The sequence below is a fragment of the Carassius auratus genome, chromosome 46 (genome assembly GCF_003368295.1).
Source record: "Carassius auratus strain Wakin chromosome 46, ASM336829v1, whole genome shotgun sequence".
Classification (NCBI taxonomy): Eukaryota; Metazoa; Chordata; class Actinopteri; order Cypriniformes; family Cyprinidae; genus Carassius; species Carassius auratus.
The window spans coordinates 8,568,175-8,712,353 of record NC_039288.1 but is presented as its reverse complement, the minus strand read 5'-3'; the positions used below and the strand labels follow the sequence as shown (position 1 = coordinate 8,712,353).

Sequence of the window (144,179 nt, the reverse complement as noted above, 5' to 3'; positions counted from 1 at the left end):
GTAACCTTTTGGTGACTTGAAAGGATCTCTCCCATGGAGAGCCCATTCAATGACTTGATGTTGACCTAAGAGGCTGATTATATGGGCCAGTTGTTTCACACTATTGTGAACAAAGTACAGTTGCCTACAGTTGATTCCAAATACATCCAACCAAAGTTAATTAAAAACAAATAATCTTTCAATGCGCATTCACTTCGTGCGCTCTGGCGCAGAACCTGCCTCCAGCGTTGCTCTGCTGTGGACGATTTTAAAATTTTGTTACAAAGGTTGCTATCCCATTTTATACAGGAATTGTTCATTTAAAAAAATTAAATAAAATTATATTGTTAGTTTTTACTAAACTACAATCAAGTTCTTGGGATACTGTATAAGATACAAGTTCAGTTTAGGCTATTTAGACATTTTACCATTTCAACTTAACTCCTTTTTTAAAGTCATTTTTATAGTATTGAAATTTAACTCAAGTTAAGTCTAGTATAAAAAGGTTTTAATTGCTTAAATTATTTATATGAATTAATATGTCATCATGACTTTTTCATCATATCAGGACAGGAGCCACTATCAGGGGAGTCAAAAGATAATTACATCATCATTAGAGTTGCCAGTTAACTTCAGAAATGGAAAATAAGGGCTAATTGAGATTCTTTCTTTTATTCTTTATTTATAATGTTTATTCTTGTAGAAAATAAGTGTTTATTCTTTGAGAAAATAAGAAGGAATAAGGGATTATTCAAATATTTGTAAATGTACAATAATATAGGCCTATATCTGCATGCAGTTAAAAAGTTATCATATTTGTTTTGCTTCAGCCATTTATGTAGGCTATAATTATTCTAAAAATAATAATAATAATGTCATTTAAAAAATGCAATCGGCCTGAGTAAATTTTGCCATTATTGAATTGGGGTAGTAATTTAGGAGGTGAAAATACTGTGAAATTACAAATGGCATGGAATTTTTAAAGAATAACAACTGAAGGTCTATGAAACGTTAGTCATAAAGCATTTTTTTTAAACAATGGCACTTATAGTTTTGAACTGAAATATTATGTCAATCACATAGCCTGTGAATAAACAAAATGCATACTTTTCAATGAAAGAACCTAGAGTCTGTAGGTCGCTTCTGGTGTTTGGATTTGTACTGTACTTCCAAGTTTAAGAATAGCCTATTAAGAATTCTTTTTTTTTTTAACTCTCTATTTAACAGCATTAACTTACAATGAAATATGTCTTCCTTCAAGTAGACTGAATGTTTTCCTGCCTTGCTAAATGGGCTCATGATCAATAAGTTGTTTGAGCCTCAAACTGTTTTTTTTTTAAATCAAACTGCAGAAGGTGAACCTGGATGAGTTAGTGCGAGTCGCGATCAATTTGAAGCTGGAGCAGATGCAGAGGATTCCGCTTGGTTTTAAAGCCTTCCTCAAATGCCTACGTTCACAAATAAAAAAAATGATTTAAGCTAAATTTATGATTTATTATCAATTGATAGTTTGTTATTATTGTGGTCTGGTGAAAATAATATGGGCTGCAAGAAAATAATAAATAAAAAGAGTAGGGCTGCTGTGAGTGCAGACATAATATTTCAACCCAGTAGTATGACAAAATACTGTTCAAAACACCAAAAAACAGACCGAATTCAGTTCAGCTGTTGCGTTAATTTTATTTTGCTGCCTCCATACAATATTTTTTACAGTGTGAATACATATTCTCACAGAATTTAGCCTATTCATTACCAATATATTGAACCATCTCTTTGCGTTTTTTAAATCCCAAACAGAGTCCAGAAATCAGTAAAGTATCCGTCTATGAACATGTTTTATAGGCTATTTTAAATTTGGGAAATACACATGCGTTACAGACATGACAAAAAAGACTTTTTGGGAGACAATATATTTTGTAGACTTTCTGTGATTTACAATGCACAAACCAGAAGCAACAACATCTGCAGAGAAGGGTTGTCCATTCTCAAAACATGAAATATCAATTTTATTTCAATTTTCATTTTTGTGTTTCAGAGGAAAAATCAGTGTGTTAAGGTATCTCTCCATTACGGATCATTCTGAAAGCAGAATATATGCAAATGCATATAAAATGTTTTAAAAACTTTAACAGGGATGCCTAGAGGGTATTTAATAGGTCTTTACCTCCACATAAGATTTTTCTAGTTCTAGTCATTATTCAACTAATCACAGGTTTATATAAAATTTACATCTATGATCCAGCCTTATATATTTTCCATGCTCAAGCACATGCATTATGTTTGCCACAAAGCACAGGCAGAAGTAGCTTAATAATTGTGAAAAAGGAGACATTTTATTTAATAATTAATAAACTAATGTTTTCTTGTCGGCTACAAGATGAAATTCAAGGTGCTGACTCTCTCCACATGGACGTGAGAAATGCAACCTTCACAGATTACATAATGATTTTGTTTTGAATTGATTAGTTTAAAAGTAGACATTTCAAGCTTTCTGTAGATATATTTCTCATGTAGCCTATGTGAGACTGCCCAATTTTAAGTTATTTCATTATTAGGAAAAAAATCAAGATCGATAGTGTGCCTCCCTGCCATGCATGTGCATGAATTTTTTTTGCACAAACACTAGAATATGAATAATAATCCACATTTTGCATATGCATTACAAAGTAAATCATTTTTAACATGCAATTATCCGGAAAAAAAAAATTAAAAAAAAGATTTGTAATGAAGATAAAATATGTAAAGAAATATGAATAGATGCGTGCAGCGCAGATCTTGCACTCTGATATTTTAAAGGAATATGATATACACCATCATTTAAATGCGGCTGTATTTATCTTTATTTTTTTTTAGGGTACTTTACTTAAATTATATGAAAGCAAGTAAAGAAGTCTCCCTTTAAAATCACTGAAGTTGTCAATTAATAAAGCTTTTTTTTGTACATCATGTGCATTTTGTTGATTATAATGAGAGAACTTGAGATTAAATGTGAGGACGTTTTATTAATCAGTCCATTCTTTAGAATTCAATGATTTAGCTAAATTGTGCATGTTTAATTTATTCGTTTCTTGTTTTAATTAGGCCTAAATAACGGGAGCGAATTTATACAGTGCTCACGTTTTACTAAAATAAAATAATTTATAAAAGCATGCAACAATTTCTTAATCAGTGTACATACAAATATCTGTCAAAATAAAGGACAGTTAACAAAAAACAAGGTAGTCAATGACAAAAATGCATGTTATTTTATTAAAGGAATTTTAAAAAATAAATTGAAATATAGGCCTAATATGTGAGAATATTGGATATTAATATAGGCTACCACTTTTAATGCTTCGATGCAAAGTAAACCACAATTTCTTTAGAATAATATAACACATAATTCATATTATATAACTAATACTGCACACCTATTAAATGAATCAAATTTTAAATATGGTGTAATACTGTGTAGCTTAGAGAAAATATATGCACAGGCTCATTGGCTTAACCTTTATCCTGCTTGAATTCGTTCTAAGAAACAAACATAATTTCATAAGTACTAAACTTTCATCTGTGAATATTAAATATTTTAACTACAGTGTTTTTCTTTCATTTTCCCGACTGCAGCTGTCAAATGTACTTTGTAGACGCGGTGGCAGAAAGCTCATTTGGGTTGCCCACCTACTGTACATTAGTTAACATGAACTAACAATAAAAAATATTTACAAAGCATTTAGTAAGCTTAATTTCAACATTAACTAATAGACTACATTACTAAAATCAAAAGTTGTATGTGTTAACCATAATGCACTGAACTTACATTTTTATTAACCAACACTAGTTACTTATCTTACTTAAGTTGCTACCTATATTTGTAACAAACAAAATAACATTAGGGTTCAAAAGTACTGACATTTTAAAGATATGACAATACCAGCATTTCTCCCTAGCATTTTGAGAGCTGTTGAATGGATTCTTAAATACCTCTTTTTGGCCAACGTGTTAATGTGCTCAACATATGTGATTGGATACAATGATCATCGCATCAAAAACAAGTTGTAAATACACATCTTTCACAAGCTTCACAGAGCACTTACACCAATAAACATGTTAGCATTTGAAAGCAGGCATCTATCGGCGGATCAGTCTATGGCCAATCAGAGGTGTTTAAGAATCCACTCAACATACTAGGGGGAAATGCAGGTATCGTCAGATTTTCTAAATTTCAGTATATATTTGGACTTGAAATCAGTACTTTTGACAACCTTTTAACATACTGGAATAATTTTTTCTGAATTTAAAATATAGTTCCTTCTAAATTTCCATTTAGATAAAAACACAGCACTGCGTGTATACATTTTTTTTGTAACATTTCATCAGCAGTATGTTTTAAATAAAATAAGTTCACTAGTCATGTGTTCTTTCATCTTTTCTTCATTATTCACAAATTACATAAAAATTATTGTCCAAAAAATAAATAAATAAATACATTAATGTCACTGAGTAAAGCTCACCAATCCTTGGTCTATTTTTTAGCTTCAAAGATTGTGTGCTTTGAGCTGGTTGGTTTGATTCATATCATAGAACTTTTTAATGTTCTAAAATCCCTATCGAGAAAATGAACGTGGAAAAATACTTTCAGAAAAAACATGGCAATAGAACAATAGATTTCATTGCAAAACATTTGTCATGTGGACAATTCTCCAGTGAATCTTGTCTATCATTAAGAGGACAAGGATGAACCTCTCTCATTCAAATCCAATCAATATATATCCACAACACCTCACGATGGATGGCAGGTGTGACCTCGGCAGCTCTCGAATGGAATCAAATGTAAAGAAAATCAATACGGTGAGAATCAACAACAGGGAACGAGGGGTGACAGTCTTTAGTTAACTGATGCTTCTGGCTCGGCCCACGCAATTCGACAACAAAGTCGTTGCCTGACTTGCTCATCCTGTCCCCAGCTTTTTACGCTAACTGGCTATGACAACTATGACACAAGCAGTCACATCCGTGTACCATTTCAGTTTGTATCCTGAGCAATTTACCTTCCCCAGTGGATACCAAAGTGACACAGCGGCATTATTTCTCCCCTCTGCAGTATGTAACAAAGCCATCTACAGGTGCATCTCAATAAATTTAAATGTAATGGAAAAGTTCATTTATTTCAGTAATTCAACTCAAATTGTTAAACTTGTGTAATAAATAAATTCAATGAACACAGACTGAAGTAGTTTAAGTCTTTGGTTCTTTTAATTGTCATGATTTTGGCTCACATTTAACAAAAACCCACCAATTCACTATCTTAACAAATTAGAATATAGTGACATGCCAATCAGCTAATCAACTCAAAACACCTGCAAAGGTTTCCTCAGTTTGGTTCACTAGGCTACACAATCATGGGTAAGACTGCTGATCTGACAGTTGTCCAGAAGACAATCATTGACACCCTTCATAAGGAGCGTAAGCCACAAAGATCCATTGCCAAAGAAGCTGGCTGTATCCAAGCATGTTAACAGAAAGAACCGAGAGAACCGCAGCCTTATGAGGATTGTCAAACAAAATTGATTCAAGAATTTGAGTGAACTTAAGAAATGGACTAAGGCTGGGGTCAAGGCATACAGATGTGTCAAGGAATGTGGCTACAGTTGTCATATTCCTCTTGTTAAGCCACTCCTTAACCACAGAAAACGTCAGAGGCAGCTTATCTGGGCTAAGGAGAAAAAGAACTGGACTGTTGCCCGGTGGTCCAAAGTCCTCTTTTCAGATGAGAGCAAGTTTTGTATTTCATTTGGAAACCAAGGTCCTAGAGTCTGGAGGAAGGATGGAGATGCCCATAGCCTAAGTTGCTTGAAGTCCAGTGCTAGGTTTCCACAGTCTGTGATGATTTGGGGTGCAATGTCACCTGCTGGTGCTGGTCCATTTTGTTTTTTGATGTCAGTGCACCCGTTTACCAAGAAATTTTGGACCACTTCATGCTTCCTTCCTTCTGCTGACTAGGTGTTTGAAGATGCTGATTTCATTAAGTGAATGGTGGGTTATTGTTAAATGTGAACCAAAATCATCACAATTAAATGTGAACAGCCAGCTTCTTTGGTAAGGAATGTTTGTGTCCTTCCCTCCTTGTACAAGGTGTCGATGAATGTCTTGTGGACAAATGTTAGATCAGCGGTCTTCCCCATAATTGTGTAGCCTAGTGAATGAAACTGAGGCCCCATCCACACGGAGACGTGTTTCGCTGTATACACATACGTTTTGTATCGTAAAGGTGTTTCGTCCACACAAATCCAGCATTTTTGGGAGAGTGAAAACGATATTTTATGAAACCGGGTCCCAGAGTGGGTAAATTAGAAAATGCCACCTTAGTGTTTTCGTGTGGACAGCCCCTAGTCAGACACCTTTACGTCACATAACAGCAACAAAAACATGAACACACACTGAACAATTGTCTTTTTATTAACTAACATTAACACAGATTAATAAATGTATTGTTCAATGTTCGTTTGTGTTTATGAGCATAGTCCCGGTCTTCTCTGTTTTTAGTGTATCTCTGTATTAGAATTCCAGTGCCACATGCTGGTCTGGCATGTATACTACATATTTTTGTGGTTTTGTGTGGACATGGATATTTCTTAAGATGGAGGTAAAAAAAAAAGACTGGATTGGGGTAAGCGCCGTCCTAGTGTGGACGTAACCTGAGAAACCATTTTGAAGGCTCAGGAAACCTTTGCAAGTGTTTTGAGTTGATTAGCTGATTGGCATGTCACCATATTGTAATTTGTTGAGATAGTGAATTGGTGGGTTTGTTGTTTAATGTGTGCCAAAATCATGACAATTAAAAGAACCAAAGAATTAAACTACTTCAGTCTGTCGGCATAGAATTTATTTAATACACAAGTTTCACAATTTGAGTTGAATTACTGAAATAAATCAACTTTAACATGACATTCTAATTTATTGAGATCCACCTGTATTTATTCAATGAGTCAAATTGTGCACATTTGAAGCACAGACCCAAACCACTGCTGTTAACTGCCACTGACATTATCTATTCTGTCTAAATATTCTGTCAAAAGTCAAGTGAGTCATGAAAAACATGTTATATATAGACATTACACAGCTGCATGTGCATCTAATAAGTTGCTAGACTGTTTAACCTCATAAGACAAATAAAGTTAGTAGCTCATCCCACATCCACATGCCCCCAGGAGTCTTAGAGATATTATCTTCTGGTTCAATCTATAGGTTTCGGGTCGTACCCGGTACCCCGTCACTCTCAGTGGCCTCTGTTGAGTTGAATAATCCCTGGTGCAGCGGTGGATAAAACAGACGTACAAGGATGGATTGAGCCCATGAGAGCAATTGTACAACGCTCTCTACACACAAATGTGCTGATACAGGCTATCCAACAGCCAGACAGATGCTGACATACATACTGAAATGAGCACGGAGCAGTGATGGGGGAACGTACTGGGACATGCCATGCAGGACTGGAAATTTAGAAACAAAAACAAAGAAAGAGAAATGATAGAAATAAAGTACTAGTTGTTAGAAAAGAAAATACTGGGGTTGAATGATTTATTACATTTGGTTGCATTAACAGTAACTTGTCTGACTGCATTATTTTTCAGCAGAATATTCAGCCAAGGTGCTGCACCACTAGCAAATGTAAAAAATAAATGATTTTTTAGCTGAGTGTGAAAGACTAGGTGTTGCAAAATAATACAAAAGATAACAATGCATCTTTTTATTGTTTTGTCCCTTTTTTGCACGTGTGTTTTAATGTAGATAACAACCCTCTACATTGCGAGTAAATCACTACCATAAGTGACTAAATCTTCACTCTGGGTGACTAAATGATGTCTGAAATTAGCCAATTGCTAATAAATTCTCAGATTTTACTCGCCAGTGTGTGAGTTGGAGGCTAAGTATAAGTTTAGCACAGATATGTTAACTCGCCAAACACAGAGCGCTTCAGAGTTCCACTCTTCATCTAGTGATCTATGTTGTTTTATTAATTTAACTGAATGGATGTGCAATACACCTGTATTTGACGTACCGTAGACTATGTAGTGTGAAGGCACACGCCTTGCCATCGCTTTGTCTCACACACACGCAGAGAGAGAGAGAGAGAGAGAGAATTGACATGCTACATGTAAACGATATTCTTTAATGTTTTTTCCAGTCAAAATGGCGTAGCCTTTGGCATTATTTAGCTTATAAAAACTGCCTGGTTTTCAGGTAGTGGGTGGAGCTAATGCGCAAACGGCAATTTCATTGGATGGCGCTCAACTATTATCATCCCAGTTTTGATTTTAGCAAATCAGTAATATTCATGAATTCAGCAGCTCAATAGTCCTTAATGCATTTTGTAATTCTTATTAGTAGAATTCGTATTATCATTATATTTTTGTTAGTTTTTTAGGAAAATACCCCCAAGTTTTCTCATAGACTTCCATACCAATTTTTTTTTTTTTTTTTTTAATGCAGGGTCTGTAATGCAATACCTATGTGCTCCACAAGGGCTAGTGCTAAGATGCTTTCATCATCACACGTAAACTAAACTTGTCCAGCAGTTGGTAGGAACAAACATAAATCTATTAATTATTTTTAAGCTGAAGTCAGGATTAGTCTGTATGGCCTGAATAAAGCGAATCAGTATCTTACCAGTACACTTTTGATGGATGACGATTGTAATGGATGTAAAGATAAAATTGTAGATGGCAAAAATTCTTCTGTATGCTTTCTATATTTATATAATTTAATGTAGGCCTAGTTAACTCCGTTTTTCTACAGATGCATGAACACATATAGGGTGTACTCACACTAGGCATGGCTACCTTGAACCGAGCCCCAGTGCAATTATTACATTTATTTAAAAGTGTAGTATAGTAGTAGTAATAGAATATGTTTGAGGTCGTAATGATGACAGTAGTGCACACAAAATAGTATTTGTTAGCGGTCACACTGCATGCATACCGCGATCGAGCCCAACCGAACTGGGCCCTTGCCCACCTCTTCCAACCAGGCCATGGCCAGCTAAACAAACCTCACCCGATCGTGGCACTGATCGCTCACACTAGTCAAACGAATCAGGCTTTGGGGGTCAAATTGCCTAGTGAGAGTACACCCTTAATAATCATTTTATACAAGTTTAGTAAAGCAATAAGTTGCTTACTTTTTAGACATAATATTGCTTGTTCTTGGAAAATAGTTCCAAACAAAGATCACAGCACTGTTTTGCATCTCTGAGCAATGTTTTCTTATTGAATGAATCAGCTTTTTGAATATATCAGTTGAATAAATGATTCAGTGATTCACTCATTAACAAGTTCAAATGCTTGGTTTCTGAATGAATCAGCCATTTGAATGAATCGATTGAATCTCAATGACTCACTCATTAACATTCATTTGCTGTTTTAATTTCACATTTCAACTTTTTATTTCATGTTTTCAATTATTTGAGATATCAGTATTCAACGTTTTATGTTAAAAACAAAACAGTAAGCCTATTTATGCATCTGTAACTGCAGGTTAAATTCATCAATGTCCCCGCTAAAAAACATTAAACTGTAGACTGTAAATGCTATTTCAGATGCAGATTCAAGAAATGTTTTCTTATGTTGGAATGAAAAACTCGGATGAAGTGCTTCTTATTCTTACCCAAAAATACAAAATGGAAGAAATAGTTAAAACTGAACACAATCTTGCTACTCAAGCTGTGTATGAACATTGGGGATGTGACAAGACACTTATCCCATGAGACAAGACACGAGACTGGGTTCACGAGAACGAGATGAGATTTTTAAACTTTTTTAAAGAAATAATCAATGATGAAATACATAGGGAAAAACTGTTTTTTATTCAACTACAAAACACAAAATGCAAAGAAATGTAGGTGCATTTTTAAATCAAATTGTACTTTGTGAAATTAAACATATACCGGTATTTTAATAATAATAATAATAATAGTCCCTGAGGAGAAAAGTCGGACAGGGTTGTTGATGAGATCCGCACCCTAATTCAGTTACAGAGTAATCAGGGAATTGGTATCTTCGGAGGCAATCCTAAGAGAGAAGGTAGAAGAGGAGTTAGTCCTAATAGTTAGCAAACAGGAATGATCTTGTCGTGAACGTGGCCGGACGATGACTGGGTGCGTGTGTGTGGCTTATATGGTGCAGCGCTGTCCGGTACTCAGGGGGAAGCTGGAGTTTGTAGGTGACCGGATTGATCTGCTGGGTGATGGTGAATGGGCCAATGAATCTGGGACTAAGCTTGCGGCAGGGTAGATGCAGGCGGATGTCCCAGGTAGACAGCCAGACCTTCTGACCGGGTTGGTACTGGGGGGCCTCGGACCGGCGAAGGTCAGCTGCCATCCTGCGTCTGCGAAGCGCCCATTGTAACTGATGATGAGCCGCGTCCCAGACCCTTTCGCTCTCTTGGAACCAGTAGTTGACTGCGGGAACATCAGAGGGCTCTCCTGACCAGGGGAATAGAGGTGGCTGGTAGCCGAGTACGCACTGGAAGGGTGTGAGTCCGGTGGTGGGTTGACGGAGGGAGTTCTGTGCGTACTCGGCCCACCCCAGGAATTGGATCCAGGAGTTCTGGTGGCCGTGACAAAAGGTACGGAGGAAGCGTCCGATCTCCTTGACCTTCCTCTCCGTCTGCCCGTTGGACTGTGGTTGATAGCCGGAGGACAGGCTGATGGCCACCCCTAGGAAGGAGTGAAACGCTCTCCATACCCGGGAGATGAACTGGGGGCCCCGATCCGACACAATGTCCTCTGGGATCCCGAAGTACCTGAAGACATGGTTAAACATCAGTTCTGCCATTTCCATGGCAGTGGGAAGACTCTTCAGAGGAAGAAGACGACAAGCTTTAGAAAATCAATCCAAAATTACTAGAATACATGTGTTATTGTCAGAGGGTGGAAGGTACGTGATGAAATCCACCCCTAGGTGTGACCATGGGCGATTGGGAACGGGCAGAGGATGGAGTTTGCCAGATGGTAGATGGCGAGGACTCTTGGACATGGCGCAGCTGGTACATCAACTCACGTACCTTCTGACATCCGAGGCCATGTTGGGCCACCAGAAGCGTTCCCGTAGCAACGAGAGGGTTTCATTGACCCCTGGGTGACTAGTGCCAAGTGATGTATGGGTGGAGTGGATGAGTGGAGTGCGCCGTGTCCTGGGGATGTACTGGTGTCCTGGTGGGCAACCCGGCGGGGTGTTGTTAGGAGCCTCGGCAGGAGGTCTCAGCTGACTAGGTGATAGGGGCGACTATGACCTTGTCCTGGAGGATGGGTTCAGGGTCTTCTGACCTTTCTTCGGGTGCATAACATCTGGATAGAGCATCGGCCTTTACGTTTTTTTACCCCTGGGCGGTAGGAGATGGAGAATTGGAAGCGGGTGAAGAATAGCGCACAGTGGTCCTGTCTGGGGTTGAGTTTCTTGGCTGCTCTAAGGTATTCCAGGTTCTTTTGGTCTGTGAGAACTTGAAACGAATGTTTGGCTCCTTCCAGCCAATGTCTCCACTCCTCCAGGGCAAGCTTGATGGCAAGTAGCTCCCTATTCCTGATGTCATAGTTAACCTCCGCCGGGTTGAGTTTCCTGGAGAAGAAGGCACATGGATGGAGGCAGCTGGGCGTCCCCTGCTGCTGTGAAAGGACCTCTCCCACTCCGGTGGTTGAGGTGTCCACTTCCACTATGAATGGCAGTTCAGGGTTTGGATGCACGAGGAGTGGGGCGGTCGTGAGGGCTCGCTTTAGGGCCTGGAAGGCTTCGGTGGCGGCAGGAGTCCATGACAGGGATTTGGGCTTCCGGCGAAGGAGGTTGGTTAGAGGGCTGGTGATAGTACTAAAATTCTGAATGAATAGTCTATAAAAGTTGGCGAAGCCAAGGAATTGCTGCAGTTCCTTAATAGTGGTAGGAATGGGCCAGTCCCTGACTGCGCTTACCTTCCCCTCGTCCATCCGGATGCCATTGCGGTCGATGGTATACCCAAGGAACTGCACTGAGGGTTGATGGAATGAACACTTCTCTGTTTTCAGGTAGACCTTGTAGTCCCTCAGCTATTGCAGGACCTCCGCAACGTGGCGCTGATGTTCTGCCAGGCTCAAGGAGTATATCAGGATGTCATCAATATAGACTAGGACGAACTGGTGGAGGAAATCCCGGAGCACCTCATGTATAAAGTCCTGGAATATGGAGGGGGCGTTTACAAGCCCATACGGTATGACGCAGTACTCTTAATGACCAGTAGGGGTGATGAAGGCGGTCTTCCACTCGTCCCCCTCACGTATCCGGATGAGGTTATACGCGCTGCGGAGATCCAACTTGGTGAATACAGTGGCACCACGGAGATGTTCTAGGGCCGCTGGGACGAGCCAAATGAAACCACTCACCACTATTGTGACACTTACTGCCGCTGATGTATCTCTTCCAGTGTCCGCCCTCCTCGATTCTGGGTAAGCCGGCAACTTCATCTCCGTTAAGCAAGAAGTATGTATGTCACTGTGTGGGTCCCATCTCCCTTCAGACAGGACTCCTACATCATGAGGAAATCCATCGCCAATTAATCGAAAAAACGGTTCGATTTAAATTTTGGCCTCCAACGATCATGAAATACAATAATCGAGATAAAATGATTATTGTGCCCCATTCTGCCCCCTTTTTGCAGCGCTGCACTTTCGTTACTCCATAAAAGCCCAATTTCCCGTGCAAATCAGTAAAATCCTGTAACATGACATTTGCATAGAGGGACACACTTTATTTATAAAAGTATATTTATTCATGTTTTCAAAAGCGTGATAGAGAACTTTTGCTGCTCCTCAGGAAGAGATATGCGCTTAGTAGGGGTGTCGAAATTAAGTCACAGTCTCAAACTTCGAATTAAAAAATGGAATCGTCGATGCTGCCACGCCCCCATGTTGTATGACGGCAAATCAATGACAAAAATAACCGAGCATTCAACTGATGCTGGCGCGCGCGCTATATGGCTTCCGCGAGAGGAAAACTGAATCGGATGCGAAGAAACTGGAGCCCGCGAGCTCATTTCAAACTCTCGCGCGCGCGTGACATGTACTCTGCACGCAATAAAAGCCCTCGCGCACGCATGCTCTTTCCCCACATCCTCGCGCTCGATCATCTCACCTCTGCTCGCGCGAACAATTTTATTTTTGTCAGTCGTGGGGCGGGGCTTGCTGTTTTAGTTGTTATCTCAAATGTCATTGGTTATTCCCCTTTTCCTAAAGTCAGTATTCGACGCCTGTTAGAAAATGATTAATAATTCACTTGACTTGACCCATGACTTCATCAGTGGACCAGATACATGTGAGTAATCATTTCTTTTGCTTGTTTAAATTTATTTTTGTCTTTAATGTAATTTAATGCATTGTTTATAGAGTAGATCTTTTGTAGATACTTGATTAACTGGAATTCTTCTGATTGCTAGTGATTGCAGTCTTGTAATAAGAAATACACATATTTTACAGACTGTAATGATGCACACACACACTGTACATACATACATAATATATATATATATATATATATATATATATATATATATATATATATATATATATATATAAAATCATCTTTTGTGAAGAAGACTGCACTTACAAAAGAGAAACTGGATGGCAGTTTATTTTAAGTTTTCAATTGACTAAAGATATAAGTTATTGTTACATTATGTTGTTAATAAAAGTTTTAAATTTGACAGTGTAATGTGGTACATTGCAAACAAAGGTCAGATATTATATTACATAAAAGTCTAGTTTGAAAAATGACAATCTGTGCTTTAAAAAGAATAAATGTAAAAATCGAGAATCGAATCGAACCGTGACCTTAGAATCGAAAATGCAATCGAATCGAGGATTTGGAGAATCGTGACACCCCTAGCGCTTAGAGATGGAACAGAACACGGACATGTAAAGTCATCTTATAGCTCAAGGTACATGCCTAAACACTCAAATACACGCAAAAATGTGTCAAAATGCTGCGCTTAGTGATTATAGGTACACTTTTGTCGGTCATGTAACATGAACGTAAAGAGTTGAGAATGAAAATACGTGTGTTATGGTAATTTGGACCCGTGCGGCTCTTAAAGAAACAGCGAGCTATTTTTCATGCTGCGACTGTGTGCTTATTAATCAAACAACAAAAGACAAATTTATAAACCACACACTGCTCTTGAGTAAAGGACTTCTGTTGCTTTAAGAAACAAAAAATGTTTAATTCTTACAGTGAAGACTGCTGTTTATTTTACATTTGATTATTAATTTCTGTAGTAGGCTGTAAACTGCTTGATACTTGCATAAAATAAACATTAAAGCACCGTTCTTTGTCCATTAAGCCACTTTAAGAATGTATTTATTTCTATGGGAAGACTTCTGACTCGCCCCTTTAATGTTCTATGCATATCTGCATTCCTGTATGTAGTAGGTTTTATTAATAAACTGTATACCGAATTTGGCCTTTTTAACATGCAGCATGCAATTTAGCATGTTGTGTTCATATTATGGGCTATTTTGCTTGTCTGTAAATAGATCTGTTTTAAAGATCTGTTTGAAACACTGCAAACTGTGAAGTAAATAGGAAGTGTTTGTCCAAACTCGCGAGACTACATATTTTTTCCTCGTTGTGCTAATAACATATTTGATACATTTTAACATGACTTCATTTATTATTTCATCTGACATAAGCAACATGGACCAAAGCAAACAGAGGCACGCTGTGGGTGGGGTGTTGAAGACGCACTTAAAAAAGAAACAAAGTATGTTTATTCACATATTGTTCTCTCTCTTAATATGTACATGACTGTAAATGTCAGCAGCATCATATATGCCCGAAGGGTTGCTGGTTGTCAGGTAAAAGAAGAGCATATTGATGCAATTCAGTTGGTCTGCTAATTTATTCCAACTGTTGCTCCTGGTCAAACGCTTCCGTAGATATTTAGTTTTTTTACATAGAGTTACACTTCTATTAAGTGTAACGGTGCAAAAAAAATGTAGTAGTGCGTATTAAGTAAATAAAACAATGGCTAAGTTGTAACTTACGTACAGAAGAGCCAGCAAAAGCTATGAAAAATGTTACATTTATTTCACAGTGTATGACGCAGCCTGCAGAAGTAACATGCATGGTTGTTGTCACCTCTACAATAACCTACCGTAGCAATGCAAAATAAACTTCACCTCTTCCAAGGCCCATATTTACAAAATAGAGATTTTTGGGAATCCATATTCTGGTCTCAAGAGACCAAGTCAATCATTTCGGATCTGAAAGCAACCAATCCAGCATGTTCTGGTGTTGCTAGAGGAGAAGTACAGTGAGAAATGCTTGGTACCCACAGTGAGGTTCAGTGGTAGTAAAGCTTTTATATACAGTAGGGATGAATGAGTGAATCATTTTTTTCAGCATGACAATGAAGATATTCTTTCTCCCAAGGGGAAAAATCCTTCAGTGGACATGTATTTCACTCAATCTTAATGCTCTTGAGCAGCTGTGGGAGATTCTGTAGAGACAAGATGAGCAAAACTCCCCATTGAAGACCAGAGCATTTAAGGAGGTCGTCCAGGAGTTAAACAGGACAGATGTGAAAATTTGAACTTGTACACTCAGTGCCAAAAGGGGTCAGAGTAGTATACTTTAAGTTCTGGAGGACATACTAAGTACTAGATTATTATACGTTTTCTGAATTAAATCTAGGGTGTACTCATTTCTGCAATCCTCATTTAGACAAAATTGCCCAGTAAACAAATGAGATAAGATATGTAAACAAAATGTACATATGTTAGAGAAAATATTGGCATATATATTTGTTGTTTTTATTAAGCATATGTTTAATAAGTTTCAAATTTTGCCAAATGTGCATTAATTATATTAATGATCATTAAGATAATACATATTTTATATTTATTTAGAGAAGTGTGCTATGGATGGATGGATGTTTTTTTAGTTTTTTTTTCACTGAATATGGTAGGCTTCATTTAAGAAAAAAATAAAAAAATAAAATATAAAATCAGAGAATCATTACATTTCTTAAGATCCCCACAACAGACAGCTGGAAAAGAAGAAATGAACTGAATAAAGCCCCCCAAAATACCAAACATTTAATTATGAGAAAGAAAGATTTTTTAAAAATTTGTTAAATAAAAACACAGCACATTGGAGTAAGTGTACAGGCATTGTGTGCAGAGAGGCTGGAATATAGAACACGCACGGATGCACACACACATGCACACGTTGTGAATAGATAGCACAAGCATTCAGTGCATAAAGTCAGAGTAGGTGACAGTGACTAATGGCTATAGATGGGGATGGGCCAGAGCTTTCAGGAGCAATGCCATGCGTGATTAATCAAAACTGCATATGTAAGGAACTGTTCACAGCCACCATGCATGACAAGCTATAGAGATTTATGCTGTGCCCCTCGAGTTAAAAGTGCAGGGTTAATGCCAAAAAAAAAACAACTGGCATATTCAGAAATGGAAAACTCTATCAGGAGAGCACAATCATGTGATGCGTCAGAGACAAATCAGCTAAGAACTGCGGCGGACTCACGTTGGACAGGGGTGAGAGTCTATCAGAATCTGCATTTAAACTAGAGGTTCAAAAACAAAACAACAAAATATTGCCAGCGTAAGCAACCACCAAGGATTAAGGCGTGTCCCAAATCCAATTGGATTATATGAAACTGAAAAAAAAAGACTGAAGAATGAAACTGGAAAAAAAGGAAAGGAAAATAATGGCACAACCTCTATCCAGCATCCAATTGTTCCACTAATAGAAAAAGAGAGAGTACTAGCAAGCATGGATGGAAACAGAATCTCACTAATAAGCAAACTTTAGGAGCATGTCGATTAATGAAAAAGAGACAAACAAAAAATGCTGGAAGGTGGTCTATTCAGAGAGTGCAGGAGCATGAAATTAATAGGACATTAGCCTGAATAAAAACGAACTTTCATAAACCAGCGTCACTGCAGGAGCAATGAAAGGACAGGCTTGATGTGGAAAACAACGAAGAGGGTAAGAGGGAGGGGGACAGGTGAGGACAGACATCAGCCGATGCTTTAATTTATTCAGCTGAGCAATATGGTACCTCACAACCACCCAGTGTGAATAGGACAGACACTCCAGGATAATTCAGTTTATCAAAGTCAGCTTACATCTCAGAGCTACTCGTGGAGAAAGAGAACCATTACTAAAGTGGGCTGTAAAGGCTAGAGTCTGCCTGCACCATTTCTCTAGTTTTTTTTTTTTTTTTTTTGCCGTTAGTGTTGAATTACAGAGCCTAACATCACAGGAAAATGGGGTTAAAATACAAACCTCATATAGGTATGTTGTGGTTACAGATCTGCAAACTTCATAATTGAGAGGGAATAGTCTTAGAATAATTAGGGTTAGACTACTCAAAGCTCAAACAGATGTGTTTCTTATAGGCGATGTTCACATAGGATGCATTAATGTGTTCAAAAACAGCCAGAGAGAACACAAATGAATTGAATAGACCACAGATTTTGAGGTAGAATTTTTGAAAGCATTATTATACATTTTCTAATCCCCATAATGTGCACCATTCACAATTGAAACAATATTCCTTTCAATTCATAAAACTGCATTGAGGTATCAAACATGATGTACAATTGTAATTTGAATGCTAGCAAAAATAATAAGACTAACAATATACTAACAGTTATTATTTCATCATTAAAAATTCTAATAAACTAAGTTTTGTGGACCAGGGTGGAAAAACACTTATTTCCCAGAATGCATCATTTTTTTTAATTTTTTTTTTTTGGAACATTTATTTAGTCATTCCAATTCCAATTCCTATTTAACTGTATAGGGTGTGGCAAATGTATAATTACCTTAACTGACATGGACTGAAATTAATATTTACGAAAAAGAACAGCACAACCGGTTAATAGGAAAATTGAGGACATTCAACAAAAAAAAAAAAAAAAAAATCATAAAATACATATAGAATTCATATATGAATAAAACTATAATACCCCTCACAAAAGGGGGCCTTTGAATAATAATAGCAGGAAAATCACTCACAGCAGATGATCTGAAGTCCAGCAGTAATTGTTTTTAAATTTAGCTGCACAAGTCCTGGTTCAATGGCTGTAGCATCAGCTGAAGCTTAAAAAGGGATGGATTTAAAAACAACTTCTCAGCGTGTACTACCAAGCAGAAAACACAGCACAAAGCACCCTCTCAGAAAAGTTACTTCTCTAACTTGTTCAAATTATTTCGTCCAACCCCTGTATATTATATTATACTGTGTGTGTGTATGCATGTATATATTTAATTTATGCATGTATGTTTTCCAGTAGCCAGCTGCTGGACAACTAATCAGACTTTCCTGAAATGTCCCTAGTTCTGGTCCCACAGATTCACCACCATCTGTCATGGTGCGGTTGTTATTTAGTGTTTCCATCAATGATTCAAAGACCATACATGACTTTCTACTTTATATAGTGTCAAATGGACATGACGTTGTGGTTTAGGTGGACAACACCTGATGTCATAACTTCTGAGGAAGTGCATTCATGAAGTGCATTAGGGGAACTACATGACATCTTTTAAGTGAATTGCCTGTCACTTTGGATGAGTGTCTGTATGTGCGCTTTCACTTCACGGTGGACCACTTTACCAGTCTGTGGTCAGGGGTTTCTCATCGGTGGGCTGTTTATCAGGGATATCTTTGCTAATAGGTGTGACAATGCCCGGGCACTTCACATTACAATATTGCTGATGTGTTTATTCAGAGGTCACATCGGGGGAATGCGAAAATGTTCGGTCAACGTCGACAAACTGCGCAAACGACCTCCACTGGGGACTAGGTGTGCAGGAAAGAAGGGGTGGCCGGAGTGGACAGGGAAACAAACTGCCATGTCTATTTTGTGCTCCCAGGCCAGGATGAAATCAGTGTGTGGCTGGGAGCCAGAAAACCCAGGTTGGTGGAGAGGAGACAGACCCAGTGCTCATAAATTATTCTGATCCTGGCCGTGGCCACCTGTGCAGGGTAGAGGGAGGACACAGCTCTGGCCTCCAAAATGACCTGACGATGTGGTGCATGCCGGTTCCAGCACTACAGGACGTAGCCTGCCCCATTCCCCTTCCCCCCAAGTGCACGATGACCTTAGGAGGGACAAGGGACGACGGTGACATCAGGCTTGATTTCCTAAATTAAAAGAGCAGAATGGCTCCAGTCATCCCTGCTGGCATCTCAGAGGGGCAGGCTGGCCGTGTGACAGGAGAGGCTGACTGGCCACAACAGTAAACAGAGAAAATTACATTACAGAAATCTGTGATTAACAGATACAGATCTGCAATGTAATGTCTGCTACGAAAACCCTCAATAAGTATTAACAACATGAACAAGAACATCCCAACAGTTCTGCTATTGTGCCTTGTTAGAGTGTCATTTCAAAATGACTTTGATGTCTGTTGGACTCCCACATACAAACTCAGCAGGCCTCCAGAATGTAGATTTAGACACCATTAAAGACAGTCAGGAAAGCTTTGTGAAGGTTCAATCTTTGTTCCGTCAGATATTGTCTTGTTAAAATGTAAGCCAGTGTTTCCTACACACAACAACAAACACGGTACGAGCCGTATTGTCTGATATGCAAACAAATGATTATTTTTAATGACTTAATGAATCTAAAGAAGTCACTGGTTAGTCTTGCATCCAAATAAGTCAGTGAATCAGTCAGTACAGTTCATTCAGGTTTATGAGACTTATCATTCAGTTTACTGACTGGTTGTTCATACGACAACATGTACTTAATGCATATTCTGAGTTTTGTTGTAATAAAATAAATAAATTATATATATATATATATATATATATATATATATATATATATATATATATATACACACACCCTTTATATAACTTAACAACATCGTAGTCTATATAAATTGTGGCTTCATAACATCATTCACATGAGTGAATCTTTAATCTTTAATCAATCCAATCTGTAATTTGTCAATTAAAAAGGTAATTTGCCTCTTAAATGCTTCACTTAAAGAGGTAATCCTTCCCTCATCTTTTTTATTTTTATTTTATTTTTTTTAGAGCTCTACTTAGAATACGTAACATTGCTGGAATATTCTATGAACAGTGCCTTCAATCTAAATTTATGAGGATGCTTTCAAGCACAAACTGAACAAAGAATAGCATGCAGTTTTTTATAATGGTATTGGGGAAAAAAGCCACAAACAAGTTTTTTAGCTGCATTTCCATGTTCCATTATGATGCATTCCATCCACAAAATGGTATTTGGAGAATTACTCCCTCTCCAGCAGACCTGTTGGTATAAATAACACCAATGAAATAGCTAATCAGTACATAATGACGCATGGATGCAATCAAAGTGAGGCATTTCTACCCGAACACTCACACACAGCTACTAGGTATACGATTGGCCACAGTCAACAAAATATTTACTCTGACAACTGTTAGGAAAGGGGATATATTATATTCGTTACTATTTTTGCAGCCATGTTTTTCATTGCTTCTCGCCTCCAGCATGTGCTGCTGCCCCAGCTGAAACCAAGCAGTACACAAAGTCTTTTATCTCCTGCTGCTCCTCTGTAGGAGCTTGATGTAGATTAGGGAACAGACGGTTCTTTGGCACTGTGGAGAACCTCTATCACAGCGTTTCACCATCAGCAATCACACAACCCTCATTAACCCAAAAGAAGAGAAACAGAGACGTACAGACAATTAAGAACAAAAGGAAGGAGGAGGGGGAGACAGGCTTCCGACCGCAAGATGCGATCCACCTACGTGGTAATCAATCCATCCATCAATCCATCCATCCATCCAGCTGCAATCAGTATGCCGATGATCAGTCAAGTCGTGCGTTTAATTAGTAAAGAGCTCTGTTTCACTGGGCGGATCCCAGAAGAGATAAAGCAAGGTATTGAAGAAAAAGGGCCAAGTAATGTAGAACACAACGTGAATTATTCAGGGCTTTGAGGCTGGGTTTCCCTGAAGAAGAGTAAATAGTTCAGCAACAAGACGAGAGCATCTAGCCCTTTAGATAATAGGAGTGGACTGTGGAGAGAAAGGAAGGCTTTTACAGTCTAATCACCCTATATCAAGGTGTGTGTGAAAGCCCTCAGGGAGTGTCAAGCTGCACCAATTCGTCAGAGAAGTCTTGCCTATTAGTGAACTTAATTACTCTCGCATCATGGCAATGGCCATGCCTGGGCACGTTACACGGAAAAGCCCACAGGAATGGAACATCTCAAATGAGATCTTTTGAATATCTAAATTGGTTCTTCTTTAGATGTGATCTTAATCTCACAAACTGTGCTCGGAGTGGCTAAAATATCAAGGGTCTGCATTAAGATTGTTGGTTCTGTACACACTGTGAAGTTTTAATGGGAATTCTGTTGTGAACTGCAGGTTGTCACTCTTGTCAATAACTAAACTTTTAATGAAATAGTGATACAATCTTTGTGTTTAGGTGAACTTACTCACCTTCTAGTTGTTCCAAACCTAACCGACGTTAAGACTGGGTTAGAAGAAACCAATTAACTTAACTTTTATGGAAAAAAAAGAAACTCTTCAAAACATATTTTGGTGAGTAAATGATGACAGAAATTTTATTTTTAAGTGAACTATTCCTTTAACACTATAAAAAGCAGCAAGCATTCCACTTAAAATATGGGTTCTGCAATGCCATGTAAAAAAAAAATCTAGAATTATTTTAAAACCAAGCCACTACTAAGCCAGTACAATGTTGAAAAATGTAACATTAAAATGACTTCCAAAAAATAATGCAAAGGCATCCTAAGCATAATAAAAACAACATCCACCAATAGCTTGACAACCTTGACATGGTTACTATTTTCAAGAAATTGGTTTATAAGTTCTTTTAAAAAAATTATCTTAAGTAAAGAAAATATTTTTCAAGGATCTCATGACTCTCTCCAACTGATGCATGGTCCACGCTTTCTGGAAAATAGGGAAGCACAAATATCAAGTTACTGGCTCACATGATAAGCCAATTTATTTTTTATTTTTTTTCATATAATGGCTGATAATCAAGAAATGGTATATAAAAATTACAAAATACCATTTTGTCTAAACCTAAAAAAGAAAAATGTAAATAAAAAAAATCTATTTAAATACAAAAAGTTAATTTACACATCAAAACATTAATAAAACAAAAATTGATAACCATTTTGAGATATGGTAAAACATGTAACCGTATTATTCAATAGACTAATTAGCATTTTTACTCAATAGCTTTTAAATTAGCATTATATTTTGGAAAAGGTCATCTAAAGTAATATGTTTTCCAATAAACCAATTTTGATAATTTTAATCAATAATATTACAATGTGCAGCCCTTTTAAAAACCAAAATTCTATTTTTATCTTATGTTAAAGGGGTCATATGATGCAATTTTTCCTTTCTCTTTGGAGTGTTACAAGCTCTTGGTGCATAAAGAAGATCTGTAAAGTTGCAAAGACTAAAGTCTCAAATCCAAAGAGATATTCTTTATCAAAGTTTAGACTGCCACACCCCCACATTTCTACCTCACTGTGTGGAAATGTTCACGCAAAGGTTTCAGTAACAGCAGTTAGTGTTGAAGCAGCCATGTCCAGGTGAGACCTGAACAGCACCTAATCTAAACACATTAGCACCTAATCTAAGCTTTGCAAGTTTAAACATTAAAGAATCAAAGGACGCAAGTCATCCGAAGCGCGCAAAATGCCTCAGAAAGCACACAAATATTAAGCTCTCTCTGAAGAATTGGGTTTAAATGGACAAATTCACACAAAAATTATGTCAAAATGCCTGTCTTGGTAAGTATCCTACAGTAGACATGGCCAGCTGAACGTAGGCCTACTGCATCAGTGCATAAAGTGCAAGTCTTTATATTAATCCAACAGCAACAACAAAGAAATCACTCACTGCTCTTGATTGAAAAGCTTTTGTAACTGTAATAAACATAGCACATACCGAACTGTACTGAAACCATGACTCTAAGTGCCCTATCATACACCCGGCACAATGCGACGCAAGGTGCAGCGCAAGCGTGTTTGCTAGTTTCAGTCTGGCGCCGCATTTTCCCATCCAGCGAAACGTCATTTAATTAGCAAATGAATTTGCACCCATTTGTGTGCCCATGGGCGTGCTGGTCTAAAAAAATAGGTGTGTTCAGGCACATTGCTGGCGCATTGCTATTTTAAAGGAGCTGAAAATAGACAGTGCCATAGACTCAAACCTGGTCGAAAGTCTAAAGTCAATCGTGCAATATTTTTTATTTAAAGAGCACGTTGGTAGAAAATGCGCCTCTGGGCTGGTCCACAGTGCACATTGACTTTGCTTATTATACAGGGATGCATCACACAAACATGCATATATATATATATATATATATATATATATATATATATATATATATAGATAAAAAAAAGGATTACAGTGTAAAATAATTTTATTGTGTAGGCTACATAAACATAAAAATAATGATGGATAGTCATTGCGTGTATTAGAATTAGGCTACCTATTTGCAATTCAGCCTATTACTACTTATAATGATGAATGAAATTGCTTAATATATTATAACTCATTAAGAGAATAGGGACAACCCATTCCAAAAATGCACCCTGGTGCACGGACCGTTTATCTATTGATAAAATAGCAAAAGTGGATTTGGACACGCCCTGAGTGCACCTACGCCGTGCGCTTTAAACTTTGCGTTTAGATCGTTAAAATAGGGCCCTAAAACTGTGAAACAAACCGAACTGTGAAAAAGTTTAACCACTCCACCCCTAGTCTTTACATTTATTTTGAAAGATTAAACTTGAGATTATGGAAAGGGCGCTTGCTGTGTTCAGCCAATCACAATGCACTGGGTCAGTTGGTCAATCAGAGCAGACTGCGCTTGTCTGAAGTAGGGACTTTAAAGAAAACAACGTGTTTTAGAGAGGTGGAGCATAGATGACCTACAATAATCTACTGTATTCTAAAAAAAAAATATTTTTTTGAACATTAAAGCATGACAACATATTCTGTTAAATCCACAAAATAATCATCTTTAAAAAAGCATCATATGAGCCCTTTAATGGTACAAGGTGACAAAGGAGGAATACAGCACCGACTAAAAGATCTGCATTAAAACCACCTGACATGAATCATCATGTCAGTATATGTGAAACTACATTTCTAAGATGATACTAATGATACTAACATGGGTCATGAACTTTCCAACTTTGAGACCCCGATCTCTTACGTTAGGAGGTTAATCCAGCTCCTCCTGCCTCATCTCTTTCGCCCTTCTCACCTCCCTCGCTACGTGACATCACAGGCTACAGGAAGCTCCAGGGACCATTTGCAAATCCACATTCCCTCTTGCAGGTTGAGCTTTAAAGCTCGGCAAAGCTGCGGAATGTTGTGAAGACTCAAATAATGAAAATGTGGAGGTGGGGGGCTGGGGAAGCAGCAGCAAAGCGCCTATCTGCTTCGCCTTAAGTGTCTAAGTGCCTTAAAAATTAAATTTCCCCTTAAAAAAAAAGCCTGCATTATTTCTTCAAAAACACGATTGGCATTCATATGAGTGCCCTAAACCGCCCACCTCCGTTGCCATTGCTTTATGACTGGCGAGCAGTTGACAGGGAGCTGAGGAGTAATCAACAGCACCGCAGGAGGTGGGTAATGGCCTGCAGAGCCACGTTGGCGGCCATATTGTGTCAGGAACTACAGGCATCCGTGAAGGATATGATCAGCCCTTCCACCACCCCACCGAGATCGGAGCCACCTGCTGAGGGTGGAATGACGCGCTACACACTTTCACACACTCCATGTGTTGCATCATATGGGGTTCAGACACATACAAACACACTTAAATACACAAACAGCATGTTAATACCAGCCACACATCAGAGGTCTCTAGCGGATAATGGCTCCATTTCCACAAACACTACAAACAGTTCCCTCACATTTATCTGCAGAGTTAAATTACGTTAGTTAAAAGAGAAGCATCTGATTTCAGTGCTTGTGGGTCAGTCGGAGAGAACTAATTAAAAAGGATCAAATGAATGTGTTTCTCGGGCAGGGTCAGGCCTAATTTGCCGTTTTCGATCGATCCTCTGTGTATTAGCAATATTATGTGAGCAGAGCTCAAGGGTCAAGTGACAGCGAGAGCTTAAGCGAGCTTTATCAGTTGGCTTCCTATATCGATTGTCCTTGAGAGACAAACTAAATTACACCGATGTGTGTAAAAAGGTCTCCCTTTACATCAAAAATTAGACTTGCACATTATTCAACCCTGCTTCAGTCAAGGGAAGAAAAAAATATTAAAACCAAGATATAGATAAAAATCATAAGTGTGGTAGGAGAAACCACAATGATAGAAACCAATCAGCATTTAAAAGCGCTGAGCTTGAATCTTTACAGTGAAGCATTATTTTAATCTCAATATTTCCAATAAATGTCTATTATTACAGATAAATATTGCTGAAGAAATCTCCTTTAATTTCATCAAAGCCTTTCAGTCCCACTTTATATTAAATGGCCTGAACTACTATACTTATGTTTTGTTGTATGTACAATGTACTTATTGTGTTAATATTGTATTGCCAAACACTTTTGCTGTTATATAGGTGGGATTTGGGTAAGGTTAGGGACAGCTTTGGTGGTATGGGGAGGTTTAAGGGTAGGTTAAGGTGTAAGAGATGGGTCAACAGTGTTACAATTATACATGTACTGTAATTACAACATTTAATTACAGATTTAATTGGCAAGAAGCATTGGCTTTTCTCTTGTGCTACTGTGCTATGCTTGCTCACACTGCCACCATTTCAGTCCATTTTAATGTAAAATGTTCCCCTTGTGATGTTTATTTCTGAGACCCTCATTCTGCAATAAGCAACGTGTGGTCTGCCATGTAAGTGTATTCAAGGATGAAAGCTTTAAATCAATACTATTTTGTACTCAAGTGACTTGAGTAACACAAGGAATTGTTTCACCTAAATATTGATCTTTAGAAAAACCAGGAACAACACATTTTTAGGCAAATTGCAGTGGAGGGCACAAATGTCATTATGGCAAATGACCAATCACTAAACATGCCAAAAGACGGCATCTTTTTGTGCATGCCACTGAAGAATACCACTTTAATGGAGGCTGTATTTGACTCAGATACATACAGTGAATAATGACTTTAGAATGATAAAATTCAATAAGTCTGCATAACATCAATTTAAACATCATGCTAACACATCAGATACTGGTCTGTCAACAACACCTAAATGCTTGCTAAAATAGTTATAAAGCTTTTTTCATTCCAGCACTCCAGCATCAACATATTGATATTCTTCAAATATTTTGGTAAGAGGTATGTTTTAAAAGCCTTACCCTTGGAATTACATTTCTTCCATTAATTCAGACCAAACCGCTTTGCATACAGACCTTGTTGGGTAGATCATTTCCGTCTTAGGTGTGCAATCTATTTTGAGATGCTGTACATTTCATAAGATTAAAATTTGAATCTCCCACTGACTTACACACTGAAGCAGCATTCATAAAGTAGCATGCCATGAAGACATCGTTGTAACACTTGCATACTGATCGTAATTGGTTTTCTTTATTAGACCCATTTTCATTCTGAATTATGATTGGTCTAGTCTTTCCTGCATATTTTTAACCAAATAACTATCTTTTCGAAGCAAAGTGTTCCAAGAACGACTCTGGGTTCCCCGCTGTGTGTCTGAAAGGTTAATTGTTATAATTGTTAGCTTAGCAGCATGCTAATGTCAAACTCTACTGGAATGAGTGTGTCTGCACTGCACGGAGTCTACATAGAGTTATCCAAATCATGATGTGTTCAGGTCCTCCTGGGAAGTTTCTACTTATGAGCCTGAAAATTCATAATTACGATGTGATGTGCGTTCAAGTGGTTTCGGTCCCAATAAAATGGATTTGCTAGAAAATCACATATTATTCTCTCTCAAAGAGAATATTATTCTCTTCTCAACAAAGACTTGAAGCTTTTTAGTGCTAATGCAACATAATGAAGAGCAAAGGATGAGCATTAGGTGCGTAATTGATGCTTTATCTATGTTTTTTATCATTTTCTCGTTGCCACAGAGAAAGATGGGAAAGGCAGATTGGTTGCACAGGTCTGTCTTTTAATAAACCAGATAAATGAGTAGTGTTTTAGGGCAAGCTTTCTCATTATTCTTCATCAAGGGTCACCAAACTTGATCCTGGAGGGCCAGTCTTCCGCAAAGTTTAGTTCCAACTCTAAATCAAACACACCTGAACCAGCTAATCAAGGTCTTACTAGGTATCCTTGGAACTTCCAGGCAGATATGTTAAGGCAAGTTGTAGCTATGAATGTGTAGCTGAATGTCATTTTAATCTCTGTTAGGATGATCCCTTAGAAGGCAGCAGGTTCTAAATCAGTCCAAGTGTTTACTTTGAAAACTGCAGCCATCTGAAAACAAGATGCCCGCAGAGTGCCATGTCAGCAGCTCTGATAAATAGCTAAAACCTGTACTTACATAAATGTAAACACTATTCTTTATCTGCCTTTCTAGCACTGCTATTTTGTTTTATAAATGCAGATCTAGTTATTTTCTTTTGCCAGAATCTTCTGTAATAAATTCAGCTCTAACTGCTTGACCTACAGACTCCATATAGGCTTTCTGTATCAACTTAACCCTAAACTGTGCTCTCATCTTTTATGTTTTTATGTTTCAAGAATAGACTTAAGTTTGCAAAACATACATTCACTTACAATGTAAGATTGTATAGCTATAAAAAATACAACCAACAACAATGGCGTAATTGTTTGTGACATTTACATACTGAATTAGAATTGGTCTTTTTCTAACATCCGTTTATCCATCTATTTATAATCAACCTCTGTCTCCTTTTACTTCAGTCTACATTTGGCTTTACGTCACATCACTTAATGACAGAGAATGAATACTAACCTATCTGCTAGAAGAAAAACAAATAGTACAAAAAGTTCAAGAACAAAAAGTTTTCAAATGTCACAGTAAAATAGTATTATATGTAAAGCATTGTACACAATATGTCTTGGACTAGAGCCTATATGTTAGCGTGCACATCATAATTGCATCTTGACAAAAATAGAACGAGCAGTCAATTTCATTTGGGTTGGCATATCTTCAGGGGGTATGGACCACACATATGTATGTTCAAGAGAGAGCCAACATAACAGATAACAAAGTCAGTGACTATCACAGTAAAACAAAGACTCGCTGGGAGACGCCACTCCTTCAAGTAAAGCACAGATATAGAGACAACGCACTCCATTGTGTCATGCACTCAGATAAGCCGGGCACATTTGCTAAATTCTCCATGCAAGTTGGCAGATGCCTACATCAGGCGGTCGAGTGATAAATGTGGTTATGTTAGAAATCTCTATCTTTAGGATATACCGTGTCCCCAGGCTCACCGTGGCATGCGGGATGAAATTTACAACCCCTTTCAACTCAAAAAAAAAAACCTGGAGGGAATGAGGAAGTATCAAAAGACAACATCCCGGGGACACCTTGGTGTTTTCAGTGATGGTTACAAAGGGGCAGAACTGCATGTAGCTTTAACACTGGTTTGTTTCTGACCATCATCCTCCTTTATCATCCGCTCATGGTTCACTTTAAGTGTGGACACTAAAAACACTGTCTAGATGCTCCATCATACATGGAGACATTAAACATCCACCCCACCCACGCTTTCAGTCTCAGATGATGGAGTCATTTGTAATCACCCTCAACTCAAGGTACAACACACCAATAAACTGCAAATATTGCACTCCGATCACGTTTACGGAGCTTAACGGGGAGCGGGCTAATGTAGGATTTAATGAAAGTAGGAACCCTTTCTTTTTCTCTAAGAGCATAACAAAGAAAACATGACAGCTTGACAGGGTATTAAAGAGAGTCAGGTTGTGATATAGCCGCCTCGCCTTTGTCCAGCAACCACGCAGTAGTATGTGTGTGGCCTTCTGTCACCATGGATACAACTCCCCCAAGGACCTCTTTGTGTACATGCAAAGTGTTGTACACACACATGCTCGCCCATACACACAGGACCCGTCAACATACACCTGTTCATTTTTTCTTTTTTTTTTATAAGAACATTTCAATTCAGACAATTCAAAATGTCAACTGCAGGAGAAAGAGAGACTGTGTGTGTGTTGTGTTGGAAGGAGCTTCTTTCTCCTTCGCTGTCTGTGAACTCAACATTGAGTATGTCTCCACCAAGACAGACAAATTGCATTCAGACTCAGTGTATTACGAAAAAGGGACTTCCTTTCATCCCTAGTTTTAATCTGCTCCATACATGTGAAGTATTGGTTTGTGATGTGAATTGCCCAGGGAGTCTCTTTGCACAAAACAATGACAGTCATCCGCTATGAAAGCACACTGGGGCGAAACTTTGGCACAATTATCAGCACTGGTTAACTTGACCTGACACAATGGCAACAAAAATAATTCCAAGAGAAAAGAGCAGGAGGAACAAACCATGAGAGCTTTGGCTCAAGATCTGCTATGAGAGCAGCTCAAAATGTATCAAACATTCTTATAACGGCTTCTTAAGCAACTTAATGGTATACTGCTTCCGAAACAGAAACCTTTTTAAACTTATAAAATGATAGTTCGGCCAAAAACTTACCCTCATGTCATTCAGAACCTGTATTACTTGTAGTACTTTCTTCTACAGAACACAAAAGAGGATATTTTCAAGAATCTTCATGCTGCTTGATGCTAGTGATTTAACTAAAAATAAACTAAAAATGCAAAATACAATCAGAAAAATCTAAGTTATCAGTATAGGCCAGTAATGGATATTTAGTTATCTCTGCCAACACTAATTTATAATAATAGCAATAATTATTGCGAAGAATGAAACTGAAATAGCGACATATCTTTCCTCCTGTATTTTGATGCATATTAGAGTAAAATGTATTATCAAAAAATTATTGATAAAGACTGTTTTATCCATCAGTTGTTGCTTAGAAAGCAAATCTAATCCAAGCTTACAGTCTACTGTAACAAAGGGGCGGGGTTTAAGCAAAATGTTTGGCGAAGTCCAAGAAACAGTACAAGTGAGAAGTCTGTCATTCACCGGATGGGTTAAATATTTTGATTTTGATTGATTGATTGATTGATTGATTGAGAAAGAAAGAAAGAAAGAAAGAAAGAAAGAAAGAAAGAAAGAAAGAAAGAAAGAAAGAAAGAAAGAAAAAAGAAAAATATAACGTGCATTCTGTTGACTTTAACCTTTTAAAAGTTATCTCTTGAAGAGTGTTATCATTTAATCAGCAGAAATCAGAGTTAAGGTTGCTATATAACTTTGAGCTTTAAAACAGTTTGTTCAACCGGTTGTTGTTTTTCTACTGTCATTCCAGATGTCCCTGTTCTATTACTAAGTGCATTTTTTTTTTTTTTTTTATGAAATCAAAGTCAGATTGATTTTGCTTTGTTAAAAAGGCATTGTTGGTGTAAATCACAACAGCAAAGGAGCAATGGCATTTGTAGAAAAACATTTTAATACATTACTCTAATTGTTTGTGTTGAATGGAACATGTTTGAAGTACTTAAGTAATTAGAGTAACACTTGTTTTTTTTAAGGCAATCAATTTGCATGGCTTTAGCAAATAAACTAGACTGCCATTCAAATTAACACAGCTAAGAAAGTTACAGGAAGATACATTAGTTAGTTAAAGTACAAGTAAACACATAGTATATTTTACTTAATCATTAAGTTGTTGAAAATAGTAATTCTAAATTTACATGTAAGTTTACAAGACTAAATAAACCTTTGTTAGTATAAAATATATATTTTTTTCACTTTACTTGGTTCAAGGCAATCTGTTTGCGTGTTTTTACTTATTTATTTGAAAGCAAGGTTTACTAAAGAATTTACAGTTCTACAGTATATTTCAAAAGGAATGTTTACTTCCTTTCATATTGTACATAATCTTGTTGTGATGCTTTTGGCATACAAAATGTAAAAAATATTGTAGCTTGTTTCCATTTTCTTTCTTTTTGCAACCTTAACATTAAAAAAAAAAAGATTTTCATCTTGTCGAGAGTATCATAAAAGTAATCTATCATGTTCCGCAGAAAAAAACAACAACAACGGCATATGGGTTTAGAACGGCATAAAGGATAAGTAAATGAACACTGATCTTTCATTTTTGGGTGAATTATTCCTATAATCTTGCTTGCTTACAAGCCATAACCCCCGAGGATTAATCAGAGCTCTCAATTACCAAAAAATCTGTCATCACATCAGCTCAGATGAAATCCACAGCAGAGAAAGAAAATGATTGCTGGAGACGTGACAAGAGCATGTAATAATGCAAAATAAACCCAGCATTTAAGGGGGAGATGAGTAAACAATCCCATTTCCATGACAAAGGGGTGAAGCAGATGTGACTCATGCACAAGGTGCCATTCCAGATGAAGACTCGCTCATCAAAACTTATCGATCTCTCACTATCGTGTACCCTGTAAGGAAGTTGGGGTTCTTTTCGCAAAAGGCCCATTCTGCAGTAAAGACAAGCTCCCTGATGGCTCGATGGAGTCATAAATTAATAGAACAGCACAGATTCTGACGGAGACACTTTTATTTCAACAACAGGACAGGAAAATACACAATTAATAACCAAAGAGAAGAGAACAGAAGATGGAGTTCTCCATGTTTTAAGAAGATGTTCTTCTAAAACTCGTTACGTGAAAAAAATAAATAAATAAATAATTTGCCTATATATATATATATATATATAGGCAAATGAGACAACTGGACATAAAGGAAAGAGCTATAAAATTAATGTGGATGGCATATCTCAGATCATTTGGTCTAGGAGGAAACTGTTGAATAGTCTTCCAATTAAAATCTCTGACTTCTGACTAATCTAGGGGAAAAAAAATCTCTAAGTGCTTCCTGCTGCTTATTGCTCCTTATGTATGGAAACAATTGAGATATTTATAAGGACATATTTTTGACTTCCTGCAGGTATAGATATATATATATAGGTTTGATTGGAAAAGAAAAAACAAGAGATGAAATAAGACCAGGGTTACTATAGACAACTAAACAAATAAAACTATTATAAAAATATATTATATTATCAAAAAAATGGCAAATACACAAAATTACAAAATGCCCTATTTTAACGATCTAAACTCAAAGTGCAGGTGCACTCAGGGCATGTCCAGATCCACTTTTGCTATTTTAAAGACTTTTAATGATTTTAATGAAAAACGGATTTTGGAATGGGTTGTCCCTATTCTTTTAATAAGTTATGGGCATAACATTCAATACACCAATCAGAGTGTCATCTCCCATTCCATTTAAGAGCGAAATGCGCTCGCGCCATGGCTGATCGATATTTACATGGTGGAATTTGTTGGCGGAAAAGCTGAACGCTTCAAGCGAAGAAACCGATCTGCTCGTGCGCAAGGTTAAAGCACGCGAGCAGATCATCTATGGCAGTGGTTTTCAACCTGTGTGCTGCGACCCCCTAGTGGGTCACGATGGTATTGTGGGTGGGCCACCAATAACTATTAAAATAAATAATAATATTGTTAATATATGTAAAAATGTCTTAGTCATAACATAAATACAAAATTTCATATATATAATTAAATGACAAAAAATAAATATTAAATTGTTTCTATGCTTCCACTATTCAAGCATCGAGTATTTGAGTTTAAGAATAAACCACTAATTTATCTTAGATATTTTTGCTGCATATGCTACAGAACAACAAACATGTATACATGGCTGTCAACGTGTTCCCTCCGGACTGCTTGCTCCGCCTACTGTCTACTTGTTGCCGAGCTCTGTCTGGATCTGGTTTTCCCGCTTTGCCGGGTGTATGATAGGACCCAAAAACTTTAAAAATCAAAATATAAAAAATAATTATTTCAAAAAACTACAATATATGCATTTAACTCAAATAATACTGAATGAGACATAGATGAGGTGTCGTCCTAAAAGAAAAAGACAAGAAAAAGAGAAAAGAGATAAGAAAGGAACAAAGAAATGAGCAAAGGGAAGAGAAGAGACTTAAAAGAGATAAAGAGAGAAGGAAGAGAAGGGGGGAGGATGGAGGAGGAGATGAGAAGCAGTTAGTTAGTCACAAGACCCCAGTGAGCTGAAGGTTTCCCCTGCTGTTTTTTTTTTTTTTTTTTTTCAGAGTGCAGCCAAGAGACTCTCAAACTCAGCTGAAGTGTCTGCTGGAGCTCACTGCAAGGGAGAGGAGGAATCATGAATCAGCCTGTCAGTCAGTCAAATAAAAGGAAACTCGAGTGATAGGGAAAAGAGGGGATGAAGAAGCGTGTGCAGGTGCCCAGCGGCAGAGCTCCAGGCCTGCTGAATTAGTTTAATTAGGTATGTGCTCCTGGCTGGCCTTTTTCAGCTCTGCTGCACACATATTCCCTCTACAGACTCCACGTCTTCAATCCCCTAATTTTTCTCTCTCCTGGCCGTCATCTCCATCTCCTCCCTCCTCTAATCTAATCAGAATTCCTCTTCACTCTCCATTCCTCTCACAATAGCTCCATCATGGGCCAATGGGGATTGTAGGTGGAAAACAGTGTTCGATTATATCCGGCTGGTTAACTAGTAAATATGTCTGGACACACAATCAATTTGCTGTTGTCAATGTCTGGCAGAGCGGCATGATATACAATGTAAAGGCAGCACAATTGTTTGTTAGCTTTACTGTTCTTAATCATTTTATGTCCAGTTGGACAGTGTGATCTCAAATCAGTGAACCCTAAAGTATAATTGATCATCATGAGGTTTATTCTTTGGATGAAGTGACTGGGTTTTTAATAAACTTAAACATGAGACCAAAGAGCTACAGAGTGTAAATGGCTTACTTGTACATAGTTCACTCTGAATATTAAGCAGTGGTAAAAATAAAAAAAAATTAAGTATGAACATATCACCTACAGCAACACATCTGACTTTCAGTGGACTGAAAATAGGTTTTTATATCTAATTACCTATACTTTGGTGAGGTCTGTCAACAAATGTGTTCACATTTTGACCTACGATACATACAGTAGTCCACAGAGAGTGTTTGCACGCCAACTCCACCACTTAATGTATCTGGGGGGGGGGGGGGTCAGTCCCATTTAAGCAGTGTAAATGGTTCACTCATAGCTAATAACAGCAATGTGTGATTGAACCACTTAAAAGGATTAAACTGAGGAATGAAAAGGCATTCTCTTTTCCCCCTCTTTCATGTTTTAAAAATCTGACAAAAAATAAATAAATAAAACAAAAATCCAGAATGAATATAAGTATAAATAAGAAATAAATAAAATAAATAAAGTATAAAAATACCTGACAGAATTAGATACACATTTATTGTAGACATCAATGAGAACAATTAAACAAACCCAGAGTATCTTTTGTAACTGCTCACTGTCTATCATATATTTTACATAAAACTTATTTGAAATTATATCAAACAAAATATCAGTGGCATTTGAAAACAAACTGTGATATATTTTTTTTTTCTAAAAACTAACTTTTACTTTGTGATTTACTTTGGGATCAATTGGTTACATAAAGTCAAGTTCCCCTCAGGTTCACACAACAGAGGTCTATAAAATACTCAGAGAAAGCCAACCATTAGCATTACTATTCACATATATAAATATCTAGCCGTTCACAGATTATAATTATGATGATTAAACACATGTTATTACATATTTGAATTTTCTTTTTAGCTCTGAATGTGTCCAGGAGGTACGCCAGAAAAAGCTTTACCTCTGCAAGTTCAACTGTGCATTTCATCAGCACAAAGTAGAAAATGTGTGTGTGTAAGCAAGGAAACAAGAGAGGTGTGGAAATGGTAGGGAAAGCAAGTGACAGAGTGTGTGTAGGTTAAAGATGTGGGTATTTCAGAGTCAGTGAATACTGTATGGTGTGTGTGTAACCCATGTGTGTTACCAAGTATGATTCTCCTGGAAGTATTTTTGAATGTATTCATATAAGTATTTGACGAGATGAGCAGCAGTTTGATTGCCAAAATGGAAACAAAATGGATAAATGCATATGGTGATTCAAACAAAATACTATTCCTCCATTACTGCTCTCAAGAAGAGCCATCATAAATAAAACCAATTTAGAGTGGACCAAGATGACCCATTATCCATCATCTTGTCACCAGCATGCATATTTTCACATATATTTGAAACAAATGCATGCTTTTTATAAGATTTAAAAAAAAAAAAAAAAACATCCCTTATCCATCCCTCTCCATTAGGAAAAGTTAAATGCCTTATGTCAATCTCCCCTGACTGATAAAGATAAAACTAACTTCCCTGCATATATGCCTGCAATGTGCATCAAACCATCAGAAAAAAGCACAACCTCAGCAGAAACGGCATCATTCAGAGATTTTTCTTTTCCAATATGGCATAAATGGCCTTGTAGGCTTTGACTGACGGTTTCTGAGATTCAGTAGAACGTCACATACTCCATCGGCTTCAAAATCAGCAGCCACTGCAAGAAAAAAAAAACAGTATGCAAGCAGCAATTACAGTGAGGTGCCACAGGGCACACTACTGAGCCCGCTGCTGTTCTAAACTGCACCACAAGAACACAAAATGGTTTTGACCCTTCTTAATCTCTGCCTTTCTCTGTAGTTTTTTTCTGACCCGTGGGAATTTTGAGATGACTGTGATGCGTTCAGGTGAAGCTAATCGGATTGTCATCACTCAGATGAGTGGACCCTGCCAGCTGCCAGTAGCCTCTGGTGGACACTGTCCCATAACTAACATCAAAGTACGCAACAGTCACTACCAAAATCACACTAAAGTTTGCAGCAACAGTGAAGTCCTCGTTAGCACTGTTAGCTAGTTTTGTAAACTTGCAACCTCTATGCAGCAATGAGGGACAAAAGAGTTTAGGTGACACAGTGTGTGGTAAGCTGTGCACATTGCAAATCGAGCCTTTGACGGAGCACTGCAGCTGTCAAGCAGGAGCTCTACCATGTATCCGTGTCTGATTACAGAAGAGCCTCTATGTCACACGTTCATGTGATACAGGCCTCTGCAAGATATGAAGCCAGACTGTTGCGAAACAACAAATTGTCCTTTTTTGTCTTGTTTGAGTCAATGTGCACTGCAGTTAAGCCCGGGACCTTTAATTCCTGCGAAGATTTTAGTTTGTTTAGCTAAAATTCTAAAAATCACAGCTTGTGTGTTTTAGGTTACTTATTAATATTAGGGAACTTCTGCTGCTTAGGGAATTAATTTTTACACTCATCTAGAGAATAAAATATCTGTCTGCTAACAAACAGAATATGTCTCTTAGTGTTTCCTTCAATTTAATTAGGTCATTTTTTGTCATATGTATGAATGAATCATGCCATTTCAGCAGTGGACACAGAACTACTACGATCAGGGCATTTGCTAATTGGAAAACTGAAAGTCACATAGCCATCAACTGGAAGTATGCATACTGACAAATCACTGGCAATCACGGTAACAAAGGGGAGCCATTTTGCATATATTACCATCAGATTTAACACAGCAAAGATGATGGATGCAGGAGGGGCACTGACAGCCTGGCATTTATCGAAGAGTGGGACATACAACAAGCCATGCTACAGGATTAGATTGGGCTGCAAATTATAAGAAATTAGTAAGAGGGGTGGAGGTGATGGCAGTATGCTTAGGCCACACGGTGCAGATCACACCAATCAGAAAGCGACTAGAAACTACCTCCCGATCTGTCCAGATCTCTTCCCCAGGGCTCGGCCATGCTAGCACATCGGCAATGAGGACAAATGAGTGTGTTTCAGTGCTGACATCAAGCTGGCATGAGGACGAGGGAGCCATGTGACTGTGTGCCGAAGTGTGGCCTGGAGATGAGCCAGTCATCGCTGGCACAGCGGCGGCTGCTGCCCGTCTCTGCCTCTGTGCCATGATGGATGGGCGGTCAGACAGCTGTTTAACTTCACAAGATTTACAGCCCTCCTGTAGCAGCTGTCAGTCCAACACCTATCAGCCTGAAGTAAATCTCCTGTCTCCTGCCTCTCAGAAAGGAGTGTGAACTGAGGAGCCACTGAAGCAATCGGCTGTTTATCACCTGACCTCCATTGTTCTGCCATAACCGAGGCCAGGCCAACCCCTATCACTCTCCTGCTGCTCCTCTTTCACTTTCAGTCACTTCTTTCCCCTCCCTCCTCTGGCCTCTTCTGCCTGGGGATGTGTAGTATAATTAGGCTTTTTGGGATTCACCAGACACAAGTTGAACAAATCTTATGGGGCATTAACATGACACATCCTTGAATTCAAACATGCTGGGGTTTCCAGACACATCCTAAAACAGCTGTGGTTGGATATTTAAAAGTTGGCATAAATTGGAAATTCACCCTTTTTTCTAAAATGTGTTTCTTATCTTATTGTGTATAATTCATATATGTTTTGTGTTCTTAATTTTTAATCAAAATATCAGACTTCTTTCTGGTGACTTCTATTCTTTCTGAACATATTTCACTCATATGTTCACCACAATATAGAAGGAAAAGATCTATCGCTACCTCGCTTTCATTGCAACTTCAAAAAAACTTGCAAGACTTGACACAATGACCAAAGATCTGCATGTTGCTCTAAATAGGATGTATTTAAGCACAGTGTTTCAAAAGTACTGCTGCTAAAAATATCGAATAAAATGGTCTACCAAGAAAACTAGTGGCCCCATTCCTATTCCTGCTTCCCTTTCTTTTAACAATCTCTCTTTTTCCCCTCCATCTCTCCATTGCTTTGTAATCCACGTCCCCTGTGCACAGCTGGGAGGTCACTGGGCACAAGGAGGTGGATCAGCAGTGGCTGCGAATGTCGCAGTGTAAAGTTATATGCCCCGGAGGCTTGCACAAGCTCACTATTGATAACACTTCCGCCCTGGTATTGCGGACAAGCTCAGTAGTGGTTTAATTAGCCCTGTGCTTTACAGTAGCTGCTACACAATTTGCACCAAGACCCTATTCGGAAAGGTCTTTAAATTCACTCCCTCTAAAACACTGATGCCATGTCCTTAATCATGCAGACAGACATCTTTGGCTGTTGCTTCATGTCTTGAAAATGTAATGTTTGTCAAAACTAAAAAAAAAATCAATAAGCTGCGTTTAGGATTAGAATTTTTTAAAAGCATTTATGACATGGCATATTTTTCAAAAACAACGTGTTTTTTGTAGTCGCCATGGCATGATGCCACAATGAGAGCAGACGCTTTGATTGTGTTTCTGTAACATAATGACTCTGGAATTATGGAGGATGTTCTGGGACAAACTAGGCCTTAAAATCAAAAATACACAGAATATGCAAAACTACGGAAAACTATGGAAACCTGACCCGGTTAAAGGCATCTGCTATGCAACTATGCAAATGCAGTGTAAACAGAACACGACTATGGTGAAGCGGGGAAATAAACTGGAGGGCAGGTCACGTGAACTTGCACTTAGTTTATAAGACAACAGGAATGCTAGGTTGCACGTAGAGCAAAGCATTTACTCTGCTCATATCTGCCCACCCCTCCTCCTACTCGCTCTGGCATCTGGCACCTTCTCCTATTCTGTAATGCCAGGTAATTACCTACCCTATCTGTTGCTGCTTACCCCATTCTACCTACTCTCAAAACATTCACGAAAAGCAGTGGGCTCCTTTAATTATCTGCTTTCTGCATCACTCTGGAATGGGTCCAAGTCTATCCCTCTGGACCGCCTCAAAATAAATCAGGGATTCATACCAAAACCAGCCACGCTTATCCATAACGCAGCATTATTGTATGTCGTGGGCTGCGCTGCTAATGTTGAGTACTGCGGTTCAAGCTACACAGTGTAATCTGCGGCTTCAAAGGCTGCCTGGGTGACTAGCGAGTCTGACCTGGACCTCTTGTAATGATAAGTGCCTAAGCGGCCTTAATCACTGGTTTCACACCATTGCGAACGTGCACAGTGTTTGAAAGCTTCCCAATGACCTGAGGTCCATTAACAATTCATTTGGGTTAGCAAGTAAAGTTCATCCGATGCCAATGAGTGAAATGGAAAGGAGGGTACAAAATAAATAAAAAATTACTTCCCTGGAGGTGGAAACAGACACGAGGATCTCAGCAGTGACCTTTTTCCCAACTTATCATCATCCAGAGAAGTGATCCCTAGCATTTTTTTCCCCGTCTTGCTTTGGCTGGCATGGGGACTGAGTCACACGTCAGCCTGGATTAAAAGCTGCCTGGTACTCCAGGCCGTGTGTTGCCTTAAGAGAGACCGCGTGTTTGTGCATGTAGACGAACTGGGCATGCGTGACCTTGGACCTTGATAGAATGAGCATGATGTGTGAACAACATGTGGCCATTGTGCATGCATATGTATTCACCTAATGGCTGCCTAAACCCATTCTCCACACTTTCCTTGGTATCCCAATTTGCTTCAGCCTAAACAAAATTACATTCACCGTGTCTAAACAAAGTCTTAGCTGATTTCTGGACTGCCTAGTGACTTAAGAGACACAACAAATTAGCTATGAGCTCACACAGATACAGTCATGTGACTCAGCTCAGCACAAGGGCTTTTCATTGACGCCAATCCTTCATCATGAACACTGCAAAATACAGGACAAATAAGTGAGCTCCACCAGACAGAGGGGCAGCTCCTCCGGAGAACTAGGCATGCAACCTTCTTCCCAGACATCAGTGAAATGCTTTGAAGTTGTGGATGTCTGGCCTCCCTTAGGGTGGATCGTTCCTTCACCCTCCACAGCATCAATAGACAGCCTTCCACACTGAAAGGGAGACTGTACATGTATTGCACATCAAGGATCTGTCCATGCAAGAAGTGCTGAAAAGTGAGACAGCCAAATAGCAGGAGTCTGGCCAGTGAGTCAGAAAGCAAACAGAGACAAGGCCTGAATCTTTCTGTAGCTCTTTTAAGTGTGTCTTCCTGTGACTACGGTGGGATGGGATGGATCTGTGTCACATGTTATCAGTAAGTAATGATAGCCTGCAGCACCAATATGCTAAGGAGATACCATAGGGCTATACAAGTACACAATATCAGAGATTCACCGGTGAGAAGGCCTTTGCCTTGTGATGAATGAGTTGATGAATTAATAACTTCTTTACATACAAACTTAAAACAACTGTAAGAAAATAGTGTATAATTAATATCTAAATTAATTATTATTCTATTTTATACAATAAAAATAAAACGTACTTCAAATAAGAAGCCTTGGACAAATGAAGCAAACTTTTTCATCAAAAAGTAACTGATGGAGTTTGAACTTCACATTAAAGGGGGGGTGAAATGCTATTTCATGCATACTGAGTTTTTTACTCTGTTAAAGAGTTGGATTCCCATGCTAAACATGGACAAAGTTTCAAAAATTAAGTTGTACGTTTGAAGGAGTATTTTTGTTCCAAAAATACTCCTTCCGGTTTGTCACAAGTTTCGGAAAGTTTTTTTCGAGTATGGCTCTGTGTGACGTTAGATGGAGCGGAATTTCCTTATATGGGTCCTAAGGCACTTCTGCCGGAGGAGCGGGCGCTCCCGTATAGCAGAGTAATGAGAGGCTGAGCACAGCCTGATCAGAGCGAGAGCGTCGCGAAAAGTCACAAAAGAAGTGTGTTTTTGGTTGCCAGGGCAAGCCAGCCCTGCACAGATTACCAAAAGAGAAACAGCATTAAGGGACCAGTGGATGGAGTTTATTTTTAAAGAGCATCAACAGAGTTGTGCAAGTGTTTTTGTTTGTTCCCTGCATTTCGAAGATGCTTGTTTTACAAACAAGGCCCAGTTTGACGACGGATTTGCACATCGTTTATTTCTTAAGGATAATGCAGTCCCAACGAAAAAGGGTCACGATCGTGTGTTGGAACCGCAGGCGGTGAGTAAAACTGCTTCAAATATCTCTGTGTTGTTAACTTAGCTGTCGGCGTGTAAGCACATCAAGTAAACAACATGCGATGTTGTCATCAAACTGCCCTTTCCACATGTACAGCTTAAAAAAAAAAAAAAAAAGACGACATCAAGTGGAACTTAGTCATTTTCTAAAACCGCTAAGCAAATATACACAGTTTCAGTACATACCACATAGAGACGCCTTTGCTGATGCTGCTCTTGTTAAATTTCAGCCTCTGGATCTGTGTCACAGCTTCCACATGCTCTCAACACAAAAGCCTACTGGCGCTCGTGATTCTTTAGCTCCACCCACACGTCACGCCTCTAGGCGCTCGTGTTTTTCCAGGAAAAATCGGTACAGACTATCTTTCTCTTATAAATATAATAAAAATAAAGACTTTTTGGAGTTATGAAGGATGCAGTACTACTCTATAGGTACTCAAGATTAACAGGATATTGAGTGAAAACGAGCATTTCACACCCCCTTTAAACTGCTTCTGTTTCACACAAACACCGGCACAGACGTGCATGTTTGGCTAGAATCGCCATGATCTCGTGCATGTGGATGCGGAGCCATGCGGAAAGTTACACCACACAAAATAAGTTTGCACGCACTCAAAGCGAACATCCCGCAACACCGCGATGATCTCATATTTTCCGTGCTCCCCTTAGCGAACGTGTTGAGTATAAATCAGCCTTGACACAGAAAGGGAACGATGGTCGGCCAGCTGGGGTTCGTCTTTGGGAGAAAAATTTGCAGATTATTATTTTTATTTATAGCTTTTAATTTAAATGTGTGTGTGTGTACTTCTAACATATTTGGTTGGTAAAATAAATGTTGTAAATTCAAATCAGAGAGTCTTCCGTCATGTGTCTGGAATGGATGTATTCTTGAGTGTATAAGGTAACAAATAATATAACAAGATAACCTTGTTTGAAATGGGTTTGGCTAAAAGAACATTTTGGTTTTGTCTATACTACTAGGTACTTGTACTATATTGACTGGGTTAAATAGAATGGAATTACTAAAAAGAGACTAAAATACAATTTTCATTGACTAAAACTAGACTAAATGTCATCAGTTCTCATCGACTAAAACTAGACTAAAAAGAATATGAACGTAACAAAAACTAAATTTAAAACTAAAACGACAGATTCACACAAAGACTAGACTAAAACTAAAATTAAAACAGGCCGCCATAAACAACACTATACAAAACTTAAAAAAACAAAATACATATTCATTTTTAGAAAAAGTTTCATTTTCTCAAAATCTTTTGTTAAAAATAACGTGAATAAATTGGTAGCGTTTTTAGAGAGTTAATCAAAGAAAAAAAGTAAAAAAAAGAAAAAGAAAGTTAGTGAAGATAATAGCATTTGCAATTAAATTTCCATGTTATTATTTATCTATTATTTAATTTATCAGGATCATCCCCTTGGTCCTAGGACAAATAAGCCTATCAACCAAAACCAATAAATAAAATAAATAAAAAAACAGATAAAAAAAAAAATTACAATGAACAAGTGTAGACTTAAATAGACTGTAATTTAGTCTTAAGACTTAAGTGTAGGCTGTAATTGACACATCACCACAGCAGCCGTAATACTGATCTCAATAAAAAATTATGCAGTCCTAATGTATAATAATGCATGTTTTCCTTTTGTTTTGTGCTCATCTCACATTAGATAAAAGTATAGATCATCATGCAGCTTAGTAAGTCTAATTCACACCCAGCATGAGCATTACAATGGAAGACATCATGAGGCAATGTAATGATGAACTATTATCATGCTAATTGCAAAATGCTTTAAAAAGTAATTAATTAAGCAACACACAAACAATCTGACAACTTGTCAGTTACCCAACACTGGGTCACTGTGCGAGCTGCACCAGGCAAAATTCAATCCTAACAAGACTAGACATGTGCCGGTATTCGGTAATGCGATATATCAAGGTAATGAATATGTACAATAATTTTTATTGTGGGCACTTCTAAATAGTGAATATTTATATATTACAAATTATTCCGAATTTGGAATTCATTTTAAGAATACATTTCCCATCAACTGGTAAAAATGCACAACACCGCTGTATGCTGCTTAAAAGAAGCTGTTCTGATGTAAGCAAGCACGCATGAGAAGCACAAGGGGGAACACGTGAGAGATGCACTGAATGAAAGCACATTCACTCTGACAGCAGATGGCGCTAAACTGCAGAAAATGCAGCAGTTACCCTGGAAACCCCATAAATAAAGCATCTGCTCTACTTTCTAAAACGTATTTAAATGGTTGTGTTGTTCATCACATTGGCAAATACTTAAATATTTAGACTTAACAGGCTATTTATTTTCAAACTTTTTATTTTAAATTTGACTACAACATACCCTAGATATTGTTTTGAAAGTGTTTTGATTATTTATTGTTCATTCACACTTTAAATTAGGGCTTTATTAGTTAACATTAGTTAATTCATTAGTTAACATAAACTGCCAATGAATTATTCTTCTGAACATTCATCAATCTTAGGGTGTACTCACACTGCCAGTTTGAACCGTGCCCGAGTGCATTTGACCACCAAAGTGTGGTTCGTTTGACTAGTGTGAATGCTCCGAATCGTGCCCGGGCGCGGCTCGATTAGCCGGCCCTGGCCCGCTTGGAAGAGGTGGGCCAGGGCACGGTTCAGTTGGACTCAGGCGCGGTTCGCATGCAGTGTGAGCGCTAACCGTGCCGGAGCACGGAAAAGGACGCTTTGCATCACGGTTTTGCGACGCTCCAAAACCAACATGGCAGGGAAAGGGTCGCTTTGGTCTACGACAGAGGTGCAAAACGCATAAAAACTAAAAACTGCAAAGTCCTTGCTGCACTTCAGCTGGTACCTTGCAAACATCCTCATACGAGCAGCATGATTACGTGAAAATTTTCGCGCCACTAAGGAGACACATCTGTTTAACAACAGGCTGTGGACCAAACAACACAAAATTATCCACAAAGAAAACAGAGCGATGCACTCCATTTTGTTCAGAGAGCGCCGCTCTTCCTGTTTATCCCGAAACCGTCGCACCATAATGACGTAAGCATGCTCCGGCACGAATGCTGAAACCCTATATGTGAGTGCAGGCCAGAGGAGGAGTGGGAAGGGGGGACAATCGTACTCGGGCCCGGTTCATGGCAACCGTGCCTAGTGTGAGTACACCCTTAGGCATTCCAATATTTAATAACACATTGTTAAAATCAAACAGTTGCAACTGTGTCATTTAATGAGCTAACATGAATTATTATTATTATTTTTTTTATTATCATTATTTTTTTTTTCTGTTGCAAATGTAACTATTTCTCATCGTGAATGTTAATGCATTAACTAATGTTAACTAATGAGATCTTATTGTAAAGAGATACCCATTGGTCTTTATAGTTCTTTTGCACTTTAATCTGTGTAAAACTTTTAACTTAATATATTTGTCTGTATTGCTTTATTGCATAGTTATTTTTGTTATAAGAAAAAAGTTATTAAACCTGTTATACTATATTATGACCACTTTTGTTAAACTAAATTTAAATACCGTGATAATACAAGTATACCGTGATAAAAGCATTAGCAATTTATTGCAACATGAAAATTTGTTACCGGCAGATCCACAAGCATGACTAACTGTGGCATTCCTTTTAAAACGGTTCCTCATACACAGATGCCAAAAGGACAGCACAAAAGGACAAAGAATAATAAATCAAATAAAAACAGCACAAACAAGCCAGTCAACCTTCATGTGTACAGACAGGGGAAGGAAAAAAAGGAACACCACCTGTCCATCAGGAAAGCCACCAGCTTTCCTTCCTCCCTCTCCTTTCTTGAGCCCTTCCTCCCTCTTTTCTTTCTCTGAGCCCAATGACAGCCAGCGATACTCCTTATCAGCTGGTGAGATGAGATTTAGTTCCAGGCCTAACACTCATGGGAGGCTATTGATAATGCTGGTGCCCCCTTCTGCTCTCCTCTCATTTTCCTGAAGTGGGACCTGCCTCGCTTGTCCAAATCCAAACCGCAAGCATGACAGCAACTGCAAAACTGATTTTGAATCAGTGCAACAGGGTGAAATACTGTGTTCCAGCTATGGATGAATAAGATGAGCCATGCAAAACCCAGATGTGCATTCTGGCAGTGGGCATCCCCTTAGTAAAATCCCCTCTTTTTCCCTACAGCTACCTGGAAGGAAAGCTAGGTCAAGCTCCTGGTGATGGGCTGTGATGTTGTTTTGACATCCTTGCTGCTGCATAGCTGAATGAATAATCGATGGTGCTTGAAAACAGAAGGCATTTGATTTATTTTCTTATTATAGCACGGTTTTAAAAATGCTCATGAAACTTGCATGGTTTATAGGTACAAAGCTGCAAATGGCACAGACCGGCTAACATGTTCAAAGCAGTGTTTTCCATTACTGACCCATATCCCCATGACCGGGAATCATTTAATGGTCTTCATGCACAGAGCGAAACCATCTGCATCTTTGTGTCCACGTTTTTATAGCCTCATAATTGGTTCCAACAACTGTCCAACTAACCTATTACGCTGACAGACAGCAACTATTATGTGATATTGATTACTCAAGCCTTTCAATAACAGCAGCCCTTTCGTTTTGATCAACCTAAGAACTGGAGTTTATCTAGAGCGTGTCTCGGTTGTAAACTTTAGGAACAGAAGTCTGAATATAGCCTACATTTATCAAGACTCAATTTGACTGATTCACCTAAGCTGTTACTACGCAAGGGACTCGTATGCAATTAGTGGTGTTAATCATATACTAATAATAAACAGTGAATTTAATTACATCGATGATGTATTGTCTTCCACAGCCAGTGCTACTGGATTTTCACACACCAGAGCCCATAAAGATTTATCTGACACCAGCTCACAATCGAGTTATCCTCAGTTCTTCAGCCTTGGTTGCCCTGCCACGGAACAGTTGGTGATAGAGCTAATAGAGGGTTGCAACATGGCAACAGCAGAAAAAGACAACAGATGTTCAAAAGGGCGATACCAAAAGGATATAAACATAGTGTTTTGGTGGCTTCCTTCTATTGATGGGCTGATATCCATTAAAGCTGACCAATGTATAGGAGGCTATAGAAATTAAATTGGATTGTCATATACTCACTCTCATGTTCAATACCTTTACAGAATTCTTCCAATGTAACAAAAAAAAAAGATGCAATGAATAAATAAATCTGTCAATCAAGCATCATAAGCAACATTTTACGATAAGATTGTAAATGAAAAATATTTGTAAAACATTTATTAGTCTTAGGTTATAATGTTAATATTAACATATGCTATTGTATTGCTAATAAAGTGAAAAGTTGCATCGGTCCATATTTCATGGACCTCGTCTAACATGAACAAACAATGAACTAATGTATTTATATTAGCTTATATTAACAAAAAAATAATAAAATGGTGGAACAAGTGTATTGTTAGTTAATGCATTAAGTAATGTTACCTAATAGAATGCTATTTTTACAATTAATGCATGTTACCATACAATGGTCAACAAATAGAATAGAAGTCTACATTTCAAGTCTTCTAGGGATTGCTTTTGCAAGGAACGGACCAAAATTTCATTTGAAATGTATGAAATATCTAGCACAAAGGTTTTTTTTTTATTTTTATTTTTTATTTCTTTTATTTATTTATATCTAGATTATGCTGTTTATCCGGTTCACAAAACTAGCCTGAATGATGTGTTCACAAAACAGACTCATCTGCTACTCATGTTCAACTGGGGAAAATTATAACTGAAAAACAACAGAAATTTATGATTGCAGAAAGCATTATTCTTATCACTTTCATGATCATTTTTGGGCATTTCAGACCATTTGTTAAGCTTAATATCTTCAGGTCAAGATGCACTGTCATCACATGGACAAAAGTGACTAGGAAATCCCTAAATATGCCTTCAACAAAAGGAAGAAAATCATTTTGGTTTGGAGCAACATGACAGAAATTAATGACATCATATATTTGAGTTGCCTGGGAGCAATTTTAATGTGACTTGCACCATAAAAATATTATGTGAGGAACTTGATTCGTAAATGACGATGCATAAAAGAGGCTCAATCTTCTCAAAACATTCGATATGTCCAGAAACACTCTCACGCAGGCCTCCGCTGACATTTCAAGTCATGCAAACAATTTATTCAGACCATATGTTTACATGTATCCCGTTCTCTGTGAACTTGGTTAAAGGGTCAGAAGGACATACCCTCCGAAAATTCGTTCAACAGAAGCAAACATTTTATCAGTTCAGAACCCATTCGGAGGATAAAACAGCCGCTTATCCAAACAAAAGGCTGTTTTATTCCCACGGCTTTTCCATCTCTCTCTCTCTCTCTCTTTCTCTCTCTCTCTCGTGCATCTGAGAGCCGCACATGGCATGACTCGAATTGGGGCAAATCAATACACACAGCGCCAGTTAGTAACGCTAAGCTGGCACGCAGGTGTTCAAAACCATTACCAACGAGGGATATTTAAAAAGCCACACTTCCGAGGGCTTTACAGTAACACAGAACAGAAAACAACATCTTCGCTTATGAGTCAACACCATCCGTTTACTTCCCCAGCCCCGCGCATCACCTGCATTTCTGAAAACACATATTCTGATGACAGAAGCATCTGCAGAGACACACAGAAGTGCTCTTACCTGTGTTTGGGGCTGAAAGAAAGCGCGCGTTATCCCCACTTCTCACAGGAAATTGTTCGTTTGTCTTTCGTATAGTCCAGAAACGCGAAATGCGGCGTTTGCCCTCCCCTCTCGCTGCCGTACAGACGACGACCGTGTGAGCGCGTCAAGCCGCTCAGCCTGCATGAAACGCCACAGCAGATCTGCCGCTCTATGCGCGTTCTCCCGGTAGCGGTTATGAGGGCGCGGTCAGTGGAACACCTCACCAATCATCCCGCGCGAGCACTTCTCCTTCCAGCCTCACGGACGACATGATGACTGCGGCACCGGTCTCAATGTGACTTACTTTATCAGAATCTGGACCACCGGCTATGTCCAGTTACTGCGTCTCATCCATCCCCCTACTGTCCCTTAATCCGTTTAAACCAGGGGTCCCCAACCTTTATGGTCTGCCGAAACCCTAAAATATTTACTTTAAATACTCTCTTGAATTAAAAACAGGTTTCACATGGCTCAATAAATATTCATAATAACATAATTAAAGTGTTAGTTTTTGTATTCATCCATGCATTCATTTTATTTATTTATTTAATCTTTATTTTGTTGTTGTTGTTGTTTTCGTTGTTGATTTAATATTGCATTTCATTTAAACACTTTTATTACACGGATCTGTGGAATAGGCCACTGATTGGTCAATCTGAGGTTTTAAGTCAAATATTTATTAAAAACAATTATTGTTGTCCATTGCAGTAGCCTACTTTTGATTGGTCAGTCACGGATTTCAAGAGTCAGATATTTAAAATGACTGTTGTCCATATACGCATTGTACGCTATTATTATCTGTCATCTACTTTGTCTCTGCTTTAGCCTACCAGTAAGATAAATTAATTTCAGCTCAAGTCAATGTTTCATGTGTATCTCACAATTATTATTATTATTATTATTCATATCTTTTTTATTTTTTGCACAAATTACTGAATATACATTATATAACTTGCTGTAGTCGATGTATCATAATCAACCTGCAGTTATGAACATTATGAGTCTCTACAGGGCATTTAGGACTATGATGTTTACATATTTCTGTACTTTCATAATGTACTGAATTCAGTGAAGGACTTGCTTCTCAACAGTTGATGAAGTGCTTTCTTTAGACATGCAGGTGTGTAAATATCTTCCTGGACATATAACATCTGCCTTTTGCTTTTGTTCTATGACCCATATGATCCTTAACCTATTATGGCGAACTAACAACAACCCCAAATGTACTCTGGTGTGTGTATGTGTTAAAAAAAATCTAAGCAGGAATATCATTCATGCTATAGGTAGTTACTATAGTACCTACTGTATAGAACTTCCTCTTGAAATGAGCCACCTGCTTTTCAAATGGCTGCCATGGCCTTCATGAGACAGCAAAATGTCCATTGTTTACACACTTCCGAGTCTCAGCGGAAACAGCAGGTCATCTAGGTTTTGTTTGCATGCTACTTATTAGGTATGATGTATTCAGGCATCCAACTCTATTGACACACTGCTTTTTGCATAATATTCGGTAGAACACTTGTGTGGACACTGAGTTAAATTTAAGGTAACCAAACCATGTACAGTTGTAATTGACTGACGTTAGCTTTAGCAGTGTTTAATTGAGAACCGGTGTTAATTTCTGTTGTCATTAAATACTGTAAGAATGAATAGGGGAAATACATTTTCTGGTCTTCAAATGAGACACTGTTCACCATATCATTTTATTACAGAATTTAATCACAAAACAAGTAAAATGCATTTGCTAATGCGTATGGATTCATGCACTTGATTATATTAACTAATGCTTTGGGCTGCTTTATAAGTTAAACGTTTCTAATGTTTTCTTTTTTGCTTTTATTTTGTACTTAAGTCATATAATATTAGGTATGTATCATCTTTAAATGCATTAATGTTTAACAGATGACTTTACATTTGTGAGCTTTGTGTAATGAGCCAAATACTCAAACAACAGCTAGTATGATTAATGGTATCTGTGAAAATTCCTCCATGTATTACCCTCAGCTAATAACCTTAAGCACAAAGCATGGACCTCAGTTGTCTGTTCAGCCAAGATTTAAACAAAAAGGCTTCACTGCTTCTTAATGTTTTAAAGAAATAAAACATCTATTTGGCTGTTGAATCAAAGTCATGTGGTGTGACCAACATTCAGAAAAAAATAAAGATGTACCACAGATGTACAGACATTTGTGATTCATAATAATGAAAATAATAAAAATGCTTGTAAGATCATTAAAACTGAACCAAATAAAATAATGAATTAATTAACAAAGAAATACATTTTCATTTTTTAAAATGTGTTATTATATTACAAGATTTTAATTATTATGAATCACAAATGTCTACATCTTTGGGGAGTCACATACAAAACTTGTTACAACCTTGAATTAAATTCAGTAAATATATATATAATAACAATCATAATACTAAATGCTGAAAATTATTATAAAAAAATAACAATGTAAAAATTTAAAAAGGTGATACACCTGCATATAAAAAAACAAAAATAATCATAAAACATGTCATGTATTGTGACTCCCCACAAAAATGTACTGACAATTATGAATTAATAATAATTAAATAAAAATAATTCAAGTGATGATAGTTTTAAAATAATTAAAATTACATAGTTAGATAGATAGATAGTTTCGTTTTACTTAATACATTTAAAATCATTAAAATGATTATTGTTGTAAAATAATAATGAAAAAAAATTGCAAAATAGAATGAAAAAAAGGTTGAAAGTGCATTCCTGATCAGATAGCAATCCATTATATCAAGCAAATGGCATGACTGTTAAACAGACATAGGTTAAGCAGGCCTTCACAAAGCACAAAAATTGAATGCTTTTCATTTGACATTCCTGTCTCATTTCTGAAAACGCCTGTGAGCTCTTGAGCATTGCAACAAGTGCCTGAAAATGACTGAGGAGGGGGGCTCTCTATCTTACAACATCAGATGGAAACCCAACCTCTCCAAACTGTGCCTTACCCACTTAGGTTCTTTGACTGACCTGCCTCATCTGTATTGAGATGTGGCATCATTGAATAATTTGCAATTATTATTATTGTAGAAGTTTCCCTTACTCCCGTATAAAGCCGTTTCTTGCATTCTTTCGCTTCTCACGCACTACTTTGAACTTGGAGAGCCATTATGCATGAGAGGCTCCATCAAAGCAAAACATGCAAATGGTTGAGGATTTTGTGGATATGGTTAAGCAGAGCGTGCAAGTGTGTGTGCGTGAGTTTTCTGAGGCTGGCGAAGCTAATGATAGTCTGTTGTGGAGTGTGTCAGAAAAGCCTCATTGTCACTATAACTTGTGTTAAACGATCACAGGGGTTTAAAACCTGGAACATGTGGACATGGAGACCTTGAAGCCTCTTCGAGGCCAGAGAGCACAGCTGTATGGAAGACATATTAATGCAGAGTGACAAGGACATGGGACATAGACTATCTGTCTCACTCTCTCCCCCTATCTGTTTCTCTCCATAATGTGTGGTTTCAGGAATAGCCACACTAACAGAAGGACGGCATGACGGGGACCTTGGAATGTAATCATGTCATTACCGTGTGAGTGAAATATGAAATAGTAGGAGAGTGGGTGAATATTTACTGGCCTGAGATGGCGATTGCTTTAGGGGGGTGACTGATCATGTAAGCATCATCGTATACGGCTTTCTGTCTCCTTGTCACTATTGTGCCCTCTTTATTTTTAACAAAAGCGTTCTCTTTCTCTCACAGTCTCTTTCTCTCACACACACTCACTTTGTCTTTCGAAGTCGCATCTCTCAGACTCACGCAAGCCACAACACAGATTTTGAAAAGCGGCCAGTTGTCTTTGTGCAGTCACAAGCGTTTCCCCAGGGCTGGCTGTGAATTAACTCAACACAATTGGGAGATTAAAACACACAAGAGCCTGCATTTAACCACTTCTGTGCTCTGAGCAGAGCAGGATGCCAGCGAACAGGCTCTTGTGGTGGGTTTAGATTTGGGTCATCAGCTCGGTGTGGTCTTATCTAAATGCACCAAGGCGATAGTACGCCAGAGGAGCTCGGGGCCTTCCGACTCATTATTCAGCAGTTCATATCAGTTTATTAGTGCCAGTGTAATTATGCCGCAAAATCGCGCCTCTTAGTGCGGTAAATACTTATAAATAAATCACAGCCCATCTGTCATCTTAACTGGATGTCAATTAGGCAAGAACGCAGTGGCACATTTTTCATTATGTGAATTAACAGTAACAAGATCAGTTGTTTTTGTTTCAGGTGGTGCTGTGTTTTATGACAGAGATCTAATCGCATGATGGGTTGTGAAATATTCACAGTTAAAGAATTAGCTCTGGTTTAAATCATGAGCGTGATTTTGAATTAAATTGGCCACAGACCAGGAAGAATCGAATTTGAACTGGAATGACAGGAATATGAATTACAGGAACTGTATTTCAATAAAATCTATCTATCTATCTGTCTGTCTGTCTGTCTGTCTGTCTGTCTGTCTGTCTGTCTGTCTATCTATCTATCTATCTATCTATCTATCTAACAGTGACGTACTGTGTTTTAAAATAAGGAGGCAGTTTTATATATATATATATATATATATATATATATATATATATATATATATATATATATATATATATATATATATATATGTACAGTACTTTCTATTCTGAGAGTGTATATATATATATATATATATATATATATATATATATATATATATTAGGGGTGTAACGGTTCACAAAATTCACGGTTCGGTTTGATACGATTCACTGGTGTCACGGTTCAGTTCGGTACGGTTCGGTACGTTTTAGATACAGCAAAAAGAAAAAATTGGCAGATAAATTTCCTTTATTTATTAAACCATAACCATTATTTATTAAAACTAACAAAGTATGTTTTTTGTTTTGTTTTTTACATTGAACAACGAGGGAGCTATTCTTTACCCATCTTCTATGGTGTTTTCTTAGCAGCATACTGTATAAAACAAAAACAGCTCCTTATAAAAAAAAAATTAAAATGTTATATTGTTGTAGTAGTTATGAACAAATACAAAGATGTAACTTTTTATATGGAACTCTATAACTCTTTATATTGAGTGTGTTTTTACTCAATTGGTTCTCTATAGGGTTTATGTTTTTTGGAACAAAGCAGGAATTACGGTCTGGCTGAAATGGGCTAGTGAAGGAATATTGTAGGCTAACGGGGCTCAATTACATTAAGCATGTTCTTAAAACCTGCGTTTTCCACTACAGAGTAAGGTGCTCGCTCACTCAGTACGTGCTGAAGGCTCGTTGCAATATGGCTAAAGGGTCTTTCACACAGGACGCTGTATGCGCGGCACTGGACCCTGGGCTTAGCGTTGCCCTTCAGATACAACGCGATTTGCGCTGCACTATTCCAAGATGAAAGTAGGTTGAGTTTTCAAAACTACCCGTGCATACGTTCTATTTATAACAGTTCTTCTATCTAATAACATGCAGGCCTGTTAATTGTATCGTACTGCTCAGGAAATTCCGACACAGTACCGTACTAGTCCATTTTGATTTCCGTGCTTGTTTGGATGCCCCAATCGATTGGTAAAGTGCACCCAAACACCAGACCTGTTGGTTATTGGAGGATCTTCTATTTCTGGTCTGTTAAACGCATTGGCCATTTTGCAACGAGCCTTCAGCGCGTGCTGAGTGAGCGAGCGCCTGACTGAGTAGACTAACATACTGTAAGCATTTTTAGTACGTTTTTTTTCTTCTTCGGGGGTGTCAGGGGCATTGCCTGTTAAGTCGTTTGGGTTATTGGACTACCTTGTTGAACGCATCTCACTATATTTCAAATTTTTTTTTTTTTTTCAAATATAATTATTTAGTCCAACGAACCGTTCGGTACATAATGCGTACCGCGTACCGAAAGCCTCGTACCGAACGGTTCAATACGAATACGCGTATCGTTACACCCCTAATATATATATATATAAACAATGGTGTGAAAAGGGAAAAAAAGTCCAGTATGGGCAGTCCTGTGGGCGAAAATGCCTTGTTGATGCTAGAGGTCAGAGGAGAATGGGACGATTCAAGCTGATAGAAGAGCAACTTTGACTGAAATAACCACTCGATAAAACCGAGGTATGCAGCAAAGCATTTGTGAAGCCACAACACGCACAACCTTGAGGCAGATGGGCTACAACAGCAGAAGACCCCACCAGGTACCACTCATTTCCACTACAAATAGGAAAAAGAGGCTACAATTTGCACGAGCTCACCAAAATTGGACAGTTGAAGACTGGAAAAATGTTGCCTGGTCTGATAAGTTTCGATTTCTGTTGAGACATTCAGATGGTAGAGTCAGAATTTGGCATAAACCGAATGAGAACATGGATCCGTCATGCCTTGTTACCACTGTGCAATGTGGTGGTGTAATGGTGTGGGGGATGTTTTCTTGGCACACTTTAGGCCCCTTAGTGCCAATTGGGCATCGTTTAAATGCCACGGCCTACCTGAGCATTGTTTCTGACCATGTCCATCCCTTTATGACCACCATGTACCCATCCTCTGATGGCTACTTCCAGCAGGATAATGCACCATGTCACAAAGCTTGAATCATTTCAAATTGGTTTCTTGAACATGACAATGAGTTCACTGTACTAAAATGGCCCCACAGTCACCAGATCTCAACCCAATAGTGCATCTTTGGGAAGTGGTAGAACAGGAGCTTCGTGCCCTGGATGTGCATCCCACAAATCTCCATCAACTGCAAGATGCTATCCTATCAATATGGGCCAACATTTCTAAAGAATGCTTTTAGCACCTTGTTGAATCAAGAGACTCTTGCCAAACATCTTATGCCAATCTCGCCCACGGCCTGGAAGTTTCACCCCCTCCTTCCTTCGAAGGTATGTTGAGTCGAGTCTAACCTCGTTTCTAAGTCTTACCTGGCTGCAAGTCAAGCAGCTGCCACACTCCATTTGATGGCAGTGCTTCAAGCCTACCAAGGGAGCTTTTGAAAGAGCTTGAAGAGGGAGAATGTATCACTCCGGAGGCTATGAAAGAGCTGTGACAGGCAACGTTCAATGGCGGGGATTTCACTGATATTAAAGAAAAAGATAAGCCTTTTCTTATGGATGCCCCGATCTTCAAGAATGGGCTGTTTGGAGAGGTTGGTAACCTTGGTGGTGGAGAAATTTAGGGCAGCGAAGCAGCAATCAGCTGCTTTCTGCCAGCTGATTCCTTGTGGGCCCAGAGAAACGGAGTGACGTCAGCCGTCGGTGGTGCGCTTACATTCAACATCCTCACACCACCAATGAGTCACTTCACAGGAATAGCCATCACCTATGGCACACACTCGTAAGGATTGGCCCACAAAGCTGACACGTTCTTGCTAGCAGCGGGGCCCAATGTTCATTCTGTCTGAATAAATCCTGCCGTGAACACACTTCAGGATTATATACAATGAAATGCAGAACCTTTGACACATGCATTTCCCATGCTTAGGGATGCCGCAAACTTTCCGTGCTTGGACATTCTAACGCATGTGGAGACATTACAACTGCACACGGAGGTCTTGAGACCATTAATGCTATTTCTGGCCGCAAGGGAATGCTTGTCTGGCATTCCACAATGGGTGTTACGTACAATTTGTCATGGATATACCATTCGGTTTCTAAAAGGCCTGCCTCCTTTCCACGAGATTCCTCCCACGATTGTGAGTTCAGAAGAAACCACAGTGCTGTGACAAGAGATGCCATCTCTACTGAGAAAATGGGCTATAGAAGAAGTACACCCATTTCAGGAGTCAGGTTTTAACAGACACTATTTTTCAGCTAACTGCCCAGTTGGTACAGTTCTGGAGTTTCTACAAGCAAGGCTCTCTGCAGGGTTGTCCCACTCCACGCTGAAGGTTTACGTGGCGGCCATTGCGGCCTACCATGTCCCTCTTGATGGTCAGTCTTTGGGAAGACACCCCTTAGTTACACATTTCGTCCGTGGTGCGCTGAGGCTGAGACCTCCAGTACGGTCCCGTATTCCCCGTGGGACTTGGTTGTGGTCTTAGAGTTTCTTTGCAAATCTCCATTCGAGCCGATTTGATCTCAGACAGACATCTGACCCTTAAAACCTAATTAAAAGTTAATTACCTCTCTGATGAGAGTAGGAGATTTAAAGGCCCTCTCAGTGGCCCCTACTTATCTTGATTTTGCACCTGGCATGACCAAAGAGTTCATATACCCTCGAGTGGGATATGTTCCTAAGGTTCCCTCTATCACACCACAACCTGTAGTGCTGCAGGCCTTCTGTCCTCCTCCCTTTCAGGATCCCGACCAAGAGAAGCTAAATTGTATGTGTCCAGTTCGAGTGCTGGACGAATACGTCCACAGAGCTGCCCTGTGGGGAAAAAAAATTGGACCAATTGCTTGTATGCTACGGTCCCCCAAAGATGGGTTTCCCTGCTTCTAAGCATACTATTAGTCACTGGATAGTGAAGACTCCTTGAGAGTCTTCCCCCACTGTCGGGAGCCAAGGCTCACTCTACACGGGTATGGGGGCCTCCAAGGCCTTTCATGCCTTCCACTTTTGCAAAGTTCTATGGCTTAGATTTGCCAGTCACTCCAGGCGCTACAGTCCTCTCGTCCTAAGCTGTGCTCTTCGGATACACACTAGTCTGGCAGCGAGGGTGCATCGCTCCCCGCAGCGCTTTGACGCAGCTCGAGTTGCTTAAGAGGAACATCTCTAGGTCACGTATGTAACGCTAGTTGCTCGAGGGAACGAGACGCTGCATCTCGAGGCCATAGCCCTGGCACCCCTGCCGGCGCTTGCTGGTACTCGAAGCTGATGCCAGCTGCGCGGCTCGTGCCTTTATAGCTTCCTGGTCACTTACGTCACCCTGTCCGTGTTGTCACGATCTTCTATAAGACAGATTAGATATGATATTCAGAGTGGCTCATGCTAAACGCATTCCTCGTGGCGCTTCGACACAGCATCTCGTTCCCTCAAGGAACTAAGGTTAAATACGTAACCTAGAGACGTTTATGCACTGTGAACTAACAATGAACAACTGTATTTGTATTAACTAATGTAAACAAATATTAATAATACTCAAATAAATGTTCATTATTTGTTCATGTTTCTCATTAAAACATTCGGATCATCATCATAAAAGCTTTATAAAGTGCCAAGGTACACAAAGTTATATTTTTCATTTCATCACGCTGAATGCTCACTAAAAACATGACGCAGTCATCACGTTTTCAGACCATTTCAAGTTTTATTTTGATGTGACACAAAGTAGTGGTATGCTGCCTTCCAGGCATGTTTTTGAGCCCGTAAGTCATGATTTCATCCTTGACTCGAGAGTTTGTAGCATTCCAGGTAAGTCACGCCAAACTTCCTGAGCGCAAGGAATTGTAGCTAGATTATTAATTTTATTGCAACGTTATATTGTCCTAAAATCTATTTTTCAATGTGTACCACTGCATCCATAGGCAATATTATCTGTAGGTGCTGCCATTGTTGTTTCGCGGGATATGTGACATCAGAGCTCGGAACTGGGAGTACATCGATCTAGTACGAGTTCATGGGTGCGAAGTCATGGGTTTGACTACTGTTCCAGTGCACTTTCACAGGTATAAGGTTGGAAAAACACGGGATGCCTGGAACGTGGCATAAGCTGGAAAGTTTGTTTACTTTATAATAAGTCATTTAGATCGAGAGCTGCTACAAAACAAGAGACGGGATTTATTGCACGAACCAATCACATCTAATCATAACCGATCATATGCAATTATAGCACGACAGAGGCATTGCCTCCTCTCACGTGACTTTCCCCCATTCTTCACAATGAAAACACAGCCTTCAAAAGTCACAACATGCTGGTCTCTTTAGAAAGTCTATTGACCAAAGGAAGGCAAGCCTCCACTGTAACTTTACCTGCGGGTGTCGCTGTTGGACAGTGTTACTTCATCTATCTATCTATTTGGGTTCATTACACTTTTCAAAAATGTTTTTGGAAATTTTGTGGAAACTGAAATATTTTACTCAGGATTCTTTGATTAACATAAAGTTCAAAAGAACAACATTTATTTAAAAAATAAATCTATTGTAACATTATAAATGTCTTTACTGTCCCTTCTGATCCATGTCACAATTCTCTCTGTCCATATTTTAATACTTTTTTCAAACTTTCAGATAAGGCTTTCTTAAGTCAGCATTCAAAGTTAGTTTTAGTAAAAAAAAAAAAAAAAAAAAAAAAAAAAATATATATATATATATATATATATATATATATATTTATATTTTAGAATAGCTCTGAACTTATTTTTCCTTTCCTATCCTAATCCAAATTTGATTTGAATTCACAAACTGAAAAGATTTTAAAAGGCATTCTCAAAACAATTCTGAATGACGCACAACCCTGGCGCACATAGGTGTCAGCGTATATGAATGAATGGAAACCCTGCAGTCAACGTCTGGCGTCCAGGATGACTTGACTTCACCCAAGGACCTGGTCTTGAGGAGCAATGGAAACGAGAGTGAGAGAGTTAAAGAGAGAATGATCAATAAAGAAGAGACAAAACATTAAACAGAATGGATTGGGTCTTCCTTCACCTAGTCAAGAAAGACCCATACTCCCTGTCACTCCTTGGCACAATCTCCAGGGAACCGCTCACAGAAATACAGCCCGACTGTGCTTCACTTCACTCCTGATAAGCCACCCCCCCCCAAAACACACATACAGACACGCACATAGAAAACAAGAGCTTTTTATGTAATCTGCCTTGTCTTTTACAGGCCTCCTTGCCCTCGATCTGCAATGTTTTGTAGCCAAAGTTAGTCAGCCTATTATGAAAACAAATCCCCAAAAGCGACGGTACAGCTTAATTTATCATCAGTGAAACACAGTGTTCAACTTGTCCTGTCGCTTTTGTTTAAATACCTTCACACATTTTCCTATTCTTGCTAAAAATCTGCCACCTTATTACAAAAGGCTCTTTGCACCATGTGTTCTGGCCTTGTGCTTTTTGTTACATTCCAGACAGCCTCATATTAAAGACTTCAGTTTTGTTATTGCAACAAAGATATTTGACTTCCTTACTTATAGGTCAAACGTCTTACATCGTGCACAGAACTGTAGTAAACTAGGTTATTCAGACATTGCCTTAAAAGTACTCAGCCAGTCAGTTCCCTTTTCAGAGAATGCAAAGCAGGGTTTTTTTTTCTTTCTTTTTTTTCTTTCTCTCACTGTTCCACTGTCTCTATGGGGAAAGAGGCATGTGAATAACTTCTCATCAGCCTTTTGGTTTTAAGCTGCATGCTGCTATATTTCTTTTTGTAATTCAGTACCTTACGTTTTTTAAGCTACCACAAAACCAAGAACACAGTTGCACTAAATTAAATTTTAACAGTGCAAGAGTGTCTACAGGTCCATAAACAAGAAGTTTATATTGAGTAACTTAAATTTGAGACACATTACTGCCAGTTGCTTTTTGGTCCAATGAAAATAGTTCCAAATTATGTCAAACTTTATTATCTATTTATTTTCTATTTAAACCAATACTTTAGTTTTGTGATATTTGACTGCTGAAATTGTGTGGCTTTCTGTCATTAATAAGTCATTCCTCTGTCACTTAGCAACTAAAATAATACACTACTTGACTAAGGGTGTGTTCACATTAGCAAAATTTCATCCAAATTTGATCCATTGTCAATAGTGTAGAGATGTACAGTATGAAGCCCAGGTCACACAGAAGTCACTTTCAAACCAAGCAGCTTTCTGATGGTCAACACAACAAATTCATCTGACCAACTGTGAACATGTGCAAAAAATGTTTGGGGAACTTTCCTGCCCTCTCGCAAAACTCCTGATTGCATGGATTCCTACTGGAATGACTAGATTTCACCCGCAAAATTTACAGAGCAATGTTAATTGTGTCTGCACACTAAGGCGTTTGTCTCTGAAGTCCACAAGAAAGGTGACCAGAGTATGGACTTTGAGAAAGATATCAATGGCTTAGCGTGACATTTGGTGTCATTAATGCTTTATAATAATCCACCACAGCTGCAGAATCATTATAAGTTTCATTACCTGTTAAAATCATTAAATCATTACCTGTTTCAGGTCTGATTGTGGATATGAAGCATTCAACGTTTCATAGGTGAAAGCAAAGCAAACAGGAAGTAGGCTTTGATGATTTTCCACCATGACACAAACAAGGTGGAGCCAAAGTTGGACTCATCCATTATTCAGAGGGGAGGCAACGAGGAGTTGTCTGACCCGTTTTGGAATCCATATACACTGTCACTTTCAATCACCACTGTGGCCTGAGCATCCCTGGCATCCAAGGACCACTCCGGCAGCACTCCACAGGCTATGATTCAACACTGTTCCGTGGTTAGAGATGTAGGGTGCATTCATTTTCACGGTGCTCCACAAAGCTGATCCTGGATCAGTCCCACGCCACAAACGTTGTCCGTTCTAGCTACACTCCATCCGACCAGGTCAATCCCAGCTGCACCACTTACCAGTGACAAAAGGCAGTGGTTGTTTAAAGCAAGGGACTGAACAAATGGCAAATCAATATGCAAAAGCAATCAGCAGGCCAAGTGCTGAGAGAAAACACACTGATTGTAATGAATAGGTATTAAACCCTTCTGAATGCCAAGGCATATAATCTCGGGTGACTCATGCACAGGCAAAATAAGCTGAGCCAAATTCACAACACACGACCCCCCGTCCAAGTCAAAGGTCATGCTCTGTGCCTTTCCAATTAATTTCCTTACACTGGTTTGGTTAATGAACCTAAAAACATAAAATCCAGCTTGGTGGGTGATACCTAAAAAAAATGTGACCAACCTAACCTGTTTTGAAAGTGTTTAGAGCAAATCAGCACAAAGAATGCATGATTGTGCCCACCACCTCTTCTACAATGCAAAGGAAAATCAGCTCAGCCTACATAGAAATTAACTCAAGCAATTAAAAATCAACAGTGGATTTATCAGCCTTTAAATCAAACGCTTCACAACATACACTAATGCCCCAAATGAGAAGATAAATGACGTCTATACTTGATTTTCAAGCAACTTCCCTGCCTTTAATTCAGAAGGTCTACAGCACACACCGATGCCCCAAATTAAAAGATAAATGACGGTCATTTCAAGCTAGTTTCCTGCCTGCTAATATTTTGATGTATGCTCTCAGGCCAGAAATATAGGTAATGCACTGCCAGTGTGAGGTTCAGTTGAAAAGAGGTGTTACCCAGCATGCTTTGTGGCTGGGGTCAGATGAGAGTAAGTCTGATCTGATAACTCGCTAATACTATAGCATAATAGTGTACATTTAGGGGAGCATTCATGATTGACTGGAGGTCTACATTTCACTGTAATATCACATTGGGTATATATGTGTTACCATAATTGAGTTATAAACTGTATTTACAACAGTCAAGGTGTGTAACAGCTTATATATGTATGTACTATTCTTGTATTATTCTTGCTTGTATATTACTCACTATTAAGCACTGAAAAATGTGTGTGATTTGCTTCAATATTTGTAAAAGGCTATTCATATCCATGTTATTTTTCCTTTTTCCTTTTCAATAAAAAAAAAATGTGTTAAAAATAGTATGCTTATGATTAAGATAAAGTAAAATAATATCCTAACAAATACCAGTTTGCAACAGCAAGCAGCATAATGGACTGTTGAGTGGAAGTTCTTATGTTAAAAATAATGTAAAAATAATATCTTGTGATTTAAAAAGAGAGTCTTCACAGAAAAATAGTCTGTGAAGACTCTGAATGTGTTACTCCTTCTTAAAATTACTAGATGGCCTAGTTTATAGTGTGTAATTTGAGACACAGCTATATTGATGTTAGCTAACTTACTTAGCAAGGTTCTATTCGAACTGTTGCTTTGCCATGGCGCTAGTTTTCCTGAAACCCGTGAATTAAGGAAATCAAACATGTACTTGCGTTGATTTATAAATGAAAACAATGCACGAAACCCAGTATGATCTTGTACTTTCCTATGTTTTTGGCTTTAGGCTTCTGCACATTTGATGTCTGTTGGTGTGGATGATTCATCCTAACCTAGTCTTATTCACATTTAAATGTATTTATTTAGCAGGCTACATGCGTTTTTGTTCCTCTGTTTTCTCTGCTGTTGTCGTATCACATTTCAGCGGTACCACAAGGTCACTGGTAGCCCTTTGTGTGGCAGCCTGTTGGGTTGAGCACACTCAGACTTTCAGTCAGCCCACATTAACCTTGCTAGGCCGGAACAACAAGAGGAACACCAACACAAACAGGCACATACGCTCATGAGTCTACTAAACGCAAGATTCATCTCAGCTTAAATGGCTGTCTTTTTTCTTCCAGTCAGTCTATTTTCCTTTTCTTTCATCCTCAGACTCACCCAAACACTCATTTAGGATCATAAAAATCTCCATCTCAGCTTCAGTTTTACTGCCTGTCTTTGTCTTCCCAGTCAGTTTATCTATCTGCTTCCTTTGTTTGACACACAAAAACACATGCGATGATCCATATGCGCTCATTCACAGTCTCTTGTGCACACACAAATAGCACAATCTCTTTCTAACCCCCATTACAGTCATACAGTGAAGTGACTGACTTCATTATTCACCTTTTTCAACGCCCCCGCATTGCTGCCTCTCTTTCTTTGTCTTTCTCTCTCTCTCTCTCTCGGGTATACGGAGTCAAACGTTCTGTCGCCATTCCCTCCAACCTGCCATTTCTCACCTGTTAAAACACCCCCTTAAGACAAGTCTATTAGACCTGTGGCAGGATTCTGCAAATTTTACACACACGAGGATGAGGCCAACAATGACACACTGATTCTTTTTTTCTCACCCTAACACTCTTCTAAACCACAAAAGCTGTGAAGTTATGCAGAGTTGACGGTATTGAGAGATGCGACGATAGCTTTGACAACACAAGATATTGTCTTAAAAGATATGTGTCAGCCTTCGTGACAAAAGAAGGCTATGGCGTCCCAAATTCAGACTGGGCTCAGAGAATTCAGTTTATATCATATCACTCATGTACAGTTAGCGAAGTATAACGGGATAGTCAAGGCTGCTTTTGTGAGTCTTATCACACCTCTATAATTACTGCTATTAATTACACTTCCTACAAAGATTATTCCGAAAGCGATCGCTCCATCTTAGACGTCTCATGAGGGCGGAAGCGCTTAGAGGTCAACCGCAAGGTTACTACACCAATGTGCCATCACACACCAGGATAAGTTGTCTTTTTCAAGTCACACCTGTAACGCTGTCTTAACATTCAATCTTGCTATTTTGCATGACGATGACACCAATCTGCCATAGAAGACATCTCGGTGTCGATTCTGAAGTGCCCAAAAGAATGATGGTGAATGACAGTAAATACACCTTCAAGCCCCAGTGGAACTATCTTTCTCACCTCTCATTGCACCCTCGCTCAGCTGTCAATCACAGAGGTCAGCGCCGGGTATGACCGCCGTCATGGCCCGGCGGCTCTTCTCTTATGCTAATTTAGCCTGTTATCTGCCCCATGACATTTAGCTGCTGCGGTTACAGTGTGCTGTTGGCTACCGGGGTGTGCGAGTTGCATGATGTATGGCACACATGCATGCGTGTTCATGTTGGGGTAATGAGATGTCAGAGTGGTGTGTATGTGTAATGGTGTGTGTTGGAATCTCTGTTTACATGTATGCAAATGAGTTTAGTCGTAAAATGTTGAGTTTATAGCTTCAAGTGAAAGAAAATGTCCTGGTGCTGCAGGTATTTGGTTATAGAGGGCACAATGGTGGACAAACAACCTGTGAGTCTATTAGTAAGGTTGATTATTTTATCAGTTTGTACTTTTTAAAATATGTTTATTATACATTATATTCATTATTATTTGATTGATTGATTTATTTTTTTGTTTGGTCTTACACTTGATTTGTTTATTTGGCATAATGTCAGGTAGCCGTGCCCTCACTATAATGTCATTGGACTAAAGTAGGCTCTCATTGCATATTAATCATCAAGCATGCATTTGTAGTGACCAATTGTGGAAGATTATAAAATATTATATGACAAATCTCTCAAGGTTGACAAAAAAATCAAAATAAGCATTTCTTAGTTTTTGTGAAAGCAAACAGACCGAAAGAGGAGTTTTGATTGGCATTTGTGATTTCCATTTCCACGTTCTGTGTGGACAGAAAGTGCTGGTTGAATTCTGGAAAGTATACTGGCAAACTACTCTTACTATTTCTTTACATTTATCAGAAATACTAAAAATACTATGGTAGTATGCTATTTTCCAAACTCAGTTCTGATTTTGAGCGCTGCATTTTAAAAATGGCAGTCCAGTTTAGATTAGTACAAAATATGTGTCTCAAGATGACATTTCCAATCAGTTTTCATTCAGTTTTTATGATATGTAAATCATTTACGATCACTTTCAAAGAAAAAACAATAGTGAGATATGTTTTAAATGTTTTCTGATTAAGTCGTGTGTTTAATCAGAATGCCTCTGGATAAATGGAATGTCAAACAAATAGCAGGCTATGCCATTTTTATAATAGGCCAACTTTTTTATATTTAAGGTTGATTGATGACATTAATGATGGACTGGAGTCATGTGGATTACTTATGCATTATTGTTTTTAACAGCTGTTTGGACTCTTATTCTGACGGCACCCATTGACTGCAGAGCATCCATTGGAATGCAAATGATGTGATGCTACAAGTCTTTTCAGATGAAGAAACAAACTCATTTAAATCTTAGATGTCATGAGGGTGAGCGGCAGATTTTCCTTTTTGAGTTCAATTTTCCATCAACTTTTTCTTCCGTCCTTCTTGTAACTTTTTGATTTAACGGCACAGACTCTATTGGATGAGAACAGAACTGAGCTGAATGATTAAATCACTGAATCAACAATGAACTGACTCTAACTGAAAATTTGACTTTATTATTGTCCTCATTATTGTTTGCATTATTGAAACATATACAGTAATAATGTAAAAAAAATATTAAATTAATATAAATTAGCTTTAAAAAGCTGCTTTCATTCATCAAGCACTTTAAAAATAAAGGCGACTTCATTGTTGATGTTTTTAACAAAAGGAAGGAATCCTGCGTATCTAATGCATTGTACTGAGTTTTCATTATTTTTCTGTATTTTTCGGCAAAACAAAAAGGTTAAGACTACTTGAACATTTTGCATATCCCCATTACAGACTGATTGCACACCTGCACCGACGCTGTCATGCATCCTCTGTGCCTGCTGGTGCCAGCAACACAGCAATGTGTGTGTGTGTGTGTGCACGCGTAAATTTCCATCTAATGATCATGACTTCTACACATCATTCTTTTCTATCAGCTCACTGCCATTTAGTACAAATTACAGCCATCAGCTCCACCCACGACACATCATAGCCGTAGATTCCCGAGGGAGCAATTCTTCAAATCTTCTTCAAATCTTTCTTCCACATGCCCAGGTAAGACGTGTTCACCCACAGGCCAGCATGCATGAATGCCCACACTCGCCGGCCCCGGTTACCCAATATAACCCTTTCAGCTGAACCCTGGCCAGTCATAACTTGATTTAATTACTATCTCATTACTCTCTGCAGCTGCACATACTCCTTCAACTCTCCGTCCTTCTCCTCCAGGCTTGTGAATTCCGCTCAATTGCCCCGGTTAATGGAGAGGACCCTAATAAAGCATTGAGCACTCTTGGACGTAAAGCTCCTTTATACGCCCCGACATTGAGAGGGAAACTTCAGAGCCCGAATCGGCCAAAGCACAGCCTGGTTCTGTTTAGCGACGCTGGGTTTACATGAACACCAGCCACGACTGCCATATTTATAGACCCCTCCACCATGGCACGCTAATGCAGCCGGAATGAGCAGAGAACTAAAATCAGCCATGCACCCTCACGCCCACCGCTGGCGTCCGACTCCACTGTAATAGTTTCTATTTGTGGAAGAGGAAGGATATAAACAAATGCATTAGCTGTGTCTCGCCACAGGAACGACGGGGGAAAACAAGTCATAGTGAACAGCGGGAAAGAGAGGAGGTGAGGCGGTGGGTGCCGAGAGGAGTGGGGGAAGGCAGAAATGAAATGAAAACGTTGAGATTGGGATTTAAAACTGCAAAGTGGCGTGAACAGATAAGGGATGGAGAGAGAGAGAGAGTGAGAGGGAAGATGGTGTGAGTACTGTAGATCCAATCTCCAACCCTGTCAATCAGAACCGCAGTGTTTCCTGCCCACACATCCCTGCCCCTCTTACAGGCATTACACATGCAGCGAAGAGTGTCTTGTGTCAGCCGTATTGATCGTGTGCCAGAACGGACGGGCGGCCTCAGCTGATTGAATATACTGGATGGCTTCCATTGTGGAGCTTCATCTTCAAAGTGGTTCTGAAGCTCTGGATCAAACGCTGAGTGTCGTAAGTGATTACGGACGGTAATGATAATGACTTTGTTCTGTTCTGGATGACTGTTTGATGAAGTTTGTTAGGCTTCTTCTGCGGCTCTGAAGTTCAAATAGGCACACCAACCACTTCCTGAAATGAGTAAAATGGTTCCTGTCGTTAAATTGACTGTATAATAAAATCATTTGCTAGCTCATGAGCTCTGCAAATCTGTAATAATTCTTCTGGAATATCAGTACTAGGAATTTCTCACCCCTTGCAAAAAAGGTAATACTTTGGCTAGAATCCCGTAATACAGGTTTTGTTGCTACATTAAAACGCGGACAACTTGGTATTAGCCGCCATTGTCATCAAATATAATATAATAAATAAATAAAAGGAAAATGTAATCATCATTTACCTCATGACATTATAAACTGGTTTGACTTTTTCTTCCATAGAAAAAAAAGTTATGTGCAATAAAATCACAAACAAACTATAAAACACTATGTTAGTCTTTTTAAGCCATTCATTAGTACTGTGCTATGCAAAGAATCAGTGTTATCAACTGATCATTTGTGCTTGTGCATATTCAAAATCGGGGGCATTATTAAGCCAAACACCATTCATCATTGGTTCATAACCAAATCACTTCCAAAGATTTGCAATAAAGTTGTAGGGACTATTTTTATGGTAGCGTTTTTCATCTATTGGAGCTTGACAGCCTTTGATCCCTATATTGTTTTGTAGTATAAATGTTATACAACTCATAAAATAATAAATAAATAATATATCCTCACTGTAACAAAAAAAAAAAAAAACTGTTAAATGACAGTAAACTACTGGCAGCTACATTTGCTGGCATAAAGCTGTTTTTCTACAGTGTACCTACTGTAATCTGCAGTTTATTACTGTAAAAATATTACAGTACCATGCCGTAGAAAAATACAAGCTGTTATTACAGTTATATTAGAATTCCTACTGTAATTTAATAGGCTCTTTATTACTGTAAAATGTCTTAAAGTACTGTAGAATGGCATCTTAACATTGTAACACTGCTAGAAGCTAATGATTACGTACATTTTAAAATTAAATACAACTTAAAACTATTGAACACAAATTGCTCGGACAAGAGATGGCTTTAAGCATTAGGATTTTTATCAAAGCATTATTAATGACACTTCACCAGCGAGACTGGACTGAACAGAACCCAATGCTATGACTCGACATGAACATCTAGTTGCAGAACATGTGACTTCAGCTTACTAAATACCACTCAAAGTTCATGAGCTTTTTGTAAGACCTTGTCCTGTCTTCTTCGACAGCAACGTCACTCGGCGGGCCTTTGTTTCCCTCTCGTGGTCCACACCAATGAAGTGCCTAAAATGTAATACTAGAGAAATAAGGAATGTTAGGTGTGGCAAGTAAAAATTCATTGGGGTCCTACTGTGTTCGAGAAAAATAAAGAAAGAGAGCGGTGGGGTGGGGGGTAAAGAGAGAGAACAAGAATTTCTGAACAAAGCTGGGCTGAAAAATTCTGACAATTTTTATCTTTGAACAAACTACAATGTCCTTGTAGCTTTGCTTTCTATAGGTTTTGTAAGTTGCCTGCCAAAGTCTTTATTATACAGCATTCTACATACCGTATAGGTCACTAGTGTGAACTTTGACCCAATTCGAAGGGGAACCTAATGGTTTCACAATAGTAACTTTATCATTTTAGCATGAGCAGTGTTTTCCTATAAGCATGAGAAAGGTCTGTATACTGAGAGGTTCAGATTAGGATAGCACAAATTACAATTGGGCCAGCAATGATGACTTCTTTTCAATGTCAGTGAAGTGACTGGCCCAGAACGGAGCATGACATAAAGCTCCAACTATCTTTTCTGACAGGCTCGTCTTCATCTCAGTGACTCTTTAACTTTTCATTCCCTCCTCTGACCTCAATCAAGGCCTTTCATTTTATCACAGCGCAATTTCCATCGCAGATATAAACTCATTTGCGTTCATGAAGGTCAATGACTGAATGAACACAAACGGAGGGAGTTATCTGGACACGGCCGATCTTACAGCCGAATCTGATGTCATTATGAAGACTTGCTGTGGGACGACTCAGTAAATAAGCGGCTCTCAAAGACATCAGATGGCAGACGACTGACGCAAAGCAGGACGGAGCCGGTGAAGGACGGAACTGTGCTGGAAAACCTACTGGTGGGGGAACATGTTGTGCAGTGCACACACACATGTAATAATGCACTCCTGTAAATATACTCTTCCCAGAGCAACCACTAATGAATGTTAATTTCAGTCCCATGGTGTTGATCCAGTATGCTGATAAAGAGAGAGACGGTGTTTCTCTATGTGTGTGTGTGTGTGTGTGTGTTTGAGGCCTGTGGGAGCACCTAAGCATCTCGTGGAGCGGCGCTTTCATATTGAACATTAGTAAAATGGACCACAATGTCCGGCTTTCTTCTCTTGTCTGTAATTAAAGAGTTGATTATTAAAACGAAGCTGTGGATAATTCCCTTAAGCATGCTGATGTTATAACACAGAGTGAGGAGCTCCATGCAGATGCTCTAGCTGCTCTGTATCAGGTGTAACTATCAGAGGCGCTCGGGGATTCTCAGGAGACCAGCGCCATCCCTGACCTCTGCTGTGGTTTCTTTCTCCCTACTCGCTTACAAAAATCCTCCAGAAATAGAAGAATATATTGATATTCGAACTGGTGTGGGGTTATAGTATCGTCTTGCTTGTTCACAAAGTGATAAGATGCATTCATTGAAGCCTGCATTTACAGTCCACATGGCAGCTACAGGGTCAAAATGTCCTGAATTAAAAAAAAAAAAGAATGAATGAAAAGTGAAACCTATTGACTGTAAGTTACTTTACCATATCACTGAAAAAAGAAGAAGTAGATTTAGAGACAATGCGTGTAGTTTTACTCGGAAATACAGAGATTTTTTTAAAAGAAATTATTATTATTACAATGGATAATATTCAACTAAATTATTTTTATGTGTTTTATTTGTAAGTAGAAAATATATTGTATGCTATTTGTAAAGGAAAAAACAAGGCACTTTTTTTTTACTTTTTATGTTATTTTATTTATTAAAGTTATATATGTATATATTTTTCTTGCATTATTTTATAAAAATTACTATATTTATGTATGTATGTGTATATATATATATATATATATATATATATATATATATATATATATATATATATATATATGCATGTATGTATGTATGTGTATATATATTTATACATAATGTGTAGTTTATTTTTTAATACATTATTACAGATAAAATTGTCATCATCATAACATTTTGAGTAAAAACATTTGAATTACATTTAATTTGATTAACTGTATAATGTAAAAAAATACAAACATGTACATTATAATAAAAAGTATTTTATTCATTTTCTAATAAAAATAAAAACTGTAAAAAGATGCTCCCTGAACAGTCCATCACTTTTGTTTTTATTTTATTTAAATTTAGTTACATATACGTTTAACATTACCTTTCAAATAGTTTAGTTAATATTTATTGCATTATTTTAGTATTGCTTTTTTCCCCCACATGCTTATAGGAATTCTCAGTATATTTTAAGGTTAAAAAAAATAGTAGGTTGATACTCATGACCAATTATGTTTATATGAATAAACAGGCAACACAATGCCTCCCATAATGTCAAGAACTTTAGGGTCACATTTTGACATCACCTCATTTTTTTCAGTGAATTTGTGGCAACCTACTGTATTCCATTTTAGCATAAAATATACAGGATTTTTATAGTCTGTAAATGAAAATAAGAACGTCTTGACAGGCCACTAGACTTCTCACATAAGATGCTAATGGAAGTCTTGAGCACATAATGTAGCTTAAATGGCAGTGCTTTAAGCCCCGCCCACACCGCTGGCTACAGTTCATGAACAATAGCAATTTCTGCTCTCCAAGTGAGCAGAAAAGGAAATCTTTAAACTGTTATTCTTTTCTCTGCACTCCTGTGTTCAGCATACAGCTGTTTGTCTAGACAGGAAATATGTCAATAAGACTGTTTCCTCTGCAACATCCATCCGAGTTTGTCACATACAGTAATAATAATCCTCTCTGCCTCTAAAAATAATGACAAGCAGGCAGCGGAATATATCCATTTGATTAAATGTTCTATTTATTATACAGCATCAGAAAAACAAACGATTCATCTGCATAATAGAGAGAACACACACATAAAAACAGAAAGCAAATGAGGCAGCACAAGAACTTCTCAAATAGATTTCTCAGTTTAGGACAACAGCGCCTTCTGTTGGTGAGACATTGAAGCCTGTGATTAGAGATGGACAAGGCACAATAGTGTCTGCAACATGTCATTCATTTGACCTTCTCTTCTATTCATAATTCAGACGAGAATTAAAAAGATCAATGAAATCATGCAACTACAGGACTCCTAATTAAAATATCATTGTAATTTCAAAAAAAAAAAAATTGCACCATTGCACATTGATCATGGTCATAAATTATACAATGTAAAATTTGTATTTATTTTTTACTTCTTGATCATGTATGCATAGGTGACAGATTACACATTGTAATTGGTTGTTTTAGTCCCATTTCATCCATCATTTATTTCTACTTCTACTGAGAGGATAAAAAAAGGGTCATGAAAAACTAAATTTACCTACATCAGAAGTGAACTTTGAGGAAAAACTAAAATAGTAAAAATATGTATAACCTCTTCAAATATTTGTTGCGACTTAACTGGTGCTTTTTGTTTGAAATCCATGTGCTATTTTCAGACCAAAAACCCATGAGAGATTAAAGTATAGAAGAGTTCAAGAGAATGGATCACCTTGGACAACAAACGCATGAACACACACACACACACACACACACACACACACAGCTCTGGAGAACAGTGCAGCTCTGTCACTGCTGCTGCGCTTGCTTCTGGATTCGCTCCAGGATGTTCCTATGGAAATAGAGAGGAGAGGAACGTATCTAATGCCAGGTGATGGATCTCTGTTCATGAGAAGGACTTAATGGAGAGGCTCTAAACCACGAGGTGAATGTGTTGGCAATATACATCTACTTTTCGAACCCAGTCAAAGGTGGACATCCAAAACCTCATCCTGTTCCTCCTGAGAGCCGTCTGTGATGACTGTGGAGGTAAAGACATAATGAAAGGCTGGGAAAGAGTCACTCAAGTCACTGCGAGTTATTATCATTGTTTACTCTTCAAAAGATGAATAGTGCTAAGACTTGTATGTATACTAGACAGGATAGGGATAAAGACCACTAGTAAAAATAGTTAACATTTCTTTTTCTAATTCTAATAAATAATTTTCAATAACAATTACATTCCACTTGACAAAGCATATTTTTACAATATTTTATTATTATTGTAAGGCCATGACAATGCATGTACATTTACATTAAAATTGTGTTGATTATTCTAATTAATTATTGTATTAATTAAATATTTTGAGTATTCTTTGTAGAATATTACCAATAAGTGCAGTATAGTTATATTTTGCATTTCCTAATAAAATGTGCATTTTCTAATAAAATAAAATAATATATATTTAATAAAAAAATAATAAAAAAATATTTGTATAATAAAAATATATTTTATTCAGAAAGAACACACACACGCACACACACACACACACACATATATGAATTGAACAAAAAAAATTAATTTAATTTTAAGCTAAATAAAGGGGTCATTGGAAATAAATTTAAATTATTAACATTTTCATTTTATTTAAGTTGAAATACGATTTTAATGTTGGACCCCACAAGTGTAGGTGTTGGGTTCTATAGCTAGTGTATGGTGTGTGTGTTTTGTGTTCAAGTACACTTGTGTGTGTGCATTTACCCGGGGACTCTGCTATCGACTCTGTCCTGGAGGGCGGCGGAAAGCTGAAAGAGCGTGTTGCCTTAAAGGAAACGTCATTGTGACAACTGATGCTCTGTGCCCGCCTGCGGCACTCGATGGCCAAACGACTGCAGCAGTCTTTATGACAGCTCACCCCACACACTGAAAAAACACACGGGAGGGTCACAATGCCGCTTTTACACAAGAAACAGATAAGAGGGAAGCATTCTACATTTGCTTTCATACCTTTGCATTTGTATCGCTGTTTGTAAAATCCCCATATCTGTAAGAATTAGCATACAATAAATAAACCACAATGACAGAATATATGAGAAATGGATTTTGGGTGCTTTAGTTTAGCTCATTATTTGAGATATCATTTGAATTGGAACTATATGACTCTTATGGATAATTGGAATGTACAGAAGGTTTAATACATTTACATTACTGTCTGAAAGTTTGGGGTGGATTTTTAAACACACACAATCCAAAATCCAGTAATATTTTTGAATATATATTTTTTATTACATGTTTATTCAAGGATTCCTTGATGAACATAAGTTTTAATCTTCTGTAACATTAGAAATGTCTTTACTGTCACTGTTTTGATCAAGTCAATGCATTCTTTAAGTATTAAAGTATTAAAATATTATATAAAAAAGCATTAAATAATAATTAAAAAAAACTTAATGACCCCAAACTTTCAAGTTTATGTAGTGCATTTAATTTAGTTTTTGAAGTTATTTCTTTATTTCTTGTTTAATTGCATAAATGTCATATCTATATTTCATGTGAGTAAGCATATAATATTCAACATTTTACTAAATACCACTTATTTCTTTAAGTAGTGAAAAGCATTAAAAAAGGAAAAAAAAAACATAGAATAAGTGTAATTTATAGATTTTATGGAAAGAGCTTGTCAAGTTCAACCAAAACTCTGAAGAAAATAGAAAACAGGTTCTGTGCTGTGTGGTGGGCCCTGACGGGAAATTCGAAAATAGGAAGTGGTTACTATCTCCACCCAGCTACCAACTGTGAACATACTGTTCACAAACATCACAAACATCTTTCCCACAGACACATCCTTAAACCAAACCCTGCTGCACTCGCACCCAAAACAGCACAGGCACCATAAACATCTGACAGCGGAGACAAATATGAACGAGCGCAAGCCATAAATACGATATGCTTCCGAGTGGTAATAAAATAGGCATTATGTGCATCTGTGCTTTGTGAAATAAACACAGATCTGGATGTCTGTTTCTCATGACGCGGAAAAGATCTTATTTCATCTCATGTGTGGGCTTCCATCCCGTTGGAGATGAAGATAAAGAGTTTGAGGCCCAAATAAATCATGCACTCACCAAATGAGAGCAGTGCCGACACAATGAAGGCTTCACGCTGCTCGCCTCTGTAAACGTGTGAACAAAACCCATCTTACAGTTCTGTAAGGAGCTCGCCTTTGTGAAGTACTCAATCATCTCCTCCCGGCTAATTTTACAGTCCCTGGGAGTGAAAATGAGAAAGAGGAAGATGGGAATTTTACTGTACTGTAGACTTTGACAAATGGGGGAAAAGAATTAGTCCAGTTACACTGGACAGATGTCTTGATGAACCCACTGGTTTTGGTCCAGTTCATCAAACTTGCCAAGGTAAGGGAAATTCCTTCTGATGATCTCGAACTCTCCTTGGGAAATGTAGCCATCACCATCGGTGTCAAAATTTCGGAAGACTGACTGAAAGTAAGACATCCTCCAATTAGTTCTCTTTAACCACGAGTTAACTTATTACAAGCCTCTCTGGAATAACTTGTCAAACTTCTGCAATATCACATTGTTGATTATTATTTGTTCAGCTCAATGGCACGATAGTGGAAATGATATTTGTTTTAAATCAGCCAGTGCATAAACAAGAAGTTAGAATGTAACTTACTTTTTTGACACATATTGGGATTTTTTTCTTCTTCCAGTAATTAATATATTTGCAAACAAAAAGCAGAATAAAGTGGTTTCATGTGTCCAAGTCATGTTCCTTTTTTGTTTTTGAAGAAATTGGTTGAATGAATGATTAAATGAAGGTCACTTGTTTAAATTCTATATGAATCAGTTTTTGAATGAATTAGTTGAATGAATAATTCAATGACTCAGTCGATTTGCTCAAAAACACTGCTTATTTTTTTTTTTTAATAAATCAATTGAGTGAATGATTCAATGTCTAACTCATAAGGTCAGTCACTTGTTTTTTATTTTTTTATAAATCAGTGTTTTTGAACAAATAAGTTGAGTGAAAGATTTAATGACTCACTCGTTAGGACACTCACTTGTTTCATTCCAGATTCATTTAGTTTTTATCAAACAAACCATTTCAATGATTCAATGACTCCATTGATTTGTTAAGAAACCCTGCTTCATTTCTTCTTTTAAATGGACACATCTTTTGAGTGAATGATTCAATGTCTAACTCATAAGGTCAGTCACTTGTTTTTTTAATAAATCAGTGTTTTTTAACAAATAAGTTGAGTGAAAGATTTAATGACTCACTCATAAGGTCAGTTTTTTTCCCCAAATGAATCAGTTGAGTGAATGATTCAATGACTCAGTCAATTTGCTCAAAAACACTGCTTTTTTTTTTTAAATGAACAAATAGGCTGATGAAAGATTTAATGACCATTCATGAGGACAGTCACCTGTTTCCTGATTTAATTAGTGTTTTCAAATGAATCAGTTGATTGAATGATTCAATGTCTCAGTCAATTGTTTAACTACTGAATGAATAAGAGTGTTCGAAAGCATCAACTGAGTTAATGATTCATTTACTAGCTCATAAAGAAAGTAATTTGTTGCAATTGAAACCAACAGAAAGAGTCACTGAAAACACAAACTGGCAGTCTGTCTAGAACATGCAACAAATCATTGCTGTATTTATTATAATAATGACCGGCTTACTTCATTTTATCCCTAAAGAATACTATTTGCAACAATTCGTTTATTTGAAAACCAAATTATTCAGAAAAAAAGATAAATTGATTGAAAGTAGTGCGGGTCACATACCTCCACCATTTTTTCAATGTGCTTGTTGATGATGGCTGGATCCGCTTTAGGTTTGACTGAAGATGCCCACTGTTCTATTAGAGGAGACTGTGACTTTGAGCTGGAACTCTAAAAGGCCAGAAATCAATGGCGTATACACTTAGCAAGTGAAAATAAGGCACCAGCAGATATGGATAAATGACTGCTGTCCATTGGTTGAACAGAATAATTACAGAGTAGTGGTTCAGGCTCCCAGCTGCAAGTCTACATAAGTGGATTATGCAGGCAACATGGGAAAATTAATCTGTCAAATTGTGTCATGAGTGGTTGTAATTGGTGGTTTCTACCTCATCGCGACCACTGATTTGCTATCTGAGCAGTTGATATGTTGGTGGGGTGACTCACTGGTAGTTTAATACTGCGAGGCTCCCTCTGTAGAGACAGCTGATATATCTCGTCCTCTGAGTGGTACTGGTCCAAGGACACCTGGACAGGAACAGAATAAATGTAAATCATGAACAATAATTGGAAATGAACATGGATTTGATAAATCCAACTTCCATGTCACTCATTTTACTATTAATTTACATGGAAATGTAAAGGAATCTAAAAAAATATTTAAATTATATTTATTTCCTTATAAGATTATACAAATAATTGTATATATTTAAATGAAATAAAATAAGTAATAAAAAAAAATGCAAATGTTTTTTTTTTTTTAATTCATCAAAGAATCCTGACCCCCCCCCCCCACCCCCTCCCAAAAAAAAAACACCAATCAGCATATTAGAATGAATGATTTCTGAAGAATCACAGCAAACCTGTTCCTTTGTTTAATAGACTCACTATAAGTAGATTCAGCAGGTCTGAATTGGCTTCTATACTGGGTGGGGTGCTTTGAATGAGCGCCAGCTCTTCCAGGATGGCGTACAATTGATGGGTCTTGGTTAGGTTGACCCTAGTCTTCTCTGGGTCAAGCCAATCAGGCAGGGCCACATGGACGGCAATCAGGTCCTTCAAATGCACCCCAAGGATGGGGAAGCGGAATCCCGAACATTCCGAGAAACGCTGGCGGTAGCGACTGTAGTTCCCAGAGGAGGTGACCAGCTCCACCAATCCATCAAACACCTGATTAAATGCAGAGAACATTGATTAGGATCAAGCCCGGTGCAGCCGAATTATGAGGAAAGGGGATTTTTACAGAACATGGGTACAAGATATTTCTGCTCATGTTTGGTTGCCTGATAACAGAGCACTTGACTTGAGTATTGATATTTCTGTGCAGAGAGTTTGAAAATGGCTCTCAATCCACCTACTGAAAAGTGGACTTTAAGAATCTTATCTCTCATAGCCAGAGTTGGAGTGTTACAGCTGTTTGTTTTTCTTGCCAGTATTGGAGGTGTGGCAGTCCTCACCTTGCGTGTCTCGCTGCCGATGAGCGCCTGCGTATCCTTGAGTCTAGCAATGGAACTATTGCTGAGCCCACCCACTACAGCCATCAGTGTGTTGAAGTTCTGCAGCTGCAGTAGCCTCTGCACACACACACACACACACACACACACACACACACACACACACACACACACACACACACATACACACAGTACGATACTATAAGACCAGACCTTAAAGTAACCTTAAACCTTTTTTTATTAATTAATAAATTGTTTTTTTTTTTTTTGTTATCAGAATAATCATGTCATAATTTAATTGAAAATTGAGATGAAAAGTTGCAAGAAGATCTGACCTTTTAAATATGTGTATATATTTTGTATATATTTTATATATATTGTTTTATATATGTTACAGTTTAATATGTATAATATGTACGAATGCCTTTGGCTTTAATGAAAGCATTATCAAAGAACATCTAAATTCACCCCCCCCCCCCACCTCTCTCTCTCTCTCTCTCTCTCTCTATATATATATATATATATATATATATATATGTGGCGAGTGGGGCGGGGCCGAGAGGCGTGGGAACGAGGAGTGAGGCCAGGTGTAGTGATTGGAGATGAGCTACACCTGCGCCCCACCGCCAGTATCGAGTCCCACGTACGAGATGGAAGGATATAAAACTGGAGCGACTATAGTGAAGGACGAGAGAGGACCAGGCCTGGGACATTATTTTATGTTTTGGCTTTTATTTGTGCGCGTCAGTCGCCGTGAGGGGCTGACGCGCTGTTGTGTTTATTTTCAAATATTAAAATGATTTTTGATTGTGCGCCGGTTCCCGCCTCCTTCTTCCCGATGATTAAGAAGTTCATATCGTTACAATATATAATAATAATAAACATCTGGCCTTTTATCATGAGCTTACATAATTGCTTATTTCATATAAAATTGCTTAATTCATATATATATATATATATATATATATATATATATATATATATATATATATATATATATATATATATATATATATATATATATATATGAATATACATATCAATTTCGAAATCCTAATACATTCTCTATTTTTCAGGTTAGATTCTGAATCCCCAGATCTTCAATGTGGTCTGAGAGTTTTGGACCCTGCTGTAATCAGATTAGCGAGCGAGCGAGTTGGATTAACCTGGGCCACTTTGATGAATTCACTGATGACAGTGGCTCTCTGCTTAGCTGTAGGCTTACTGAGAACCATGATCTGGATCCACTGGGAAACACTGTTAAACAGAGTAATGAAACGCTCCAGAATGGGATTATCCACCGTGCAGCCGTGCATCACGAAACTGTGGTAGTCCTGGAACTGAGGGGGAACAGATCTTTCATTTGCCGTATAAACTCAGATTTGAGATCATGCTATTACGAGCACAAAGACATGACTAATACTGCATCTATAAATTCAGAGATTTACCAGAATTTTGCAAAACGATTTGTACTCCATATAAGTTAGGTGTTCAGCCAGGGTGGAAGCGTCCAGGTGGTCAAAAAGAAGAGAGGTCTTGCGTTTCTTCTGGACCGTTTCATCCAACTGACGTCGCCACTCATATGATGGACTATAGGCAAAACAAACAAGACAATTTCTGTTCCTTGTCCACTATGCTTAGACATCATATTGATTTGTACAGATTTTTAAACAAACATATTCAATTTAACTTTAATAAAAAAGAAAATTGAGTTTTATATACACAAACGGGCATTAAAAAATGTATACAATATGTTAAATACACTTCTTTAAAAGGCTTTGAAATCATATATATATATATATATATATATATATATATATATATATATATATATATATATATATATATATATATATATATATATATATATATATATATATATATATATATATATATATACATACATGCAGTTGTGGCCAAAGTTATATTCCCCCTTGATAAATATGATCAAAGAAGACTGTGAAAATTCATCTGCATTGTTAATCCTTTTGATCTTTTATAAAAATAAAAAAAAATCACAAAAATGTATCTTTTCACTGGATAATAAGAATTTAAAATGGGGGGAACTTTCATTATGAATTTTTTTCAAATACTCGTTGGACACAGTTATTGGCACTCCTAGAAATTCTTATGAGTAAAATAACTCTGAAGTATATTCCCATTCATATTCACAATTTTGAGCACTCCAGCGTGATTATAAACATGAAATTATACAGCCATGGCTTCCTGTTTCACAGAAATATAAAGAGGAGGGAAAACAAAGCCCAAATTCCCTAAATCATCCATCAAAATGAGAAAAACCAAAGAATATACTTCTGATGGGCAGCAAAAGATAATTGAGCTTCACAATTTAGTGAAGTGGCTTTAAGAAAAGAGTTAGAGCAGTGAAAATTCCCATTTCCACCATCAGGGCAATAATTAAGAATTTCCAATCAACATAAAATGGTATGAAACTGCCTGGAAGAAGACGTGTGTCTATATCACCCTAATAGGTGGTGAGAAGGAGAGTTTGAGTTGCTGAAGACTCTCCAAGGATCACAGCTGGAGAATTGCAAAAAAATAGTTGAGTCTCGGGTTCAGAAAAAAAAAAAAAAAGGTCAAACAGCACCTACATCACCACATGTTGTTTGGGAGGGCTTCAAGAAAAATTCTCCTAGCTCATCCAAAAACAATCTCCAGCATACTCAGTTATCAGACACGACTGGAACTTCAAATGGGACTGGCTTCTATGATCAGATGAAACTAAAAATTAGTTTTAGCAGCAAACACTCAAGATGGGTTTGGTGAACACAGGGATAAAAAGTACCCCATGTGTACAATGAAATATACTGCTGTATTTTTGATGTTGTGGGGCTATATTTCTGCTGGAGGTCCTGGACATCTTGTTTAGATACATGGCATCTTTGATTATATCAAATACTAACAGATAAAATATCAGTAATTGTCTTACTCTGTTAGAAATCTTATAATGGGCCATGTTTAGATCTTCCAACCGTACAGTAATCAGAAATGGGTCACTGGGCACAACACCAAGCTTCTGCTATAGCCATTCCAGTCCTCTGACCTGAACCCTATAGAAAATGAGAGGAGTGAACTGAAGAGAAGAGGGGAATCTAGAGGGTTCTGATTCTGGATGAAGGAATGGTCTCTGATCTCTTGTCAGGTGTTCTCTAACCTCATCAGGCATTATAGGAGAACATTTAGAGCTGTTAAACTGGCAAATGGAGGTTTCAAAAAGTATTAAATAAAAGGGTGCCAATAATTGTGGCCAACGTGTATTAGAGAAAAACATTTATTTCGTAATGATATTTCCCCCCATTTTAAATTCTTATTATCCAATGAAAGGACCCGTTTTTTTTAAAATAAAAGATCAAAAGGATTAACAATGCAGATGAATTTTCACAGCCTTCTTTGATCATATTTACCAAGGGGGCTAATATTTTTGGCCACGACTGTATATATATATATATATTTATAAAATGTTGAATATAATGTATGTGTAATATATATACCTGGTCTGCACACTCATGTATAAAATATGAAATCACAAATACAAATAGTACTTTATACCAAGTTCTTGTCATTTGTTTTTAACTAGACTTTTCCATAATCTTTGGCATTCTTATTTCTCATTGACCTTAGATCTTCTAGCTGTTTGAGTGTCTCAGACATGCGGCTTGTTTGTGACGTTCAGTGCACTATCCCTCCACATTCTCCGTATCAAAGGAGCAGCAGTTTGGGAGAGTGCTGTGCCCCTGTGACTCACATGCTGTCTATGTCGATGAGCAGACTACGCCTCACATCTCCATTCTGCTCCAGTCGCTCTTTCAGACCGCGGATCTGCTCAGCCAGCGCGGGGTTCAGGTCAAACTCAGCTGGGAACTCAGATATCCAGTACCTGACAGAGAAAGAGAGATGAAAAACAGAGAGAGTTATGACACAGTGTAGCTGTGCATGAAATAGGCAAGACATCAGGAAGACAAGCATTTTTGGTGAATAGTCTTGCCTCAGCTGTTTTATGTGAATTCACAATACACCTCTGTGATACAACCCAGCTGCCTTATGACAAAGAACATCCATATCTTTACAAGAGATATGCACTGCATGGCCAGATAGTATGTGGACACCACAGCCAGGGATGCTTTTGAGCGTGAAATAGGTCTGCATAAATGCATACATTTCAAAACTATTAGCATTAGAGAGTTCTCCTTAAGGGGGCTTTCACACATATCACTTTTTGCTGTTTTTTTTATTTTTATTTTTATGTTAATATGCACTACCAATGCTATCTCACGGCCAATTAGTGCGTATTTTACGAGGTGGCTTATTCGTCCAAATTTGTCCGACCTCACTCGTACGATTTTATACGATTGGTCTAAACCCTAGTGACGGATAGGTTTAGGGGCGGGGTTAGGTGTAGGTCATTCGTACAAATTCATACGAATTGTGCAACTCGTAAAATACGTATGATTTGGCAACAAAATACGTACGAATAAGCCACCTTGTGAAAAATGTACGAATTGCCGTGAGATCGGGTTGACACTACATGTACTGTACATCGTTGAACACTAGGCTTACATATCAAGTCTTTTGCAGCATCTCACTTTGACACTGCAATTGAATAATGTGCCAATGAAGTCTCAACACCTTTTTCAGCACGTTTTATTCATCCTACTGCCCTGCATCTTCCATTCTTAAATGCAAAATCAAGTTCTGCTCAAATGAACCCTAAGGAAATGTGGAAGCTGTTAGCATCACACAGAACACATTTGGTGTTTAAAAACAAGAAGCGGGACAGTGAAGTGGAAAAATCCACAAAGGTCTTGAGACACTTTATTCTGAACTTATTTTAACTTACGCAGCACGTTTTAAATCACAGAGTCACAAGCAAGCTGTGAATGTCAGTATCACTGATTGGGTGAACACATGAAGTGTGCTTAAATAATGGTTTGACTTTTTGGACCGTTAAACGGCCTTTTCCTTCTGCTTAACATGTTGTATGTTACACTGGTAACACTTTAGAATATGGTCCAATTCACACTAATAACTAGTTGCTTATTAGCATGTCTATTACTAACATATTGGCTGTTTATTAGTGCTTATAAAGTACATATAATGCATGACATCCATAATCCTACCTAATACCCTAAACTTAACAACTACCTTATAAACTATTAATAAGCAGCAAATAAGGGCAAAAGTAATAGTTAATTGTTAGTTAATAGTGAGAATTGGACCCTAAAATAAAGTGTGCCCATAACTGTTCTGCCACATATTTTCTCTTAAATACTTTAACTAATTACAGCGCACATTCAGTGCAATGACATAAAGCACAGTTGTGCTACGGGCGTCGCGAGTTCGAGTCCCAGCTCACAGACCTTTCCCGATCCCGTCTCCCCATCTCTATCCCACTTCACTTCATGTCTACAATACTGTCCTATCCTAACAAAAAAATTAATAAATTACAGCACCTCAATTTTTTTTTTTTTTTTGACTTCACTGTCCATAAATATTTCGTGGGGTAAGAGCTATTCAAATAAAAACAGTTAGAAACTAAAGACTGCACAAGTTCATTGGCTGGTCCAGCCTGAAATAAAAGCGTTTTTAACCATACCGAACGTTAATGAGAACGTTCATGTTAGATGTTGTTTCTGATTTGAAATATTTTATTAAAAGGGAAAGTTCACTCATGTTGGCAACCAAACAGTTGACAGTAGCTAAAACAAACAAACAAAAAACCACTATGGACATCAATGGCTTCAGACAGCATTTGCTTACCAAAATTCTTATTAACATTTTGGGGTGAGTTATCCCTTTAAATATGAGTGTGGCAGACAGTTTTTAAGATTTCCAGATTTCCCTATCCAGGTAGACAGGACTTGGTATTGGATGCCCAAAATAGACTTTGTTTTAATCTAAAACCTCACTGGTTTACACTGATTTTTTGTTTTTAAACACAGGGTTAAAAGCAGTGAAAGATATGTATATATGTAAAAATATGATAACACCAGGTTAACAGTCACATGCAAATCCCATTTAAAGCCCTTCAGAGAGCTATTGTGATAATAAAAAAAGGTATGTGCCACTCTATTAAAAAGTTTGTATATTATGAACTACGGCTGTGTACTGTGCTTGATTTCATGTACACACTATTAGGTTTATGTGAAATAGCCAAACATTTGGTGTCTTCATGCTTTAACCTTACAGTATATGTATAGATATAAAAATAAAAAAAAATAAAAAAAAGGTGAACAAATGGGTTTTTAACCTACTTGACAAGGTGACAGATTTGAGACTGGCGATTTGCAGAACAGTCCTGTTCCTGCGATCTGTAATACTGTCAAGGAAGCTCAATTGTATAACTATCATCGACAGTTAGGAGAGTGATGGAAACAGCTCTCTCTATAAATGACAAACCCCACCCAAGTGCTCAATCTCTAGCGAAGTAAAAGTTGACCTGTCACCTCCGAAACTAAATGTACAAGGACTTGTATTTCTTTTCTGGCATTTGACATTAATGCTAGTTGAAATACAGAGTTCTGAGAAAGTATAATGTGACACGTCCGCTGAAGGAGGATACTTGTGCAGAAGTTTCTTAGCTAGGTCACTGGATGACAGGTACCAGGGATGCATGGTGAGAAACAATCGCACGAGCGACGCCTCCTTCAGAACGCCTTCATTGTCTGCGAGGAAGACAGCAAACCATACAGACATTTGCACATTAATTAACATGAATCCATTAGCATATTGTTTTCATTTAATATACTAATATAATATTACCAGCTTGTGATTGTCTATTCTCATATATATAACATTTTAAAATGGCTTTGCAATGAAAGCATCATAACATATTATGTAAAACAAATTTATATTTTACTAAACGAATATAGGCCATGCAGGCCTAAAATACAACACTCAATTTTATAGTATAAGGGGTCCCTGCTCTATTTCTCTGTCCACCAGGGGGTTGAATTGGCTTGAAAACGATTGAACACCCCTGGGCACGAGAAATTAACATGAGAAATACTGGAGAGCTTCGAAGAATATTGAGAAATAGAAACATAAGCCAGTTTTGATCCGACTGGCTGAACAGAGTGTTTACACAAGAGGAAGAAGAAGCAAATATGACCACTGACCAAAGGCTTTGATGCAGGCTTCCACCAGCTCATCCACACTGGCTGGCTGATCCGATGAAACGCTCTCCATCCCTTTCTACTTCACTGTTCTCCCCCTCCTTTGCCCCCCACTTAATTTTCCACTCTCTCTTTGATCCCCCTCTTTTTCAGGCAACGCCATGTGCAACAAAGGAAACAGAATCAATAAAGCAGAGAATGGTTTAGATGTGAGAGGTGCCACTGCTTTTTCATTTCCATCAAAAGCAGACAAATCCTGGTCAAACATGGATAATACGGTGGACAAGGCTCATCCAGAGGAAAACAAGGTGCATTCTCAAACGAGAGTAGAAGAAAAAATAAGCCTTAGAAATACATTTTCAAAGGAACTCACCCGCTGAATCTGGCATCAATGGACAAACAGTGATCACTGAGGGTCTTTGAAAACAGAAGTGCTAATGAACGCAGGGCTTCAGTAAATGGACTGAAAGCCACAGAGGGCCTCGTTGGGGTTCACTCCGAGTACAGCTGCCTGTAGACTCAGCTTCCTGTCAGTTAAGAAACTTACAGCTGTTGCATTTCCTGTTCATAATGTTTCGAGATGTTTTTTTTTCTTTTCACATTCACAACAAAAAAGGGGTGGAGGACACGGGGTGAGGGAAAAATATTAAAAACAATGCTTGGCTCCTGTAACTTCTGAAACATGTCTGAAAAAAATATGTAAAGACAAACATTATCTTAGTTGGGAACCAAAACTGCATTAGATATTAAGACATGTTTTCAGAGAACATTTCTTGATTAATTTTTTTCTTATGCTATCTTGTTCGATCTATCTAATAGAAAACAATTTAAGAATTAATTAAAACAAAAAATTGAAATGAAATATTGCCTAATTTGTGATAACTGTGTATGTGACTTTTTTTCATATGGTAAATCAGAGCATCCACAATGCACACTGCTGAGAGTGTGAACAGTGTGAAACTGAACAGTTGTGTTGGCTCCCCTCAGCGGCCACATAGTGTCACATTTTAATCTCTCAATAAGGCTATTATTGAAAATAATCGTAAAAAAATAATTTAATGCATATTGAAAGCATTGCTTCAAACAAAGTAAAAATCTCAAACCTGATGGAATAAAGGGAAACTGGTGTTATTTGACTTGAAATAAAATGTAATATATGTTTGTGATTATAAAACGATATCCTGCAAAATCTTTAATACATTTCTATTTTTACCAATACATTATCCTGCCTTGTATTTATCTTGAAAGTAAGTGTGCATTTCCATTTTATTTAGTGTATATATATAGTATCTTAAAGATCTATGACTAACTTATAGGCAAGATTCAAGTCTCAGTTAATAGATTTATCTGGTTTTCTAAAAATACTAGAAACTAAGGCAAACATAACGGGTCATTTTGCAGTGTAGAGGGCTAATGGACTTTTTTTTAAAGCACATCTTATCCGGATCTGCTCTAAAGAATGTGGTACTGCGTGAGGTCTGTAGAAGCAAAAAAAAAAAAAAAAAAAAAAAAAAAATACATATATATATATATATATATATATATATATATATATATATATATAATATATATAAATATATATAAATATATAATATATATATATATATATATATATATATATATATATATATATATATATATTTATATATATATATATATATATATATATATATATATATATATATATAATAAATAAATATATATATATATATATATAATAAAAATAATGATATATTATGATATATAATTAAAAGTAAATTATTTTAAAGACAAGAAAATGCATGTGCGGTGCTCAGCTGTTGTAGAACTATGCGAACCGCATACCGTTCAAATATCATGGCCTTTAAGTTGGGTCATTGCAGCTATTAATGTCTCGGGTCAAGAGTTCTGGATTGTTGGAGTTGTAGTTCAACTTAAAATACGTATATTTATAATGAATTTTAACTTCTTCTGTATATATTTATCAGTCGCGTAAAAAACAATAATAATAATAATTAAAAAAAACAACAACAACAACAACATTGTGTCCTCACTTTCAAAAAGCATAGTAAACGTATTGAAATCTTAATTGGCGGATGGTTGCGCGCTGATCCCGCCCACTAATTACTATTCATGAGGGAGACTTTAAATAAGTAGAGCCTTCAGCGTTATATGGGTGGTATTGCGTGCGGTCTGGTGTTAATACACTTACCTGAACCCGAGACGAGACTGTTGTCACCATGTCTAAACCACTGTCAGACCACGACAGGAAAAAGCAGATTTCTGTGAGGGGGCTCGCCGGTGTGGAGAATGTGGCAGACCTAAAGAAAAACTTTAATCGCCATCTGCATTTCACGCTGGTAAAGGACAGGAACGTATCCACCAAACGGGATTATTACTTTGCGCTCGCGCACACAGTCAGAGACCACTTGGTAGGCAGATGGATCAGAACACAGCAGAGTTATTACGAGAAAGACCCCAAAGTAAGTTCATGCATGTTGAGGTTGCACCAAAACAAAAGCAAGTCCATGCATGACACGACTGCTCCTAGACAGAATACATTTTATATGCACTTAATAACAACATGAGCCAGTGAAGCTCTAATTTGTGCAATCGAAGAGGGTTGCAGTAGTGATGCCCTCCAGCATTGTTGACATTTGTGACCCTTCTTGACAGCACCCTATGCAAAATATAGCCTAAATAAATAACCAGGATTCACGTATGGATAAATACAAAATGCAACTGTAGCACATGTTTGATATTATTATTTTTGCAATGATTTCAACTAGTATTAACATATAGATCTCAACTTTGGGAACATAATTATTTAGGATGATCGATAGCATGAGCTGTACATCACTAGAACAACAATAATGCATCTCCAGATGATTGTGCTATCACGTGCATGCATGATGCTTCTTGAATCCTGATGATCATGCTAGTGATTTTTCATCTTAAAATAACAAAGCTACAATATTTTCATTTTAATATCTATTTTATACTTGTATAGTAGGCTATTTGATCTATTTCACAGCATATGGCACTGAAATGTAACAAGAGGGACAGTTGTTATACTGTATATTTTATAAATATTAAAAGGACCAATAGGCAGAAACGAGAATGTGTCAGTATGCAGGGCATCAAAATCTGAGCCTGAAGATGGGAGATGAATTCACTGCCCAGCATCCCTGACCTTTTCTTTTCTAGTCCATCCCGAAATCCCTGGATGGAAGAGGTGTCTAGGATATAAAGGTCAAAAGTTGCTGCTTTAAAAGAAAGGTCACTGAAGAAACATATAAGGGAGGAAGAAGTGACATGTAATTCAGCCTTATAATAAATCAGAGTTACATAAAGACTATACAAATATTTTTACAGGAAATATCATAACCTAAAATGACCCGGACTTCTTTGGAGAGTTCCATTCTGCTCCTTTTCCTGTAGGTGGACATCAGCAATAAACCTTGACTTGATCATTAAAAGCTCCAATGTGACACATGACTGTTGCTTAGAAAATGTGAGTGCAGAAGTGATGCGAGAAACCGGTTCGATGAGTTCAAACCTTTTGGATGACATGAAATTACTGGTGTAAGCAGAAGCATGAGGTTTACATGGACATTGCTGTTTTCAAACTGTTTTCAACATATTGTTCAACACATTGGTCTGCGCTGAGACCTTCTTCATTAGCTGCTTTACAGAATAACATTACACACTCTGTAACCTTTGCTAGCGACCTCACTGCTGGTTATTTTTGCTGGAGTCAAAATGTCAGTGTTACATAACACCAGTGACCTTCCCCTATCTCTGACTAGTCTGTTTCACCCCGCCGTGCCACCACACACCCACTCTTACCTCCACTGTCTCTTTCTCTCTCTTGCTCTTCATACCCAACACCAAAGGAAGGCCTAAAATGTCAAAGGCTACATCAGGAATGGTATCAGATTGCTATGAGTAAACCATCCCTCTGCCAGGAAGTACTAAAATAGTTCTTAATAAAGTCTTAAAATAGTCCCAAGGCTGAGTGCGGTCTTAGGAGAGCTTGACTTGGTAAACCTAGATCAATATTTCGAAGTACAGAACCATTATGTAAACAATGTTGCTGTATTTTAAGAATATATGTTGTAAAATAAAATCTGTCTTATCCTCCTTGTGTATATTAGCGTGTTTATTACATCTCCCTGGAGTTCTACATGGGCCGTACCTTGCAGAACACTATGGTGAACCTGGCACTTGAGAACGCTTGTGATGAAGCCGTATATCAGGTAAGATCATACAATAAAGCCAGTCTAATGCTTTAGATGATTTTTTGAAACCAGTGATCATTACATGCATTGCCCTTCAGCTGGGTCTGGATATGGAGGAGCTGCAAGAGATGGAGGAAGATGCTGGACTGGGAAATGGAGGCCTTGGTCGTCTTGCTGGTTAGTAATCTGACCTCCGGTTTGAAAGAGGAACCAGCATCCTCCGTATGGATTTTCTGAACTATGCAAAAGGAAATCTGAAACTATTGGAACAGTCCGCTCTTGAAAACTTTTTTTTACAGGCATGATTAATCTGTTTCTGAAAAGCACACTCACCCTTTGTTTGTTAGCTTGCTTCCTGGACTCTATGGCTTCTCTTGGTCTGGCTGCCTACGGTTACGGCATCCGCTATGAGTTTGGGATCTTCAACCAGAAAATCTCCAATGGCTGGCAGGTAAAAAAAAAAAAAAAAAAAAAAAAAAAAAACACTATTAATTAGTAGTGTTTGCTTTTTCTCACACTAAGGGTTAGGGTTTAGTAAACTACTGTCTAGAAACCACGCCACACAGCATATTGCAACATAATGCAGACATTTTTCTTAAAATTAGACGTCTTGAAAAATATCGATGATTGACAGGTGGAAGAGGCAGATGACTGGCTCCGCTATGGTAACCCATGGGAGAAAGCGCGTCCAGAATATATGCGCCCTGTCCACTTTTATGGTAGGACGGAGCATCACCCAGATGGAGTGAAATGGGTGGATACTCAGGTATAGCATCACCAAGCTGTAGGTTTGTGTGTGTTAATGCTGTACTCATAAACCTATTTCATATTGTTTCCTAAGGTTGTCTTAGCTTTGCCTTATGACACCCCTGTACCCGGATACAGAAACAACATCGTAAACACCATGAGGCTGTGGTCTGCCAAGGCTCCTTGCGATTTCAACCTGAAAGACTGTGAGTACCACCAGCAACAGTTACAGTACATGCAGAGATGTCCTGGTTAAAGTAAAAAGTTACTAAAAGTGCAGTCACATTTACTCTTGTCCGGTAAATTTTTGCTTGGGGAAATCCAGTCATTCCAATAGGAATCTATGGAAGCTTGTTTCTGCCACTGAATACAAGAAATTGGGGGGGGCGTAATTGTGACTTTTTCTCTCATTTTCTTCCTCAGTTTATATATTACATTTTTCACAAATGCAAGTATACATCTTGCAATTCTGAACATTTTTTTCCTCAGAACTGTATGATATACAGTGAACTCAGTTGCAAGTTTTAAAGTCACTTGCAATTGCGAGTTAAGTCCAATTCTGACTATTTTCTTACAAGTGTGAGTTTATATCTCACAATTCTGGCTTTATAAACTCTCAATTTTGTTATAAAGTCAGAATTACCAGATGTAAACAAAAAAAAAAGTTGATATCTTAATTCTGACTTCACACCATGCAATTGTGACCTTATATTGTGCAATTCTGACTTTATAACATAAAATTGCGAGTTTATATCATGCAATTCTGAGAAAAAGGTCAGAATTGAATTGTAAACTTGCAACTGCAAGTTACAAAGTCAGAATTGTGAGATAAAAGACGAAATACTTATTTATTTTATTCAGTGGCAGAAACAAGCTACCACAGGAATCTGCGCAAAAACTGTGGACGCAATTTTGCTAATGTTTAAATTGGTCACATGAATTTACCACACTGACCAACAAAAAGCTTGGTTTAAATGTGACTACTTTGTGAGCTGTGCTTCATGCATCCCTACGCAATTGACAACAGACGTACCTTTTTGCCTGCAAAATTTCAATAAAATTTTGATATGTGACCACAGCTTTACCAGCTTAACCATTCAAGCTGGTGTCTGACTCTCATGTTCTCCTCCCAACCTCAGTTAATGTCGGTGGCTACATTCAGGCCGTGCTGGACAGGAACCTGGCGGAGAACATCTCTCGTGTGCTCTACCCCAATGACAACGTCAGTAAACACACAAGTGATCCTCAATTGTAATGAAAAATTTATCCAAAAATGGATATTTGGTCGATATTTACTTACCCACATGTAATTTCAAACTCAAAACGAGAAATTTTAAGGACACCCTAGCACACACCTATTTTAGCATAGCAACAACATAGAACACCCTAGAAACATCAGAACACCATCGCTGCATCACACATTAAACCTTTATCAACCACCTATCATCACTCTAGCAACAACATAGAACACCCTAGAAACCATTCTATCAACCAGAACACTCTAACAACCACAAAGGATAAATTTGTTGCTGGCTGCTCTTGCAGTGTACGAAAACTGCTCGCAATTCAGAATTGCGTGCTATATACTCGCAATTGCGAGTAAAAAAGTCAGAATTGCGAGATATAAACTCACAATTCTGTATCACGCAATTTTGACTTTATAAAATCGCAATTGCGAGTTTGTATCACACAATTAGGAGAAATTTTTTTAAGAATTGCGAGATATAAACTAGCAATTACGATTTAAAAAAGTCAGAATTGCAAGTTTTTATCACACAATTAGGATAAAAAAACTCAGAATTGCGAGATATAAACTACAAATTACGATTAAAAAAAGTCAGAATTGCAAGTTTTTATCCCTCAAATGTGAGTTTATATCTCCCAGTTCTGACTTTATAACTCGCAATTTTGAGTTTATATCACACAATCCTGAGAAAAAAAGTTGTGACTTCTGAGCCTTTCAAGCTGTAAAAAAAAAGGACACAAAAGAATACCATTCAAAAAAATCTCTGGGTCAACTACCTACCTGCCTGAAGCCTTCGGCCCCTGTCTTCTTTTAGTTTTTTGAGGGTAAGGAGCTCAGATTGAAGCAGGAGTACTTTGTAGTGGCTGCGACTCTGCAAGACATCATCCGCCGCTTCAAGGCCTCCAAGTTCGGCTCCAGGGATATCGTGCGCACAGACTTCAGCACTCTGCCTGACAAGGTAGGCATATTTAAATATCTTCTTAAGTCTCACTGAAAGTTGTTTGTCTTAAGGTTGCATAAAAGGATATAGGTGTCACAGCTTTGGACATTGTACTCTCAAGGTTTCTTGGTCTCTTTTTGTCTGGCTGCTCTTAGGTGGCCATTCAGCTGAATGACACTCACCCTGCCTTAGCCATCCCTGAGCTGATGAGAGTGCTGGTTGATGAAGAGAAACTACTGTGGGAGAAGGTTGGAGATTTTTACAGAGGACATTATACATTGATGATTCCTTTATTTGCTTTATTTGCTCTCATACACACAATGGCCACAGACTCGTAACACTAGATGGAGACAGAGTACAGACATCATTCTGTATATCAACATTACATTCACCATTTGTTATATTTAAAATAATATTTATTTCTGTTGCTTTTCATTATTTTTTGTAGTAAAAGTTAAAAGAGTGAAAAATCCCAAGTTGCTCTTAATATAAATGAAGTCTACTGAATAAGTTGGAACTGTGTTGATTTCCTCACTCTCTGCAGGCATGGGACATCTGTAACAGGACCTGCGCTTACACCAATCACACTGTGCTGCCTGAGGCTCTGGAACGCTGGCCTATCGACCTCTTCCAGACCCTGTTACCACGCCATCTCGAGATCATCTATGAAATCAATCGCCGCCACATGGAGGTCTGACTTCAACAGAACACAAAACCATAACACATTTTTACACTAAAAATAATGGTCAAGACTTGGCAGATTTGTTTCACTATGGTGCAAGCTAAGGCATGTTTCTTTATTGACAGCCATGCAAAAGTAGCCAAATTTTCAATATCTTATCATCAAAAAAAAAATTGTTTTAACACAAACTAGCATTTTAAAGTTTCAGGTCAGTGCTATTTTAAAATAATCATCATAATGTTTATACTATTATTCAATGAGGATGTATTGACTTTATAAAACGTGACAGTAAAGACTTTTACAATGTAAAAAAAAAAAAAGTATTTCACATAAATGCTGTTCTTTTGAGCTTTCAATGAATGAAATAATCCTGGAAAAAAAAATGTTTCATAGTTTCCACAAAAATATTAAGCAGCATATAATTTTAATCATTTTTCTTGAGTACCAAATCAGACTATTTGAATGATTTCTGAAGAATCTTGTGACAGTAAAGACCGCTAAAAATTCAGGCTTGCCATCACAGGCATAAATGACATTTGAAAATATATTTAATTAGAAAACAGTTATTTCAAATTGTAATAATATTTAACAATATTTATGCAATCAAAAACTTTTTTATATCAACAAAAAAGTTGTACAACTTTGGTAAATATGTCATAATATCAATGCAAGAAGATGCCATAGCTGCAGAAATGTGTTTTTTATGAGTTTATTGTGTATGGAACCCAGTCTGTTTGTTGTTGTATGTAGCGTGTGTCCTCTCTTTACCCTGGTGATGTGGACCGCATGCGCCGCATGTCTCTCATCGAGGAGGGCGGACAGAAGAGAGTCAACATGGCTCACCTGTGCATCGTCGGCTCTCATGCAGTCAACGGTGTGGCACGAATCCACTCGGACATCCTCAAAGCTACCGTGTATGTATTCAAACACACATACAGAGACACCATGTTAACCAGAGATCTTAACATGCATCCACCTGAGACGTGTCGTATGACATGCAGTTCCTCAACAGACTCAGGAGTTCTCAGTGAATGTTTGACTTCAGTTTCTATTGGTTTTGAATGACATGAGGGTGAGTAACTAATAACAACTATTCATTTACTAAACAGATTCAAAGACTTCTATGAGATGGACCCACACAAGTTCCAGAACAAAACCAATGGTATCACCCCTCGCCGTTGGTTGGTGATGTGCAACCCTGGTCTGGCTGAGGTCATTGCAGAGGTTGGTGCAGTCATTCATACCTTCATTCATTGCTTGTTAACATAACTGACTGTGACAGAATCCCTGACTGTCTGCAGAAGTTTGTGTGCACTAATATAAAGTATACCGTCATGGCGTGATAGTCTTATTCCTGCTCTACTTTACTTTCTTTGGCTTGCTCGCATGTTAGAGAATCGGAGAGGACTTCATCCGTGACCTGGATCAGCTGAAAAGGCTTCATGATTTTGTCAATGATGAGGCTTTCATTCGAGATATCGCTAAAGTTAAACAGGTTAGAAACAAACTATATGTAGCCCATAACAATGGCCTTGTGGGTTTGGAATTAAAAACTGGTTGGTGTTCTCACCTCTTCTAGGAGAACAAACTGAAGTTTGCTGTGCACCTCGAAGAGCACTACAAAGTAAAGATCAACCCCAACTCAATGTTTGATGTTCAGGTGAAAAGAATCCATGAATATAAGAGGCAGCTGCTCAACTGTCTGCACATTATCACTTTCTACAACCGTGAGTGATTCCTGCACTTTCAGTCCTTCGTGTCCTCTTCTCACTAGCACTCAGGTGTTTTCTATGAGAAAAACTGTCAAACATATTTTGATCGCGAAATGAACATACATGTACAAAAACATATAAACTTAAAATAAAATAGCATTAAAAACAATATCCCCCACCCTCTTCTCACTGTTGCTTTTAGTAGGAAGTCAGGAATTTTTTGTTTGTTTGTTTTAGAAGAGAAAACAAACATAAAAAATAATTTATATAAAATAACATGAAATAAAATAGCAATAATGTCTATGGAAGCCTGTTTCCACCACTGTATAAAAAATAAAACAGGTAATTGCGACTTTTGCGCAGTTGCGAGTTAAAACGTCATAATTGTGAGATATTTAACTTGTAATTGTGAGAAATAAAGTCAGAACTGCGAGATATAAACTCAGGATTCTGAATCAAGCATTTCTGAGTTTATAACTCGCGATTACGAGTTTATATCACACAACTCTGAGAAAAAAAGTCCGAATTGCGGGAAAAAAAAGTATTTTTATTGTGCAATTGTGACTTTAAATCTTGCAGATCTGACTTTATAACTCGCAATTGCAAGTTTATATCACACAATTCTGATTTTATATAAATCTGACTTTATAACATATCAGTGAGTTATATAGTGCAAAAATTAGTCCAAATTGTGAGATAAAAAGTCGCAATAACCTTTTTTTTCCAGTGGCAGAAATATGCTTCCATAAATATCCCACTATTGCAAATAACCATAAATGAATAAAATATAAGAAAATAAGCATAAATAAATATTTATTTAATATTTATATAATTTATATTTATAAATTTTTCTGCTAAATGCATTAATTTAATTCAATTTAATTTTAAACAATATTTGTGCATCCCCTTTATTAGCTAGTTGTTTCTCAGATAAGATTAAAAAAAATATATATATTTTTAGAAATATGAATGAATGATTTTAATATATATATATATATATATATATATATATATGTATATATAATAAATAAATTAAAGAAACTAATAAATAACATAAAATATAATGAAAATATTTTATAAAACAAAAGACACTGTCCAATACACACAGCATCAGATAAAGGTTTCGAGCAAGCTATTATGACATTTGTTGGTGTTATTGCTATATTGCAGGCATCAAAAAAGAGCCCAACAAGAAGTGGACCCCAAGAACAATTATGATTGGAGGAAAGGTGATCTTATGATGTCAGAGGTTTATTTAATTATTTTGTTGCGTTTGAATTCTAAGTGTCTGACGATTATGTTCTGCTCAATTCTTCGCAGGCTGCTCCAGGCTACCACACAGCTAAAATGATCATTCGTCTCATCACAGCTATTGGTGAGGTGGTCAACAACGATCCAATAGTGGGCGACCGCCTAAAAGTCATTTTCCTAGAGAACTACAGAGTCACCCTTGCTGAAAAAGGTGCCAGCATATATGATTCATTTGAAATGTTTATATCATTTTGCTTTATTTTGATCATTAAGATGATCCCTTTTAATGTTTTTTCGTCTATCAGCGATCCCTGCGGCTGACCTGTCCGAGCAGATCTCCACAGCTGGCACAGAAGCTTCTGGAACGGGCAACATGAAGTTCATGCTGAATGGAGCGCTGACCATCGGCACCATGGACGGAGCCAATGTGGAGATGGCAGAGGAAGCAGGAGACGGCAACCTCTTCATCTTCGGCATGAGAGTGGAGGATGTCGATGCTATGGATGCTAAAGGGTTGGGAAAACTAGAATTTGTAATACTAAGAGAACACTGAGTTTATTAGTAGAATTAAGAGATATAATAAGCACTCAAGAATAATTCATGCATGTACTGTATATAACCTCCTTCCATCTGGCAGATACAATGCGTCAGAGTACTACAATCGTATTCCAGAGCTGAAGCAGGCCATTGATCAGATCGCAGGAGGTTTCTTCAGCCCAAAACAGCCTGACCTCTTCAAGGATATCGTCAGCATGCTGATGCACAACGATAGGTAGAGAAACTGGAACAAGAAACACACTGCCACACACAAAGACAGACAGTAATAGGCACAAGTTTGTTTTCCGTTGTATAAGGAAAACACATACGATGACCACAATAAGAATTCTTTTTACAGTGCTAAAATAACATTAATATGCTTAAAAAAATTGTTACCAGATATGCATGGCATCAGCCCTGTAAACCAAATATTTGAATTACATAATATAATTACATAATATAATATAACATTGCGAGCTAATTATTCATTATTATTATTCTTAAAGGAACTTACAGACCATTTACTGTTCAGTATGGGTTTAATGGGTTCAGTCCATTTACTCTAAATAAAAAATAAAAAATAAAACTTCTGTCTGGGTCTTTTAAATAAATTAATATAAATAATAGGCTACTATAGAAAATAGTTTCATGATTTGTACAGTATATGAATCAAATGTGTTTCTTGCTGCACAGGTACAAGGTGTTTGCTGACTATGAAGACTACATCAAATGCCAAGAAAAAGTCAGTGCTTTGTATATGGTGAGTAGAAACTGTTTTTTTTTTTTTTGCATTGCCAAAATACATCTGAATGAAGAAGTTTGAAAATGATTATTTGTACTGTAATTCTCTATCCATTTATAGAACCCTAAGGAATGGACCAAGAAGGTGATCATGAACATCGCCGGTTCAGGCAAGTTCTCCAGCGACCGCACCATCTCCGAGTACGCCCGTGAGATCTGGGGCGTAGAGCCCAGTCTGGAGAAGCTTGCTGCGCCCGATGACCCAAAATAAACCTCCACCCGCCCATCTCGAACCAAGAGCAACCTGTATGATCCAGCAACACTAGAGTCTTCCTCTTCAAGAATCCAGCTATGCCTGTCTTGCTCTGTCTTACTATGGCAACTCCAACATGATCTGTTAATTTTCAATCGTAAACGTTCTGCCTCATTCACTTCACAAACAATCAATAACTCCGACAAACTCAGTTTTCAACGCGTAACTTCTTATATCAGCATTATTCAGCAAAAATTGGGGCTGCTTTCCCAAAAGCACCAGAAGCCTAAATAGATTGTGGAAACTATTGGTCTATGATTTATATAGGCTTAAGATGCTTTTGGGAAACGCTCTGAATCGCATTTTCAGAAGAAGATCCCAGAAGGTTCTTGATGTTATATTTGGGTTTTGAATCAACCCAACCCTTTCCCTTTCTGAAAAGTTCAAGTATGGAGGGCTAAATCTGCAAAAATTAAAAATAAATATAGATAGATAAATAAATACATCAATAAATAAATAAATGTAATGTAATAACAGGAAAATAAATAAATGAGGCTTGTGTTCATTTTGTAATCACAGAGAAAAGTCAAACTCCCAAAAGAATAAATACATCAATAAATAGATAAAATAAATACAAAAATGAATAAGTGAGTAAGGAAATAAAAGTAAAAAAATAAAATAAAAGTACATGTAAAATAAATAGGTAAAGGAAAAATTAATAAAAAATACAAAAATACATTCAGGGTTTCATGTATTACATATTAAATAGATTTGTTTTTAATAAAGTCATTATTTTTATATATATATATATATATATATATATATATATATATATATATATATATATATATATATATATATATATATATATATAATTTTTTTTTTTTTTTTTTCTGTTAAAATTAGATTTATTTATTTATCTATATGTTTATAAATTTTGAATTTCAGCAGGTTTTGTCCTCCATATTCAAGCACTGCATATTTGAGAAGAAAAAAAATTCCAATTAAATCCAATCTCAAACACTATTGCATTTGGCAGCTAGTTCTTAAAGGATTAGGAAAATGCTTAAAATGATAGGATTGTCAGTAATGTGTGGAAAATGGTTGGTGTGGGGGGTCACGGATGCTTTTAAAACATTACAGTAAGCATTGCTCAAACACATATGTGAATTTGTGGTTGCTGCTTTTTAGCACGTCTTTGGACTGTGTAATGTGTAAAAGTCACAAAAATCATGTACCTGTATTTAAAAAGGCTCATCCAGCTGTTATTAAACATCATAACCAGTTACACCAGGATTTTTTTCCTATTGTTTTTGTTAAAGGACAACCAAAATTATGTAATAAACTACAAATGAACAACTTTGCTCTCTCATTACTCACCAGTTTGCTGAGAAGAAGAAGAGGAAGTGTTATGTAAACACACACTTGTTGACCCATTCATGCTTGACACTTGAGGACTTCAGTATTTACCCACGTGTGAGCCATGTCTCGCACACTCTCACACGTACACAAACAATGTTTTAAATCAGGCGCCCGTTGTGCTATTCGCTGCCAATAACAAATATACATGACATGCAGTTTTTAGAATGGCTTACTAGCAATGTCTAGAGCTTGGTTGCTCTGGCTCAAATTTGGGAGGAATGCAAAATCCACCCTTGCTGCTTCAACCTTGAGGTCATCTCATGAACTGGCAGGGGATGCAAGAAACTGGCTCAATCTGTCACAATGTGTTTCATGAGATGGTCTATGCTCAGTTATTTGCTCTGGCAGCTGGTGTTGCTCTTTACTGGAGGGATTTGGAGATAAATGGGTCCTGACTGTCCATTCACACAGCAGAACGGAGGTGCACTGGATTATCAAAGACATCTGCTGCTTCACTTTAACATCATTCTGGGTCAAATCAATGTATGTGCCTAGAATGATTGTGTAATGTCAGTTCCTCAAGTTAGCACAGGTGACGTGGCGTTCATCACATTAACAGTGAATAACTTCAACAAACTTCAACAAACTCAGTAACTTCTACGTCAGCCTTAATTCAGCAAAAACTGTCATGATACAGGATCACAGAGTTAGAAACTCAATCTATGCAACCACAAATATTTCACACATTTTTCTTTTATTTCGATTAGTATATGGATTATTTGATCATATATACACACATCAAGACTCTTTTTTGCCACTCAAATTCTTTCACATAAGGGTTTTAAACTGGGTGCCCCAGTGGCCCGCAATGGTATGGGACTAAGGGTATTCAATGTAAATATTTCCAAGATTATTATTTTTTTAGCATTATATTTTCTTTCTTTCCACCTTTAGCTTTCTTATTAGTTACACAATTATTTTATGCTGCTTTAAGGCAATATTTAATATTAAAAGTGCAATGCTTATAAATTTAAATTGAGAATAATAATAATATTGGAATGCAAATATACACAGAATTATACAAGATTATATAATTCTGTGTGTATTTGCACACACTCATTTATATATACAAGTATAATAACTAAAAATAAAATAATTAAATATAAGAAATGTCTATAATTATATTTGTTTAATAATTACTTCTAATAATTATTAAACATTACTGCAATTACTGTTTAAAAGTTTGGGGTCAGTAAGAGTTTTTCATGGTTTTGAAGGTCTCTTTTGCTTACCAAGTTTGCATTTATTTGATAAAAAAAAAAAAAAAAAAAAATATATATATATATATATATATATATATATATATATATATATAATTGTAATATGGTGCAATATTTTTGACTTTTTCAATTTTAATATATATTCAATTGTAAGTATGACATCATAATTCAGAAATCATTGTAAAGGGTTGATTTGAAATTCAAGTAATTTTTCAAGTAATCCATAATTATCAATACTAAAGCTGTGCTGCTTAATATTTTTATGGGAACTGTGAAATAATATTATTTGATGAATATACAGTTCATAAGAACAGCATTTACTTGAAAAATAAATCCTTTGTAGCATTATACATTTCTTAATTGTGATCAATATAAGGCACCCTTGCTGAATAAAAGTACGACCCCAAACCTATGAACAGCCCTGTATAAAATAATAAACCATTTAACAATTACACAATTAATAATACAAAAGTACATATGAATACAAAAACTAAATAACATTTACATTTAAACAAGTAAACATTTATCAGTTAATATTTCAAATAGGTATTTAGTATGATTTAGCTTTAGTATAATGACAAATAAAAGCTAATTATTTAATTTTGCATAAATTATGTGTCATCAAAATGGGTCTCTATGCAAGAAAGAATATAGTTGCCTATATGTATATAAGAAGGTTCATCACAAGGGGTTAAAACGTTAACACAATAAAACTAATATTACTGATGTAAGTTTTTAAAGATGTGTTACTTATTCTTTCAAATCAGTCAGGTTTATGGCCTAACAATAGACTGAACATGTTTAACTTAGGTGTGTGTCTGTTTATGAGCTAAAAGATTGAACTTTGAGAGTCAAAAGACATGCAGGTCTAGGGCTAAACATCTTTGGTTACTTTTCTACTTTCTGTTATTTGTCCTGTCCCACTCATAAAAATGTTTTGCCTTTGTCCCACTTAGCAGCTAAACAAAGAGTCTGTAATTATTCCTTAAAATCGTTAATTTACCCATTATCCCCTCCCCACTTCACATCCATAATGAGACATAAACTCCGGCACACTAATCTACCCTGAGTTGAGCTCTGTTCCCCACAGTAACACCCCACCGGCCCGGACACTGGACCAGCTTCAGCACACAGCAGGTACGAGCACAGAGGTTAACCAAGGGATTCCAGAGGGAGCACAACAACCTCGGTCAAGCTGAGGCATCTTTTTTTTCTGGGCTTCATGGAAAAGTCTGTACGTGCCACAAACAGTTTAAACCTGGACCTTCTAATCCAGTGCAGACCTGAGGTGCATTTCCACCCGAAAGCCTGAGGAATTTCAGAGCTGATTATACAACAGCGCGTAACAGTTTCGAGAGAAAATTCAGGACATCGTTCGAGTCACAACAGGTGCGTATGCACTTGTTTTTTTATGCTCAAATGGTGAATCGTTTTTATTTAGTACATTTTTTTAATCTTATGTTGATTTGATTTTTATTGCATATGCTGCATAGACACTAAACATTTAATAATTTTCACTCAGAAATGGCTATTTACAAATTACTTAACAGCAATAAACGGCAAATATTGAAGTACATTTGCATTGAATATTGAAGTACATTTGCATTGAAGTACACACAGAAATGTGAAGTAGAAAGACTCAAATAGTGCTTTCTTTGAAAACATATTCTAATAATATTTATTTGCAACTTCTTTTTTCTTTTACAGTGATTCCAAAGCTCAGTATATTTGCATCTGTATGATATCCAATAGACTTGTGCTTTTAATCATTTGGATAAACACTTGCTAAAGCATTACATTAAATGTTATATTGGAATGCAATTGTTTTGTGATTGCAATGTAATTCTATTTTGATACATGCATAGCATGGGCTATTTAAATGTCTATAATTGCATTTTTGTATAAGGGTGTTTGACTAACGTACCTTATCTTTTTGTTCCCACAGATAACTTTTACAGCCGGCTTGCTCCTCAAGGCAGAACATTGGGTTATAAACTCTATTTATCACGTGAACTGTGTTACCTGTGTTATTATCTGTCGTTGTGGGCATCTGAGCCATGGCCTTTTCTGACCTGCTGGAGCAGGTTGGCGGCACGGGACGCTTCCAGATCCTGCATGTCACCCTGTTGAGCATGCCTATCCTAATGATGGCCAGCCATAACCTGCTGCAGAATTTTGTAGCCGCTGTCCCGCCGCACCACTGCGCCCCCCACGCCAACCTCTCAACGTTATCCATGGGTGCTGGAGACGTGCTACTGGCCACTGTGCCCCTGGGCCAAAATGGCAAACCGGAACGGTGCAGACGCTATGTACATCCTCAGTGGCAGCTTCTGAGCAGCAATAGTTCAGAGAGCCTGTGGGACGAGGGTCTGGAAGAAATAGTGACGCAGAGTTGTGAAGATGGATGGCACTACAACGAGACAGAAATGAGCTCAACTATCATTACTGAGGTAAATGGTGAATGTCTACGAAAGGGTCTAGCATCATTTGTGCAATAATTTAATAAAGTAAAATACATTTGGGGCCACAGAACTCTTAGAAATAAAGTTTCCCAAAGGGAGTTCTTGCAGCAATGCCATAGAAGAACCATGTTGGGTTCCACAAAGAACCTTTTTAGAGATCAGGCCATAAAATAATTTTTCTTTGTGTCCATATGTTTATGTTTTAAGAGTGTGCATGACTTTACCTGTGCAGAATGCTATATGCAAACAAAAGAAAGTAATAATGTTTTTCCCGTGTGTTTTTAATTGAATGTTTATTCTTTTTTAGTGGGATTTGGTTTGTGATCAGCGTGCCCTGAAGCAAATGAGTCAAACTACCTATATGGGAGGCGTCCTTGTGGGAGCTGTCATTTTTGGGGGACTTTCTGACAGGTTGTGACAAGTTTTACTATTAAATACAACCGCAGCAGCAACAATACAATCATAAACTCTAAATTTCCATTTTCTGATGCAGGTTTGGTCGGCGTTTTTTATTGCTGATCTCTAACCTGATGATGGCGGTTGGAGGAACGTGTGCTGCCTTCTCCACCTCCTTCACCATGTTTTGTATTTTCCGCTTTTGCTGCGGCATGGCCCTGTCTGGTCTGGTGCTCAACTCCTTCTCTCTAAGTGAGTACAGTGAATAGCAGCTGAAAATAAGTGGTTTGCACCTGTTGTATGTTTAGAGAAAAAAGAAAAAAACAAACATTGTATTTGGCGACATCTTGTGACATAAAGAGTCATTGTTGCTTCTCCTCAGTTGTGGAATGGATCCCAACAAATGTGAGGACTGTGGTGGGCACAGGAACGGGCTACTGCTACACCGCAGGCCAGCTGCTCCTGGCAGCCGTCGCTTACTCCATCAGAGACTGGCGCTGGCTCACACTGGCTGTGTCTCTGCCTTTCTATGTGTCCTTCCTCTACTCATGGTGCGTCTTCTGCTCCTGACTGCTCCACTTTTAAAACAAGTCAAGTACATTACAGGTAGTGTCAGTAGGGGTTCAGTTGCCTAAATCTGAAACTTAGAATGGCCAAGGAAGTGTCTTATGTCGTTGTAATCCTTAGCTCACACAGAACAAAACAAATGTCTCGAATTCAATCATCACCTGTTTGAAATTTTTAGGTATTTTGGATTTTTTCGAAAAATTTACTTTTGCGAAGTAGTACTAGGTTTTTCACCTGATCAGAACCAAACCAGTGTAGAAAGATTCTCTGGATAGTAAGTACCAATAATTATCAAAAATGCTTCTTTTTTTATATATATATCTTAAAGCACTTGAACCCCGGTAATGGCTGCTTGCAGCTATATTTATGCGACAACTTGTTTTTGGTTTAAGTAACATTCAAAAGTTTGGGTCAGTAAGATTTAATGGCCCTTTGATATAGTAAAACAGTAAAAGTAACGATTCAAAATATCTTTCTTTTAACACACACACACACACACACTATATAATATATATATATATATATATATATATATATATATATATATATATATATATATATATATGTATGTCTTAAGTCGCTGGGATATATTTTTAGCAATAGCCAATAAAACATTGTATGGGTCAAAATTATAAAAAAAATTATTATTTTTTTCATTAGGATATTAAGTAAAGTTATTTTGTATATATATATATATATATGAAAATATATTAATTATAATGATACATTTTTATTGTATTGTATTTATTGTATTTATATATATTTAACATGTTATTTGCTATATGTTTATTTCAATTGTAAGTAAAGTTTTATTAATTTTTTTTCATGCAGTTTTTATTTGTTTTAGTTATTTTAGTACATCAAGTCTTAAAATGAGACATGTTTCAGCTGATGTATAAATCTCAATTTCAAGATATTGTCCCAAATAATAATTAAGTTACATTTATTTTACTTAATAATTTAATGTTGTTATTTAATTAATAATTTAAATAATTATTATTATTATATTAAAAATTAAGAATTCATCCACATGGCCTATAATTGACACGCATGTAGCCATATGAGATCTGATGCAGTGGATTCTAGACATGTTAGTATCATCTGCAGGTGGTTCTTAGAGTCTGCCCGTTGGCTGGTCCTGACCAAAAAACCAGAACAGGCGGTAAAAAACCTCAAAAAGGTGGCTCGCATAAATGGACGACGTGCAGAAGCCGACAAAATCAACCTTGAGGTATGATGTTATGGTCACAAAGTCCAATTCTCACTTTTAAGTAACTAATAACTTTGACTTTGACTTTAATAAACTCATTATTAATGCTTATTAATAGTTAGTACTGTAGTTAAGTTTAGGTATTCGTCAGGATTAGGGATGTAGAATATAGTATAGCAGAATATGTGCTTTAATAAACAGCCAATATGCTAATAATATGAATATTAATAAGCAACTAGTTAATAGTGAGAATTAGTCCCTTAACTAAAGTGTTACTGATGCTATGCATGACATATCAATTTCAGCATCATCCTGGTCTTTCAGAAAGTTTATTCTGTTGTGGTTGTGCATGCAGATGTTGCAAGATGCAATGAAGAAGGAGATGGCCTGTTCAAAGGGGTCTTACAGCGTTGTAGACCTCCTGCGCACATCCACAATGAGAACCACCACTGTGTGCCTCAGTGCAGTCTGGTCAGTCACTCAATCCTACCATTTCAATCAATACCAACCAGCATATAAAAAAAAAAACTACCACATTTGTGACCTTTCTACTGTAACATCTCAGGTTTTCAACCAGCTTCGCCTACTACGGCCTCTCCATGGATCTTGAGAAGTTTGGGGTCAGCATTTATCTTATCCAGATCATCTTTGGAGCTGTGGATATACCAGCCAAAATCTTGGTTACGATATCCATGTGCATGTTAGGACGAAGACCATCTCAGTGTGGAGCTCTTGTACTGGCTGGCGTAATGATACTCATTAATCTTCTGGTGCCTTATGGTGAGGACTTGAGCCTGGCTGGCAGTAGAGTGCACAAATAATAAAAATGCATTCTCATTGTCACGTGGGGTCATTAGTTTTCAATACATGTTATTCGAGTGAGATCTGGAGGTTTGTCTGTCCTTCTATATCACAGAAATGGAGACCCTGGCGTTTCAAGTATCACATTCACATGGCTGATCATGTCCCTATGTATACGTGTTACTCTTGTTTTTGTGCATGTGCAGACCAGCAAGTGTTACGCACCAGTCTGGCAGTCATAGGGAAGGGCTGTCTGGCTGCGTCCTTCAGCTGCTGTTACCTGTACTCTGGAGAGCTGTATCCCACGGTCATCCGGTAATTAACTAGTGTCAGCGTCATCCTTAAAAAACTACAATTCACAGTTTAATTTCACTTGTCCACAAGGCCAAATCCATTGCACATTGGGGTTGGGGTAATAAAGAAATTAAATAATTCAAGAATTGAAATAGATTTAAGAGGAAAATGAAAAAGAAAGATTTTTTTTATTTTTTTTGTCAAGTAATCAATTTGAACTACTGCAATATTTTTTTATAGTAGGCCTACATATGAGTAAGAGATTGGGTGGAATATTGTTGTCAAATCGTTGTCAAATATGGAATGTTTAGCTTACATCTTAGCTCACACTCTTTCAACTTTATAAGCTTAAAGTTCGGTAAATCCTTCCTGTCTTCTTTGAATTTGATTGAAGTACTTTTAGAACTCTAAGGCAGATCAGCCCAATAATGCATCTTTATAAACCTTTTGTCATCCTAACAACAAACAAAGCATTATCAAGAATATCAAATATTGGGAGAGATTATTTTTTCCATTTTTTAATTAGTTGGAGTGACATTTCCCCCTCTATATCTATGGTTACAGGCTTGGATTGTCCATCATTTTGCTTCTTTTTGACAAGCAATAACAAGATATGCAGAATCCCAATACTAATTTTCAGAGCAAGTGATGCTATTTTCTTCTATGTCCTCTCAGACAAAATGGAATGGGATGGGTGTCCATGATGGCTCGGTTTGGAGCAATGGTGGCCCCCATGGTGCTTCTTCTTGGGGAAGATTCCCCATGGCTACCTGGTCTTATCTACGGAGGAGCTCCAATCATTAGTGGGATCTTCGCCTTCTTTCTCCCGGAAACCCTTTCACAACCTTTGCCCGATACTATCCAGGATGTGGAAGACAGGTGAGCTATGTGCTAGTTTTATACGATCCACAAGACATGATGCAACTGATGTTGCAAGAGAGTGTTGCATCGAAAGTTAAAGTGTAAGGGACAGGATCGAAATGTCATGTGTAAATGAATAACCATAATATTGTTTTTTGACTCTTTCACTTATTACAGAGGTTTTGCATGGAAAAAAGACAAAAGATTAGCTGAAAAAGAAGATTTGGCCAAGAAGGATCCCAGTTGTGTCCACCTGAAAGAGTCTGTCTGAGACAACCACTTTACCTTGAACACAATTCTGGAACACACAAACAGAGATGATGATCATTGTCATACAGAAGATAACTTAGTATTAACATGATGGAAACTGCCAAAGGTTATGAAAGAGTTTACTTGTGTGTGTGTGTGTGTGTGTGTGTGTGTGTGTGTGTGTGTGTGTGTGTGTGTGTTTATTACATGAATGATGCAAATAAATAAAACAATAGACAACACAAATTGGAAAAGATTGGGATTTGTGCTTGTTATTTTAGTATTTATTAAATCTTTCATGTTTAGTCTTCTGTAAATTGCCTCGCATATGAATAAATATCCATTATTTTGTAGAACAATTTCATGTTTCTCTGTCATGCTTGTTGCAGCTTGCTGACACTTGGCACAATGGTTGATTACATAATTCCCGAAGGTAAATTCAATTATTTTATATGTAAGTATTAAGAAATTCAGTAAATAAATGAGTGAAATTTTCATATGTAGAAACCAAAACTAGTTTGTCAAAAAACTACTTCTCAGTAATACACAAATGTTTGTGTTTATTGTTATTTCCTGCTATTTTTTTTGGTAGTGGTTTTATGTATGCTGGTTTCAGGAGTTGAAAAGAAATGTTTAAATAAGGGCAAACTATCATAAAATTATGTCTTTATTTTTTAAATTACGACATTTTGTTGTTGTAAAATGTAAAAATTTTCATTAATAAAAAAAAAACAAAAAAAACAAAACAAAAGCATTATAACACTAAACTTTGTGTTCATTTAATTACCATGGTATTAAACCACAAAACACTTGATGACTGCAGCTTCTGTGAACCCCAGAAATGTGAAAATGGGCCCACTGTCACAGATTTATAAAAGCTTTTGTCTTGAGTAAAGAAGGGAATACAATAATACTGGGATACAAGTGTCAGCAATAATGAAAGTGGTTTTGAACAACTGAACTATGCCTTTCATGTGTAGATGAAAAATATGGTTTGTAAATCTTACTTCATTTTCTTGCCAAATCTGCACTGTCCTAATACAAGCATTAAAAATATAATTTACTTACTTTTTCAACGTTTCATGGTTTTGTGCTTCATAATTAAAATACTGTTTATGTATCTGAAAAGATAACATTTAGTTACAGGCTCCCGATGTTACAACTTACAATAAGTTACGCATGTTTTAAGCAAACTGTCTTTTCCTACCTAAGGCCGGAAATGCATAATATTTTATTTTTTTCAAGATTATGTCTAGGTATTTGCATATACTTCTACAGAAATGGATGAACTGAACTGAAAATTGTTAAAACTAGGACATTTATAACATTAAGAGGTGTTTATTTGTCTTTTGGCATGGGTATGCATGAAGCAATTCAAAATTCCCAGGTCCTGTGAATTTTGGTGCTGGCGTTTCCCTTAGTCCTTACTAGTTTAACAACGAATATCTCCTCATAGTATTTAGACAAGGATGTGAATGAATTACTTGCTCTATTGCGTCAGCTGGCACATGTTTTAAAAGGGTCATCAGGTTTTATAAAGCCAGAAGGTTATGAAAGAAGTAAATGATTGTTCAGACTATTTAACTTTCTCATGAGGAAGAAACAGTGTCACTGTTACATAACAAGTACACGAATTATGTTAATAAGGTATATCTGGTGTCGGTGCAAGATTATTTATTTTTACAGTCTAACTAAAAATTATTTACGCGCGAAAAAACTACAACTCCCACAAGCATGCCGATGTTACCCATGAGCGCTTGCTGCAGTCTAGCCGCATATTCCGGTGTGCCGTACTTCTTCCTGGTTATAACACATTCGATTTCAGAGCATCAAAATGTCTGGACTTCTGCGGGGAATCGCTCGGATCCGCACCGTTCCGGTTCTGCGGGGATCAACCGTCACCCAGCGAGCCAATATTGTTACGCGCCCGGCCAAGGATAAGTTTGGGCCCGCTGTGAGTATCCGTAGAGGGCTGGTTGTTTTCTATGGAGCTCGTGAAGGGCAGGCCATGATCTCCTTGGCATTCACTTTAAGGATAATTTGTGATGATTAGGAACATACAGTTATAAAATTCAGTTTTTTTATATTATTATTTTAGTTTAGCTCTAATCCAGGTGTTGATTATTAATATATCATATCTGTATGTTAACGTTACGTTACGTATGTTAACGTTACGTTACTTAAAATCTTTTTGACCGATCGCGTTTGTACAGAAGTTGCACATCTCCAATTTATTTTCCTTTAAAAAGTGACTAAAAGGCAATATAATACTCGTTTTAAATGTCATTTTGTTTATATTTCGTGCTATTTTAGAAACCGGCCATCACAGATCAGCTTCCGCTAAGAAAAATAGTGCATTATAAATCACCTGCTGTCAACACTTGTATAGTATTACTCAAACTCAAGTTAATATTTTATTTTTATATATTAATATTTCTCCAAATACAACATTTTCTGCTCAGCTTGTCAAAATTAGTACTTTAGATCTCGAGGGCATTTTTTTATTTATTTATTACAGTTTGTTGTCTCAGTAGCCGTTTTGAGTCGTTAGATGGCACCAATTAGCTTGCTTTTATATCAGAAGACCGAGACTGCGGAGTGATAGCAGAGATAATAAAGTAGTACCTTTCCTTTGCCATGAACAGTAACATAAAGCTCTAACCGTTCTTTGGTTCTTGTGTTTGTTTTCACAGGAGACAATAATTGGTCTGACCGTATTTTCTTTTACCATCCTGGGACCATCTGGGTGGGTTCTGGCCAACCTGGAAAACTACAAAAAGAAGGGAACTGCTGAGTCTGAGTGATCCACCGGTCATGGACTGAAAGCAGTTTGTCTGGTTTTATTGCTCTTAACATCTTGGGACCACCATCTCACAGACCTCCAGTTTACCTAAACACGGGAACCATTTCTCTCCTTAGAACCACACTGCGACCTCTCCATGCAACCGTTTACTTTCCTCCAAACACTCCGGTCTTTGTTAGACTGAGCTGTGTGCTTTTTTGTTACCAACTGTGTAATAACATGTAACTCATTATTAATTTCTCCTTAACTGGAGCTGTTACATTTAAAATAAACACTTATTTTAATCTTAATTTCTCTGTTTTCCGTAACTTTTTTTTTTTTTAATACTGGAAAAATATATATTGCTTTTTGGTAGTTTACATGAGACAAGTCACCAGTAACAAACTCACATAGATAATTGATTTAATTGTTTGTGTGTGAAGTAGGTTGGCATTTTAAGGTCTTTTTAAATCTACCAATTAAATGAGTTCACTTAACCCAATAACTCTCAAGGCTTGCACATAAAATTTAAGATTAATGTTGATTAACGTAAATAATATTTTATGTAATGGCCTCAGAAGGCGACAAAAGGGTAAGTTCAATATTAAAATAGTAATGTTCAGAAAAGTACATACTAAGGATATTCAGATCAAAGACCATCTATCTATTATTAAAGAATCCATACTTACCCAAAAAGCGCTTTAAAGCAGAAGAACTAACAGCCATATAACAAACCAATGATCAGATAAATATAACCAATTACAGTGAAGAACACTAGAGTAACATTGATTTTTACTCCACTACAAGGTATACAGTTAATATACATGTTCAGAGAGTCTCTCTTGCTTGTGACCGGTGGGCTCCTGGCCATAAATAAACTTTTTTTTTTTCCTGATTATATTATAAGAGCAACTTGGGAGTTGTGTCTGGTAGATGCTGGGCAGCTGAGAAATACAAGGACTAAAGAGTATATGTTCAAAGTACCACACAAGTCACTTTTTATATTTTATAAAAATAAAAGTTTGCAATCATCCCTTACAAAAAATGGTTTTACTACAAATAAAACTAAAACTAAACAATCATGGTAACTATAGTTAAACAATGATAACCACAAATTAACCATGGTTTTGCTACGATAACCTTATTTTAAACATGGCATTTGTTGTAAAACTGGTTATACCAATGATAATCAATTATCAAAATATATATATATATATATATATATATATATATATATATATTATAATTACAATATTAATATAAAATATTATAAAATACAAAAAAAAATAATATACAATTTAGTTTTGCCTCTCGGAAACGTTCTAAATTATTTAATGTTATAAATAATGTATGTATTTGAGTTTGATAAATTTGTGTTTAGTAAATGAATCATATATGAGAACTTAGTTATTAATAATTATGCCAGATATCTCCCACCAACTTTTATGGGAGAAAATAAAAATTAATTCAACCCGTTCAGACAGGCAACCATTTTAATCATTCAGGTAACGAATCTCAGCCGGAAGTGGGTTGATCTCCAGCTGTTCCAATCAATCAGCTGACCGGAAATGACTGTTCAGCAGCAGGAACATGGCGGAGGAGCAACAGCTGGAGATCTCTCAAAAAGAGACTGATGGTGAGAAGTATTTTACTTTAACCTTTCCAGAACCAGAGTCTGTTTCTATTGGTTTGTACATTCCGATGTTGTTTCGAGCTGTGTGAAGCGCGTGAGCTGATTGGATGAGTAGCTAGCGCTTTGCTAACCTGCTAACAACAGTAGCTGAGAGTCCATTAAAACATTTGTATATTAATAATATTCTATATACTGTCATTAGCGTTAGATAAACATCTAATTAATGAAAATGCTCCGAAGTGTGACACATAAGCGTTTTAAAAACACTGCACTGTGAAACTAATGTAAAAACACCATTACACTCCTGTTAACATCGATAATAATGTTTATGTCTGACCATGTTCAACTATGTTTTTAAGCAATTTTACACTTAATTGCGTTTGTTCTTTAACAGGGCTGAATTGCCTGGCACACGATGAAGCTGTTATTGCACAGCAAGATAAAATTCAACAAGAGGTAACTGTTGACTCATTCTGTTTTTGAAATGTTAAGTGATGCTTTACACGCACCTCGATCCTCTAGAATAAAAGGTCTTAATGCAGTGCATCCAACAAGTTATGGTTTTGCTTCGGTACATTTTAAATGTATTAAAATCAGTGTTGTTATAGTTTAACATCAAAAGTTAAAACCATTATTGTTTTTTATTATTATTTTAAATATTGTATATTTTATTGCAGCTAGATGCCAATGAAATTATTTTAATTTAGTTACTTAAGTAACTCAAGCAAAAATAAAAAACTATACAAAAACTTTTTTTTGTTTTGATGATTTCATGAAAAATTGGAAGTTTCAGTCTTTAATCCATCATAAATGTCTCTGTAGATAGCGACCAGTATTCCTCTGGTGTCAGAAAGACAGGAACTTTGTGTCCTTAAGCAACAATATGCTGACGATGACACCATTTACCAGCAGAAGATAAGAGTAAGTGAACCATTACGATAGAGAATGAATCTTAATGGAATGTTTTGCACAAATGATCATGCACTTATCTTTGTCTTTTATCTCTGTTATCTAGTCACAAATCATAGAGCTAAGAGTGCATTAGTTTATTTATGCACAAATAAGTCCAAGCTTCCCCATCTCTGACTGTTCTTTATAACAATTTATACCATTTTGTCAACAGGACTTGCAGAAGAAGTACTCATCTATACGCAGAACACGGCCAGATGGGAACTGTTTCTACAGAGCCTTTGGTTTCTCACATCTGGAGTCTTTACTTGAAGACAGCAAAGAATTACATAGGTAACCACCTGCCAGCCAACTTTCAGCTGAAGTGAATGAACATTGTTTATTCTTTTGGTTGAAGAAATTATTTCTAATCTACAAAACTGAATATTAAATATGTTCTTAACAACACTGACTGTTTGACACCACGCACTGTTTTCACTTTGTGTTGACAAACTTCTTGTCGCATCAAGCCTGTTAAGATCATTTATGTGAAAGTATGAGGAGAATAATGGTCTAAAGTAGCTTCTGTAACCTTTAAAACATTGCTTTATGTCTCTGTTTGGTTATGTTCACTTGGCAGGTTCAAGGCTATAGCTGCCAAGAGCAAACTGGATCTTGTGAGCCAAGGTTTCATGGAATTCACCATTGAAGATTTTCACAACACGGTAAGTCTTTAGATGGGTGTGAACTCATTTGTTTCTGGCATGTTTTACATTTGTGGAAATGATTCTTTTAACTCATTCTGATGCAACGTGTAGCTTTACATTTATTAAAAATCCATTTCAGAAGATGTACCTGTATGGGGTGAAATTAGACTCAAAATGATTAATAGATGGAAGCAAAAATATCAATGTACTACATCAATTTTATACATGTATCTTACAAACCACAAACTAATGCCTTTGCATTTGATTCAGGATTAAATGATTGTGCAGCGATTTGTACATAGACATGTTTGCAAATAAAAATGTTCTGTTCTGCATTAATATATCATAAATTGCTCATGCAAAAAGGAATCCATGCATATGTGGATCGGGTGACACACAAGCATTAATTGACGTCTAGTTCGAGTCGATCTTGTTCGGTTCATTTGGATTTTGAGACTTCATTTTCGCAGTTTTCAGCATTTCACGACCCCCCCCCACACACACACACACACACGCACAACTACTAATGAACAAGGCCCAGTGCAATTCATTAACGTACACGATTTGAAAAATGTGCGTCACTACACTGAAACAAATGCTTTTCAGCCGGTGTCTGCAGGGTTAAGAATAACATTAATGTTGCAGCATTTTGTTCAAATAGAGACATTTGTGAACACAAATGTTATAGTTTGTATTAAAAATGATCATCATTTGTGCATGTAGGGATTAAAATGTGCATTTGTGGATCAGGCAAGGCACGTGCATTCATTCACGTCTCTTCTGAATCTATTCTGTTGGATTCATTTGAATTTATAAGCATATGCATGGATTGCTTTTTGCATGAGGAATTTATGATATTAATGCAGAACAGAACATTTTTATTTGCAAACATGTCTGTATATGTACAAATCGCTGCACAATCATTTAATCCCCAATCAAATTGAAAGGCATTTGTTTGTGGTTCATAAGATACATGTATAAAATTGATGTAGTACATTTATATTTTTGCTTACATCTATTAATCATTTTGAGTCTAATTTTATCCCATATACCTGTATCCATATTCCAAGAGGACAACGACAAGATTCATTGGGCTCAAATTGTGAAATAGTGGTTCAGTGAGCATGAGGAATCATTTTCACACATGAACTGGTTGTCATAGAGTCTTGGGCTTAACCTCATTGAAAGTCTTTGGGATGTGATGGAGTCAGTTTTAAAGAAGGGGTTGAGTCTCCCATCATCAATACAAGATCTCGGGCAAAAATGAATGCAACACTTGAGGGAAAAAAATTGTTGTGATGTTGCATAACGTTGTTGAAACAATGCCACAACGAAAGCACATTGGAATGACTTTAAGTATGGTTCAGGTCAGGACTCTGATGGCCAATCTTTCACAATTTAAGCCTAATGAAACTTGTCCTCGTCATTCTGGAATATGTACTTCTTCCGAAATGGTTGTTTAAGAAATAAAAAGCTACACACTGCATCAATTAGGTTTGAAAGAATTGTTCCCAAACATACAACATGCTAAACGTGCTATATGCAGCATGCTATATTAATCACGGCAGTAAAGATTAAATCTGCAACTCATTAGTATTTGCCTAATTACAATTTTGGCCAGATCGCTTATATACTACTAGTATTTATTAATATTTTAAAGTTTTATTTTAGTTGTAGTTTAATTTTTGTAGTTGATTTTGACTTTTTATTTTTTCACTCACTCTCACACACACACACACACACACACACACACACACACACACACACACACACACACACACATTTCTATTTAGTTTAAATTCAGCTTAAGTAATTGTAGTACTTATTTCAGTTAGTTGCCAAGGCATCATTTCTAAAGGGGCAGCCCCGCTACACTTTTCATTCCAATATAATAAAATTTTATGAACTCTGACCGGCGAATTTGTATTACGTGGAAGAACGATACATCACAGCACAACCTCTTAGTTGAATTAAAGCAACTTTAAAGCTGAAGGTTTCCAGCAGTTTTTGCATCACTTCATTTCACTTAACTTAATAGAAATCAGGTCAGTCCTGCTTCTTTGTTGTTGAGGATACAATTATGCATTAAAATGAGTTTAACATCTGAGATCTCAAAAAGAGATTTGCCTTTTTCTTTTTTTCCAGTCAGTAAAAATCTTAAACGAGTTATATTTATATTGAATTTCCTCTTGTCTTGTTCACTTCAGTTCATGGACCTGATTGAGACTTGTGATAAGCAAGCGTCTGTAGGTGAGCTGCTCGGCTCTTTTAATGAGCAGAGCGTTTCCGATTATCTTGTCGTCTATCTGCGGCTGGTGACCTCTGGGTACCTGCAGAGAGAGGAAGACTTCTTCCAGCACTTCATAGAGGGCGGCCGCACCGTTCGAGAGTTTTGCCAACAGGTGACAGTCCTTTCTGGCTTCTCTCTTTGTTGCAATTTTGATGATGTGATTAATTTTCACCCAGTTCTTGTAGAGTAATCTGTTCTTCAGTGACTTTGCAACATTTTAAACCAGTGTATCATTCTGTTTTGGCCAGGAGGTGGAGCCCATGTCCAAAGAGAGTGACCACATTCACATCATAGCTCTGGCTCAGGCTTTAAATGTGTGCATCCAGGTGGAGTACATGGATCGAGGAGAGGGAGGAACAGTCAATCACCACATCTTCCCCGAAGACGGAGAGCCCAAGATTTTTCTTCTCTACAGACCGGGCCACTACGACATCCTGTACAAATAACAGATCTGCACCAATTCTGCGAAGGCCTTGTCGGTTTCTGTGCTGTGGTTTTGACTCAACTCTAAATTTGTGAAATGTGAACACGTGAGCCCAGCACTCAACATTGCAATTTCCTGTCAAAACCCCCTCAAGACTCTTGGAGAATTTTGGAGATTCTGTTATACAAGCACTGGACATTGTACGGTTTTCTTTGAATAACCTGCATCACTTTTTTCAGTTGTATGTACAGTATATGGTTATTTCATTTAGTTGTGTGTTTTAGTTTTTTGGCTTGTTTCTTATAGTTGAAGACTGCCTGTCATTTATGATAGGGATGGAATTGCTTTACCATGTTTGGCTCTATTTGACTTTCATGAGAATAAAAAGAACTTGCAGTAGTCATAGTTTGGATAGCCATGTTACTGTTTTAATGTGCGTTTTTAAAAAAAACATTCAAAATGGTGTGTCCATGCTGCAATTTAAGCAGGACATGCGCTGACAAAAACAGCGTGGTTCCTCTCACAGAAGAGAGATGAAGGATCTTGCACCTACACCTTTAGACGGCAACACTTCCACAGAGTCACAGAATGAAGGAGGGATGAATACATTCGGGTCCTCGATTCCTTCCACTAGGTCGAAGAAGCTACGGGAAGAAATGGGTTAACAAATTGTCTAACATTACACACACACACGTACAGATGCCATACTATTATGGCAAGATTTATATATTTAAAAAAAAAAAGAAAAAAACCCAAAGTTTAAATTTTTTAATGCTTGAGGAAATCTTGTACAGCACTCATGAAGCACACATTTTGTTTATTTATGTGCATGTTATTCTTGGATGAAGATGGCTTTGATCAGAGGAAGAGGAAAGGCAATATAAACACACGTAATTGGTTAAGAGAGTCACTGTTGCATAATCTGTTGTTCTTCATCGGAATATTACAAATGTGGTTAAGTTAAGGACAAGATTGCGGTCTAGATTACAGAAGTATTATCCATGGGTTTTGGGTTTTAATGAAAAGCAGAGTTAAACATGGTTACAGGATTTGTATGGGACAGGCTAGCCCTACTTTATCTGACCAGTCTACTTGACTAACCTTGTCATTATGGTTAATTCCCCTTTCTGTGTGAAATCCAGGGTGTAGAGAGGCACACAGCCAAACGCAGTGAAGGTCAGCAGGTAGCTTTCTGCAGAGAAAAGTCCAAAGAACATAAGCCAACTAGCAAGGGAAGTTAGAGAGCAAATTTTACATGGGTTTACTCAACCTGAAATAAGCAACAAAATAAATATATATATTAGCTTATTTCAGGTTGAGTAAACCCATGTAAATATATATATATATATATATATATATATATATATACTGTGACGAGCACTCCCAGAGGAATCAGCGTCGCCCTGGAAACCAAAGCAAAACACCTGCATGTCCTTGTCACCGGCTGATCGGTCACAGCTGCTCCCCATCAGCCAGCACATTTAAAAGGAGCACATGTTACACTCAGAAGAGGTTCTTGAACCGAATGCAACGCTGGTCTAATTCCTCTCTCGTCACTCTACAGAAAGCAGCGCGTGACAGACAGCCCAGCCACTTTGGAGCACGTTTGGACACCCACTTTCACCTTAACTGGCACAGAAGAGCACACGGGAAGCACCTTTCATCAGCCATCACTGTGACAAATCCACCCTCCGGGGCTTTTGATTTCACATACCTCTTGTCGAGTGATTCTTCACCCCGTGACAATACACACACACATTTTTTTTTAACACAAAAAATGAATAATAAAAAAAAAATTATATATATATATATATATACATACACACACACACACACAGTACAGACCAAAAGTTTGGACACACCTTCTCATTCAAAGAAGTTTCTTTATTTTCATGACTGTGAAAATAGTAGATTGCTAATATAATGTAACAAAAATTTAACAAAATTGTTACATTTTTAACAATTTGTTTTACAGCCTGTGCTGGATGTTAAAAACCTGACTTAGATGCCTAATGCAGCTTAACGGAACACAGTACCTTTTGTTTCCTCCACTGTTCCATTCCAGTTATTGACCAGCAGTCCTTGTCCTGGTAAAGAGCTGCTGCCCAAGACCATTTGATGCAGGAAATGGGCATCATGAGGAACCCCAATATGTCTGAATGGTTCCTTTAATGCTGTCTTAATACAAGTTTGGTTGTGGTAGTGTATCTTATAGCTGACTCCCTGTGGAGAGGAGAGCATACTCTCTGAGTCATATTAGCAAGTGTCAGCAACACAATGCCTAGTGATGAACTTTACAATATTTATGTTTTGCTCTTTATACTTAAACCGTGGTACTTTACCTCTCTAAAGAGCAGAAGCCTGTCAACAAAGAAGGTCTGGTTGCCTTCCTTTCCAGCTGCTAGAACTCGGATATTCTGTCCATAGGCATCATAGGAGAATTTCTCAAAAACATGCAAGTGGTGCCCAGGGATGAACTGTGTTGGAACGAAAGCGAGAGAACATTGTCACATAACTCACAGTTAGCATTTGCATGAGGTAGTTTTCTGTAGAGATAAGCCAACTAGTGAAGGAAGTTAGAGAGCAAACTTTATATTGATACATTCAGGCCAAAACAACAAGTTTCTCTGATGAATGAACTATTTTTTTCTCCCCTTTACATAACAGTTTAATATTCTTGTCAAGACGGCCCCGTACCGCAGTCAATGACCCCTCAAGCAAAGGTGGAGACTCTGGAAGTCAAGAGAGAGTGACAAGGTTTATTTAGACTTCTCAAAAGATCAAAAGCAAGCATAAATTACTTTTTTTTTTCTGTTCTTTCAGCTGCTATATAAATATTATATATATATATATATATATATATATATATATATATATATATATATATATATATATATATATATATATATATAAGCTGCTAAAGCTCTATAAAGTTTACTATAATGTGCAGGCAAATGACAACAGGTCAGGATGTCTTACTGCAGGGTTCAGGCTTCTGTGCACAGCTGCTGAGAATCAGGCTCAGGCAAACTGGGATCAGAAAGAGGATCTTCATCGTAACTGTGGAGTGCTGACAAACAGGAGCCAGAGCAACTAGCAGCGGTGTTTCCAAGTCCGGCTCTTCTTATATCCTCAACTCCGGATCTTCATTCCATGTTTTCAGTTTCACTCACACTGGGCCTTCTGGGTATTTAGTCAGTGCTTTAGTTCAACACAAGTCGTAAAGATGGTCAGACAACTTAACAGTATGTAATACTAGGAAGTTTCAATTCTAATGTAAGTGTAAAATATAAAGAAGACTGGACATTTTGGAGTTCCTATACTAGAAATACTGTCAGGTGTCTCTGGAGATGATGGGAGACCGGTAAAACCTGAACTGGAGTAAAATTCCTCTTAGCCACATGATGAAGACTCAGCATATTATGATCTCAGATTTGTTTGCCACAGTTCAATGTTCAGGTGCTAGTCATATAATAATTTACAAGATCATCTGATGATATTAAACACTAGAATACGTTGTTGCACTTGGCAAATACTGTCAATTTGGGATGACATTAAAGGGTGTTCCTGTTACAAAAAAAGAAAAAAAAAAAAAAAGAAAATCCTAATTGATTCTAAACAGATTTGTTGGTCTCCCTGCTGGCTTGCTGGTTTAAGGGCCAAACCCAGTCAAGAACAGAAAATCATCTTATTATTAATATATATATATATATATATATTTTTTTTTTAATTATTATTTATTTTATTTATATATATATATATATATATATATATATATATATATATATATATATATATATATATATATATATATTTTTTTTTTTTTTTTTTTTTTTTTTGGCAGGAACTCTTTGTTCACAGTTTTATTACATGGTTTTCTGAGATACTTGATTCTAATTGGTCAATCACAGAATCCATCCATATTTCCTAATATTCACTACTGTACCAAGAAAATAAAAGTAGCAATAAAAACAAAGAACTATATAGCATAAATGACAAAAAAAAGCTACACTTCTGACATCCCGTATGTAACTTAAATACCTGTGCAGTTCCACTGCAGCATAAATCACATTATGACTGCTGTCCATCTGAAGTTGACTGGGGTTAGTAAGGGTGAATCAAGCCTCAACATGTTGAACACATTTCAAGGACTGCACTAGGCCATATCAAAGACAACTCTTAAGGGTTAAGTGCTTCATTTATAGAGTTCTCATGTTCTCATGTACACACCTTTCCCTTTGACATACAGATTTATATAGTCTGGATTACTGTTTTGATTACTTCTTAACTACAGCCAAAGTACGACAAGCACGGCTCAACTGTCAGGAGATCCATGCAACTCATATGACCTGCGATGTGGCTTCTTTGATCACAGAAGCTGGAGACGGTTACTTATTGTTCGGTTCAAGAATAAATACATAGTTGAACATCATTTAGTCTGATATTTTCTTTCATTCAATCTTTTGCATTAAATGACCTGTAATTAAAGTTTATGTGAATTCTTGGCAGGATCAGAGCATTGTATTCAGGGTTTTGAGGCTGGAGTCACCTGATTTAGCACAGATCAGTCCCACACATTTTATTTCATTTACCGAATTATTATCCTGGACCTTTGAAGTAAAAAAAAAAAAAAGCTTTTAAAAAAGCTCCAGGGCAGATCGTACTTGCACATTTTTGCGGCCTTGCTTATGGGTAGTCTAATTGCCATCTGCATTATGGGTATTTAAGTTTTGCCATTTTTTCGCCATAGCACTTTTTTTTCTGTTTGTATCAATCAATTAAAATTTGTTTGTTAATTATTATTATTAAAGGGTTATTTCATCCAAAAACCTAAATTCCAAATCACTATTTTTAATGTTTGGAACATAAAAGAAGATATTATAATATCCAGTATGCTGGGAAAATATTTACTTTTGGATTTTTTTTTCCTACTTACAGTGGAAGTCAATGGGCATCCAAACTGTCTGGTTACCAACATTTTTCAAAATATGTTATTATGTGGTAAACAGAAAAAAGGAGCTCATACAGGTTTGGAACCACAATTTATGAAATAATTTATATTTTTGGGTGAACCATCCCTTTAAACAGTTCTTTGGTAAAATGGCTGTAAAACTGTCTAAATGGTTCTTTATGGTTCATAATTCCAGTACGTGGACTGCACAGCTCCATGTAAATGGCAAAGAGGCATGTAATACCAGGATAAAGCTGTCTGAAATCTTCTAAACTGTAATTCATTTTAATTAATAACATTATTTTCATAATTAATTACTGATTATTGATTATTAAAGTGAATTTAACTGCTTTTATTATTATTATTATTATTATTATTATTATTATTATTATTATTTGCACACAAATCCAAACCTTTAAACAAAAACTATTCTGAAAGACTGAAAGATTGTAAACATGAAAAGAAGTCCATTTAATCTTTTTATATATATATATATATATATATATATATATATATATATATATATATATATATATATATATATATATATATATATATATGCTGCGTTTTTTTTTTTTTTTTTGAATACATGACTACTATTTAATGGCTGTCAGTGAAAAATATGCACCACAAAATGTAGTTATGGCATCAACCAGCAGGTAAAAAAGCGTTTTACAGATATTTAAATATCACTTCCTGTCACTTCAGTGTCCCTTCCTACTATCCTCCACAGAAATTCTAATGAAGTTTGGGAAAGGACTATCAGTTTTTCTGACCAATAGGAGATATAGTGAGTTTTCAGGTGCCACTAGTGGTGCAAATATGATACACTTCAGCTGTAAACAACCTTGCATATTCTGAATGCTGGATGATACAAATAACATTGTTGCATTTGGCTTGAAAAAAATCTGGCTTGAGAATTTTTTTTTTTTTTTTCCTCAGGTGTTGAAATAACCTGTTCACTGAGTGATTGATGTGTGCATTGCTTCATCACAGAGACACATGTGAACCATCAGATGCTGCACATCACATTTGCACATGCACCCTCTTCCTTGTTAAAGCAGATCGTGTGAAGCTGAAAGGAATTAAATTATTTCCTTACGGAATTAACTCCCCAAGCCAAAACTCAGGAGCTCACAGAAAACAGATACCATTCTGCCATGCAATAAAACAATAAAACTGATCTGGAAAAGAGATCTTCAAGGAGTGCAAACAACACCTATTTACGACCTCCTTCCTCCCTCTCCTCTCCCCTCCTTGCCTCTGACTCTCACTCTTCTCCTCCAAAAGCAAGAATATCCATATGCCATGTTGGTAACACTTTAGAATAAGGTTCCATTAGTTAATGTTAGTTAACTACTTTCGTTAACATGAACTAAGCAAGAACAATCCTTCTACAGCATTTATAAGTCTTAGTTCATGTTAATTTCAACATTTACTAATGCATTATTTAAATCAAAAGTTGTGCTTGTTAACATTAGTTAATGCACTGTGAATTACCATGAACTAACAATGAATAACTGTATTTTCATTAACTAACATTAACGAAGATGAATAAATACAGTAATAAATGTATTATTCATTGTTTGTTCATGTTAATTAATACATTAACTAACATTAACTAATGGAACCTTATTCTAAAGTGTTACCTCCATGTTATATCTTGTGAAAATGTTGTTTTTTCCACTTCATGTTTAGTATCATTTTAAAGGTCTCTGTGCGATTGGTAAAATGGTCGCTATTTCACAATAGTCCTTTATATTATGAGAAAGATCAAGAACTGTGTTCTGTTGAGAAGGAGGTGTGTTCCCCTTTAGGGGTCTTTGAGAATGTTTAACTCCAACCAGGTTTGACTCTCATGTGACCGCGGGAACCTATTGAACCGAAATGTCGACAGCCCTTTACAACTGATTTGAAGATTTCTTTGTTGTCTGGTCTGAGTATTTGAGCCCATAGTGTGGAGTATATCTCATATGCTCCATACTATGTATCTTTCTGAAGTCAGGTATATTATTATTTACTCAAAACTGTAATTGTGTTGAACACATTGTGCCCATAGAGCACATTGTATAGTTGTTAGTGTTACTATCTGTGCACATTGTCTAGTTAAGTTTATTCTCAAAAACACCTGAGTGCTTTGCTATACATTTTAGAACATGTGTCTTAAATTAGAATAACTGTTACATGTGTGGCTATTTTAAATCTGTTTGTCTCCTGTGTGGATCACTTGGCCATTCCCCATATGGCCACAGTGTCTGTGCAGGAGCAAAGTTGCCACGCGGTTACAATGTGATTCAGAATTGCAGTATCCTTTCTAAATTGGCTTCTAATTGTTTTCATTATGTAATTGACATGATACAATTATACCTGACTAATAATCAATTGTTATATTTGATTTATCCTAAACTCGTCTGAAATGATTATGATTAGTAAACTGTGAGGAGGCTTTTGTTACCGCAAAGTTACGGACATGGTAGGTCAAACTGAAGGCTCGAGAATGATAGGAGCATTAGGCACATCATCGGAGACCTTCTGATTTCTGTCTATCACTGCTGTTAGCAAGTTGTTTGGGAAAAGACTAAATAAACTACACTTTTGTAATAAGCAAGCAGTAGGCGGCAGGCAAAACATCTATTAGTCTACCTACATCTTCAGACTAGCATCAGACTGGAGAGTTTGTGATCGTAAGATCCACGTGAAGCTAGCGTGAGACTTAAAAGAGACATTAGGTCCCCAGTGAACGGATAATTGAAAGTATAGTGAGTCCGAGATAATCAAATATCAAAAATGATACATAATCAACCTTTGTGATCAGTGTTTAAATAGAAACATTGTCTAAATTTAATGATCTCATGAAATTGGAGTCAGATTGAGCATGGAGCTGTAGACTAGGATTCAAACTAAATCCTGATAAATTCAGAAGCACAAGTAAAATACCGAATACGCATTAAACCTTCGACCAGGCCGCTGGATTCTGCTATTTGGGCTGGTGGATGGCTGAAGATCCTGAAGATCAGTTGCAGAGATCATGCCTTACAACTTGTACTACACAGAACATTTGCACTAAATGTGTTCTGTTTGGAGAGTAGACTCCATTCAGCCTTTGTGTTACGATGAAGAGCAGCACAGGCAGTTAAGCATGTAGAGATGGTAAACCTCCCCTCACTTCTCCTGGTTCACTTATGACCATTAAAGTTTTTTGTTTTGAGTGAAACATGCATCATCCTGTCATGTTTTCTTTACCTTGCAATCAGAGAGTGTGATTATGACGTGTGGGCAAGTGTACCGTGTGTAATTAACACGCACATCTTGAAGTTGGTGAGAAAGCAGTGTTTTTAAAACGCTGGAAGTATCCAGCTGTCTGAGAAGAAGATTGATCTCAGAGACACACCTGCGTCTCAGGATCTGATGGTCTTAGAGGACGAGAGTGTTCATGATAATGAAAGGGAAAAGCTTTTAAAACACATCTACAAGTTCTTAGAAATCTACTCATTGTATTAATGTTGGCTTTAAAATGGTTTTGAAAAACCTTTTACATTTTGAGACTTTAGTCTTTGCCACTTTACAGATCCTCTTTATTCACCAAGAGCTTGTAACACTCCACAGAGAAAGGAAAAAATTGAAATTGCATCATATGACCACTCTAAGGACTCTATAATATCATGTATACAGTGCATTCTATTGTAGGATTTATTTATTTAATTGGATGTTATCTTCATGTTATGTCACATTATCTTTGTACTTCCAAGTTCCAGATTTATTATGTATATATTTATGATATAAGTTAATATATATGAAGATTCATATATTCATATATAGCTTCATATGAAGATCTTACAATGTATGGAATATTTTATTAACAGACTATCCAAATTTTAATTAAAAAAAATAGGCCGATACCGTTAGAAGCATGGATGTGTCTGTCACTTATGGTTCACCCAAACATGAAAATTCTGTCATAATTTACCCAGGTTGTTCTAAACCTGCATAAAGTTCTTTCTTCTGTTGAACACAAAAGAAGATAGAAGAATGTGGGTAACCAAACAGCTGCTGGCCCTGCATTAAATTCCAAAAATATAGAGAAAAATATACTGTAGGAGTCATTGCATGGGACCAGAAACTGTTTAGTTACCCACATTCTTCAAAGTATCTTCTTTTATGTTTAACAGAAGAAAGAAATTCGGCGCATTCTGCAGACTCTAAAATTGATTTAATTATAATTGCTATTAGTATTATCCACCCTGCAAAATCATTGGCCTTTGTAAAATACGAGACGAATCGCAATACAAATCTTAATTTTACCCTTAAACACGGGTAGATTCCGTATTTTAAAGGTGCAGTGTGTACATTTTAGTGGCATCTAGCGGTGAGGTTGAGAATTGCAACCAACATCTCAGTCCCCTCCTGACCCCTCCCTTTAGAGAAGCTATGGTGGCTGACACAAGTAAAGATGTCGTCGGTAAAGACAGCAGAGAGCAATGAGATTTCTTTACAAAGGTAAATCAAGGAATTATATTTACTTTATTATTTGATCAATCGTATGGTATTGCGAATATTAATGTACTTGTTCATCACTGTGTCAGTGTTTTATTCGCAAGAACAACAAAGTGACGAAACGCGCTCTGTAAACATGGTGGTGACTTCCATGTAAGGGGACCCGTTTCTATGTAGAAAGAAATTGCTCAATCTAAGGTAATAAAAACAAAACGGTTATACACCTCTGAAAACATAGTTATTACATTGCATTTCTGTAAACAGATCTTTGTAAATATTACACATTGCACCTTTAAGGGACGGGTGCCAACCCTAAGATGCCAAATCATCTGGGGAATGATTAGCACATTCTGAAGGTGAAGCAATATTTGGAAAGTTTGAGACCCAAATGCCTTTCATATCAGGTTATCATCTGGAGACTAAAATTCCCTTTTCCACACCTTAATCTTAAAATCATAACTCACCAGAGAGGAGAAAACAACAACGGTGCCGTTCCAAACATGCATAGGCTGTTCTTCCACTCTTTTGAATGAGTAGACATCACATGAAATTCCCTTGTAGTGAAGGAATACATCTCTCCCTCAAATGAAACTCAGAGGTAGTCTGTTTTGCACAATGATTTACATCATTCAGTTTTTTTTTGTTTTTACTGTATTTTTATGTTCACCTACCCAGAATGCTCTAAAACCAAAGAGTCTGACAATTCATATACAGTTTGCTGCACTGGTGGCAAACAGAGTAGCCTATGTTTTTTTTTGTATGATCTGCTCACGCCCTGCTGAAGATTTAATTTTACCCAAATTTTACCAACAAATATGTTTTCATTCAGATTGTATGAATTCATATGACATGACCAACTCATTATGAATTCTTATGATATCAGATTACACCACTTAGCCAGACTTGGAGACCAACAACCACCTTAAAAGGCCTTAAAACAAATCTTTTACAAAAGAAATATGTGCTTTATCGGCATACGATAAGATCAATCCTAAAAAAGTGTCAGACTGTTGTTTAAACAAGCTGTTATTTTATGTAACAGCATGCAACTAAAAGCCAAAAACATTGGCCAGTTGTCTTTCAAATAAACTGATGTGAAATCTAGATTGCAAGGAGTTTTTGCACTATAGTCTCAAGACATTAGCACTTTATAAGGAACTGAAGTATAAGAGAGAACTTACATTACTGAGGTTGAAAAAATAGGGTATTTTAGCAGTTGTTAAACTATGCTACTCAATTCTAAACTACAGCAGGGATCTCCACATATATGACGGTCAGAGACAACATACTCAGCTTGTTTTACTGCATTTGCCTTGTAGAATCAGGCAAGTAATTATCTCTTAAAGTTGTAAGCGTGAAACTTAAACAGGTAGGCCGCGGTCCACCTACAATGAAGTTACCATGGAACTGTGCATTCAAGTTTACTTGGCAGCACCTCGACAATATAATGAGGCATATGTTTCATGTTTAGGCATGTCAAGATTGACCCAATAGTGCAGAAACATATAAAACAGAGAGCTGATCAGGGTCATCGAGTGGAAAGTGAAGAGTTGGCAATGATGGGCGCCAGATGAATGTCTTGGAAATGTCTCACAAGACACAAAGAATCGCCTCTTCGACACTGAAACTCAGATGTGTGCAGCTGGAGGTACCAGCTGTGGTGAGAGAACCATTCCAGCCTCGTTCCTCAGCCTCCTCCGTCTGTCCATGTCGTAATGTCCCACATAAAAGGTTATAATAAACCATAAAGCACACGTTGTTTCGTCCAGAAAAATAAATCCTCAGACATGGGCAATCATGAGATAAGATGAACAAACATAAAATTGATCCTCAGTGCGCTTTCTAGCCAATGTTAAAAGAAGGGTTACATATCCTCTGAAACTACACTTTTGTGTGAGCACTAAACATGAGCACGTTAAACTATTATAAAAATTATGATTTTTTTTAAACCTGTATATTATCAAAACTTCCGCTCAGTCTGCGTATTGTTAAAATCAAACATTTAAATAGTACTTAGTAGATATAGTGTAATGTAGTACTATAATAATATAGTAGTACAGCGTTTAACTAATATTAAATAGTACTTAGTGCATAAATAGTGGGGCAACATGACATGTTTTACCTATTTAGAAAAAAAAAAATGCAACAGAAAATGAATTGGGAGCAAATATTTTCTAATAAAGCAATAGCTGGCTGTAAACTGTCCAGGCATCACCTCACAAAGAATGAGTCTCATTTGCCCTGGGGAAAAAAAGATTGCCAAGGGTTTGTTCACTGAGCTGTAAAAATCTCTAGCCACACAGAGTAGTCAGACAACAGGTCAGATGTGTGTCAAAATAACACCAAGAAAGATTTCTCATATGAACAGGTGTTTTCGTTTTATTTTTACAATCTATGACAATCATGTGCGTTTGTCGCACTTTTTTAAATCCTCTAGCATTTTCCAAGAATGGACATGGTGGGGGGGGATATATTCCTTTTTTATTGCTGAATGTAAAAAAATAAAAATACACTTCCACTGACTTGAGGAAAAAAAAAAAAATCATCTGCTGCTTGTACCATGCACCCATCTAACCTTGACCACAAGGACATGCAGAGGTGAGGTGTTGAGACGTTTCAATCCGGGGGGAAATGAAAAGTAGAAATAAACTGGCAGGACATAACCGTTTAGTAGCAATATCACATTTAAACTAACTAGAGCATTGTCTTTTGGGCATTTCTCAAACATACAAATAAGACCCAAAATGTAAGGAAGCAAGGTAGGGGATCGAAATAACTTTTGCTCAGACTTCAAACAAAACATCTCTTCATTTAAAATAAAAACTGATATTTCATTGTGCTGTCATAACACAGCATGAAACCCATTTTATTAGGATAAAATCACAAAATAATCATGATTCATCTCTTTTTCTTATGGAAGAAGTGCATGAACACATTTATCACGTATCTGTTTAGTTCTAATCTTCCTCCATTTCTTTTAGTGTTGGTTTTCTGTGCCAAAACCAATGGACTTCACCTCTCTCAACATATTATTCTTGACATCTTTAACAAGAAGGCAAGCTGATGCTGACTGTGGATGCTCTAAGAAGGTGAAGAGTTAAAAACAGCTGATTTTAGTTCACTTCATCTCACGCTGCTCCATACTGACTGGTTCTAACTCCAAACAGAATCAGTCAGTGCAGCTGCTTCTGGTTTGGTTTGGGCCCAGTGAGTGCTTCAAAATGGACATGGAGTCACATATACATGTAAAAAAAGAAAAATTATAAACTGACGATATAGCATTTGATATACAATAATAATAATAATAATAATGACCTGCACTATTTAGTGTCTTAGATTAACTGTGAATATATTAAATAATTCTGAAATATGTGGACATAATGAAAAACATTGAGAAAGTTAAACATCAACAGGAAATTTACACACACACACAAAAAAGTGAAATGCATTGGAACACAAGCAGAATATAAAGTTTGCATATTTTGGTATTTTAATGACCCCTAATCATTTTCACAGCTATTTGTCTTGTCGTTTGAGACTGTGTTTGTGTGCGATGAAACTTTTTAGGGCTGTTCACACAGGACACATCTGAACATTAAAAACAAAGCTAAACAATGCACAGAATCAAAAAGAGTATCTTAACCCAACTCATAAATTGCTGTAAAATATAAACATGAGTATCACACCGTCGTATTAATTTAATCGGTCTATTATTTTCTTTAGTTTTCACTGACACCCATCCACTCCGCTGCATGTCAGAGTTAAACTTGCGAAAACGTGATATTCATGGCACACAAAAAAGGAAAAAAAGTGCACGTGCACAATTTTTATAATAGAATAATAATAAAAGCATCATAATATTATATATAATATATACTGTATGTGTGTATGTAAAAACTGGAATGGAATACAACAAACGAAAGCAACGATAAAAAAACTGTGTAAGAACATGTCCTGTGTGAACAGTCCCGTTACTCTCCCTGTCCCAAAGTACCAGGACCATTTGGTAGAGCGGACACATCTATCAGCCTGGTGTCAGTCTCTCTTCAGTCCTGCACTAGAGGAAGATGTACAGTGGAATGAAGTCCTGAGACGCTGTGAGGCCTTCCATTCCTCCCATCTATCTCTCCACTGGCCGCTCTAACCGGATGGATTTGCTGATAATGAGGCCGATTTGACTGAGTGGCGGGAAAGTGGGCTGAGTGGGAGAGACTATTACGCTTTCTTATCTGTCAAAAGCTATTAGCACTGACAGCACGGCCCACGGCCCCCCTCACATTTATCCCACAATCCCCTTTGGAAAAAGAAGGCTTCTGTGTGACAAACCTTAAGGTGCGGGCACATTAAGCGAAATTTTGGGGGCACAAATTTTTGCCCGAACAATGGTAAACGTGACCGCATCTTTACCCTGTAAGGATGCAAAGCAAGTCAAGGCGGTGCATCTGTAAGATGACATCAAGTGCCCGCATGCGGAACTCTAAACAACAGCAGCATATTTCTCAGAGCCACAGTCATTTTGAGGCCTCTCGCGTTTGGTCGTTCTCACTCGCGCACTCATGTACTCTTTTTCTGAACCCCCCCCCCATTGCATTTGTTATTGATTTCCTGTTGGCAAAGCAACATGATCATAAAACATCTCTGTAGATCAAATTCATGTAAACATACACCTTATGTCAGAGTGGTTTATATTGCATGACGGTGGGAGGGGTGGATGTCACAGTTCAGATGGGGGTCAGCTCCCAAAAGAACATAACCTGGAAAGGAAAGTAAGGAAAAAAGGCCAAAAAGAGACAACTTAAGAGTAAACGAGTATAAAAAAATGAGGCGTCCGTATAAGAAAGGCTACAAAAAACTCCACTGGCCCTCTGGCCCTCAGCATACAGCAAAAGGCACCACAATATTACTCGATATTTTTTAAGTTGTGAAAAAGTTGGCACATCTCTTTTTTTTTTTTTTTATGCTGTAAATCAAAATGTACATATAAATAGAGTTTTCCCTATAAAAAAAGTCTTTGCTGTTAACTAGTAGACAACGTTTGCTAAAATGAAAATAAATATTTCATTTGTTTATAATATCTGTCAGTTATAGAAAATAAAAATATTTCTTATAGGTGCATGTCTATAGTAGATCGTTTTTTTTTTTTTTTTTTTTTTTGTGGATAGGTGGCGGTCTCTCTAGTGAGGTGCATTGTCCAGTTTGGAGCGCGTGTGCGTCAGTCTGGTTTGTTTGTTGGTGCGAGGCCCGTGCCGCCCGCTCTGGGCGTGAGAAGTCTGCGTGTCGGGCACGGGCCTGTAGAGGGTGACGGGCTCGGCGGCGTTCATGTTCTGCATACTGAGGAAGGGCGTGCTCTCACCTTCCTCCTCCTCTGAGTCCGACAGGCAGCTGCGCGAGCCTAAGTCCCGGGAGGGGTGGTAGCCGCGTGGTGCCACGTGGCCGTTGAGTCTGGACCTGTGCCAGTGCCGACTGCTTCTCTTTGGTTGCTCCATCGAGGAGAGGTACTCCTGGGTGCTTTCGTACACTTCCTCTTGAGCCAGCCGGTAGGGGCTGGAGGGAAGGCTGCCGGTGTTGTCTCGCAGGTAGCTGCCACGCTGCTGCTGCCGGTAGGGCTCGTGGCCCCGCGCCTCGTGAAGGGGCACCTGGTAGCGCCGCAGCAGTGGCTGGTCCTCCTCCGGCGGGTAGGGAGCATGGGCGGCAGGGGGCAGAGACATGGCGTGGCTGGCGTTGGGAGACGTGATCTGGAAAGTAGGCACCTGCGGGGGCAGTGAGTAATGGAAGTCCACGGGAGACAGACGAGCCGGAGTGGTCAGCGCCGACACGTACCTGTATCGAGAGAAGGGCAGGGAGAGAGAGACAGCAGAGAGAGGAAGAAGAGCGAGCAAGAGCGGGAGAGAAGAAGGTTGTGTGGAACAGATATGCACATGAGTTTCAAGTAAACGCACTGTAAAAGCAAAGGAACCCACCACTGAAAAAGAAGTTGCATTCAGGGGTTCTCAACCTTTTTTTGGTCACCCATGTGATGGAATTAAACCATTCACTTTAGGATCTGAGAGGGCATACCACGTTCTTAAAACTAACAGAACATTTTGACATTTTATTTGAATGGACATCACTGTCCATCCAGTATGGATCTAAAATTGGTAAAATGTCATTATTATTATTAATAATAATACCTTCTACAATTCAAAACTTTTGCATATGTACGTTTTTTTTTTATTATTATTTTTTTTTTATTAAAGTCTGTTATGTCCGCTATTTTCAGGAGCCATTTTTCTATTCTTAAGTGTCACATGATCCTTCAGAAATCATTCTAATATGCTAATTTTGCACTTGGGAAACATTTCTTATTATCAGTGTTGAAAACAGAAGTGCTGCTTAATATTTTTGTGGAAAGCATGATACTCTTTTTCAGATTTTTTGATTAATATAAATGAAGCATTTATTTGCAATATAATCTCTCTTTTTTAAGTCTTTACCATCACTTTTCATCAATTTAATGAATCGTAGCTGAATAAAAATATGAATTTCTTTAAACAAAAAATACACACAAAAACATTTGAATGGTAATGGTAACGGTAACTGGCACTGCACACTGCTTTAGATGTGCATTGAATGGGTTTGAATGCAGAGCACAAATTCAGAGTATGCGACAGGTTTTTGAGCCCATAGGTCACGACTTCAAACCACGACTCACGACTTTGTAGCATCCAGGCAATTCACGCCAAACTTCCTGTGCACAAGGAATTGTAATTAGATTATTAATTTTATTGCAACATTATATTGTCCTTAAATCGTTTTTTTAACATGTACCACTTGCATAAACACTGCATCCATTTGCAGTATTATCTGTAGGTGCTGCCATTGTTGTTTCGCGGGATATGTGACGGCAGAGCTCGTAACTGGGAGTACATCGATCTAGTACGAGTTCATGGGTGCGAAGTCATGGGTTTGACTACTGTTCCAGTGCACTTTCACGGGTATAAGGTTGGAAAAACACGGGTTACGGGTTGCCTGGAATGCGGCATTATACTCAACTGCTGACTAGAAATTGCTTTTTGAGTGCAACCTCTCTAAAATGATGTTAAAATCCTATATGCAGTGATCCTGCATTGTACTTTAGCAGTACTATATCAATTTACGCCCACCTTGCTATGACACTAGAAAAATGATAGTATGCACACTAAGACATGGCGGCTGAAAGCTCAATAGCAAATGACAGCAGACATACACACTACTGGAACAAATGAGGCCAGGTCTAACCTCCCAGTCTAGGCTTAGCACTGTTACTGCAGCAGTCATCAGATGGATGACATCATGCTACACTTAATCATATATGTGGTTAATTTTTTATGCCTTTGACACACACACACACACACACACAAAACCTCACTATCTGTGATTGTTCCTTTGGCCTGTGCTGTGTGAGTTAAAGTGAGCGTGCCCTAAGAGAGGAGGCCAGATAAATTAACACCAGCTACGCTGTCACAGATTTGCAGGGCCTGAGGGCAAACAGCCATATGCACAACAGCTCAGTCAGCTACAGAGCAGGAGAGAAGGTAGAGAGGGAAATAGTGCAGAGCAGAACACCAGAGACCTGTTTCACCCCTGAGATAACATGTTGTTCGGCTCTTGTTGACTTAATGAACCCCTCACGGTATAAATTCTCCTGTTTTGGCCCTTGCATGGTGGTGTGGGTGTTTCGCAGGCGAGAGATAACTGTAAATACAGCTGGCCGTGGGCTAGAATCTCTCTTCCTTGAAATACTGTGTATCTTGAGCAGAGAAGCTTAGCTTGACCCCGACTCCCTCTCTGACACTCAGAGCTGGGCCAGAGCATCTGCACGATTTGTGCAACGAATTTTACTGTTATATTCTTCATGGTACGCAGTGTGCAATTTATAAAATGATTTTTGAGGGGTCAAGGTTCTTATTTCTTATGCTAGCTGCTCTAAAATTGCATGAAAAATTAGAGCATTAAAATAATGTACTACCATTTTGTGAATAATATGTAAATAATTTACAATATTTAATAATAACTGAGTAATTTACAGCCAATGAGTGAATATGTAATCTATAAATCCTGAATCCTGATGGTGCATGCTGTGAATATTTGCTATTGAATCTTTCACGTCACCCATGCCAGTCCCCAGGGGTAAAGGAGACCGCGCACTGAAACGCAGAGGAGTCTTACTGCACACACTAAAATGGTTCTCAGTGCCATGGCTGCGGATAGAGGGCGCTCCTGCGCACCTGTCGCTATGCGGAGAGTCCCCGAGCGAGTCGAAAGAGTCACCATACTGCAGGGCCGGCCGGTGGGGCTCAGTAAAGCCACAGTGTGCGGCACGCCTGGCCCGTGCCTCCATGCACGCAGGACTGTTGCATTTACTGGTCCCCACTGAGGACGACATCATGCCGGAAGGACAGTCGGAGAGGACGCTGTCTGTTCGCTCCAGACTCCACGTTCTCCCTTCATGTCTGAGAAAGAAAGAAAGAAAGAAAGAAAGAAAAAGAAAGCAGGACAGAAAAAGTGCACAAGATGCTTAATCCAGTGGTTCTCAAATTGTAGGGGGAATGGAAGCTTCCCAAGATCTTTGATTTCTTTCATTTCCTTTGACTTCACAAGACTATGATTTCACAAGAATATAGAGCAAATGGAGTCATGTACTTTTCTGTGATTTTTTTTTTTAAACTGGACAGTTGGTCACAATCCTCTCAAGTTTCATCCATCTCTGTTTGTGTTCCACAGATAAAAATACAGATTTATACCGACATGAGGCCAGTGTTATTTTAGGGCTATTTATAAACTATAATAATTGTTAATTTGATCATTTTAATTACACTTATAGTGTCAGATGTACTAACAGCTTGCACTAGCGCAAACCATCTTTTGGCAGTAAAATAGTACTGTCATGGGTACTGTTTACTAAAGACACACAGTTAAGAAATAGAGCTGAAAAGGCTTGGATAGTTATTTTTGCACCTGATCTTATTGAATATGCATTTGTAGGAGTTTCCCTTTCAGATGCTAAATTTATGGGAGGAGAGTATTAAAATGAATGATTGGTATTTGTGCCGTTATTTAATGCATTATTTAAATTGTCTTAAAGCAGATGATAATTTGTGCATTGTCAGTAAATCACCAGCAGAAATTTCCACTGCCATTAGCACTTTTTTGTAAGGTTTTTATTTATTTATTTTTTATTTATTTTTTGCCATTAGTGATTGATTTGTGCTTGTCATTTTTATTTGTTTTTAAAATATATTTCTAAAAAGTATTCATTTTTATTAAGTGTTTAAATTTTCAGTAAGTACTTTAAGTACTTACATTTTAATATCAGGTAGTTGTCAAGGCAGCATTTACATTTTTTTTATAGTTCAAGTTTTTCATCTAATATTTATATTTTATTAAAAAAACATTTTTTTTTCTTTTTTAAATAGTTTTATTTCTTGGTAACAATAAAACCACTGCATGAGGGTGAATAAATGGCAAAAGTTTGATTTTGTAGCTTTTAATTTATTTATTTATAGGCATTATTTATATTTTATACATAAAACTTTGCCATAGATAATGTAGGTGTGCTGACAATAAATGTTCATTTTTCTTTCTTTCCTTTTACATTTAAATCATTATTCACAACAACTACCAAACTTTTTTTTTTTTAGTTTTGTTTTTTTTTATATACAACAATATATATATTTATATTAAACCATAGCTTCATTTCTAAATTGCTTCATGACGTATCGCAATCTGTCAAACAGTTCCCCATTATTCAACAAGTACAAACATTCGAACAAAATTCGCCAACAATGCGGTTGGTTGATTACAGTGGAAGTGTAAAGTTGTACAAAGATTGTTCTTGTTACAAAAGAGTCATGCCAGAAACCAAGAACCACTGGTTTAACACATATGTGTAAGAATCAGTTTGAGTGAAAAGCGTGATGTCAGAGGTCTGAGAGGTGATCATGTTGTATAACCTCTGAGTTTCACTCACTCACTCACTCACTCACTCACTCACTCACTCCTGTTACTTGATTCTAAAAGGGATGAATTATGGCCACCTGACTCAGATTCCAATGGGACAGTGGAAGGGGAAAGAATGCTGAATGAGATTAAACAGACGTATGACTCAGGAAGGGGGCAACTGGAGCACGACCCCTAGTTCTTCGTGAGTCTACACACACAAATCCACTGCTCATTTGTGGTCAAACATGCCACGCTGTCAGGAATGTACCTGTGAGTGGAAGAATGAGCCCGGGTGGAGGAGTTGTGAGATCTGGAAGACTGCCGGCTGCCAGGAAAAGGTGCCTCTGCTCTGTGTCCAATGACTCTCTCAGTCGCCGGAACATTTTTGGAAATATACTGCAGAGAACAAAAGAGGCCTTGAGTTACAGACAGATGATATTACATCACAACCAAATCCATTTTATTAAGAGGAGTGACGTACATCTACCATGGGTATCTCCTCAGGACCAGGGCCTGGGTGATTGGGTCCATTGGCAAGGTTGCGGTTGGGATGATCCACATAAATGTTCTGCCTCAGATGATTGTGCATCTTCTTCCTCTGTTTCCTGGGGGGGAGGCTACAGTGAGGCAGTGTCACTCTCTCAGACACCGGCCCAGAGTCACAATCATCACATCACATGTTGCTGCTAACTCATTTTTCAATATCCCATTTCGTTATTTTCTGTATAATGATTCTAAAATATTCAGACACTTGAGCCACACTTAACATGATGCTAAACCATAGTTCTCTGTTTTTGCTTTGATTGTTTTTTGCTTGATAAAGTGCTGTCTTTCTTTCAAAAATATACCACTTGGATTGATGTTCTACTATGTGGTGTCATTTATTTTTATACCTTATTTTAAGAAGCAAAAGTTCAAACACACTCAAAAACATTCCAAGCAAAAGTAATATATATAAAAAAAAAAAAAAAAAAAGATTTAAAACACATTTACTCAATTCCAAATGTATCCCACAAAACGTACCTTATTAATTTGGATTTAATACACTATTGTTCAGAAGTTGTAGGTCTAAGATTTAAAAAAATAATAATAATACTTTTATTAGGATCCATTAAATGAATCAGTACTTATAGTACAGACATTTACAATGTTACAAAAGATCTTCTTTTGTTCTTTTGACATTTGTGTAAATCAAAGAACAAGACTTTTCCGCAAAAACATTAACTAGCACAACTGTTTTCAATATTGATAATAATAAGAAATCATATAAGAATGTTATCATCTGGAGTAATGGCTGCGGTAAATTCAGCCTTGCTATTACAGGAATTAATCACATTTTAAAATATATTCAAATAGACAACAGATATTTTGAATTGTAATACTATTTCACACTATTTACTTATAAATATAAGAGATTCTTTCAAAAACCCAAACGTTGTGAACAGTAGTGCACTTTTAAAAGTTGATACTTCTAATTAACTTCCATAACATGTGATTTCAGTTTCCATGGAAATTTGTCATACAATTGAGGCCGGTCGAAAAATTCACAAAGGGCACCATTAAATGTTATTACAGTAATGTGTTTACAATTCAAATTAATATTGCTGCCGTTGTGCCTCATACTTACTTGGTTTTGCAGTAGGCCACCACGCAGACTATGCCCACCACCAAAAGAGCCACACAGATGCCGGTGATTGTCAGGACTCTCTTCTGATAGAGCTCCTCTGCCTCTGCACATCACCACACAACAACAATTACCAGACTCATTCACAACTCAAACAACTGGTCCTAAACTCTCACTCCATGGATGCCTCCCTCCACTGGGGGGCGTCGCAATTCAGCTCAATTTACAAGCTCTACAACATTTAAAGGGGACAACTGAAATATGGATGGATCTTCGAGACAAATTGGTTTAAAAAGGGATTGCATTGGAGAAACAATCATCGGCGTCTTTGTTTGGCTCAGTCTGTTATAGTTTATTAATGTATTCATAAGCAATCAAATCATGTATGCATAGAAATCTTTAAAGGAATATTCTGGATCCAGTTATCAGACTGAGCTCATTTGACAGCATTTGTGGTATAATATTGATTAGCTTGTGCTAATATATATATATATATATATATATATATATATATATATATATATATATATATATATTATATATTATATATATATATATATATATATATATATATATATATATATATATATATATATATATATATATATATATATATATATATCAAACCACAGGCTACATCCAGCCTTCTGCCTTTTCCTTGTAAGTGGGCCTTGGTTTGGTCACACAGAACGTATGTCTGAGAGCAATGGTGGCTAGTTAGGGTAGAAATATTTAATAATCAATAATTAAATAATTCAGCTGTTGTTTGCTCAGTAGTGTAGAGCAAGGAAGAGAACATTATTTCTGAAGGGCCTCGTCTGTAGGAACGGAGCTGATTATGTGCTTTAAGCAGACAGCGGGACTTCATAGAGACCCTAGTTTACACGTACCGTAAAATGGACCACTTTCAAGGGAAAACAGAGGCTGTTTTTGTAAACAAAGAACAGACAATTGGGAGAGGTCATATAAACAACCTAATTATGGTCCTAATGCAGTTTGGCATGCTAGGGCACTAGGATTCAGTTTGGTCAAGCACAGTAAAAGTAAGAACAGGAAAGAAAAGAGAGACTGCTTTCAATTTAAGTCATTATCAGCTGCACAAATCGCATTGGTGAAGCAGAAGAATGGCAAAGTAGCGTGCAAGGATAGAAAATAAGTAAGCAAAGACAACACAAAAATAGGCAGATGGAAGAAGGAAAAATGAAAGTAAAGGAAGTAATTTGTTTGGGGAAACAAAAGGGAACTCTTATCCGCAGCACTCGTCCATATTGCCTTGAAAGTCAAAGCACCATGATCAGCTGTACAATAAAAGTCCATCTGGAAAAGTTACAGCTGGTCATGATCAGATTTTATGTAAACGCTTTGAAAATATAGCTGTACAGTCCATGATGTCAAAAGTTAAACTGTAAAAATGATTTATTCAGTACTTTTGTTGTTTTCTAGTAAAAACAAAAAACTAAAAAAAAAACTTTTTTTATTGTTTTAAGCATTTATATATATATATATATATATATATATATATATATATATATATATATATATATATATATATAAATGCTTAAAACAATAAAAAAAGTATATATATATATATAAATATAAATATATATATATATATATATATATATATATTTTAATTCTCTGGAAGTCTTAATATGAAAAAAATAAATACTGATAAAAAAAAAACAAAAAAAAAACAAGAAAAACAATCTGTGCAAACAGGCAAAATCCTGAAAGTGCGTGTGCAAGGGAAAATGAACACATTGATCTAACATGATCCAAGGCTTTCCAGGTATAACAGGTATAATTAGATTCAATGTTAGTACTACTCAAGTGCACATAAATTCATTTGAAGCTACGCACTTGTTATGTTTACCGTTCAGTAAATACCAGGTTGGTGTGTAAAACTGATGGCGGTTTACACAAATCACCCCCGCATAATGCTAACTCCTTAAGAGCCTGTGACTATCTGCATACACTTGAAGAAATCTGTGTACATCTTCATGTTGATGACAAAAAACCGACTCAATAGCCGACTCTTTATGTCATTCCAACTAATTCAACAAAATATATGGTTGTCAAAAGTCTTGCGTAAAACTTGATCTAACTACGCACATTGTTAAATGCTCACAGTAAAACTGTTTTTGGCAACATTTCTGGGGCCGCGAGAACATTTATGGCAAATTTTAAAAACCTAGGCTTTATTAACACTGCACGCAAATACAATTTAGTTGTCAAAACTGAAAAGTTGTTTGTTCAAATAGTGAAGAGAATTTATGGTATTTGTGCATTGTTTGTTACACATGATGCAGTATGGATTTTTGTTAAAAATCTGCTTATGCAATTGGTAAAAAAGTACATTGAGGGCACATAATTGACCCAAAGGGAACATTTCTATATACCTTTTAAGGGTCAATAATATACATTATTTTTGCTGCAAGAAACTAATTTATTAAAAACTATATAATGCAGTTCATTAATACAATGACTTGACTAAAAGTCACTTTTCTAAGCATCTTTTTAATTTCTGAATTAAAACAAATTTTAATATTACCTTTAATATTACCTTTAAAGTCAGAAATTTCCTGATACTGTGTAATGAGGAAAAAAAGCTTTATATATATATATATATATATATATATATATATATATATATATATATATATATATATATATATATATATATATATATATATATATATGTTTGTGTTTTATTAAATAACATTCATGCTGGTTTTGTCTGGATTTTATGATGTTTTTTGTCAGTTTGTATGATGTTAAATCTGAGTAATGTCGCTGAATGACAGAAATAAATAAATAAAATAAAACATCTGGAATCTGATATGATTCCAAAAAGCACAACCCCCCCCCCCCAAAAAAAAACAAAAAAAAAACAAACACTGATTTTAATCAGATATTTAGACCACAGATGGATGTTTATAAACATCGGATTTCATGTTGTTTTTTCCTAAACGGATTGGAGTCAGATCTGATTCTTTCTGCTTGTCTGAACAAAGCCTTAAAATCCCACTGTGATGAGACGAGGGCTGCAGATAATGATTCCCATGCTGACTCTTGGAAAGAGGGGCTACTATACAGAGCAATGGCTGATTGACAGATTTATTAGTTCATCAATTTGTTCATTTGCTTTAGAGTCCACCAGAGAGAGGCTACGGAGGTGTGTCGAATGGAATGAGAGCTACACAGTTCCATCTGGAAATCGGAATGAAGGATTGGTCCATACCCATAAATTCAATCCCAAGAGACTCTGCCAGTGCAAAGAGTTGATAATGAAGAGCAAAACAACAGGGAAAGAGGAAAAACAAGATTTAAGAGAGCGATATCCCACCATACACAGAAACACATATGGGCATTATGAAAGTCACACTGTGGACACATCATGCAGATACTATGATGTGAAAAAGAGTAAGTCCTTAGATCATGCAGGTTAAAGCATGTCTGAAATACGTGTTTCTAGACGACAAACCTGGATTAATGGCTAAAAAAGATTATCGTAACTGTGAGTAATAAAGAAGAATTTTGATTAAAATCATCAAACTATCATCTAGCACCAAACTATTTCGGTATTTATTGCATGGATTAGGATTTGAGATTTTGAAAACGAGCAGCTAGGTTAGTAGATTTAATTTTATGAATGAATGCCATTGTGGGGTAAAGTCACTGTTAGACACTTTAGTTCATGTTATTCTACAGCAGTTATTTCAACTCAATCATTGATATAATTATTGTTATGCTACAAACAAAACATCAAGTATGCAAGAATGCAAGTAAATCAATAAACATTCCAGTGGTCATTAAACTACACAATTGAAATATCTCTGATGTGTCTTACCTGTGGGGCACACAGACAGCTGATATTATTCATGAAACATTTTGGTGCATTTTTATGTTAATTGTTAATATCAAGATGCGATTTACACTCTGGGACGCGTATATTAGTAAAGCATGCTCTATGCCACAAATATTATGATTAGACAAGGTCATTTATTTGCCGTTATCTTCAATCTGGTTTGAGATTGGTACATTCAGATACTTGTAAATAAAAAAAGCAGTCATAGCGGCTTTAAATGAGGAGCTCTGAGTGTCATAACTGGTGGTATACTGTAGTTGATAATCCTTTCAAAATATGTTCTCGCACAAAGGGACCTGGGTTCAGGATAATTTGATTATTTGAATTAATGGATGAGATACAAGCACTTTTCTGGCAAATTCACGTGACTAATACTAGCTGCAGGAAATTCCCACTGTTGTCATGACAACGTAATTTCACAAGCTTGATAGAGGTGGAAAAGATTAATTGTCAGGTAGAGATAAGCTACTGCTTTTTTAAAATACTTATTTTTTACATAGAAAAAGCTAAATAAAAAATAAATAAAATAAAATTTGTGCCAGTATAGTAAAAAGCAGCTTGGATATTCCTCAAAATTTCTCCTTTTATGCTCTACAAAAGAAAAAGTGAGATCTTTGATCTATTCAACAGTAACAGCTCTACATTATTTATTTATTTATTTACTAAATATACATTTCATTAAAAATTATGTCAAACTAGTGTTTTTAGTGTGGAAAAGATGAAGTTGACTACCCTGACTTGCCAATCTCTTCGCTAAATGTGGCTTTAGAGACAAATGCATCTTTATGGATTACATAATGAAAGAGTTTTTGTTTTCGATTTGAATGATTTAGTTTGAAAGTAGTTCAAGTATCGCTGAGTTTCGGTTCATTTTGTGTAGCTCTCCTGACAGAGATGGCATAAAGCACATCCTGATGGTTTTCTTTATTTTACAAAAGCACAGCATTTGTTGATATTGTGTTTGCACACAAATAAAAGTTCACCTTTTGCGCTTCCGAATGATGTAGTTGCTATTAGGCCTACTCTTACGTTTATGAGAAGAAATGAAGGATATTTTAAGTTTCCACTCTTATTATAAAAAAAAAAATGCAAGTTATCGTGCTAGAGCCTTTTTGTCCTTCATTATGCGTACTTCAGCTTCCACTCTTCGCATAAATGACTGGATATGCGTCTAATAGTGCACATTTATCTAGGTTAAATTTTTAAATTAATATTGTGAAATGCATGAAGAGTTTTAGATCTCTATATTTTTTTTTTTAAGCAAGTCATGTTGATTTGAGAAGACTAAATTGATTAAACATATGCTCACTGCTGCTGGCTGCTTGGTTGTTACTTAAAAAAATAAAAGAAAAAACTTGAATTTAATGAACATAAAATGTTACAAACATATTTCTAAATTAACTTCATAAAAAAACAAATAAAAAAAAAGAGAGAGAAAGGGGTGAGACTCGTTCCCTCGTTTCAATTAAAAGTTCCCCCTCAGATCATCGGGCCACATATGCACCCACATACCCTGCATAGCCAGACGAAACGCCCCCAATCTACACGCACTTATTATGCTACATATATACTATTTACATTTTCTTAAGGTGTATAAGCCTCAGTACTACACTGTTTCAACATCTTATGTCGACAGACGCTCATTTCCAGACCTCACATAATGAACAATGCTACAAAGTACAGAAAGGAAGCCTGGGTGTTGACAGTGGAAAAGCTAACAATCCACACATGCAAAGACTTGATCCACTGTCCTGATATAGGTAACAATTCCAAGTCGATAAATCATCGCATTGACATGACATGACATGACACAGGTTATAGCACAAGTGTCATAGAATTTTTCTTGTTTTGCACCACTTTGAGTGTTTTTAATAACAACTAATAAATCATTCCATTTATACAGAGAGGAAATCTATTCCGATCTCATGCAACTATGTGCGCTTTCTGTCCACAGATAGTTTTGTTAATGTCAATCTTTTGTGTCTTACCTCCTGTCTTTTTATTAACTAATAAATATATGTTGAGATTTAGGTCAGTGTAAAATGTAAACAGCGGCAGCACAGCAATGCTGTCTAGAGCACAAAGGCCTGATTATATGCACTTTGTGGACACAAGCAGGAGCCAATAGCTCACAGGCATGAGCTGTCAGGTGTAGTGATTCCTGTACCTCCCTCTAATGTATGTGTTTTTCTGTAGTTGATGAAAATGTGCGGTTGAGATGCCAATCTGTAGCCTTATACAGTTAAAATGTGTCACCTCGGGGAAGTGGAGCTGTTTAATTTCACAGCATAATTAAGGGGTGGATTTGTGAACTGTGGGGTGTGTAGAGTATTTGTGGCAGGATTGTTTGAGGGAAACAATGCTGGTACATTGCACAGTGCTCTTATTTTACATTGCACGGACTTGTGAAACTACACAGCGGTGTATTGTATGCAATTGCTACAAGTTATAAAATAAACAGGGCCATATATTTATACATATATTTATGAATTTGGAACATGCTTTTATGCAAAGCATCTTTGCATTTAAGGAATACAGCTTTATACATTTCATATATTCCCTGAAAATCGAACCCAGGACTTTACTGTTGCTATCGCTATGCCCCACTAATTGAATCATAGAAACTAGCATTGATATTAAAGGCTGATTACTGATAAATGGCTGACATTAAAATACCACAACACACTCAATTCTAATAAAACTCAAAAAATTATTTTGGTTGTGATGGATATTCATTTTGAGATTTGCTAAAGATTATCAGTGTTTAAGATTAACTTTAAGAGTCAAAATATCAAATTTTTTATTAAAATGTCCAACTAAATTCAACCATTTATATGAAAAAAATGAGAAAATGAGTGTGCACAATTACATAGCCAATACGAGCCCATATATAGATGCTAACAAATAAAAATAATTCTAATGATAACCAAATTTATATGGCACTGATAAATTGTTCATCCTTAAGACTTTTTTTTATTAGTGCTCATTTTGGGATTATGCATTTTTGTATTTAAATAATTATTATCTATCTATCCATTAATTTTGTTTATTTTCTAGCTGGACAATCTATAGCATGTTAGTAAATTGACAGTAACTATATTTCTGTTTTATATGTTAAGGAATAATGCAGCATTTAATTAGAGGTGTTCATTCCCAATATGATTATATCTAAGTTATGGTTCACTTTATTAAAGAACATGCATTCATACTTGAAAACATGCATCTCTGATCATGCTATGAGATAATGTAAAGTAGAATCGATAAAACAATGATGCAGGGGGTGAATGACATACTGGACCAAATAAAAATCATTAATTGTAAAAAATAATAATAATAATAATTTGATTCTGTTAGACCGATAAGTAGATTATTAACCATTAAGGAGCAACATTCCACATTTTCAGTTCCAGCATGCAAACAAGTCAGAGACAGACATACAAGAAGAAATGGACATACGGTAGAAACTGGCCATAACGTAGGTTTGACAGCGATCACCAGTAAAGTCATTTGGACACCTGATGGAAGGAGACAAAACCATAGAAAGAAAGAGAAAGGGAGAGAGTGTCGAGCAGAGAGAAAAGATGCAAGAGAAAGAGGAGAGGGTGAAAGCAAGAGAGAGAGAGGGGGAAAAAGAAAGCAGAGAGAACATTAGGACAACAGCACAATGATGTACAGCAGAAGCAGAGGATCCCACTGGAGGCACCACTGTGTCTATTTCAGGACAGACTTAAGCCAGCAAGCCTTGGGAGGTGGAAGGAGGTAAGGGAGAGACCACAGTGGTAACCCAGTGACAGCTGGTCCTCTGTTTGCAGCTGTGCATCAAAAGTCAACATACTTTTATCAGGCATTGTTAACTTCAGGGGCTCTGTCTGCAAACACCGCTTGCCGAAGTATCCGTCCGGACATCTGGGGGAAGGAGAGGTGGAAAAGATGACACACAGATATACATCAAACACACACACACACAGAAGAATGTATGCACAGCAAGGATAGAAACACAGCTGTACAATCATTTGAATGCCATTTCGATTCTTCAAGCCATCGTTTGTATCATTTTTCATTTCTAAATATCTATAAACCATTCTTAAAAAAAAAAAAAAAAAAAAGATTGTACTATCTAATATTCTTACCATCTAATATTTAAAGATTTTTTTTTTTTTTATTTTGTTTTGGAAATTTATCTTCAGTTTACACTACCATAGTTTGAGTTTTTTTTTTTTTTTCTTGTTTGTTCTCAACAAGACTGCATTTATTCAATCAAAAATCTGATAAAAACTGTGAATTGTGAACTAATACTGTGAAATATTATTACAATGTAATATAACTGTTTTCTATTTGAATATATTTTTAAATGCTATGTATTCCTATGATGGCAAAGTTGAATTTTCAGCAATTTTCAGTGTCACGTGATCCTTCAGAAATCATTCTAATATGCTGATTTGTTGCCCGAGATTTCTTATTATTCTCAAAGTTGGAAAATATAATTATATAAAATATATATATATATATATATTTTTTTTTTTTTTTTTTTTTTTTCGGCATTCTTTGATAAACAGAAAGTAAAGACAGAAAGGCATTTATTTTTAAATATACTTTTTTGGGGGGGGGGGGGGGGGGGGTGTGCAATTTAAAAGACTTTAAAGTCAAATGATCAAATGAATGCATCCTTGCTTAATAACAGTAGTCATTTCTTTAAAAAATAAATGAATAAATAGAACTGACCCAAAACATTTGAATGGCAGTGTTCAGGGTAGACATTTATGCATTTGCCAGACGCTTTTATCCAAAGCAACATACAGTGCATTGCATTCAGGAAACACATTTACATTATATCAGTTCTTATTTTCCCTGGGAATCAAACCAACAGCTTTGGAGTTATTGGCACCATGCTCCAATTACTGAGCTACAGGAAAGGCAGTGTATAATGTGTATATATATTTATTTTTTATACCACATTGGCAAGTTGTTTTACTCTTGTGTCTTAAGCATAAACCACTATGCTGTCAGGGGTAAAGTATGCAGTCGGTACAGTATCAAGCTGGAATGAAGCAATCCCATTTTTTGCAAACACAAACAGCTGAAGCTGTATCTCAGCTTATAAGCAGCACATAGCTATTACGGTCACCTGATTATGACATGGCTCTCATTCATGGATTTGATTGGCCAATTATGCTTATTCATGTTATTCCAGTAAACAAATTACGGCTCATCAGTGTGTAATGAGCTATATGGGTAATGTTTTCCCAGCGTTAATTCCTCTTACTCTGTAACTGCTCTAGTCAGCTAT

General features: G+C 37.1%; 8 protein-coding genes across 12 annotated transcripts in view; 4 read left to right on the top strand and 4 right to left on the bottom strand.

Moving 5' to 3' along the window:
- Window positions 1-48,432, bottom strand: part of LOC113064079 (neurexin-2-like) — a 333,624-nt gene extending 285,192 nt beyond the window's left edge. The window contains exon 1 of the mRNA XM_026234620.1: window positions 47,593-48,432. The gene's annotated coding sequence lies outside the window, so the exon portion shown is untranslated. The remainder of the gene's footprint in view (window positions 1-47,592) is intronic.
- Window positions 48,433-70,157: 21,725 nt separating this feature from the next.
- LOC113064078 (RAS guanyl-releasing protein 2-like) lies at window positions 70,158-84,209 on the bottom strand. 2 transcript variants are annotated; one of them, XM_026234619.1, is made up of 17 exons: window positions 83,834-84,209; window positions 83,464-83,604; window positions 82,908-83,010; window positions 82,600-82,656; window positions 80,094-80,225; window positions 77,776-77,917; window positions 77,494-77,667; window positions 76,331-76,447; window positions 75,762-76,043; window positions 75,321-75,401; window positions 74,937-75,044; window positions 73,507-73,622; window positions 73,251-73,392; window positions 72,133-72,169; window positions 71,887-72,048; window positions 71,107-71,166; window positions 70,158-70,977 (listed from the first exon to the last, which is right to left on the bottom strand). In XM_026234619.1, the coding sequence occupies exons 2-16, from the start codon at window positions 83,531-83,533 to the stop codon at window positions 71,111-71,113; spliced, it is 1,779 nt and encodes a 592-aa protein (XP_026090404.1). In that variant the 5' UTR covers window positions 83,534-83,604; window positions 83,834-84,209; the 3' UTR covers window positions 70,158-70,977; window positions 71,107-71,110. The 2 variants fall into 2 exon arrangements, with proteins under 2 accessions (XP_026090404.1, XP_026090403.1); XM_026234618.1 differs by having other exon boundaries at window positions 70,158-71,166; window positions 83,834-84,208.
- A 1,387-nt stretch (window positions 84,210-85,596) lies between these two features.
- LOC113064077 (glycogen phosphorylase, muscle form-like) lies at window positions 85,597-96,463 on the top strand. Its single transcript, XM_026234617.1, has 20 exons — window positions 85,597-85,922; window positions 87,597-87,698; window positions 87,779-87,857; window positions 88,028-88,131; window positions 88,315-88,446; window positions 88,522-88,633; window positions 89,567-89,649; window positions 90,488-90,631; window positions 90,769-90,861; window positions 91,158-91,304; window positions 92,046-92,209; window positions 92,405-92,519; window positions 92,689-92,790; window positions 92,875-93,022; window positions 94,178-94,236; window positions 94,328-94,469; window positions 94,564-94,771; window positions 94,896-95,030; window positions 95,489-95,555; window positions 95,658-96,463. Exons 1-20 carry the CDS (start codon window positions 85,680-85,682, stop codon window positions 95,805-95,807), a joined length of 2,529 nt encoding a protein of 842 aa, XP_026090402.1. The 5' UTR covers window positions 85,597-85,679; the 3' UTR covers window positions 95,808-96,463.
- A 2,977-nt stretch (window positions 96,464-99,440) lies between these two features.
- Window positions 99,441-106,338, top strand: LOC113064076 (solute carrier family 22 member 6-like). Its single transcript, XM_026234615.1, has 11 exons — window positions 99,441-99,820; window positions 100,377-100,881; window positions 101,201-101,304; window positions 101,387-101,541; window positions 101,672-101,840; window positions 102,964-103,087; window positions 103,422-103,537; window positions 103,632-103,846; window positions 104,074-104,182; window positions 104,837-105,040; window positions 105,200-106,338. Exons 2-11 carry the CDS (start codon window positions 100,489-100,491, stop codon window positions 105,291-105,293), a joined length of 1,683 nt encoding a protein of 560 aa, XP_026090400.1. The 5' UTR covers window positions 99,441-99,820; window positions 100,377-100,488; the 3' UTR covers window positions 105,294-106,338.
- A 697-nt stretch (window positions 106,339-107,035) lies between these two features.
- Window positions 107,036-108,364, top strand: LOC113064075 (cytochrome c oxidase subunit 8B, mitochondrial-like). Its single transcript, XM_026234614.1, has 2 exons — window positions 107,036-107,225; window positions 107,965-108,364. The coding sequence occupies exons 1-2, from the start codon at window positions 107,106-107,108 to the stop codon at window positions 108,073-108,075; spliced, it is 231 nt and encodes a 76-aa protein (XP_026090399.1). The 5' UTR covers window positions 107,036-107,105; the 3' UTR covers window positions 108,076-108,364.
- Window positions 108,365-109,532: 1,168 nt separating this feature from the next.
- On the top strand, window positions 109,533-114,394 carry LOC113064072 (ubiquitin thioesterase OTUB1-like). The gene is made up of 7 exons (XM_026234612.1): window positions 109,533-109,689; window positions 110,081-110,142; window positions 110,509-110,607; window positions 110,810-110,928; window positions 111,215-111,299; window positions 113,489-113,683; window positions 113,820-114,394. The coding sequence occupies exons 1-7, from the start codon at window positions 109,644-109,646 to the stop codon at window positions 114,015-114,017; spliced, it is 804 nt and encodes a 267-aa protein (XP_026090397.1). The 5' UTR covers window positions 109,533-109,643; the 3' UTR covers window positions 114,018-114,394.
- A 48-nt stretch (window positions 114,395-114,442) lies between these two features.
- Window positions 114,443-117,126, bottom strand: LOC113064074 (ependymin-like). The gene is made up of 6 exons (XM_026234613.1): window positions 116,975-117,126; window positions 116,693-116,727; window positions 116,338-116,472; window positions 116,032-116,218; window positions 115,097-115,187; window positions 114,443-114,639 (listed from the first exon to the last, which is right to left on the bottom strand). Exons 1-6 carry the CDS (start codon window positions 117,048-117,050, stop codon window positions 114,516-114,518), a joined length of 648 nt encoding a protein of 215 aa, XP_026090398.1. The 5' UTR covers window positions 117,051-117,126; the 3' UTR covers window positions 114,443-114,515.
- An 8,652-nt stretch (window positions 117,127-125,778) lies between these two features.
- Window positions 125,779-144,179, bottom strand: part of LOC113064069 (pro-neuregulin-2, membrane-bound isoform-like) — an 83,989-nt gene continuing 65,588 nt past the window's right edge. Inside the window, exons 5-11 of one of the 4 annotated variants that reach the window (XM_026234602.1) lie at window positions 142,349-142,407; window positions 138,266-138,289; window positions 135,028-135,130; window positions 133,882-134,005; window positions 133,669-133,796; window positions 131,687-131,911; window positions 125,779-129,260 (exon numbers count right to left, since the gene is read on the bottom strand). In XM_026234602.1, coding sequence (XP_026090387.1) covers window positions 128,615-129,260; window positions 131,687-131,911; window positions 133,669-133,796; window positions 133,882-134,005; window positions 135,028-135,130; window positions 138,266-138,289; window positions 142,349-142,407 — 1,309 coding nt within the window. In that variant the 3' untranslated portion in view covers window positions 125,779-128,614. Of the gene's footprint in view, window positions 129,261-131,686; window positions 131,912-133,668; window positions 133,797-133,881; window positions 134,018-135,027; window positions 135,131-138,265; window positions 138,290-142,348; window positions 142,408-142,727; window positions 142,799-144,179 lie in introns of all 4 variants that reach the window. The other 3 variants (XM_026234604.1, XM_026234605.1, XM_026234606.1) reach the window with 3 other exon arrangements.

What these genes read in the sequence shown, in the direction of transcription:
- LOC113064077 (XM_026234617.1), top strand. Translation starts at nt 85,680, where the DNA reads ATGTCTAAACCACTGTCAGACCACGACAGGAAAAAGCAGATTTCTGTG. An exon ending in ATTACGAGAAAGACCCCAAA is followed by an intron (nt 85,923 to 87,596) that starts GTAAGTTCATGC and finishes TGTGTATATTAG; the next exon opens with CGTGTTTATTACATCTCCCT. An exon ending in CATTATCACTTTCTACAACC is followed by an intron (nt 93,023 to 94,177) that starts GTGAGTGATTCC and finishes GCTATATTGCAG; the next exon opens with GCATCAAAAAAGAGCCCAAC.
- LOC113064075 (XM_026234614.1), top strand. Translation starts at nt 107,106, where the DNA reads ATGTCTGGACTTCTGCGGGGAATCGCTCGGATCCGCACCGTTCCGGTT. An exon ending in AGGATAAGTTTGGGCCCGCT is followed by an intron (nt 107,226 to 107,964) that starts GTGAGTATCCGT and finishes TTGTTTTCACAG; the next exon opens with GAGACAATAATTGGTCTGAC.
- LOC113064072 (XM_026234612.1), top strand. Translation starts at nt 109,644, where the DNA reads ATGGCGGAGGAGCAACAGCTGGAGATCTCTCAAAAAGAGACTGATG. An exon ending in CTCTCAAAAAGAGACTGATG is followed by an intron (nt 109,690 to 110,080) that starts GTGAGAAGTATT and finishes GTTCTTTAACAG; the next exon opens with GGCTGAATTGCCTGGCACAC. An exon ending in TTTACCAGCAGAAGATAAGA is followed by an intron (nt 110,608 to 110,809) that starts GTAAGTGAACCA and finishes TTTTGTCAACAG; the next exon opens with GACTTGCAGAAGAAGTACTC.
- LOC113064074 (XM_026234613.1), bottom strand. Translation starts at nt 117,050, where the DNA reads ATGAAGATCCTCTTTCTGATCCCAGTTTGCCTGAGCCTGATTCTCAGC. An exon ending in TTGAGGGGTCATTGACTGCG is followed by an intron (nt 116,473 to 116,692) that starts GTACGGGGCCGT and finishes GTTCCAACACAG; the next exon opens with TTCATCCCTGGGCACCACTT. An exon ending in GGCTTCTGCTCTTTAGAGAG is followed by an intron (nt 116,219 to 116,337) that starts GTAAAGTACCAC and finishes TCCTCTCCACAG; the next exon opens with GGAGTCAGCTATAAGATACA.
- LOC113064078 (XM_026234619.1), bottom strand. Translation starts at nt 83,533, where the DNA reads ATGGAGAGCGTTTCATCGGATCAGCCAGCCAGTGTGGATGAGCTGGTG. An exon ending in CTCGCAGTATTAAACTACCA is followed by an intron (nt 75,045 to 75,320) that starts GTGAGTCACCCC and finishes CTGGCCTTTTAG; the next exon opens with AGTTCCAGCTCAAAGTCACA. An exon ending in ACATTGAAAAAATGGTGGAG is followed by an intron (nt 73,623 to 74,936) that starts GTATGTGACCCG and finishes TCTTACTTTCAG; the next exon opens with TCAGTCTTCCGAAATTTTGA.
- LOC113064076 (XM_026234615.1), top strand. Translation starts at nt 100,489, where the DNA reads ATGGCCTTTTCTGACCTGCTGGAGCAGGTTGGCGGCACGGGACGCTTC. An exon ending in GCTCAACTATCATTACTGAG is followed by an intron (nt 100,882 to 101,200) that starts GTAAATGGTGAA and finishes ATTCTTTTTTAG; the next exon opens with TGGGATTTGGTTTGTGATCA. An exon ending in GTGTGCCTCAGTGCAGTCTG is followed by an intron (nt 103,538 to 103,631) that starts GTCAGTCACTCA and finishes GTAACATCTCAG; the next exon opens with GTTTTCAACCAGCTTCGCCT.